General features: G+C 47.0%; 1 long non-coding RNA gene across 1 annotated transcript; it reads right to left on the bottom strand.

Moving 5' to 3' along the window:
- Positions 1-11,208: 11,208 nt before the first annotated feature.
- On the bottom strand, positions 11,209-103,250 carry LOC141258086 (uncharacterized). The gene is made up of 3 exons (XR_012318193.1): positions 102,972-103,250; positions 17,713-17,996; positions 11,209-11,366 (listed from the first exon to the last, which is right to left on the bottom strand). It is a non-coding gene; the product is annotated as an uncharacterized lncRNA (long non-coding RNA).
- Positions 103,251-123,284: the final 20,034 nt, after the last annotated feature.

The raw sequence follows: 123,284 nt of genomic DNA, 5'->3' as shown, positions 1-123,284 counted from the left end.
GTTTTAGCTCTGTGAGCGCTGCTTCATGATACATCCAAGAACTCTGATTGTGTCAGAACTGCTGCACCCAGTAAACTAAGTGATACATCATTGGATTCAGGGTCTCTTTCCCTACATCACGCTGCTCTAAGATGAGGTAGCAAAAACCTGATGACAGATTCCCTTTAACTCTACCGGGAAGGCTTTCTACTAAATTTTTCACTGTGTTTGTGGAAATTCAAGCATTTGTGAGGACAGCCTGAGGAAGAAATCAGATGAGTTTTGAAATGCATTGCTGTCTTTTAATAAATGTTCATGGTTTTTGTACACCTTCACATCCTTGTCTGCATGGCAAGGTCAGGCGCTGATGTTGGATGAGGTCCGACTCTCAATTGGCATTTCTAATCATCTCCAAAATGTTTGCTTTGGTTGAGGTCAGGTGTCATGCTAGGTGTGAGAAGGACCCAGCATATGATGAGGAGAAAAGAGGGGAAAGTCCAGCAAATAGGGAAAGAGGGAGTGGAGACCCCTAGGTAGATCTTACAACACCCTGTCTCCCCTATCGTCCCTAAATAAGTTCCTCACCTATTGCAGGATACCTATTCCCTACAAGAGCAGGATACCTAATCCCTTCTGACCCTAGCGCTAGGCCCTAGGTAGGGAGATGAAGGGGTGAGCACTAGTCAGCCCCACTGCAACTAAAGACAAACAATTTAAACAGACAAGGGGAAACACTTAGCTTTGAGAAGACACCAGAGCGATCAAGACAATGATCACAAAGGAACTCCAAGAAGAAACTTGCCGACTGCTGGAACTCATGGCCTGAACAGAGGAAAATGCTTCTATGACCAGCAATTCTCTGGAGATACTTGGTGTTATTTAAAGGTCCAGCAAGGGTGTGTTAATTAGCATCAGAAAGGAGAGCTCACCGCTGGGTCCTAGAGAGGGAGGAATCAAGAAGGTGTCTGCAAAGCCAAGCACAGCAACCTTCTACAGCCGGATCCAGAATGACTGTCTGTCACACCCAACACACCTGTGACATCAGGGCTCTGTACAAGTCATTCCAGTTTGTTTCTAGACACCAAACTCATCCAATGTCTTGTTTTGAGGGGCTCAGGATGGTAGTTGTGGCCAGGGACTGCTGTGTTCCTACACCCTGGCTCCCTACAAAAGAATAATGTCCCATCTCTCCTGCGTTGTGCGTGTTGTGCGTAGCACTCACGTTTTGATCGCAGATCTCTGCTTTCTTCGGTTCTTCCACTTTAGGAACCACCTCACACTCATTAGGGGACTTCCACTCCGTTTTATAAAAAATAACTTTACTTAAGTGTACGAATCCAACATAATGGAACAAGCAGTATTGGGTACATACTTTTCCCTCTCTAAAGTCCATTGCACAACACGTATTGATATTCACTGTCCTTTTGTCCTGAGCTGTCCCTTCCATAGCTGACCTTTTTGGCCTATGAGACGCTCGCAGTTTTAAGAGTCCCGTACCGTGTTCTCTGTGCTATTCTCCATCCGACTTCCCCTTTTGGGAAGATTTTAGTTCTGGTGCCCCCTAGACCTCCAACTACTGCTCTGTCACATCTCTCCCTCTGACTCTAACTGTGTACAGGAAGTGTCCCCCTAGTTCACCATTCTGCTCCTCCCACATTGGTACAGCTCCTGAACCCCTTAACTGTTTCCTAACCTGAAGCTAAATACTTCTTATATTATAGTGCCCATCGCTGCACTTTCCATTGCCTAACCTAATGCCCTTTCCTATACTGACCCTGTCACTAATACATCAGACATTATGTACTATAAAACAGTCTTATATAAACATAGGGCACAACATTATATTCACACAGGCGGAAGAGGCACATGACCACTCAGGTCACCTTCTTACATTGTTATGGACCTTGCATTGTGCAGTGAGTCACAGTAATGCTAGGACAGGGATAAGTCAGGAAAACTGTTTCCAGAAGCATTTTTATAAGTGAATATTGTTGGATATTTTTGGATAATACTTACTAAAATTTTTAGGCGTTCTTGAGATATTAAAGGGAACCTGTCACTAGGTTTGACCGATATGAGATATGACCTCCACCTTTCAGGCCTCATATACAGCATTCTATAATGCTGTACTTTACTCTGTCCTAGTCAGGGCAGAGAAGTACGCCTGAGCAAGAGCGTGATGCCAGGGAGATTGTGTGGATGACGTACGGGATGTGTTACCCAGGTGAGTATAATAAAAGCTCTTTTTCTTGTCTTGCAGGTCGGATCGGGGGATTATATACAATGCTGCCCAACATTATTTGCTCCCCTCCATTTTTTTCATAGAGTGTACAATACCTTCAAAAATAAATGGAAATCTACCAAAGTTATATTCTCATGATTTTTTAATTAGTGGTCCAAAGTAATACAACAATAAAACATTATTTTTCAACTTCCATGTTGCAATTTCAAAGAAGAAACAGAATAAACAGCATATGCGGCAATAAGGCATCTCTAATTAATACTTGGTTGCACACCCGTTGGCATTGCTGACAGCCTCCAAACGTTTCTTGTAGCCATCTATAAGCTTCTTACATTTCTCAGCTGGAATTTTCTCCCACTCTTCCTTTGCAGTTGGTTCAAGCTCTTGAATGCTTGCAGGGTTCTTTTTCCCAATGGCAGATTTCAGCTCACCGCAAAGATTTTCAATGGGATTGAGGTCAGGACTCATTGCTGGCCATTTTAAAACAGTCCATTTTTTCTTTTTCAACCATTCCTGTGTACTTTTGGATGTAGGTTTTGGGTCATTGTTTTGCTGGAGGACCTATGATCTTCGACTCAAACCAAGTTTTCTTACACTGGGTAGGACATTTCGCTCTAAAATCTCTTGATAATTTTCTCTTTCCATAATTCCTGTGATACGGTCAAGGCCTCCAGTACCAGACACAGCAAAGCAACCCCACAGCATTATGGATCCTCCACCATGCTTAACTGTTGGTAAGGTGTTCTATTCCTTATAACCTTCATTGCGCCGTCTGTAAACAAACTGTTGCTTTGCATTGCCAAAAAGATCTATTTTTGTTTCATGAATGTTTGATGTGGTATTTTTTCCACCATCCGCACCAACCTTTGAAGACATCTCTTGTCAATTTTCCTCTTTCCCCCACATCCAGGGAGGTTCTTGATGGTTCCATGCTTGGCAAAGTTCTTAATAACATTGCACACTGTTGAAACTGGGATACCAAGGTCTTTAGAGATGGCCTTATACTCTTTGGAAGTCTTGTGTTTGCTAATAATAGCAGTTCTGATATCCTCAGACAGCTCCTTTGTCTTCACCATTGTGACAAAGCAACAGGACCTACCATGTGGCTTTTTAAAACACTGAAGTCATCATTCATTAGCTAATTCATGTCACATGGGCACTGACAATTAATCACAGGTGAATCTCTTTTGTGATTTACCACATGCGAGTCAAAATGTGTTTCCATACCAAATTAATGTAAAGGGTGCCAATACCAATGACACAAGCTTTAGGTTTTCCTATTATCCCCTCCCATTGTTTTTTGTTTTTAATTATTGTTTATCATTTGCTCTTTTGTATTTAACATGAGTGCTCTATACAAAAAAACTGCTTCGCTTGATTAATTTTTTTCATGAGATATTCCACATTATGTACTTAAACTTCATGGGTACCAATAACGATGAGCAGGACTGTACAACATTATAGAATGAGAAAAGTGGTAGCCGTATCTCATATTGGTCAAACCTGGTGACTGGTTCACTTTAACACTTTTGTTTGCAGCTCGCTGCCTATGAGACTGACCATCATTGCTGTCTACCTTGCTGGCTGGATTAGAAGGTAAAAGAGCGCTCCAGCAATCCTGACAGCATTAAAACTGCTTACAATCACAATAAAAAAGAGCTTGTAAACACTGGGCATGTTCTGTAGTCTAGCAACGGAGGTTGGTCTCCAAGGCAACGAGCAGTAAACAAAAGTGTTAGTATGTCAAGAATGGCTGAAAATTTAAATAAGCAGTAAATTTCAAAATTGCTTGTATTTACAAACACTAACCGACAATACCAATCTATGAAGACCACTGCTAGACTGCTGAAATTTCACTGAATCCATTCTTCCCTCTACCTATGAAATGCTCCCATTGGCTGCAACACAACCCCAAAGCATGATTGATCTACCCCCATGCTTAATGGTTGGTGAGATGTTTGTTTTACTGAAATTCTGTGCCCTTTTTTCTCCACACATACCTTTGATCATTGTGGCCAAAGAGTTCTATTTTAACCTCATCGGTCCACAGGACTTGTTTCCAAAATGCATCGGGCTTGTTTAGATGGTCCTTTGATGCTGAATTTTATGATGAGGATGCAGGAGAGGTTTTCTTCTGATGACTCTTCCATGACAGCTATATTTGTGCAGGTGTCTCTGAATAGTAGAACAATGTACCCCAAGTCCAGAGTCTCCTGCTAAATCTTTCTGAAGGTATTTTACAGTCAGGCGGGGTTCTGATTTTCCTCTCTAGAAATCCTATGAGCAGTTCTCACTGAAATTTTGCTTGGTCTTCCAGACCTTATCTTGACCTCCACTGTTCCTGTTAACTGCTATTTCTTAATTACATTTAGAACTGAGGAAAAGGCAACTTGAAAATGGTTTGCTATCTTCTTATAGCCTTCTCCTGCATTGTGGGCCTCCACCATTTTCATTCTCAGATTGCTAAGCAGCTGCTTAGAAGAATCCATGGCTGCTGTTTTTTTGGCACAAGGTAAGAGGACGTTGGGTTTTTATAAAGCTATAAAATTTGTATCACCTGTTCTTTCCTAACGATGATAGTGAACAAACCATAATCAGAACAGGCTAATTAAAGTCTGAAACCTAGGTCAAAGTTATCTGAGCACACAAATCTCTAAGGGTGCCAAAACTTTTGCATCGGCCCATTTTCCTTTTAGTAATTTTAAAAATGTAAAAAATTGCAATATCTATTTTTTTTGCCTAGAATACCAAGGAAACGTGTCATCTTTAACTTTAGGCCTTTTAGAGATCATTTCATCTTCAACTTGCTTAACTGTTCACAATAGCAGTAATTTTCACCAGAGGTGCCCAAACTTTTACATGCCACTGTAGCATATCAAAAGTATATACCTTAAACATCAAATCTACAGTGGAGCGAGCCACAGACACAGAAGGCCACCTGTCCAATTCACATTCTCCTTTTTGGAGCCAACGGGTCAAGAGACCCCATTCTCCTGAGTATGAGGCATCCAGAAATGTCCAAACCGTGCACCATTAGTGCACAGTCCATTCTTCTGAGCTGCTGTCCATTAGTGCACAGTCCATTCTTCTGAGCTGCTGCCACTACTATCCTGTGTGAGGCTGCTCACGTATGGTTAACCTGCGAGACAAGCATTTTTCTGTCCATATGTTGGGGGTCACACAGAATTATTATTATTATTATTATTTATTATTATAGCGCCATTTATTCCATGGCGCTTTACATGTGATAGGGATATACATAACAAAAGCATTTACATAATCTTAACAAAACGAGTCAGCGACTGGTACAGGAGGAGCGAGGACCCTGCCCTTGAGGGCTCACAGTCTACAGAATGGCTTCCTCTGTAAGGCCATTGGCCCCAAGGGGGAAAAAATCTTTTGTTGGTGTTCTAATATCATTACCAAAATGGTAGCTACAAAGACATGGGGAGTGCAGTGCAAAGTATGAACCACATTAGCATAGCATTATCATCTTTGTTGCTCATTTATCCTACATCAATGCATAAGCACTGTTTGCCTTCTAAAGCTTCTGTTTTGCACTGTTTGCTGGCTGCAGAATGAGTTAACTGAGAATCCATCAGTGAGCCCATTCTGTCATTTATAACGTTGATCTCCTTTTTACTGACCTCATCTCAGCCGATTTATGACCACAAAGTTCAGGTGAGTTTTCATGTGTTTTCATAAATCTGCTGAGCAGTGCTCAGAAGAAGATACGAGTTATAAAAATTCTCGTTCCAAATGAGCTCACTGACTGATTCTCAGTTAAGGGGGGGTTTCCACTACTCATATTGATCACCTTTCTTTAGCATTGTCATCAAAATCAGACCCTCTCTCCATCAAGTAGATTTTTTGCCACAGCAGTTCAGCTGTTCCATTCATTGAATAGTAGCTGATCTGCAGTACCCAGCAGCGGACACTAACAGTGTGGCGGAGCTGTGCTCTCCCGCTCCATACATTTACATCCAGATTCTGTCGGAACTGGTAACAGCTGACATTAAGGATGGACCCTCAATATAATAACAGTGGAAAAACTTTTTATATCATTCTGTAGTTAGCAGTAGACTGTGCAATACGCAAGTTGTCCAAAATGGTTTACGAAACTCAATTCCAAACATGATGTTGTTGCCCAATAATACATGTATTTTTGGTGAAAAAAAATATATGTATCCCAAAGTTGTCACCATTTTTTAACTACTCTCAGACTCTGTGTAGGCAAGGCTTGTATTGTGCAGTACAGTTATATTCTAAGCACACCAACAGTCCTAGCCGCTGCCAGCATTGGGAAATAAATCGGACAGAAAAACAGTCGTGTGACCCTAGCCTACTAATGTATAAAAGCTGCGTACAGTGTTACGGTGAAGGTTGCCAATTTTCTTGTAATATGTTCAAAAACACTATTATTTATGTATTCTTTATTATATTCATTTATATATCATTAATATATGCAGTTGCACTGTGCAAAGACTTACAGTACATCCTAGTACTAATAATCATTCTTCAAGAAAGACTCTTGGACACTATGGATGTGACGCCCTGCAGCTGCAGGCTGTCACAGAACTCCTTGGTGTTGCACAGATGGGATTCTCCCCAGTGGCCTCAATACATGCAGACATATCCACCCAAGTCCCCTAGATGGAGCCCTGTCAGGTATATATATACTGGGGGGTGGAGTTCAGGAAGTCAGTCAGTGGGAAGCAGTGATTGTAACACGATGCTGCAGCACCAGAGAAGCTGAAGTCTGTGTGGCTGAAAGCCAGGCCAGGCCCAAGCTGCGGGCTAGTCTAGCCAGTGAAAGCCTAGAGTGGGCTAGAAGGCAAGGAGAAGAGAAGAGCCATGAGGGACAGAGGAACCACAGAGAGTTTGTCCCCTGATGCAAGCCGGGCACCGGGCCCGAGCCTATTGGGATCTCTATGCCCAGTAGGGAATCCGGCATACTGAGGAGGATTTCATATCCCTCAGTCCACCCGTGAATATCGCATATTTAGAGGACTAGGTACCACGAAGGCCCCAGCGTCCAGGGATCGTGGTAACCAGTGGGAAAGCCCTCGCAGCCAAGCAAGACGGGTGAGAGAAACATCAAGGGAGCTACACCCTGTTCCAGGCAGGTAAGAAGCTCCAGGGAGAGAGACAGGAAGATACAGGAAGGAGGCCTTACACCCGCTCACTGGGGAGCAAGACCAGAAGTGCACACCACCTACAAGTGCCCCGGACCGTACCTGACTACCATCTGCAGTAAAGGTACTGAAACTAGCCCCGGTGTGTGTGTCTGTTCTTCCTTTGACCCGGCTGGGTCCCATCTCTCCTGCATCCCTTCACACCATCCCCACGCTGCCCTGGAGCTGGCTCTACCTGTGGAGAGCCACACCATCCCTGTTGCCGTAACACCAGCTCCAGAGGACTGCTCTGCAGCGGCGGCACCCCTTAGCCGCATTCCACAGGTGGCGTCACAAACACTTTAAATCCCTTATAAATATTCCCCCTTTTTACCGACCGCCCTGGGTCACGGACCAGGCCGGCTACCGTGATATCCTCCAGCAACCAGAGGCCCAGCTGACGAGTACCCCACGGCCCAGGGGGTGCGTCATGTACACTGATACTCAGATGTTATTTTGTTGACATAATGGTGAAAAAAAACCTTCTATATGTATAATATTAACACAGGAACTCAGGAAGCCCCTCTGATAGTAAGAGACTATTATTCAACTGTTGGGTTGATTATTATTTATTTTACTCAGTTACAGTTATATGAAAAAGTTTGGGCACCCCTATTCATCTTAAGCTTATTGTTTTATAAAAATTGGTGTTTTTGCAACAGCTATTTCAGTTTGACATATGTAATAACTGTTGGACACAGTAATGTTTCTGCCTTGAAATGAGGTTTATTGTACTAACAGAAAATGTGCAATCTGCATTCAAACAAAATTTGACAGGTGCATAAGTATGGGCACCTCACCAGAAAAGTGACATTAATATTTAGTACATCCTCCTTTTGCAAAAATAACAGCCTCTAGTCGCTTCCTGTAGCTTTTAATGAGTTCCTGGATCCAAGATGAAGGTATTTTTGACCATTCCTCTTTACAAAACAATTCCAGTTCAGTTAAGTTTGATGGTCACCGAGCATGGACATCCCTCTTCAAATGATCCCACAGATGTTCAATGATATTCAGGTCTGGGGACTGGGATGGCCATTCCAAAACATTGTAATTGTTCCTCTGCATGAATGCCTGAGTAGATTTGGAGCGGTGTTTTGGATCATTGTCTTGCTGAAAGATCCATCCCCTGCATAACTTCAACTTTATCACTGATTCTTGAACATTATTGTCAAGATTCTGCTGATACTGAGTGGAATCCATGCGTCCCTCAACTTTAACAAGATTCCCGGTGCCGGCATTGGCCATACAGCCCCAAAGCATGATGGAACCTCCACCAAATTTTACTGTGGGTAGCAAGTGTTTTTCTTGGAATGCTGTGTTTTTTTGCCGTCATGCATAACGCCTTTTTGTATGACCAAACAACTCAATCTTGGTTTCATCAGTCCACAGGACCTTCTTCCAAAAAGAAATTGGCTTCTCCAAATGTGCTTTTGCATACCTCAGCCGACTCTATTTGTGGCGTGCTTGCAGAAACGGCTTCTTTCGCATCACTCTCCCATACAGCTTCTCCTTGTGCAAAGTGCGTTGTATAGTTGACCGATGCACAGTGACACCATCTGCAGCAAGTTGATGTTGCAGCTCTCTGGAGGTGGTCTGAGGATTGTCCTTGACTGATCTCACCATTCTTCTTCTCTGCCTTTCTGATGTTTTTCTTGGCCTGCCACTTCTGGCCTTAACAAGAACTGTCCCTGTGTTCTTCCATTTCCTTACTATGTTCCTCACAGTGGAAACTGACAGGTTAAATCTCTGAGACAGCTTTTTGTATCCTTCCCCTGAACAACTATGTTGAATAATCTTTGTTTTCAGATCATTTGACAGTTGTTTTGAGGAGCCCATGATGCCACTCTTCAGAGGAGATTCAAACAGGAGAACAACTTGCAAGTGGCCACTTTAAGTAGCTTTTTCTCATGATTGCATACACCTGGCTATGAAGTTCAAAGCTCAATGAGGTTACAAAACCAAAAAAAGAGCTTTAGTAAGTCAGTAAAAAGTAGGTAGGATTATTTAAAACAAGAAAATGATAAGGGTGCCCATACTTATGCACCTGTCAAATTTTGTTTGAATGCAGATTGCACATTTTCTGTTAGTACAATAAACCTCATTTCAAGGCAGAAACATTACTGTGTCCAACAGTTATTACATATATCAAACTGAAATAGCTTTTGCAAAAACACCAATTTTTATAAAACATTAAGCTTAAGATTAATAGAGGTGCCCAAACTTTTTCATATAACTGTATATAGTGGCATTAATTCCTCAGCGCTTTACATACATGATATCATCACTGTCCCCATTGCAGCTCACAATCTACATTCCCTATCAGTATGTCTTTGGAGTGTGGGAGGAATCTGGAGAACCTGGAGGAAACCCACGCAAACTCCTTGCAGATGTCCTCATAATGTGCATAAGATGGTGAAGAGGCAATTATACAAACATGACTAAGCAGCCGCCACTCTTCAGATCTGTGAATTGGGTGACATATGTATATATAAACTACAGTCTTTTTTGATTGCAGAGCTTTTTTTGCCATTTAAAAGAGGATTTCTACCCAAAAAAGAAAACAGCTATGAAAAAGTCCAGAAGAATAGTATTTTATGTGGAATCTTATGCTATCACAATTACTACAGTAGCTGTGCCCCATGTAGGGGGTGTAGCTGATTAAAGCACCACTAAGGTTGAGAAGAAACTGGTCAAAACTTTCTATTTCATGAAGAGATGACCTTACATAAATTACTATCCCACCGTAATAGATGATCACGGCGCGAGTCCCAAATACTAGTCAAAAAATCTTGACTGGAAAGCCGCTATATAGTTTCTAAATGTCCTTCATAGTCCTGAGACGTCTCTACTAATCAGTTGCTGCAGAACTGAGAATATATCTGAATTATGTGCATTCTGCAGAGAATCTCTACAATAAGAATACAATAATTATGTCCCTGCATTTTTTAATTTCTGCCGAAATACTATGAATTACTTTTTGACCCATTGCCAATACCTTTTTTCTGTTGACCATTTTTGCCCATATTTTTTGCATTCAGCTATATTGTAATGATGTAAAAAAGTTTGTTAATAGCAAGTAAAAAAAAATGTATAATGTCTTATAATGTGTTTTATGTGACATGTGAATGCTCTTCAGACAGAAGAATCTTGGCAGGGCTTGTGATATTCTCATGAGATTTGAAGTTTGTTTTTCTGGTTTCCATTCCCAATGATGTATATAAATATTTTTACACAAATTAAATCATCAAAATTGGCCGTTTTATCTTGTCCTGGTGCATTAAGGCACACAAAAACTTCAAAATGTGATTCTCAAATTGGATAAAGCAGAATAAAAATCTAGAAATGGACATGCTGGTGCATAGGCATATATTGTGTGTCTGATGTACATCATGCATTAATTACACTGATGCAGCATCCATATCATTGGACTGTAATCTAGACTGGATGTTTCCGTCCCTTTCCTTTTTTTGATACTGTACAGGCTTTAAAAGTTTATTTGTAGCTGCACAATAGAATGGATTTGTATCTTTGCCATCAACTATTTATTATAACTTACTTAGCCTTGAGCTAGAATTGAGATTGTAACCAGTTGGCTTCATTTCACCACAGTAGACTAGACAGTAATTATTGGACATAGGCAGGGCTGCCAGTCCATGGCCCAATGTGCGGTCTCTGGGGGTTCCTTCTAAAGTATACAGTTAGTTTCCTAATCATTTTGAAGTCATGTCGGTTTATAGATGACACAATAAAGAAATACCGTAATTAATTTTTTTGTAGTTTTATTGTACAAGGAGCATTCTGTCCTACCATAGAGAACGTAAGAGCTCCTCTGTGTTTTCCTCTGTCATAAGGCACTGTTGTATCGTCCAATCTCTAAAGGGTTTCATATGCCAGTGGTCTGTTTCCTCCCAATATTTTGCCAAAAAGAAGAATCATTTTTTTTCTTCAGTTGAGTCCAAGACTGTATTTTGCTAAAAAAAAATACATTTTTTATGTAAAATATACTGTGAAAACCTCGGACACAAATACAGAAATGTATGAAAAGCAGTATTTAAGGGCTCTGTGTTATATCTGTATGTCTTGTAAAGGTCTGGTTCATCAAGACCAGTGTTATTCACAATCGGTTTGATGGGACGGAGGGTGTGCTGGAGACAGACATTTGCCTCTTCATGAATCAGGAGCATCGGATGAGTGGTGTGAACCTCCGTGTTATGCACACGCCCGGACTGACTGGCGTGTGCGTGATTAGTGATCCCACTGTACCATAACCGAGGAGTGCCTGGAGGGGCGTAACTAAGTATCAACCCAATCCGACCAAGGTCACACGGCGGCTCAGTCGACTCCGTGCACCAGGGAGGAACCGAGCAGAGGGACCAGGTGCTACTCCAGGTCAGACCCCGGACACAGCTGTTGACCCACACCGGGGAATGCAGGAACAGCCAGGTTAGGCTGGCATACAGACAGGTGGGTATTGGCAGGCACAGCTGGTATGCAGACAGGTGGGTACTAGCAAGCACGGCTGGTATGCAGACAGGTGGGCACTGACAAGCACGGCTGGTATGCAGACAGGTTGGTACTGGCAAGCACGGCTGGAGTGCAGACAGGGAGGTACTGGCAAGCACGGCTGGAGTGCAGACAGGGAGGTACTGGCAGGCACGGCTGGAGTGCAGACAGGGAGGTACTAGCAGGTTGGAGCGCAGGCTGGATAGGGTCCAGTACAGACTGGGATACAGGAACAGAGCCGCAAGCAGACAAGCAGAGTAAAGCGCAACCCCCTGGAGCGGAGGACAAGGCAGAGCAGAGCGAAACCGCCGGAGCGGTGGATGAGGCAGAGCAGAGCGAAACCGCTGGTGCAGTGAGCAAGCAGAGTAGAGCGAAACCACAGGTGCGGTGGACAAGGCAGAGCAGGGTGAAACCGCCAGAGCGGTGGACAAGGCAGAGCAGAGAGGAACCGCCGGAGCGGTGAGCAAGCAGAGCAGAGCAAAACTGCAGGTGCTGTGGACAAGGCAGAGCAGAGCGAAACCACCGGAGCAGTGGACAAGGCAGAGCAGAGCGAAACCGCTGGAGCGGTGGACAAGGCAGAGCAGAGAGGAACCGCCAGAGCGGTGGACAGGGCAGAGCAGAGAGGAACCGCTGGTGCAGTGAGCAAGCAGAGCAGAGCGAAACCGCAGGTGCGGTAGACAAGGCAGAGCAGAGTGAAGCTGCCGGAGCGGTGGACAAGGCAGAGCAGAGAGGAACCGCCGGTGCGGTGGACAAGGCAGAGCAGAGAGGAACCGCTGGTGCGGTGAGCAAGCAGAGCAGAGACGAACCGCAGGTGCGGTAGACAAGGCAGAGCAGAGCGAAACTGCCGGAGCGGTGGACAAGGCAGAGCAGAGAGGAACCACCGGAGCGGTGGACAAGGCAGAGCAGAGCGAGACCGCTGGTGCAGTGAGCAAGCAGAGTAGAGCGAAACTGCAGGTGCGGTAGACAAGGCAGAGCAGAGCGAAACCGCCGGAGCAGTGGACAAGGCAGAGCAGAGAGGAACCGCCGGAGTGGTGGACAAGGCAGAGCAGAGAGGAACCTCTGGTGCTGTGAGCAAGCAGAGCAGAGCGAAACCGCAGGAGCGGTAGACAAAGCAGAGCAGAGCGAAGCCGCCGGAGCGGTGGACAAGGCAGAGCAGAGAGGAACCGCAGGAGCGGTGGACAAGACAGAGCAGAGCGAAACCGCTGGTGCGGTGAGCAAGCAGAGCAGAGCGAAACCGCAGGTGCGGTGGACAAGGCAGAGCAGAGAGGAACCGCCGGAGGGGTGGACAAGGCAGAGCAGAGAGAAACCGCTGGTGTGGTGAGCAAACAGAGCAGAGCGAAACCGCAGGTGCGGTAGACAAGGTAGAGCACAGTGAAACCACCAGAGTTGTGGACAAGGCAGAGCAGAGAGGAACCGCCGGAGCGGTGGACAAGACAGAGCAGAGCGAAACCGCTGGTGCAGTGAGCAAGCAGAGCAGAGCGAAACCGCAGGTGCGGTGGACAAGGCAGAGCAGAGAGAAACCGCCGGAGTGGTGGACAAGGCAGAGCAGAGAGAAACCGCTGGTGTGGTGAGCAAACAGAGCAGAGCGAAACCGCTGGTGCGGTGAGCAAGCAGAGCAGAGCGAAACCGCAGGTGCGGTAGACAAGGCAGAGTACAGTGAAACCACCAGAGTTGTGGACAAGGCAGAGCAGAGAGGAACCGCCGGAGCGGTGGACAAGACAGAGCAGAGCGAAACCGCTGGTGCGGTGAGCAAGCAGAGCAGAGCGAAACCGCAGGTGCGGTGGACAAGGCAGAGCAGAGAGGAACCGCCGGAGGGGTGGACAAGGCAGAGCAGAGAGAAACCGCTGGTGTGGTGAGCAAACAGAGCAAAGCGAAACCGCTGGTGCGGTGAGCAAGCAAAGCAGAGCGAAACCGCAGGTGCGGTAGACAAGGCAGAGCAGAGCGAAAACGCCGGAGCGGTGGACAAGGCAGAGCAGAGAGGAACCGCTGGAGCGGTGGACAAGACAGAGCAGAGCGAAACCGCTGGTGCAGTGAGCAAGCAGAGCAGAGCGAAACCGCAGGTGCGGTGGACAAGGCAGAGCAGAGAGGAACCGCCGGAGGGGTGGATAAGGCAGAGCAGAGAGAAACCGCTGGTGTGGTGAGCAAACAGAGCAGAGCGAAACCGCTGGTGCGGTGAGCAAGCAGAGCAGAGCGAAACCGCAGGTGCGGTAGACAAGGCAGAGCACAGTGAAACCGCCAGAGTTGTGGACAAGGCAGAGCAGAGAGGAACCGCCGGAGCGGTGGACAAGACAGAGCAGAGTGAAACCGCTGGTGCGGTGAGCAAGCAGAGCAGAGCGAAACCGCAGGTGCGGTGGACAAGTCAGAGCAGAGAGGAACCGCCGGAGGGGTGGACAAGGCAGAGCAGAGAGAAACCGCTGGTGTGGTGAGCAAACAGAGCAGAGCGAAACCGCTGGTGCGGTGAGCAAGCAGAGCAGAGCGAAACCCCAGGTGCGGTAGACAAGGCAGAGCAGAGTGAAACCGCCAGAGTTGTGGACAAGGCAGAGCAGAGAGCAACCGCTGGAGTGGTGGACAAGGCAGAGCAGAGCGAAACCGCTGGTTCGGTGAGCAAGCAGAGCAGAGCGAAACCGCAGGTGCGGTAGACAATGCTGAGCAGAGCGAAACCGCCGGAGCGGTGGACAAGACAGAGCAGAGAGGAACCACCGGATCGGTGGACAAAGCAGAGCAGAGCAAAACCGCAGGTGCGGTGAGCAAGCAGAGCAGAGCGAAACCACAGGTGCGGTGGACAAGGCAGAGCAGAGAGGAACCGCCGGAGGGGTGGACAAGGCAGAGCAGAGAGGAACCGCTGATGTGGTGAGCAAGCAGAGCAGAGACGAACCGCAGGTGCGGTAGACAAGGCAGGGCAGAGTGAAACCGCCGGAGCGGTGGACAAGGCAGAGCAGAGAGGAACCACCGGAGTGGTGGACAAGGCAGAGCAGAGCGAAACCGCTGGTGCAGTGAGCAAGCAGAGTAGAGCGAAACTCCAGGTGCAGTAGACAAGGCAGAGCAGAGCGAAACCGCCGGAGCAGTGGACAAGGCAGAGCAGAGAGGAACCGCCGGAGCGGTGGACAAGGCAGAGCAGAGAGGAACCGCTGGTGCTGTGAGCAAGCAGAGCAGAGCGAAACCGCAGGTGCGGTAGACAAAGCAGAGCAGAGCGAAACCGCCGGAGCAATGGACAAGGCAGAGCAGAGAAGAACCGCCGGAGCGGTGGACAAGACAGAGCAGAGCGAAAACGCTGGTGCGGTGAGCAAGCAGAGCAGAGCGAAACCGCAGGTGCGGTGGACAAGGCAGAGCAGAGAGGAACCGCCGGAGGGGTGGACAAGGCAGAGCAGAGAGAAACCGCTGGTGTGGTGAGCAAACAGAGCAGAGCAAGACCGCTGGTGCGGTGAGCAAGCAGAGCAGAGCGAAACCGCAGGTGCGGTGGACAAGGCAGAGCAGAGAGGAACCGCCGGAGGGGTGGACAAGGCAGAGCAGAGAGAAACCGCTGGTGCGGTGAGCAAGCAGAGCGAAACCGCAGGTGTGGTAGACAAGGCAGAGCAGAGTGAAACCGCCGGAGCGGTGGACAAGGCAGAGCAGAGAGGAACCGCCGGAGTGCTGGACAAGGCAGAGCAGAGAAGAACCGCTGGTGCGGTGAGCAAGCAGAGCAGAGCGAAACCGCAGGTGTGGTAGACAAGGCAGAGCAGAGTGAAACCGCCAGAGTTGTGGACAAGGCAGAGCAGAGAGGAACCGCTGGAGTCGTGGAGAAGGCAGAGCAGAGCGAAACCGCTGGTGCGGTGAGCAAGCAGAGCAAAGCGAAACCGCAGGTGCGGTAGACAATGCTGAGCAGAGCGAAACCGCCGGAGCGGTGGACAAGACAGAGCAGAGCGAAACCGCTAGTGCGGTGAGCAAGCAGAGCAGAGCGAAACCGCAGGTGCGGTGGACAAGGCAGAGCAGAGAGGAACCGCCGGAGGGGTGGACAAGGCAGAGCAGAGAGAAACCGCTGGCTCTTTGAGCAAGCAGAGCAGAACAGGGCAGAAGGTGCAGGCAGAGAGGACAGAGCTCTGTTCACATGGAACAGACTGGAAAATACAGGAAGATGGTTAGAACACAGGAGGTAGATATGGAGGAAGAGAAAAGGGACAAGCAGAACCAGATACACACAAGGTACTTACAATGAAGTAGCGAGTGGACTCTAAACTCACAAACAGAAGTACAGAGACAATGAGTTGGAGTTAGGTGCAGGTTCAGACACTGCAGGAAAAGGGAAGGTACAGACATAGAGACAAACAGGTAACAGGCTAGGAGACAGTTCAGACAGGAACTGACACTGGAACGAGATACAGGAACTAGCCTGGGTACTCAGCCCCCAGGAAGGCAGAAACAGACTAGAAGTCACAGGTAACAGGCCTGGGTATACAGTCCCCAGGGTGGCGGAAACAGACTAGAAGTCACAGATACAGGTAACAGGCCTGGGTATGCGGCCCCCAGGGTGGCAGAAACAGACAAGATGCAGAACAGGACCTGGCAACTCAGAGGCAAAGAGCACACTGATAGTTAGTGTTGCTCAGGCACCTCCTTCTGGGTGGAGGGGGTTTAAATATCCAGTGACTCACAGCAATAGGCTGGGGATGCATTAGGAGTGCGCCCACTGCAGCTATAAGAATCAGGAAGTAACCGAGCTGCCGCCCTAAGCAATCAGACAAGAGACATGCACACAGCATGAACTGGAGCAAGGTTTGCAGGCTGGACTGAAGGGTAAGATTGCGGTCTTGCATGGTGGGAGGTGGTGCACTATGCAAGCACGCTGCCAGGGATGTTACACTCCGCGTGCACCACCCCACAAATCCTGGAGTAAGATTGGAGGCATAGCGAATGCCCCTGCTCATCATAAATTGAACAAGCGGTGGTCACCATGCACTGTCTCACCCAGCTCCAACCATTCAGTCAGAGTTGGGAGAAAAAGATGTGAAAATGCCTTTTCAAAGCTTTTACACCAGAATTCTGGCACGAAAGCTTTGATGCATCGGGCCCTAAGTCTTTTCCCTAAACCAGTATTTCTCAAACAGGATTTACGGCAATCATGGGGTTTCTTAAAAGGAACCTGTCACATTGTACATACAATACAGTGGTAAAGAGAGGGATGAACTGGGCAGAATACTATGTCTGTTTGTAGAAAAAGATTTAGTATAAATTGTATTTTAGTCATTGAAATCACTGGTGTGTGTATGTATATGAGTCCAGTGGGTGGTCCTATCAGTGACTGACATGTACAGTCATACAGTAAAGACTATCAATCACTGATTAGGACCACCCACTGGACTCATATGGATACTAACATCAGAGATTTCAATAAAAAACTTTATTGCAACTTTTCCCAGAAAAATGTATATCAATCAGCTCTTCCTGCTCTGTACTATTCCTGCCTGCAGATCAGATACCATTTTCAACATGACAGGTTACCATAAGCCCTGATGAGGGATTCCTCAGTAGACAGCAACAAACGGACCTATTGCTTTTACAGTCGGCCTAGGCAATCTATTTTCAGCCTGTCCAATGATGCTTTGCAAAGCAGTAAATCTATCCTACATACAGGAAACAAAATATAGAATGCTTTAACATCTTATATACCAAGCTTTTTGGGGGGTTCTTTAGGAATGGAAACATTGGTGTCCCTGTGGTAATAAGTTTGGAAATCACTTCCGTAAACGCTTAGCAACGTCTATTACAATTCCTGTCATTTCACAGTGAATATATTTTGGCCAGACTATAGCACTGGAAAGGAAATTTAGTATGCCTTACCTGCCCTGTACCAATCTGTTTTGGGAAGGGAACGCCATTAGAACTTCTCTACACAATAGTCACCGGTCCCCATGTGGTAATATGTTTGGAAATAACTTCTCTTAATTAACCGAAACTCTTATCATCCTGTGCCACAATTTCTGCCAATCCACAGGTCCACTTAAGCTACTGACCACGGTCAAGACAAGGTCAGCTGCTTCCAGGATGCCAGTAGAACGCCTTCTTGTCATCAACTACTTGGAGAAGGGAAATCAGAAGATCCGTAAAGTCTACAAGAGGCAAGACTGAAACAAAAGGAGGTACATGAAATGTTCAAGCAAGATTGCTATTTTGTGGTTTCAATAACTATTGTTCTCGCAGAAGGATAATGAATGACAAGAATGTATATAATGTACAACACTGCTATGGTGTGACATCAAGCAGCAAGTTAATGGCACTTGAATGGTTGTGAAAAGCACCATCTTAGTATAGTTTAAAATGACAGCAATTCTTTCTGATTTTTTCATCTTTGCTAATTGAAACAGGAATTTTACTTTAAATCTAAAATGCGGAAAAACTAAATGTCTCAATAGGATGTAATCTGGAAAAAATAAGCACACATCTGGAATATTACAAGTCATATAAATAGCACAAAATAAAAGTGCCTGCTCTGCAAAACTGGAAAATATACAATAAGTATTAACTAAGTCCAGATCTTGAAGCAGGACGGAGGCTGGAAGAAAAGCATTTCTATAATGTTCCAAGTCCCAGTAATGAACAACTGCAGACTTTCTTGTAAGGACAAATCAATATTGCTTCAATTAAGGGAATGACAACGAATATATCTCTCCTATGAGTATCTTAAATTAAGGTAATCATTTAATTGTAATAGCTAATTCAAATGGAAAAATTCAACTGACTTAAATTTAATGAAGATCTACATTAATTTAGCAGCACACACAGATATTCATAGATATGTGCTCGCAATTGAAAGTAGATGAAAATGTAATTAAGTCGGTCACATATTATAATGACGTGGTCATAAACAATATACAACGTACAGTAATGTACAGTAATATTTATTTATTTTACTCACTTATATAGCGCCATTAATTCCACAGCGCTTTACAGACATTATCAGCACTGTCCCCATTGGGGCTCACAATCTATATTCCCTATTAGTATGTCTTTGGAATGTGGGAGGAAACCAGAGAATCCGGAGGAAACCCACACAAACACAGGGAGAACATACAAACTCCTTGCAGATGTTGTCCTTGGTGGGATTTGAACCCAGGACCCCAACGCTGCAAGGCTGCTCACTGAGCCACTGTGCTGCCCATACAATGAAACCACTTGGAAAAGACCACCCAAAATTGCATTAACCAATAGTTTTACAGAGGATTGATGCTCTCAAAGTAGATGGTAGGAATATATAGGCTATGATGGAACTATCTTTTACAGGAAATGTGGTCAAGAAAAAGTTACGGAACTTTCAAAGAGGTGGTCTTCCATAAGGGATCCTCGGTATCTTGTTAACCAGAACTAAGTTGTTGGCAGTAAAAACATGCTTTACTTTTGTTAAAGGCGCAAAATGAAATCCTACTAATTTCTCCATTAAAAGGATTGTCCCACGAACAAAGTAAATTTTTATTAATAGATTTTGGAATAATAAGTTCCACAATTGGATGCATTAATAAAAATATTCATGTGCTGAGATCATTTTAAAAATGTGCCCCTGATATGTACTGTATAATCATTGTGTCCGGCTATGCAAAGCTGCTCCAGTTCATGGTCAGCATATTCCACAGCTCCTGGCCAGGGGAGGAAGCATAAGTACTTATAATAGTTGTGTATGCAGAACTGATGCAGCAGGGGCTCACAGCTGCTGTTTTCTGAAGTAACACATTTTTCCTGCTTGTTTTATCACAGGAGAGAGTGTTTTTGCTGTGTCACCAGTCTTGTAAGCTCATCATAAATCAATTCAGTAATATATAATCTGAATGGCCGCTGCAGCTCCTACGTCACTGACTTGTTTTATGATGGGCTAGAGTTATGGCAGAAACATTCACTCCTGTGATAAAACAGGCAGGGAAATATGTTACCTCAGAAAGCAGCAGCTGCAATCCTCTGCAGAAACCCTAAAAGAGCAGAAACCCCACAAGTGACTCCATTTGGGAAACTAAATTCCATATGGAATTTATCTACGGGTATGTTGATCATTTGTAACCCACAAACTACATCACAGAATTCTATAACCCCTTAGTAACCAAGCCAAATTTTTGTAAATCTGACATGTGTAATTTTATGTGGTAATAACTCAGAAATGCTTCTATATATGTGATTTTTAGATTGTTTTTTTGTGACACATTATACTTTAGGTTAGTGGTAAATTTAACTTTATATGTTTGGCTTTTATTTATAAAAATATATGACATTTAACACAAATTTTTAAAAAAATAGTAATTTTCAAACCTTGAATGTTAATAGCTTTAATCTAAGTAATCTTACCACACAAAGTAGTTAATAAATAATATTTATCGTATGTTTGCTTTACATCTGCACCATTTATAAAATGTCATTTTATTTTATTAGGATGTTATAAGGTTTAAACATTTTGCATCAATTTTTAATTTTTTCAAGGAAATTTATAAAACTTATTTTTTTAGGGACCACTTCAGTTTTGAAATAACTTTAGGGAACCTATATATTGGAAAAACGGAACAGTGATACCATTTTAAAAACAGCACCCCTCAACAACAAATATGCTGTCAGGTACTTAGTAATCCTTCAGGTGCTTTTTTGAGGAATTAGTGTAAAGTGGAATGATGGAATTGTATTTTTTTACCACTAAAATGTTGGTAAGATCTGAACAGACTATAGCTGGCAGACCCTAGGGCTATTACTTTCTCTTGGATTATCATGGCAACCATCAGGATCCTGCAGTAATGATTTACAGGTGCAGATGGGGTTAAAAAGAGAGCCCCATGCTTTTTTTAACCATCTATATGCCATTGTCGCTATTGACAGTAGCATCTGAGGGGTTAAATGGACATGGCCGGTGCCAACACCGATTGTGATTGATGCAGCAAGAGATGCTATTCTCTTATATCTCAGGTCAGTAAAAAGACATATTGGTGGTCATTAAGGTGATAAATTTGGGCCATTTAAACAAAAACTTTAGGGATTTTCCACTAAAATGTTACTTTAGCCTCAATGTTTTAATTTACATGAGTGGAATTAAGAGAAAATGGACAGGACAATTTGTTATGTAATTTTTACTAAATGTGGCAATACCCCACATGTGGTTGTACACTATTGTTTGAGCAAACAGCGAAGTTCGGATGAGAAAGTGCACCATTTGGATTTTGGATGTAGATTTTGTTTGAATAGATTGTTCTGGGACCTCAAGGGTTCACAAAGAAAAAAAACAGAAGTGACCCTATTTTGGAAATTTCAATGCTCAATTAATTTAGAAATTACCTAAGGGTATAGTGAGTATTTTTAAGTCACAGGTGCCTCACAGAATTTTATAATATTGAGCCATGGAAATACAAATTTTTGTGGTAAAAATGTAATTGTTTATTAGTAGTGTTGAGCGAGTATGTTCTATTAACCCTTTCTCTGAGTATGCTTGGGCCGAGCTCCGAGTATTTACAGCTGCTCGGTGATAAGGTTAAATCGCTCCCGTGTGCATGATTTGCAACTGTTTGACAGCTTTATTACATGTGAGGAATGTCTATTTCTTACACATTCCTCACATGTAATAAAGCTGTCAAACAGTTGCACACGGGAGCGATTTAGCCTTATCACCGAGCAGCTGTAAATACTCGGAGCTCGGCCCGAGCATACTCGGACAGAACATACTCGCTCAACCCAATTTATTAGCTGAAATTTTTTAATTTACTGAAGAGTATTAGTTGAAAATGGACCCCACAATTTGCAGCTCATATGTCCTCAAAAACTGTTTGGCCACATGGCAGGGCCGAGAAGACTCCAAGTTAGGAGCACTATTTGACTTTTGGAGCACAGATTTTGCTGGAATAGTTTACAGGCAACATTTGCAAGATCCCCTAGGGTGCCAAAACAGCAAATCACTCTACAATATCTACGCCATTAGTGCCCATACATTGTACTCAGACATGTACCCTGTAAATCATTAAGTGGGTTCTACCCACTACAGTAATGCCAAATATGTGGATGACAACTGTGGTTTACGCACACTGTGGGGCTCAGAAGGGAGGGGGCATTTAAATTTGGGAGCGGAGATTTCACTGGTTTTTATCTTGGAAAAAGGTGGAGGGGGCAGCTATGTTGATTTTCCAGGGCCTTTGTCTTACCAGTAACGTGAAAACCCCTATATTTTCATTGACAGATGATGTACCTGAGTGGGGACTTCTGGAATAAGTTGAAGTTTTTTTGTTAGCATTTTGGAGTACATAACATTTTTTGATCATTTTCAGTAAAAGGTGTGGTAAAGTAACTTGCTCTGCTCTCACAGAGGAAGACACAGAAAACACTTCTTGGGTTAACTTCCTGCTAGTTTATTAATACATGGCATAAACCACGGCAGGGTTCCACAAAATCAACACAGCCTCTCCGGGATAACGGGAAACATAAAGATAAAGTATAGTACAGTTCATAGGTGAGCGGGGTTTTGCCCATTCCAGGTATCACAATAAAGTTTCATCACAAAGTCCTTCTGTGGAGCTCTCTGGCTTCCACACACACAGTCTGGAGACTTCCTTCTCCAAAGCACACCAGATAAAAAAAAACAGTGGCTGAGCATTTAACTTCAAAAAAGCAAGGTGGCACACCGATGTAATAAAATCTTCTTTAAGGCTATGTGCCCACGATGCAGAAATGAAACTGAAAATTTCTGCAGCATTTCTGCATCTCCCTGGCAGAAAAAAAGCATGCAGATTGTGCATGCGTTTTTCCTGCCAAATACATGCGGATTTGAAGCGTTATTCACATGCGTTTCTGCATGTGGATTGACAAGCGCTTTCCAGGCGATTTTAGCATCACTTGGAAAGTGCTTGACAACTAGGTCACACTATATAAATCCATGCAAACAGCATGGATTTATATAGTGTGACCGTAAGAATGTTTAAAAATAAAAAAATAAACCTTGATACTTACCTTCCGATGGCCCGGCGTGTGTTGCTGCGCTCCTTCCTGGCTGCCAGCTGATCGCGGGACACTGCACTGAAGGGCCTGCGGTCACATGACTGTGACGTCACCGCAGGTCCTTCAGTCCTGCCCGCAAGCACAGGGAAGGAGACCGGGGGCCGTCGGAAGGTGAATATTATCTTTATTTTTTATTTTATTATTTTTTTTACAGGTACAATGGTACCCAGGTCTGGATGAGAGTCTCCTCTCCTCCAGAACTGGGTACCATCTGCACATTGAAACGCATATAATCCGTGAGTACAAATGTACTGACACGGATTATGTGCGTCTCAATGCAAGTCAATGGCGGCGATTACTCAGCACTTCCGCAAAATTAATGGACATGCTGCGGATTTTTGAGTGCAGCATAAACGCTGCAGAAAAATCCGCAGCATGGGCATAGAACTTGCGGAATCCCCTTGGGGACCATGGGGGGCGGATTACCTAGCGTTTAACAAGCGTTTATGCTGCGGAAATTCCGCAGCATATTCGCTTGAAAAACGCTACGTGGGCACTTAGCCTCATTCCATTTCCATTAAAAATGCAGGGAAGCGGCGCCTATTGCGGATGACGGCTGTTTTGCGTGTCTATCACGCTTCTACGGGTCCAGGGAAGATCTGACTGTTTGACATCTCACCAGCGACCACATAGCGACGCAGCAACGATCCCTTACAGGTCGTATCGTTTTTGGGATCGCTGTAGCGTCGCTTAGTGTGACGGGGCCTTAAGGTACTGGATGTAAATGATTACTTGATGATACTGACTACTTCTCACCAGAACCGTGGTTCCTGTATGGTCCTCAGTCTGATAATGACTAATAACAACTACTCCCAGCATCTCCTTACCATTGTTAAGGACATCCTGGAAGTTGTAGGTTCATGCAATACAAATGTATATGGGGCTGGCTTGACATTTCAATTGATTGGTGTACTAAACTTGGTGATGTAATCATGTACTACTAGTAGTTCTGTTGACGTATTCATGTTCTGTTGGTGGTTCTGATGACGTATGCATGTACTGTTGCTGGTACTGGTGTTGTATGTATTTATTTACTGACAATTGTTCTTGTGATGTATTCATGAACTGAGTATGGTTCTGGTGATGCATTCATGTACTAATGGTGGTTCTGGTGATGTATTCATGTACTGATGGTGGTTCTTGGGATTCGTTTATCTACTAGAGGAGATTTTGGTGCTGTATTCATGAACTGATGGTGGTTCTGGTGATATATTCATGTACTGGTTTTGGTTTAAGTGACCTATTTATTTACTGATGATGATTATTGTGTCATATTTATGTACGATGGATGACTTTGGTGTTCTATTTATGTACTGATAATTATTTTTGTTTCATATTCATGTACTGATGTTGGTTCTGATGGTGAATACAGAACCATCACCACTACATGAATACATCACCAGGGACATCTGTAGTACATTAACACAGCACCAGAACAACCATCAATACATGAATACATCACCATCATTACAGGAATACGACATCAGATCCACCATCAGTACATGAATACATCACCAGAACAACTATCCGCACAGGAATATGGCACCAGAACCACTATCAGTTTTGTTGCCAACTGTATTTTTCACATGACGGACACAAAAAACATCATACGTACCGCTTTATCTATAATTGGGTCTATTTAGTGTTCATTAGGCTATCCGTCAAATGCTAAACACCTCAATTAAAACACAATGGCCCCCATTATAGTTAAGCTATATTAGTTTCCATTACTATCCTTGGGTCAGACAATTAAAATATAAGATGTCAGGGATGAATATCGCTATTTGTCCCTGGTATTGTGTAAATGGTCCGCAATGAATGATTCTATATCTAACTTTGAAATTGAACTCCCCGTTGAGCCTCACCCCTAAAGTACACCACTTTTTATTACTTTAGCTGGTATTTTTTTGGTGAAGGAGGTAACAATTCTAGTGGAAGTGGCCGTCAGAGCTTGTTACCTAACCCATCGGAGGGGGGTGCATTAGAGGTCCTGTTACCTTAGTCTATGACTAGTGTTGAGCATTCCGATACTGAAATATCGGGTATCGGCCGATATTCACGGTATCGGAATTCCGATACTTAATTCCGATACTTTTAGAATATCGGATACCAGAATCGGAAGTTCCCATAATGCAATGAGCCAGTATCATTTTATTCAGCCAATGAGGATCCTAAGAAGTGTGGGCACATCCTGTTAGGCATGTAGACATGTTAACTAATGGCATGGCTGTGATTGGCTGCTGAAATGATGTCATGATGCACTATGAAAGCCGCCGCCGCCATTTTGAGCTCACTCTGCTGTGAATTCAGTTAGGGATAGGACGCTGCTGTTCTGAGGGACAGTTTTAGCTACCTATTTGCTCTATTCTGCTTTACCCAAGCTACTTTATAAACCGCTGTGCCTTGCAGCACTAGTGCACAGTTCTCTGTGCTGTTCACGGCTGTCTGCAAGGTCTCTGTGTGTGAGTGCAGCTCATGCTTTAGTGTGTGCTTCAGCCACGCCTGATTGTAGTGCGCTCAGCGTGCGTCACTGCCTCATACATTGTCCTTTTTTGCTAATTGATCATTTTTCCTGATTTCTCCTATTAGTGTGGTGGTTCCATCCGTATCCAGCTAGATTAGTTCCAAACACACTATATAGGAGTAGATAGAGAAGCTTTATTTTGCCTTGCAGCGCTAGTGCACAGTGCTCTGCATCTGCACTCTTCACGGCTGTCTGCAAGGTCTCTGTGTGTGAGTGCAGCTCACGCTGTAGTGTGTGCTTCAGCCACGTCTGGTTGTAGTGCGCTCAGCGTGTGTCACTGCCTCATACATTGTCCTTTTTTGCTAATTGATAATTTTTCCTGATTTCTCCTATTAGCCTGGTGGTTCCATCCGTATCCAGCTAGATTGGTTCCAAACACACTATATAGGAGTAGATAGAGGAGCCTTTCTGCAGCCTTGTGCCCTGCAGCCCCAGCCAGATTAGTATTAGCCTATTTTTTGTAGCCTCATCTATTGCATTGTAGGTTACTTTCCTGCATTGTAATAGCTACAAAAAGTTTGTGATACTATCGGTATTACATCTTTGGGCACATCCAGTGTCTTTTTGTGACAAAAAAACCTAAATAAAGTTCACCAAACACTCCACTTTACAGTTGTGTAGGCCACATTAGCTCATATTAAAGTCTAGTCCACACTTTATAAAATTAGTGTTTCTAATACCTGTTAGCAGCTGTTCAGGAATAAGCACACTAAGCCCTTAGTACTTTTCTGCCTATCTTTATCAGTCTACCAAGATGAAGAAGGCAGGGAGTAAGGCATGTGGTCGTGGGTGTGGGCGTGGAGTTTCTGCAGGGAGAGGACGTGAGGATTCTGTGCCTGCAGGGAGAGGACGTGGGGATTCTTTGCCTGCTGCGGGCACCAGTGACTCAGCATCCCCCAGTTTTACCAGGGAACAATCCTTTATGCGCAGCTTTGTAGTAGCTAGCCGTACCCCACTGCTGCGGGAGGACCAAATTGAAGCCGTTGTCGGATGGATGGCAGCTAACGCATCGACTTCAATTAGTTCCAGATCCTCTCAGGTCCTGAGCACTGAAGAGCACCCATCTGTCTCTTCACCACCTGCCAAATTGCCCAGGCAGTCTCAGAGCCCTGGATAGGAGCCATCTCTACTTCTGTTCTCTGAATCTCTTGGCTTGGAAAGAGGGGGCCAGCCAAGCAGAATTCGAGAATTTGAAGAAGAGGTAGTATGCAGTGATGCGCAACCGTTTTGTCTCTCTGAATCTGAAGAGGCGGGTGGGCCAGTGCCTATGGTCAGCAGCACACCTCAGTACGCATCTGATGATGAGACTCAGGTGCCACATTCTGGTGCGTACTGTGCTGTCGAGACTACCCAGGAGAAGCAGTTGTTTGAATAGGGTGGTGTAGATGATGAGGTCCTTGACCCATCATGGTGTGAGGGACAGGAAGGTGGTGGGAGCAGCTCTGAGGAAGAGATTCCCCGAACAGCCCAAAAAGGAGGGAGAGGGAGGGGGCAGACTTGGTTGCCTGTAGCCTCCACTTCGGCACCCATTAGGAGCATGGTTCTTCCAAAACCCAAAGCAGGCGCTCCCAAGACTTGCAGTGCCTGGTCCTTTTTTGACACAGTTGCAGATGACATTTGCTTTGTCAAATGCAAGCTGTGTAATCAGAAGGTGAAAAGAGGGAAAAGTGTCAGCAACCTCAATACCACAAATATGTGGAAACATGTGCGGACCAAGCACGTGGTGGAGTTACAAAGACACACTGAAGACCCAGGCCAACCTACAGCGCCACCTACCACCTTTTCAGCTCGTGTTGTAGCCTCTTCCTCCAGCTCACACACAGCTGGTTCGGCTTCCTCACAGGATCGCCATGGAAGAACCTCTGGCACTGTTGTACAGAGACACAGTGTCATTCCACCCACAGCACCACGTTCCCTGTCATCCTCATACTCCCAGGCCAGTCTACAGCCATCGTTAGCACAAGCATGGGAGAAAAGGCGCCCATACTCAGCAAACCACCCCCGAGCACAGGCTCTGAATGCTGGCATTGCAAAACTACTGGCCCTTGAAATGCTATCATTCAGGCTGGTGGAGACTGACACCTTCCATAACCTGATGGCATCGGCAGTCCCACAATACAACGTGCCCAGCCGCTTTTATTTCAGCAGGCAAGCCGTCCCTGCCCTGCAACAGCATGTGGAGGAAAAAATTAAACATGCGCTACAAAATGCCGTCAGTAGCAAGGTCCACCTGACCACTGATGCGTGGACCAGTAAGCATGGACAGGGACCATACCTTTCCCTCATTGCCCATTGGGTAAATGTTGTGGAGCCGGGTACAGATCTTGAGAGTGGCGCTGTATGTGTTCTGCCAACTCCAAGGATTGCAAGAATCCAGTCTGTACACATTGACTCCTCCTCATACTCCAGTTCCTCTGAATCAGCGCTGCAGGAGCCGTCACGGTCTACCTCCACATCGACCCGTGAACGGTTACCTGTTATGATGACCGATATGAGCACAGCCGTGGCCAAACGTCAACAGGCCGTATTAAAATTAATTTCTTTGGGGCATCAAAGCCACACAGCGCAGGAGCTCTGGAATGCCATCAAGCAGCAGAGCGACGTGTGGTTTGTGCCAGCGAATCTCCAGCCAGGCATGGTAGTGTGTGACAATGGCCGAAATCTGGTGGCAGCTCTGGGCCTAGGCAACCTCACTCACATCCCATGTCTGGCACATGTGCTCAACTTGGTTGTGCAGAGTTTTTTGAGGGACTATCCAGATCTTGATGCACTGCTGCACAAGGTCCGCATAGAGTGCGCTTACTTGCAGCGTTCCAGCAATGCAAGATCGCGCATTGCAGCTCTGCAGTGCCGATTACGTCTTCCGGAACATCGCATCATATGTGACCCACCCACCAGGTGGAATTCAACGTTACATATGTTGGAGAGGTTGTGTGAGCAGCAGGCAGCAGTAATGGAGTACCAGCTGCAGCAGGCACAAACAAGTCGCAGTGCGCGCCGTTCACACTTCACCACCACTGAGTGGGCCTCTATGAAGGACATTTGCCACGTTTTGCGTGCCTTCGATTATTCCACGCGGATGGTGAGTGCAGATGATGCACTAGTCAGCATGACTATCCCCCTTATCTGCCTGCTTGAAAAAAACACTGCAAGCACTAAGGGAGGAGGTTTTGGAAGAGGTGGAGGATGAGGAGTCACAAATGCCATCTGCTTCTCTACAGTCTGCGCAACGTGGTTCCTCACAAAGGCCTAGGCAGGGGACACTTTGTGAGGAGGATGAGGACGAGTCAATGGATGAGGAAGACATCTGTCCAGAGGAGGGAGGTACACAATGCTCTAGTAGTCAGTATCTAGAGCGAGGGTGGGGTGATGCAGAGCAGGCAGAGATCACGCCTCAAGCAGGGGACAGCGTTTCTTGGCCAGTTGGCAGTCTGCAGCACATGGTTGATTTCATGCTGCAGTGCCTGAGAAACGACCGCCGCATCGCCCACATTCTCAACACGGCTGATTATTGGGTGTCCACCCTCCTAGATCCTCGCTACCGGGACAACTTACAAAGCCTCATAAGACCATTGAACCGGGAGCGTAAAATGCGGGAATACCAAGACGCACTGGTGCATTCCATCATGTTCTCCATTCCACCCGAGAGCAGTGCTGCTAGTGCTTTACAAAGCATCTCAGTGCGTCGAGGCAGTGGAGGAAGCTCTGCACAAAGAGGGAGCAGAAGCATGGCCTCAGCACAAGGCAAGACCAGTATGGCCCAAATGTGGCAAAGTTTTGTGTCCCCGCCACAAATGTCTACACCATCACAGACGGCTCCAGTCAGCAGGAGGGAACGTTTCCGTCAGATGGTGACAGACTACATGTCTTGCCCTCTCAGTGTACTCCCAGACGGCTCTTCCCCTTTCACGTTTTGGGTCTCTAAGCTGGATACATGGCCAGAGCTTAGCCAGTATGCATTGGAGGTGCTGGCTTGCCCTGCTGCTAGTGTATTATCGGAACGCGTCTTTAGTGCCGCAGGTGGTGTACTAACAGACCGTCGCATGCGACTATCCTCCGATAACGTTGACCGGCTTACTTTTCTGAAAATGAACAAGGCCTGGATCTCGCATGAATTTGCCAGTCCTCTTCCAGAATAAATAATTGGTTGGCAACAGTATCCAGGTCTCCTGTTGTGTTCATGTTTCTACCACCTGAACTGTAATCCCTGGGCTCCAACACCGCCAGTTGCTGCTCAGAAGTGCCGTCTGCACAGTCAATGCTTGCTCCAGTGTTATTGGGGTTCAGTAACGTCAGCTGATCCCCTGCTGTGTGTCCGGCAAATTCTCCTGCTCTGTCCACATCCACTCTACTACAGATTTAAAACTTGCTCCAATTACACCTCTGGCTCCTCTCTGTTTTCAGTATTATCCCTGAGCTCCAACACCGCCAGTTGCTGCTCAGAAGTGCCGTCTGCACAGTCAACGCTTGCTCCAGTGTTATTGGGGTTCAGTAACGTCAGCTGATCCCCTGCTGTGTGTCCGGCAAATTCTCCTGCTCTGTCCACATCCACTCTACTACAGATTTAAAACTTGCTTCAATTACACCTCTGGCTCCTCTCTGTTTTCAGTATTATCCCTGAGCTCCAACACCGCCAGTTGCTGCTCAGAAGTGCCGTCTGCACAGTCAACGCTTGCTCCAGTGTTATTGGGGTTCAGTAACGTCAGCTGATCCCCTGCTGTGTGTCTGGCAAATTCTCCTGCTCTGTCCACAGTCACACTACTACAGATTTTAAACTTGCTCCAATTACACCTCTAGCTCCTTTCTGTTTTCAGTATTTACCCTGAGCTCCAACACCACCAGTTGCTGCTCAGAAGTGCTGTCTGCACAGTCAACACTTGCTGCCGTGTTATTGGGGTTCAGTAACGTCAGCTGATCCCCAGCTGTGTGTCCAGCAATATCTCCTGCTCTGTTCACATTCTCACTACTACTACAGATTTAAAACTTGCTCCAATTACAACTCTGGCTCCTCTCTGTTTTCAGTATTATCCCTGAGCTCCAACACTGCCAGTTGCCGTTCAGAAGTGCCGTCTGCACAGTCAACACTTGCTGCCATGTTATTGGGGTTCAGTAACGTCAGCTGATCCCTTGCTGTGTGTCCGGCAATTTCTCCTGCTCTGTCCACATTCACACTAGTACTACAAATTTAAAACTTGCTCCAATTAGGCCTCCGGCTCCACTCTTTTTTCAGTATTTACCCTGAGCTCCAACACCGCCAGTTGCCGCTCAGAAGTGCTGTCTGCTCAGTCAACACTTGCTGCCATGTTATTGGGGTTCAGTAACATCAACTGATCCCCTGCTGTGTGTCCGGCAATTTCTCCTGCTCTGTCCACATTCACACTACTACTGATTTAAAACTTGCTCCAATTAGGCCTCTGGCTCCACTCTTTTTTCAGTATTTACCCTGGGTTACAGCCCCGCCAGCTGTTTCCCGGCAGTGTCTTTGGCATGGGTACTCCCTCCTGCCCAGCCTGGTTCCAGCACGCCAACTGTTTCCGGGTAGTATCAACGTCACTTTGCCTCCAATACGTTGTCCTGTCGTGTTGCGGTCGGGTTAGCCGACTCTATGGTGCCTGCAGTTTAGGTGACTCCTATGTGGGCTGCGGAATCTGGCAATGAAGGCTGGTTCCATAGTGCCAATAGGACAAGCACCCCCTGTAGGACTGTAGGTTTCGGTAACTCAGGCCGGCTCGCGGCCTTGCAACTTTTTTTTCATGTGTACCTTCTGCTACCCATCCGGGTTCCAGTACCGTCAGCTGGTTCTCAACAGTGCCTTTGGCTTAGGTGCCTCCTTCTCGGTATCCGAGTTCCACCAACGTCTGCTGGTCCTTGGTAGTGCTTTCTGGCACAGGTACCTCCTGCTTAGTAACCGGGTTCCAGTACCGTCAGCTGGTCCTCGGTAGTTCCATTGGCTCTAGTACCTTCTGCTACCCATCCAGGTTCCAGTACCGTCAGCTGGTTCTCGGCAGTGCCTTTGGCTTAGGTGCCTCCATCTCGGTATCCGAGTTCCACCAACCTCTGCTGGTCCTTGGTAGTGCTTTCTGGCACAGGTACCTCCTGCTTAGTAACCGGGTTCCAGTACCGTCAGCTGGTCCTCGGTAGTTGCATTGGCTCTTGTACCTTATGCTACCCATCCGGGTTCCAGTACCGTCAGCTGGTTCCCGGCAGTGTCTTTGGCACGGGTACTCCCTCCTGCCTAGCCTGGTTACAGCACACCAGCTGTTTCCGGGTAGTGTCAACGTCACTTTGCCTCCAATACGTTGTCCTGTCGTGTTGCGGTCGGGTTAGCCGACTCTATGGTGCCTGCAGTTTAGGTGACTCCTATGTGGGCTGCGGGATCTGGCAATGAAGGCTTGTTCCATAGTGCCAATAGGACAAGCACCCCCTGTAGGACTGTGGGTTTCGGTAACTCAGGCCGGCTCGCGGCCTTGCAACTTTTTTTTTCCATGTGTACCTTCTGCTACCCATCCGGGTTCCAGTACCGTCAGCTGGTTCTCGGCAGTGCCTTTGGCTTAGGTGCTTCCTTCTCGGTATTCGAGTTCTACCAACGCCTGCTGGTCCTTGGTAGTGCTTTCTGGCACAGGTACCTCCTGCTTAGTAACCGGGTTCCAGTACCGTCAGCTGGTCCTCGGTAGTTCCATTGGCTCTTGTACCTTATGCTACCCATCCGGGTTCCAGTACGGTCAGCTGGTTCTCAGCAGTGCCTTTGGCTTAGGTGCCTCCTTCTCGGTATCCAAGTTCCACCAACGTCTGCTGGTCCTTGGTAGTGCTTTCTGGCACAGGTACCTCCTGCTTAGTAACCGGGTTCCAGTACCGTCAGCTGGTCCTCGGTTGTTCCATTGGCTCTAGTACCTTCTGCTACCCATCCGGGTTCCAGTACCGTCAGCTGGTTCTCGGCAGTTCCTCAGCCTTCTTGTACCTTCTGCTACATTTCCAAGTTCAAGCTTTTTGAAATGGTTTTTGTTAATCACTCTGGATCTCCCTGACGACGACCCTGAAGACCACCCCGAAGAAGACGAGGACCCCGAAGACGACGACCCTGAAGACGAGGACCCTGAAAACCACCCCGAAGAAGACGAGGACCCCGAAGACGACGACCCTGAAGACCACCCCGAAGAAGACGAGGACCCCGAAGATGACGACCCTGAAGACAAGGACCCTGAAGACAAGGACCCTGAAGACCACCCCGAAGAAGACGAGGACCCCGAAGATGACGACCCTGAAGACGATGACCCTGAAGACGAGGACCCTGAAGACCACCCCGAAGAAGACGAGGACCCCGAAGACGACGACCCTGAAGACCACCCCGAAGAAGACCAAGAAGATGACCCTGAAGAAGATGACCAAGAGGACAAAGAACAAGAAGACAACCACCAAGATACAGAAGAACAAGAGACAGAAAGCCAAGAAGCAGAAGAACAAGAAGGTGCAGAACAAAAAGCAGAAGAACATTAAGCATAAGACTGAAAATAAGAGCAAAAGATATTATCTAAATTATAAGCAAAAGAAGACTAAGCAGTGTATGGGGGTGAGTCCGTTCCTCCTCGTGGTGCCCCTGGAAAAGACCTGCTGCTGCAGGCCAAACTGAACGCGGACAAATCCTGTTGTAAATCTTTTGTGACAGGCAGAACGAAAGGTGTAATCTTCAAACTTTTATAGATAACAACTACAGGAATGCCTGTCACAAATAAGAATATGATGAAGAAGAAGAATATGAAGAAGATGAAGATGTAGAATATGAAGAAGAATAATAGTTGAATAAGAAGAATATGAAGAATGTTAAAAAAAAAGAATAATAGGAAGAAGGTGAAGAAGAAGAAGATGAAGAAGGCGAAGAAGAAGTTGATGAAAAAGATGCTGATGCTGAGGATGATGAAGGAGAAAGTGTGGGAGAAGTAAAAAAGAAGGTGAAGAGCATGGAAGTAGTGAAACTAGTGTTGAGCGATACCTTCCGATATCAGGAAACATCGGATCGGATTGGATCGGGCCGATACCCAAAAAGTATCGGATATCGCCAATTCCGATACCGGAAACCAATGCAAGTCAATGGGACACAAATATCGGAATGAAAATAAACCCTTTCTTTCCTTGTAGGTTAATTCTACATAAAGGAAAACAACTAACAATAATGTAGAATGTATTGGGGGAGGTGGTTGCCCAAATCGATGGGAACAGTGCTCACAGTGAAACATGAAAAGCCGGCAATTCAGCAGCGGCATACACCGGTATCCGACAATTTAGAACAGAAAGAATAGAGCTTCACACATAGATTAGATAGATAGAAACATGTCAGTCACATATATAATAAGTACAGTGACAGTGTTGCTTACTGTACTTGTCATTTAGTGTAAAGGATTTATTAAAAAAAATATTAGTGTTTTCATGCGCCGTCTCTTAAAAAAGCCGGCCGGCAATTCAGCAGCGGTACCCGATAATTTTGAATAGAAAGAATAGAGCATCACACATAGATTAGATAGATAGAAACATGTCAGTCACATATATAAGAAGTACAGTGATAGTGTTGATTACTGTATTTGTTATTTAGTGTTAAAATAAAGGATTTATTAAAAAAAAATTGGCGTGGGGTTCCCCCTAATTTTAGTCTCTAGCGGAGGTTAAGCAGACGGCTGGGGCAGATGTTTGAAGCCTGGGAAGGGGGTAATACCCACGGAGCTTCCCAGGCTACTAATATCAGCCCCCAGCTGAATACCTAGCCTTTACTATCTATTAAAATGGGGGACCCCCCCAAAAAAATGACGTGGGGTCCCCCCTATTTTAATAGCTAGCAAAGGCTAGGCAGACAGCTGGGGGCTGATATTAATAGCCCAGGAAGGGTGCCATGAATATTGGCCCCCTCCCAGGCTAGAAACACCAGCTGTCAGCCGCCCCAGAAATGGCGCATCCATAGGATGTGCCAATTCTGGCACTTAGCCTCGCTCTTCCCACTGCCCTGTAGCGGTGGCAGTGGGGTAATGGGGTTGGGGTTGATGTCAGCTTATAATGCCAGCTGACATCAAGCCCAGGTTAGTAATGGAGAGGCGTCTATAAGACACCCCCATTACTAACCCCATAGTCAAAGTTAAAAAAAACACAAACACCCAGAATAAAATTCTTTAATTGAAATAAACACACAATTCTTTATTGTTCCAAATTAAACCATACTTACCGTCACACCCATTCCAGCTGAAGCCAACGATCTCCTGCAATAAAAATAAAATAATAAAGCAACATCATCCTTACCTTCCCATGGTTCCCAGGACAGCTTCAGCTCTGCTACATCGAGATGACAGGCTGGACCGCAGCAGAACGCTGCCATCCAGCCTGTCATCCCGCAGACACTGAGAAGCGCAGGCATGCTTGCGCTCCTCAGTGTCTGGCTGTGACGGCATCCAGATGAGCCGGCAATGAACTCAGCTCACCTCATGCACGTCACTGACAGCGTGGGAGAATTCTCCTGCTCATGCGGTGAGCGTGAGAGACTCGGCTCATTGGGATGCCGTCATAGCCTGACACTGAGAAGCGCAAGCATGCCTGCGCTTCTCAGTGTCCGCGGGATGACAGGCTGGATGGCAGCGTTCTGCAGGTCCAGCCTGTCATCTCGATGTAGCAGAGCTGAAGCTGTCCTGGGAACCATGGAAAGGTAAGGATGATGTTGCTTTATTATTTTACTTTTATTGCAGGAGATCGTTGGCTTCAGCTGGAATGGGCGTGATGGTAAGTATGGTTTAATTTAGAACAATAAAGAATTGTGTGTTTATTTCAATTAAAGAACTTTATTTTGGGTGTTGTGTTTTTTTTTTTAAATACTTTACTAGAAATTCATGGTGGTCATGTCTAATATTGGCGTGACCCCATGAATTTCAGGCTTAGGGCCAGCTGATCATGCCAAGCTGGCCCTAACCCCTTTATTACCCAGTGAGCCACCGCACCAGGGCCCTGGATGAGTTGGGTACAGCGCCAGAAGATGGCGCTTCTATGAACGCACCATTTTCCGGGGTGGCTGCTGACTGCAATTTGCAGCGGGGGGGACACAGTAGGGCAATTTAAATAGCAGGATCAGGCTGATGGGAACTACTGCTCCCATCGAGCTGATCCTGCTGGCACGAGTGGACGGGGGACAGACATAGGCCGATGGGAGTAGTAGTGTCACATCGGCCTATGTCTGCCTGCACGCACACACCCCCCAGACATCGCACAGACACCGCGCACACCCGCACACACTCGCAGACATCGCACAGACACCGCGCACACCCGCAGACATCGCGCACACACTAATCATGATGGGCTGATGGTCTGGGAGGTGAGGCTGACCTGTCCGGCCGTGGGAAAGTTCATGTGAGTTCATGCAATGCAGTCAAGCATGAACTCACATGAACCCTCTGAGGGCACCGCGGCTACTTCAAATGAACAGCTGATCAGCATCACCTGATACCTCAGCTGTTCATTTGAAATAACTGGCGGGAAAGCGCAGCACAGAACGGGAAAGCCGGCGGTGAAGTCTTTTCACTGCCGGCTTCCCCGCCCGGGTCCTTCGCTCCCCGCTCCTTGGTGCTGTGCTCCCCGCCCGGTCCTAACTTACTATCGGGATGGGAGGTGGCGAGGGGAGCGGAGGATCGGGGTCGGAGGCTGCGGGGAAGCAGTATGGGGCTGTGTGATTGTTTAAAATCCGGCGGCTTTTTACCGCCCGCCGGCTTTTAAACAATCAGGAGAATTCTCTCACGCTGGGATGGCATTTTGATGACAGGCTGGATCGCAGCTGAGCGCTGCCATCCAGCTTGTCATCCTTCAGAGGCACTGCAGAGCGCAGGCATTATGGGAACTTCCGATTCCGGTATTCGATATTGTAAAAGTATCGGAATTAAGTATCGGAATTCCGATACCGCGAATATCGGCCGATACCCGATATTTCAGTATCGGAATGCTCAACACTAAGTGAAACATAAATATCTGACAAAATATAAAAAAGCTTAACATAGTCAATATTTTTGTAACTCAGAATGTCTTAAAAAATATATTAATTCCTCCTATTCCATTTGATTGGGCAAAACCTCTATGCCTTTATTGTCTCCCCCACCTACCCCAATACATTCTACATTATTCTTAGTTGTTTTCCTTCATGTAGAATTAACCTACAAGGAAAGAAAGGGTTTATTTTCATTCCGATATTTGTGTCCCATTGACTTGCATTGGTTTCAGGTATCGGAATCGGCGATATCCGATATTTTTTGGGTATCGGTCCGATCCAATCCAATCCGATATTTCCCGATATCGGAAGGTATCGCTCAACACTATCTATGACCCATTCCTTTGCTTGGGGGCTAAGGATTCATTGGGGGGAGAGGGAGGCGCCATCGGCACTGACAGGAACACTGAAGCTGTGAAACTACACTATTGATATAACAACTGCTGCCCAAAAATAAACTCATACGACATCTCAACTACTGATTACCAAAAAACTGAAATTAAGTGAAAATATTCTACCGTCTGATGATGCTTAAGTTAGGTTAAAGCAACACAGCAACATACAGTATGTCATGCGACACTGAAATCACAGTGATAACATTGCAACATCGCATCTAATTATTTCCTAAGGTGCCATCTGGCAACTTGTGGCCTACTGTAACTGCAACACAAAGTTGCAAATGTTTCCAAATGTGATGGATTTTACACATACATTTACACACACACTTGCCATAGATTTCAATGCAATCATCAAACATGCCCAATACCCTTCCTCCATCCCCATACCCTATCCTCATGTCATGGTGGTGCCGGTATTTTCCAACAGGAATATTTCTCTGCAGCAGGACCTGGAAGATTTATGAAGACAAGAGGTAAAATTGGAGAATCAAAATACTAGGAAATCCTAGAGGAAAACTTGCTGACACATCAAGAGAACTGTTAGGCTGTGTGCCCACGTAGCGTTTTTCAAGCGTATATGCTGCGGAATTTCCGCAGCGTAAACGCTTGAAAAACGCATGTATATCCGCACCCCATGGTCCCCAATGGCATTCCGCAATGTCAATGCCCATGCTGCGGATTTTTCCGCAGCGAATATGCTGCGGTCAAAAATCCGCAGCATGTTCATTAATTTTGCGGAAGCGCTGCGGAATCAATGTGCGGATGGTACCCAAGTCTGGATGAGAGGAGACTCTCATCCAGACCTGGGTACCAAAGAACCTGTAAAAAAAAGAATAAAATAAAGTTTATACTTATCTTCTGATGTTTTCCCTCCGTCGCGCTGTTGTCTGAAGGACCTGCCACGTCATTGAGTCATGTGACCCATCACATGACTCAATGACGTCACCGCAGGTCCTGCACACAACAGCGTGAGCCGCTCAAGACTCCAGACGGGGCAGAGAATGCATCAGAAGGTGAGTATAAACTTTATTTTTTACCATTCTGAACAAGTTGTCAAGCACTTTTCCAAGTGATGCTTCTACCTGGCGGGAAAACCGCATGTAATATCCGCATGCGACTTTCCCGCCAGGGAGAAGCGTAAAAGATATGCTTCAGGTCCGCAATGTGGGCACATAGCCTTATATTCAAACAGTTGGAAATAGCTGTTGTTTTTGTAATCTCATCTTTTTTTTTACTACTGTATTCAGCTGTGTATTTTCTGTCTGGAAATCCACAGCATTTCCAGCCCCCTGAGGATAACCCTAAACTAAAAGCTACACAAGAATAGCTTAAAAAAATCTAATATCCTGAAGGGGTGGAGCCATCTATATAATTGTACAAAGAATTAATATGCAAATAGCAGGACCCTCAGAAACAAAAAATAGGTGGGAGTGGTGCTGAGTGTAGTAATAAGTAAAATGCTTTGTTCACAGAATGTTGTGAGTACATGCTCACCTTAAATTGTTATGCAATTGAAAAGGAACAACTGCATAGAAACTATCATTGATCAATATCAGTATATAACAAATTGGATCGGAAATTCCCAAGGAGAGTAGACATAATGGAATAATCCACGGAAGTTAAGCCTAAATTGGTGCTGCTGAATTGATATGATGGCTAGATATACTCAAATGAATAAAAGAATGTTATCCTTTATTTCTATGTATCATTTTCTTTTTCTACAAATACTACGTAGAAATTAAAGGGGTTGTCCAGTCCAATTCGATAAGTCTGCAGTCACTCTGTGTGACTGCAAACTTATGAATCCCCCCAGCGCATACACTGTGCGCTGCAGGGATTTGTCGGTTCCTGAGCCAGGACTGGAGGGTATGTATCTTCACTTCCTTTCCACTGACATCCCCACTATCATCATGGGCGACTTCAACATTTCCATTGACACATCCCACTCATCTGTCTCTAAAGTCCTAACCCTCACTTCCTCCTTCGGCCTTGTGCAATGGTCTGCTGCAGCCACTCACAAAGATGGCCACACACTAGACCTCATCTCCCTCATACATCTGTGACCTAGTCTCCCGATGCTTACCTACGCGCAACCACTGATCTTCACAAGATCTCCTTCTCTACTCCCCTCTTATCTCCTGTTCCCACAATCGCATACAAGATTTCTCCCGTGCATCCCCCCTACTCTAGAACTCTCTACCCCAACATATCAGACTCTCGCCTACCATGGAAACCTTCAAAAAGAACCTGAAGACCTTCCGACAAGCCTACAACCTGCAGTAAACACCGCTCCACCACACCGCTGCACGACCAACTCTACCCTTACCTACTGTATCCTCACTCATCCCTTGTAGACTGTGAGCCCTCACGGGCAGGGTCCTCTCTCCTCCTGTATCAGTCGCTGACTCGTTTTTGTTCAAGATTACTGTAAATGTTTTTATTATGTATACCCCCTTTTTCACATGTAAAGTGCCATGGAATAAATGGCGCTATAATAAATAATAATAATAATGTATGAGTTATACAAGATAAAGTTATATAAGAAAAAGTAAAATAATAAATATCAGAAAAGTCCTGCATTTGTGGTGGATAACCTTGACTATGATACAAGACAAAGTCGTTAGAGTCATAACAATGTCAGATAAATAAATTACACATAAAGGGGATCATTTATAAACCATAATGTCTGAGTTGTATCACTGACTGATCATTAGTGAGAATTCAGGAAACCAGGTGCACTGGTGTCAGACATTTGGATTAGTCATCTCAGATTCTTCCACATTTCTGACCTTTTTGCATTCAGTAGCTTTGAATTGTGATTATTCTTTACTGATATGGTTCCAGCAATCTCTGCACAGGGGTGCAATGTACAGTCATATAATACAAAGCACACACAACACAATGAAAATAAGTATTAGGCAAAATGTTCAGACAATGAGACACAGGATGGCAGGGCCTTGTTCATTAAAGGGGTTTTCCCATCTTATAAACTAAGGACATGTTGTTGGAAAGTTCATTTTGTAGTCTGTGGGCATCTAAACTCTGGGACCCTCGTTGATCAAGTCAGCAAAAGGTTAGATATATAGGTTTAATGCCATGACTGGGAGTGCAAGGAAAATACTCAGCAATTTGTTTTACTTTATTCTCATGATTATTGGGGGTTTTAGAGGTCAAAGCACTATTGAACATAAAGTTTTAGTATATCATTTATAAGATGTGGAAAACTTAATCTACCTAAAGGGGTATTCGAGACACAGACATTTATTACCAATTCAAGGGGTGAATAATAAATGTTACATAGGTGAAGGTGGAACTAGAGCCACCAAAGTGCTGGAAGACAAGTCTGGGCTTAATAGAAGTACATACAATGGGGAAAAAAAGTATTTAGTCAGCCACCAATTGTGCTAGTTTTCTCACCTAAAAAGATGAGAGAGGTCTGTAATTGACATCATAGGTAGACCTCAACTATGAGAGACAAAATGAGAAAACAAATCCTGAAAATCACATTGTCTGATTTGGAAAGAAATTTTGTTAAATTTTTGTGGAAAATAAGTATTTGGTCAATTACAAACAAGCAACATTTCTGGCTCTCACAGACCTGTAACTTCTTCTTTAAGAGGCTCCTCTGTCCTCCACTCATTACCTGAAGTACTGGCATCTGTTTGAACTTGTTATCAGTATAAAAGACACCGGTCCGCAACCTCAAATAGTCACACTCCAAACTCCACTATGGTGAAGACCAAAGAGCTGTTGAATGACACCAGAAACAAAATTGTAACCCTGCACCAGGATGGGAAGACTGAATCTGCAATAGACAAGCAGCTTGTTGTGAAGAAATCAACTGTGGAAGCAATAATTAGAAAATGGAAGACATACGAGATCGAATATGCAGAATGTGCATAGAAATATACTAAACCCGCTGGAGAGCATTGTAATTACAGTGACAGTTGTGGTTACAACACAAAATAAAAGTGAGTTGACTGGGTCAAGCCATTTGACCAAGTCAGATTTAGGAAAACCTGACATGAGCTTTTAATTTTGGAGAGATCTGTAGAAAGGTAGTGGGACGGCTCTCTCCCGCCAGTCCGGGTCTTGGAAGTGGCCCATGTCCACGATTCCCATTTAAACTGTCAAGTAAGGGTTGGGTGTTTCAGTATTAGTTTACAAGCTTCATAGCAGGAGGTCCTGTGTATGCCTGTCTGTGTGAGACTGAACAGAGACCAGAGCCAGAAACTAAAGCAAAGCAATTGACGCACCCATGAGTGATACGGTGGCGCAGTCACCCACGGCAATAGACTGATACAAACATCCTGGCTGCGAACCAGATGATAAAGTTTGAATTTATTTTGTAAGTTGGCAAATAAAGACATTTAAGTTGAACTTTCTTGGGTCACTGCCTCATTGACGTGAAAGCCGTTGCCTTACACTACTGAGATGCCATGGTCGCTCTTGATTATTGCATTCAGGGGGATAATTTGTTATGACTGGTACTGTCACACAGGTGCCGGAATGCAACGCACAGAGACCACGAGGCAGAAGCAATAAGGGATTGATATAACCACTTTATATATGTAACAATTATTTTAAAGGGGTTGGTAACAATGGGAATCAACAATAACTTGGAATAACAATAAAAAGTCTTATCAGTAAACAACAGTAAAGTTATTTTCAAAAATGTGGTGCACCCAGTCGTGGGCGTCACCACGTAAGATTTCTTCCTCTCTATATGGCCCTAGTGGGGGTCACCAGTTCTTCCCACTAAGCCGCAAGTCTCTTTTGGATATAGTCAATCAAGTCCCGTTGAGTCTCCCACGCACCAACCGGCCCCCTCCCAACTTGAAGTCCTAATCCCAACTGTCCCCAGTACCGTAGGTGAAAGTTGGAAGTGACGGCCCTGCTCACTCACGATGTTCCTCTAGTGCTGCTGGCGCGCCTCTCCTGTCGCAGTCTTCTCTCAACTCTTCTCGGCTTGACCGTCGACGGTAGTCTCTCAGGCTTGGGGCAAGGGGGTCCAGCCCTTACTCTTGACAGGCAATGTTGGGTTCCGCAATATCAATCAATGCGGAGCTCGAGTTCTGTTTCTGATCAGCATGTGCAGATCTCGAGGCACTTCTGTGAGGGGTCCAGACCTTGCCAGGCGGTGTCCGACACTCAGGTAACGCGGGCCTCCTTCTGAGGCCTGTCAGGCTCAGCTCTGCAGCACCTCTAGAGCATGTCTGCTCTGCTCTCCTGCTTGGTGCCAAATCTGCCTGTGGTTTGGTGCGCTGGGGGATTCATAAGTCTGCAGTCACACAGAGTGACTGCAGACTTATCGATTTGGACTGGACAACCCCTTTAATATATATTGTAAAAAGTTGTGTTTTGCAGCCAAATTGGTTATTGCTTTAACTAAGGAAAAAAGGCGAATTGCAAAGATTTGGTGAAAAAATAAAGAGTGCCACATTGTATACCCTGCAGTACCCAACACAGCACTACTAGGGCCCATGTGACTGTGTTTGGTAATGCTGTTTAGGTACGTTTACTTACCCATGGACTTGGACGTGCGTTGTCTGAAAATGCACTGGTGAATCCACAAAACCCTATGTCCTTTTTTTCTGATGATTGGCTGAGTTTCAATAGGTTGGCACCCATCTCCTCACACACTGATGGCCCAATCCCCATCCAGTGTTATGTCCCAGGAAAACCCTTCATATTCCTCTTGATTACTCCTTTTACTTAGGTATTAGTCAAACTGATGTTTGGACAATAAATAATCCAAACTAATCTATTTTTTATTTCAGCACTGGAGTGTTGCGACTAATCTAAGTTCCCTGACCTAGTATTATACTCAGCTTCCGTCTTCAGCTCTGTTCCCGCTCTGCCATCTTGTAACCGCAACTTTTGACTGACCAGAAGTCAGCGTTAACGGTCACAAGCTCTCAATGTAAGCCTATGAGAACCTCGTTCTGGCTCTCATAGACTTACATTGAGTTGTGACTTCCTGATCGCTCACTAAACACTGGAGCGATCTGGCAGGTCAAAACATGCAGAAGACTGATCGGAGCGGCGCCAATAAAATATAATAGTGGCTGGTAAATAAAAGACAAGGAGCAGGGAACTTTGATTAGTCACACAACTCCAACGCTGCAATAAGAAAAAACCTCTGGAGTGGTGCTTTAATATAGCAAAGATTCCCATTTCCTACTTGTTTGTGGCTGAGAGAGCATTGGCATCCACAAAACCATCAGACACACAGATTCCAGAGCGTAATGCAGCTAATCTTGTTTATATTTTAGCAGCTTATTTCTTATTCTGCATAATAAAAAATGTAACGAGAAAAACTAATTTCTAAGCATCATATATTTCCAAAAACTACATTATAGGAAGTAGTGAGCTCTGATTTGTTAATCATGAAAGTTATGGTGAATCAGAAAGGAGCAGTTGCACCGCCTGTTCTGTGAAATGACACCACGAGCATTGCTCCTTACGCAACTTCAGCCGTATGACGTGTAACATATGACTCAATTTTACAGAAAAACCACGATAGATATACAGTTTTATAGTTCTTAAAGGAGAATCACACTGCTCATCGACAGCCTAAAAAATGAGATTTTCAAATCCTCCTTCATTTCATTTTTTCTGGTACTTGAGCAGTATAGCCAAGAAAAATGGGACGTTAGATCTTTTTACCTTACTGAAGCTCGCATAAGCTTCTAAAAGCTTCAGATTTTTATAATAAATGTGCAAGGAAACGTTAAAAGGGGTTTTCCTCTGTTTTACCAATTATACATTTTTAAGGATGACTTCCAATTTTAAAATATTGAAGTCATCCATATAAAAGAATAAAATAAGCTATACTTGCTACTTGAATTTGCCCCTTACCAACTATCTCTGATGGACTGGAAGTGATGATGTCATAACCATTAGTGACCTGGCCACATATTGGCTGCATGGTCAGATAGTAGTAAGAGCATCCACCTCTCGTCAACATGCCCACTTCCGGTTTTTGACAGGTGCCCAGCCCCTTTTTGGCACCTGTCCCGCCTCCACTTCCGGTCTAAACACCTCCCCTCTCCTCCCCATTCTCCGCCCCTATGTGTGTCAATACCTGTTACGTCAGTTCCGTCCCTGCCCCCGGAAGCCAACCCTTACCGCCCCTATGTGTGTCCAATATCTGTTACGGCAGTTCCGTCCCCGCCCCGGAAGCAGCCCATGTTCAGCCTCTGTTACGTCCCCCATGACCGCCCACATGCCTTTCACCCAAGGTTGTAGGTTAATGTGTAAGCGCCGTATGTAAGAAAAACATGTCAAGACATGTTTTTGTGAGAAAAGGCTGCCCCAGGATCCCTAGTGTTAGCATTCTGTAGTGTTCATAATAATGACGTAATAAAAGTGTTTAAAAAAATATACATTTATTGTAGATTCACTTAGAGGTATACACAAATCAAGAAATGGAAAAAGGTGTAAATAGATTTCAAAATACAACATTATACAAGCAAATCTATAGTTTACAATACATTTCAATGCTAATATTTACAAAGTTAACCACGCTCGTCGATAGCGTCTCTGTAAGATTGTAGGATAATGTGTAAACTTGGTACATTACCCATGAACAACGGCTCGATTCTCTGTAAGGTAATAGGTAATGTGTAAGCTAGGCACATTCCCCATTAGCTTTGTGTAAACCGAATTGCTAGAAGGCGATCATGCCCTTCACCCCCATAAAGGTTAAAGTGTAACCGCCTTATGTAAGAAAAAAACATGTCAATACATGTTTTTTTGTGAGAAATAGCAGTCCCAGGGTTAATGTTAATTGGCACAGCAAAATAGATTGAATGATTTATTGAACAAGAAATACTTAGATATAAACATTTTTAGTATACATTACAAAAAGGAAATATCGTTATAAAACCACATTAGTTCTATAGCAGAAATAGATCAAGATCATGTTTCGCAGGGCGGTTTGCAAACCTGATTATAATCGCATAATGGCGTACGTAAAATAGTGATAGAGTTAGAAAGATTTTGTACAAATGCATCTACTAGACGATCATTATGTTTTAAATCATTTGTAAAGTTTTTCAGTAATCGCTTCAATGTTATTCCCGCAGCGACGTGATACAACACGTAAATACAAAACTGTCCGCAAAAACTCGACATAGAGTCTTGCAGCTGGTGGTTCTGATAGCAATACGTCGTGGTGTTTCTTCTTAGAAATTGTATAATCGTATTCGGAAATACGGCGGCATCAGGTTGTAACCCGTAACTGTCAAAAAATAAGGATTTGTTCCTGCATAGAATAATGAGTAGCCAATGCGTACCAGGCTCTTCCGAAGAATCTGTGTTGACGATATAGGCTCTAGGTACCTGATAATATACCTGATAATATGGCATGGTAAGAGGTCGCAGGGAAATACCCCGCCAAACATACTCCGAGTAACGGGATTTCGGCTCAAAATGCGTGACGATTGCATAGTATTCATTATAGACGAAATCCACTGTGGAGTCACAAAAGTTTAATTAAAGTCGTATAGGACTTCTCGACGTTGGTTAATCTCCAGTACAGCCGTGTTGACAGCATAAACGATCATATTCACCGTGTGTGGTGTGGCATCCGCAAAATGAATTTCGGCCCGTAGGTTACCCGTTTTAATGAGCGAAAAGTGAGCGCTCGGTTCCTGATCCGGTGACAAATCGAACGCGAATAAAGTGTAGCCGCTCATAAAATCATCACGGTCTATGCTTAATCCTGCGTCGGCTTTTTGTTTTCCGGAGATGTGAACGAGAGCCATATATTCCCTCACAGCATGTTCAGCATCAAAATTAGGGTGAAACGGCTTGGCGGGGATCTGCTGTCCGTCCAAATACAGAGCAGCGTGGTTGATCCTATAATGGTGAAAACAAAGTGGATTTTTCTGGTAACTGCCGCTGAAGGCCTCGTTGTCCACAAAGCAAAGAATCACCGTTTTTGGTATCTGGCCCAGAAAAAGATTTTCATGATTACTATTTCTCGTTCCTCCAGGGATGCTATAGACTTTCAAACAGGCCCTGTCTAGAGCGTATTTAGCGGGGCTTGATAGAAGAGCTTGGCTGTGACCGATCCTGACGGCTGGAGAGACTTGTACTCTCTTTACGTAGAGGGCTGCGTTCACGATCTGAACCTTAAACTGTTCCTGTTCGGGAGTCATAAGGCAAAACGAGTCCTTATTTCTTGATAACTTGATCTTAAGATCTAGACCATTCAAAATGAGTTTCGGTTGATTAAAAATGTCACCGAAGATCGGGCCCACGAGTTCCACAGGCCTTGAGAGACGGGTTGCGTGGGCTCTGCGGGCGAACCCATAATTTTGATTTTCGCCGTCGAGTACGGTGGTCTGGTGATGGCCTGCAGTGTCTTTATAGAATAACCCCGCTGTAAATTGCGATCTCAACGCTTGCGTACTGTAGTTTAAAAGCGTTTCAATGTAGGCCCGGTAACTATAAAGGTTATCAGATTGTGAAATCAAACGGTCCCCCAGAGTAATGTCCACCTGATTGAAAAGTGTGGCTATGGGGTAATTAATAAGCCCCACACGCGTGCCGGCAGCGAGAACCGTACCGTCCTGTTTCAGGATGCGGCACTGGACGTTCAAGAGTGTATTATTTAAATCGTAATAATATTCTCCGCTTCCCGATACGAAAAATTCCAGGGGTGCGTTATCGGCTAGAGCGGCGATGGGTTGCACCTCGACAAAAAACGATTTTTCGACGCTAGTCTGCGTGGGAGGAACGGTAAAAATATCCAGTTCGCTTTTAGCGCACTCTATCGACGCATCGTGAATAAACGCCATGACCTGTTATTAGAAGATGTCACTCGTGAGGCGTCTTGCGGACTTCTGACGCGAACTCGATTTACGTTGAGCGGTGTTATTCATGAGGCGCGGCGGGAATCGCGGGGAGCGGGGTCTTTTCGCTCGTGGTAAAGAGTTTCTTTCTCTTTTTCTTTAACGCGATTTTGTGGTTACGTAGATTAGTCCGTCGCCCTCTTGATTGTTTTTAGAGGTGCGATTCAATCTGTCCACTACGGCCGTAGACATACTCGTGATAGCGTCTTTAGCAATGTTTCTTACGGCTGTTTTTACATGCGGTTTGACTAGTTCTAGGCCTTTTCTGAAAATGGGTACTGCTCTTCTAAAAAGACTTCTAAACAGACCACCAAGACCTGCGCCGTACATGTATTCATCACCGCAGAACCCCTCTAAGCCATGCCCTGCTTGAGCTACATAGTACCGGGCGTACAAGGCGGGATCGCCGTAAACTCTTTGAGACATCATTTTTACCGTGGCGTAGTCTTGCGAGGCCTAAAATGTAATCGCACTATACACTTTCCGTATCTGAATTTAACCGGCGTACCCTGGTCTGACATGACAGTAACAGTTACGGAGTCAAAGTGTTGTTAGCACAGCGGTATGTAATCTGGCCGCGAGTAGCACACTGTGACAATATCGTTATCATCATCGCTAACTTCTACGGTCCGTAACAGTTGAACGTAGCTGTCGCCCACAAGCTGATGTTGAATTATATCAGTGTATACAAAAAGCGAATAAAAACCCGCATTTGAATCGGGGTAAAAGCAGCGATTCCACGGCATTAAAGCTGCGGGTGAATCATCGACGGTCTGTAGTCCGAAAATAAATTTTAGCTTAGTACCCAGAGCAAACTGTATAGGGGATGGGTCGGGTAGGATTACCTCTCGACGTAGATCATCATAACGTATCCTATAGGCAGGCGTGGATAAATTTAGCGATTCTATTCGCGCATTGATTGTACCGACCAGCTTTTGAATGTTCGGGTAAAATCCTGATTTTACATGATAAACCTCTAACGGCTCGTTGTGTTTAGCAGCGTAGAAGTTCCCTTCAAAAGCGTCGAACGTGTTCCACGTATGGGGGTACTGGATTTCCGTTAACGCCACTTCATAAGCTCCTGAAAGATGAACGGCCTTTGCTAGCTTGGTGGTGTAACTCGAAATAGTATTTTCGGGGTAGATTTTGGATGATGAATTGCTATGTAGTGTAACGTAAAACGAATCGTCTTCCATGCTTTATACGGTCGTTAATTGATTTTCTTCTATCTAACTATTGAATTTATTGGGATATCCGAGCCACTTCACAAAATAATGAGTTGCACCGCGACGCCTGCGTTTTTTCAACACTTTTTCAACATTGTAGATCCTATTAGCGTCTTGCGGCACCTTTTGTAGTTCGTCTTCATAAAAAGACCCTTCTACGTTTTCACCGCTCAAATCGTTTAATGCGTAGAGAGGTTTTCTGAATCGTGTATTTACGGACGAGACCACGAAAATTTCACGCGTGTAGGTTTGCTCGTATCCTTTTGAAAAGATATGCTTATGCCGTACAATCCGGACGTTATCCCCCGGTTTTAATAGAGGTTTAAATCTTTTTGCTGCAGAGACGTCTTGATAAGCGCTGCGCCATACGATCATGGAGTTAGCTTTCGTGACAGAGGCAGGACTGCATCTTATAGTGCGATGATCAGCGTTATTGTAAGAGTGCACTAAATCAGGTAATACGTCTATATATCTCAATGTGTTATGAGGCGTTAAATAGCGCCACATACGAGCTTTCAACGTGCGATTAAATCTTTCCACGACCGCAGCTTTCACCGTATTATTCGTAAAGAACTGATGTACGTTATACTCTTTACAAAGCGTAGCGACGGGCTTATTCATAAATTCTTTCCCGCGATCCGTTTGTAGTTTTTGCGGGATACGTCGTTCGCTTTTAAAAATCATCTCAAAAGCTTTTGCAAGCTCCTTGCCGGTCTTGGTCCACAGGCCGATGACCCAGACGTATTTGGATAGAACATCTATGACCGTTAAAATATATTTTAAACCGTCGTTATCGTTAGCGTAGTCATTCATGCAGACTAGATCCGCCTGCCAGAGACTATCCACATCGCTAACTATGATCCGATTTCTGATAAACCGTCTTCTTACGGATTTGTGTAGAGAATACGCTTCTTGATCGCTAAGCCACTCTGCGACAGTCTTTCTACGCACGCCATATTTCTTAACGGCATTATAGAGCCGCTGTATCCCTCCGTAGGAACCGGGACTCTTTGCTGTATAATAATGCTTGTGTAACAGAGTTTCGACGTTAGGCATTTTGAAAACAAAATGGTGCCGGATTTAGATTCAATCCTTAATTAACTAGTTATTATACTTATACAGGGTAAAACTGGTATGGATTGATTTTCCCATTCTAGGTAACATTTTTAGTATGACGCAGCAAAAAACTATTCCCAGGCTATGAAGTAACATTAACTAGCCATATCAATCAATACAATAATGTTAATGATTATTGGTTTCTGACAAGATAATTAAGGGCAGTCCTTAATTAACTAGCTAATATAGCTATACATGGTAAAACTGGTATGGATTGATTTTTCCCAACCTACGGAACATTTTTTTAGTATACCGCAGCAAAAAACTGCTCACGTGACGTAGTCAACCGTGTATATATATCCGTGCGAATTGTTCATTCAGATTATCAGAACACTGAGTCTGAAGAGGTGACAAGATATTGAATACCGTCAATGTAAGTAATTATCTTTTAGCATATCATGGGTCTGTATAATGTTTATTTAATACTGAATGCCTGATTGTCACCATTATTATGTCTTGTATATTAATTTTTAATTGTAATTGATGTAAGTATTTTATAGTTTATGCGCTTATTTTGTCGCTATATATTGTATGACGTTATGTGCTTGTTACAGATGAACCGTAATTTTAACGATCACGGCGCCGGCGAGGAGCAACTCACGGACAGCCAACTAAGTAAGTAAAGTGTTAGAGAGAATGTGTGAAAATGAAGTTATAGGATCGGGGATACCTACCACGCTTTTATTTTATTTTAAAAGCTAGATTCCTAGACGCCGATATGGAAGAGGAATGCCACGCAGCGACACAGTGTCTGATGGCTGAAGCGCAACGTGAAACGGTCTCTGGGGGCCGTCATGTTAATTTCGATCTAGCGGAAGATCCTCAATACCCAGACTCACAGGAACTACTGACCGAATCGCAGCCATTGGACGCTGAAGTAATGGCCGAGTGGTCCCAGGATAACTCCAGGACCTTGGATATACACAGCCTACCTATGTATGGTAAGTCCGGTAACAAAAAGCTCTTTGTACTCTACATTATCTTGTGAAGTTTTGTTGTAATTCGACGTCTATTTATTTCAGAGAGTTTCATAGATTGTACAGTCTCTGACGATGAACGTCCGTCCGCCAACACCAGCGACGATGAAGCTTGTACGCAACAACCTGTATATTCAGTCACAGGCCGGGATATATGGAGCCCTACGTACCCGTCCACATCTACGGAAGGTATTGTCAACTACAAATGTCGCCGTGCTCTACAATAGAACGGACAGCTGTGTGGTAAATTAGCGGTTATTTATTTCAGAGACCATCATCGATTTAACCGGATCAGACGATGAAACAGAAGACAAAGAAAATGCTTCACTACTCGGTACCGGTACAAGAACCGAAGAAAATTATACACACCCGTCAACGTCTTATTCATCCCCCACCCAACCGCTCTGGAGACCTATCAACCTGACGTGTAAGTTTTTTTAAACCGTACTAATCCGTTACAACAATGTTTACTCTCATTTTCCTATTTTGCTAAGATGCGCCATAGATTAATAACGAGCTCTCCATTTTCTTACGCAGGCGCTCCTAGAAAGACAGCACGTAGACAAGCCTTCAGAACTATTTTTGAGAAAAAAGAATTTGAACGCAGGTCGCCGCTGGAACATCTGTGGAAGCAACCCACTCAACTTAAAGAAGTAAACCCTCCGCACCCCTCAGAGCAAAAAGCCACAAGTAACTCATTTCATCCAAGCCCTAAAACCAGATCTGTCAACAAAAGCGGCAATCTAAATGCAGGAACCTCGACATCCCATGATTCTGAAACAATCTTTGCAGGACCCTCAGGTAGGTCAATGAGTATTGAACCAAATGTATTACGGGTTTGTGACACTATAGCTACACCACAGAAGCCTAAAGTTCAGAAACGGCCGCGTAACACCACAATACGGTCAATAAAACCTAAAAAACAGAAAACTCGAGACAGTATTGTAGCGCTGGCGTCCCTGCCCTCTGCTAGGCAGGGACGCTGCTCCCCTCACCGCTCCGCTGTCAGCGCGCGCTCCGTCCCGGCGTCCTCTCCCCGCTCTGCTGTCAGCGCGCGCTCCGTCCCGGCGTCCTCCTCCTGCTCTGCTGTCTGCGCGCGCTCCGTCCCGGCGTCCTCCTCCTGCTCTGCTCTCAGCGCGCGCTCCTTCCCGGCCCCTGTGCTTAGGGCGCGCGCGCGCTCCCCTCCTCTTAAAGGGGCCGCGCGCGCCGCCCTAAAGAGTCCCCGGCCAATGGCCGGAGGACTTCATCATATATAAGGCACCTCCTCCAAAATGGAGGTGCCCGAGCAATGTTGTTTGCACCTGTGTCTCACCTGTGCTTCAGCCCTCAGGTCCCGTTGCCAGTTACCTGCCAGTTTCCTGCTAGTTACCTGCCAGTTACCTGCCTGTTTCCTGCCTGATTACTTGTTACCTGTCTGCCAGTCTGAGGTCCGACGGTCTGCCTTACTACTCCGGTCAGTCTGTCTATGGACCAGCTTGCCCGCTCACCTGGGAGCGCTTCTCCGTTATCTGCCTGCTTGCCAGCCCGGAGGCTCCGTTGTCACGTGCTGTGACCACCAGCTATCTCAGAGACTCTTGCCCGCTCACCTGGGAGCGCATCTCCGTTACCTGCCTGCTTGCCAGCCCGGAGGTCCCGCCGTCACGTGCCGTGACCACCTGCTATTCCAGAGACTCTCGCTTGCTCACCTGGGAGCACACATCTACCATCTGCCTGCTAGCCTACCCGGAGGCTCTGCCATCACAGGTCGTACCTACCCCTTACCCAGAGACTGCCCTGATCACTTGCCGTAACTCCCTGTCCGTTCACCCAGAGACTGCCACCCGCTCCCTTACAAGGGCCGCCCCCTTGTATAGTAGCTCAGAGGTTCCGCCTCCCGGACCCGTTACAGTCCGCCTCCCGGACCCGTTACAGTTTGCTCGGGCCATGGAACCCGGTGGCACCCAAGCTCCCTCGCTCTCGGACCTCTGTCTTGAACTGTCCCGTCAGAGGTCCCAACAGGAGGCCATCCTGGGTCACCTGCGGAATGTTAATACTCGCCTGAACACTCTGTCTGATCCACCAACAACTACGGCCAGTACCATGGTATCCTTTTCCGGACCCCGGCTCTCTGCACCTCCTCGCTTCGGAGGCGACTCCGTCCTGGCTCGGGGCTTCATAAATCAGTGCACCCTGCATTTTGAACTATTGTCCCACCAGTTTAATTCCGACCGAGCCAAAATTGCATTCATCATGTCCCATCTCACTGGGGAGGCTCTGGCCTGGCTAAATCCTCTATGGGAGAGAGGAGACCCCCTGGTGTCCGACTTGCCTGCCTTTCTCACGGCTTTCCGGAAAGCCTTCGATGAACCCGGACGGAGGACCTCATCCGCATCATCTCTGCTACGCCTCCGTCAGGGAAGCCTCACCGTGGGTCAATATGCCATACGGTTCCGTACCCTTGCCTCGGAGCTGGCCTGGGATAACGAAGCTCTGGTATCCGTCTTCTGGGAGGGTCTGTCCGGCCGTATTAAAGATGAACTTGCTGGTCGGGACATTCCTACCACTCTCGATGACCTAATAACTCTTGCCACCCGGATTGACCTACGGTTCCAGGAACGTGCCAAAGAGGTCACCCGTGAAAAGGGGCTTCCACGTCTGGTTCCTACTTTTCTGAAACCCGTCACTCCTTCCGTTTCTCCCCTGGTACACTCTCCTGAGCCTATGCAGGTCGACCAGACCAAGATGGTCAAATCCCGTCAGGACTTTCGCCGTGCCGAGGGGAGCTGCTTCTACTGTGGCAGTAAGGAGCATCGGATCCGTGCCTGCCCGGAGAGGTCGGGAGAACGCCTGTGTCTAGGTTCGCTCAGAGGACTTGATCTAGACAAAAATAAATCCTCTCCATCCCTGCTGCTGTCTGTCTCAATCATCTGCGGGGAGAATCGTTATTCCGAACTAGCCCAACTTGACTCTGGAGCAGCCGGAAATCTTATTTCACTGTCCCTGGTGGAGAAATACCGCATCCCCACCAAACCTCTGGCTGTACCCTTGTCTGTTGTTGCCGTGGATGGGGGCCTCTTATCTCGCCCCATCCAATTCATCACCGAATCCATTACTCTGCAAGTGGGTATGCTGCATTCAGAGAGTATCTCCCTTCACGTTCTGCCTGGACTCTCTCACGCCCTCTTGCTAGGTCTGCCTTGGCTCCAGAGACATGCACCCGTGCTTGACTGGCAAACCGGAGAAGTCCTTCGCTGGGGACAAGACTGTCATAAAACCTGTCTGGTTCCCGTCCATTCCGTCCGTCCCTCTCCTATCCCAGCTAATCTACCTGGACTTCCGATTCCTTATGGGTCTTGTGCTGATGTCTTTGATATGGAGGAGGCAGAGACATTACCACCTCATAGACCATGTGACTGCCCCATCGATCCCGCCAGAGTAATGCAGGTGGCTCCCGTGAGTCTAAATTGTCTCCCTCCTGGTAAGACGTTCGTATCGGTACCTGATCGGGAGAGGATCCTACACTGGGGTCATTCGTCTAAACTAGCTGGCCACGCCGGTCAGAAAAAGACCCTCCAGCTTATTACCCGGCACTACTGGTGGCCTAACCTGCACAAGGATGTTATGGACTTTGTTTCTGCCTGTGTGTCCTGCGCCCGCAACAAGGTTCCGAGACATCTGTCGGCCGGCCGCCTTCTTCCTCTGCCAGCACCTGCTGCCCCCTGGCAGCATATAGCGATGGCCTTCGTAACTGATCTGCCCGTCTCTGCCGGTTGTACGGTCATTTGGGTGGTCGCTGACCGCTTTTCCAAGATGGCTCACTTCATTCCCCTGCCAGGTCTTCCGTCTGCACCCGAGCTGGCTAGAGTCTTTTTCCGCCACATCTTCCGTCTTCATGGCCTGCCCCGTCACATCGTGTCGGATCGAGGAGTACAGTTCACTTCTCGTTTCTGGAGAGCCACTTGCAAATTGCTAGACGTCACTCTGGACTTCTCCTCCGCTTACCACCCACAGTCTAATGGTCAAGTGGAGCGGATCAATCAGAACCTGACCAGTTACCTCCGGCACTTCGTTAATGCTCACCATTCTGACTGGGTGGATCTCCTGCCATGGGCCGAATTCTCGTACAACAATCACGAGAGCGAGTCTTCCTCCATATGGGAGAGTACCCGGTCCGCATTCCTTCTGTCATCCGAGCGTATGAAAAGGCACGCTGACAAAGGACGTCTGGATCCTCCTCAATTCCGTCCTGGGGATAAAGTCTGGCTCTCGTCCAAATATGTCCGGCTCAAGATCCCTTCCTATAAGTTGGGGCCTCGGTTCATCGGCCCACTGGAGGTTATCAGTCAGATCAACCCGGTGGCCTATAAATTGAAACTCCCGGCCAACTTACGGATCCCTAACTCCTTCCATGTATCTCTCCTCAAACCTGTGGTACTTAACTCTTTTTCTAAGTCTACAGGTACGCCTCTTGCTCCGGTTTCTGCTGAGGACGAGTTTGAGGTAGAGAACATTCTTGCCACCAAAAGGGTAAGAGGAAAGACCTTTTTCTTGGTAGATTGGAGGGGGTTTGGTCCTGAGGAGAGAACGTGGGAGCCCCGGGAGAATATCCATGCCCCTCTCATCCTAGCTAAATTTCTGTCTGGCCTAAAAAAGGGGGGGCCTAAAGGGGGGGGTACTGTAGCGCTGGCGTCCCTGCCCTCTGCTAGGCAGGGACGCTGCTCCCCTCACCGCTCCGCTGTCAGCGCGCGCTCCGTCCCGGCGTCCTCTCCCCGCTCTGCTGTCAGCGCGCGCTCCGTCCCGGCGTCCTCCTCCTGCTCTGCTGTCTGCGCGCGCTCCGTCCCGGCGTCCTCCTCCTGCTCTGCTCTCAGCGCGCGCTCCTTCCCGGCCCCTGTGCTTAGGGCGCGCGCGCGCGCGCTCCCCTCCTCTTAAAGGGGCCGCGCGCGCCGCCCTAAAGAGTCCCCGGCCAATGGCCGGAGGACTCCATCATATATAAGGCACCTCCTCCAAAATGGAGGTGCCCGAGCAATGTTGTTTGCACCTGTGTCTCACCTGTGCTTCAGCCCTCAGGTCCCGTTGCCAGTTACCTGCCAGTTTCCTGCTAGTTACCTGCCAGTTACCTGCCTGTTTCCTGCCTGATTACTTGTTACCTGTCTGCCAGTCTGAGGTCCGACGGTCTGCCTTACTACTCCGGTCAGTCTGTCTATGGACCAGCTTGCCCGCTCACCTGGGAGCGCTTCTCCGTTATCTGCCTGCTTGCCAGCCCGGAGGCTCCGTTGTCACGTGCTGTGACCACCAGCTATCTCAGAGACTCTTGCCCGCTCACCTGGGAGCGCATCTCCGTTACCTGCCTGCTTGCCAGCCCGGAGGTCCCGCCGTCACGTGCCGTGACCACCTGCTATTCCAGAGACTCTCGCTTGCTCACCTGGGAGCACACATCTACCATCTGCCTGCTAGCCTACCCGGAGGCTCTGCCATCACAGGTCGTACCTACCCCTTACCCAGAGACTGCCCTGATCACTTGCCGTAACTCCCTGTCCGTTCACCCAGAGACTGCCACCCGCTCCCTTACAAGGGCCGCCCCCTTGTATAGTAGCTCAGAGGTTCCGCCTCCCGGACCCGTTACAGTCCGCCTCCCGGACCCGTTACAAGTATATCATCGTACAAAAAATGGCCCCTAGATGTAAAAAGAGTATTTAACAACCTATACAGTCATACCATGACGCTTATCAACGCACACAATCATTTAGCTTACCTGTTGGATCGTTGTACAGAACTGTCCGCACAGCGTCCGGATAGAGCCAGCATTTCAGAAATAATGGCTTTAGAACCGCTGTACACAGAGGCTGTTGAAGCCGTTAAAAACGTACCGAGGGCTCGTACATTATGACTAGGCATGATGGGTCGCGGTGTGAAACGCAGACCCCGGCGTAAAGGTTTTTTCAATAAACCACGCGTCATAAAACGTTGTATTAAAAAAGCAAGAAACGCTACACGCGCGTTAAAGAGGCGAAAAAAACTAAAGAATAGGGTAAAGCGCACTGCTATTGACTCACCACATGTGACGCAAGGACGACCCCCACAGAACACTACAACGCTTCAGCTTTCGCCCACAGTCGTCACTGAGACGGCAGAACGCGAATCCTCGATAGATTCTCAATTCCTAGACACGCCGCAGAATTCCGCATCGGATACACCTACAGTCTCCGGCGTTGAAATCTCGAACGATGATCGACAAGATGCAGCGCCACAGTTTTCACCTCCTCATACACCGGCCATAAGCAAACATTCACGCTTTTTGGAACACTTATTTCATGTTCGTAGGGAGATGAGTAACCTCAACGCCTATCAGTATATCGATCATTTTAGATTTGTGAATTTAGACCGTATACGCTCCTTTGAAGAAAGTTTGGAGATCATACACGGTTCTATTCAAACGTTACTGGATAGGATCGTGAGGGATATCGAGCTGGGCGACTTTATACAATTAAGATTAGAAGGGGACGGAAGACTAAATCCAGTCTACGGTTTTAAACAATGTAGAGAACAATTTGACGCGACTGCTTTCCTAAATGCCGTGGGCTTGAAATTGATAGTAAGCGTCGTTAGGAATAGACGGGGAGGTATAAAACGCAGACGACTGAGATCTATAGTTTATACACGAATTATTCATCAGAAACGTCAAATGTTGTTTGATTTTAACAATTACGGCTCTAATCATTGTTTGGCCGCGTCTCTCTATGCCTTACTGGCTGAAGACGACCCGCCTGACGATGATTTAATGAAACGTGCGGCGGAGCTGCACAGAAATTTGAAACTACCCGATGATCAACTAGTGAGCTTTAGCGACATTAGAGCGTTTGAGACGTATTTGAACGTTACCATTAAAGTTCTATACTTTAGTCAGGGAGACTGGCGCTATTTTCACACGGATAAAGAACCCACAGACAAAATATTATATATTCTACATCATGATAATCATTATTACGGTATAAAAAATATAAAAGGATTCATAGGAGCTAAATTCTTTTGTGAAAAGTGCAGTTCTGCATTTCATCACAAAAATAATCACTCTTGTCAATACTTTTGCTCCGCGTGTCAGAGGTCGGATTGCTCTGATACAGCTGCAGAGCATCTGCAATGCCCACGCTGCCGTGTATTTTGTCGTTCAGCGAGTTGCTTAGAACTCCACAGAAGTCTCGCTGAGACTGACTGGTCATTTTGTAAACTTAAGTTTTTCTGCGAGCGATGCTATCGCTATGTGCCCCAAATCGTAGATGATGAACACCGATGCGTCGGTGTACGATGCTCTGTTTGCGCTTTTCCGGTGAGCAGATTCGATAATCATCTATGTTACATGCAGCGCTATACACCGAAGAAATCTACGGAACAATACATCTTTTACGATTTTGAATGTACGCAAGAGTCGGGAACGCACCATCCCAATTACGTTTTTGCCACAGATTTGCATGGGATATCTAGCTGGGAGTTTGTGGGTAAAACATGTACTACCGACTTTGTACATTTTTTTACAAAGGGTGGGTATGTAGGTTACACTTTTATAGCTCACAATGCTGCTCGATACGATTCCTACTTTATCGTTAAAGAGCTGATCCGTGAGAAGCTGCTCGTCAACATGATAGCACAAGGCGGTCGCCTTTTGTGCGTATCATTACCCGATTTAGACATGAGATTCATCGACTCTTTAAATTTCATTCCCATGAAGCTCAGTAAGTTGCCGCAAGCTATTGGATTTTCAGGCACTAAGGGTCACTTTCCACATTTTTTTAACACTGATGAAAATCAGTCCTATGTAGGGCCTATGCCAGATGCTAACTATTATGGCGTAGAGTACATGACGCATAGTGAGAAAAAGGAATTCACAACATGGTACGAATTGGTGAAAAACAATACGTTTGATTTGCAAGCAGAGCTCAAAGCATACTGTCAACAGGATGTAGAGGTCTTGAAACGCGCCTGCGTAGTGTATCGCGAGCGCGTCGTAGAAATTACAGCCAAAAAACAAATACAGTTCTGTAAGCGCAAAAATAAATTTACTGAAAATCTCATCAGTATAGATCCGTTTCAGCTCACGACACTAGCATCTGTTTGTCTGGCCATGTACCGCTTTAAATTTCTCCCCGAAGACAAAATAGCCATTTTGCCTGGGGATAATTATCACAAAAAGCACAAACGTTACTCGTCCCCGGCTATTCAATGGTTAATGTATGTAGCGCATACAGAGAACCTAGATCTGCAACACGCTTTGAAAGGTGGTGAGAAAAGAGTAGGAAACTTTTTTCTAGATGGCTATGCGAGAGTCAACGGTCGCCCTACGGCTTTTGAATTTCAGGGGTGTTTTTATCACGGGTGTCCCGTTTGCTATAACGATAATGACACGAACAAACTCACAAAGACCACTTACGAGCAATTGTATCGAATGTTTGAGGTGAAGAAACGTTTCTTGCTTCAACAGGGGTTTGACGTCCGCGTATTGTGGGAACACGAGTGGCGAGAGATGGTTGAAAAAAGCTCTGACCTACAAGCGTTTCTGCGCCACATGCAGTTCCCTGAGCCTTTAGAGCCTCGTGACGCTCTGTACGGTGGTCGTACTAACGCTATCAAACTCTATCACAAACAAGAACCCGGTGAAACTATAGAGTACTACGATTTCACCAGTTTATACCCGTACGTCAATAAAACAAAAGTGTACCCCGTAGGACATCCTAAAATAACCTATGACCACTTTGGTTATATCAAGCAGTACTTTGGCATCGCCAAAGTGAAAGTCTACCCGCCCAGGGATTTGTTTTTCCCTGTGCTCCCTGTTAAAATGAACAAAAAATTGATCTTCCCCCTCTGTCACACATGCGCGTTGCATTCAGAAGTGGATCCCTGCGCTCATTCAGAGGAAGAGAGGGCTCTGACGGGTACGTGGTGCACGATAGAGGTAGAAATGGCTTTGGAGAAGGGTTACAGACTCGCACACATTTACGAGGTGTGGCATTTTGAGGAGACGACGACCGATCTATTTGCGCAATACATCGATTTACATCTTAGACACAAACAGGAAGCCTCGGGGTATCCCTCGTGGTGCACGGACGAAACCAAGAAAAAAGACTATGTAGCCGCCTATCTTGAAAAAGAAGGTATAAAGTTAGACCCCGATCATATAGAACCAAATTCAGCTAAAAGACAAATCGCCAAACTATTCTTAAACTCTTTATGGGGAAAGTTTGCGCAGCGTTCTAATTTACCTACCACCAGCGTCGTGAACAACGCCGATGAACTCTTTGAGTATGCCTTTCTTCCGTACTATGAGATTTCTGAGTTAAAATTTATCAGCGACGATACGGCTACTGTCAATTGGAAATACACAAAAGAACACCGCACCGTCAACAAAAACACCAACATTTTCATTGCATGCTTCACTACAGCTTATGCGCGCTTAGAATTGTACACCCTTCTAGACAAACTGCAGGAGCGCTGTCTTTACCACGACACAGACTCCGTCATTTTTGTAAGTCGTGACGGCGAGTGGCAGCCTCCTTTAGGTGATTACCTGGGTGAGCTCACCAGCGAAATACCCCAGGGGAGTCACATCACAGAATTTGTATCCGCCGGTCCGAAAACTTACGGCTACAAATTAAACACGGGTGACACGATCTTGAAAGTGAAAGGTATCACGCTTAATATCGCTAACGCTGGCGTTATCAATTTCGACAGTCTAAAAGATTTAGTGTTAGCTTACAAGAACTCTGCAGATCCTGGAAATGAAAAGACGATCGTTGTAGAGCAGAATGGTATTGTGCGGATCAAAAAGTACTGGGATATTGTAACGCGACCCCTACGCAAAACTCAACGCTGCGTCTATACCAAGAGGCAGTTGTTTGATGACTTTACTTCTTTACCCTACGGGTATTAACGATGAATTCCCTTTTCTTCAAACAACTGACGTACCTTTATCTCCGCTACAGGTGCAGAATACGCTACAGACTACCGTACCATCAAACGACCGACGCGTAGCTATAGATAGAGTCGTGAAGTCTAAAGAGAAACGTGCTCGACGAATTTACTCCGTGGCGCAACAGGTCTTAAACATACAACATCATGGATCCCCGGTTACAACACCCATTCTCATGCATTCTAGCGGGCCCCTCTAACTCAGGAAAATCCTATTTTGTCAAACAGGTTTTAGCTCACGCGACAACACATTTATCTCACAAACTCGATAATATTGTTTGGTTTTATTCTTGTTGGCAAAAAATGTACGATGAACTGAGTCATTCCTTCCCCAGTATTCGTTTTATCGAAGGTTTGCCGCAGACGTTTGTAGATGACGAACTATTCCCGCCTGACATGATCAACTTGGCGGTGGTGGACGATCTCATGGAGGCCGCTAGCTGTAATTCAGAACTGGAAAAAGCATTTACTAAATACGTTCATCATAGAAGCTTGAGCCTGTTCTATTTGGTTCAAAATGTTTTTTGTCAGGGGAAAAAAGAGTAGAACCATCACCTTGAATACCAAGTACATGGTCCTATTTAATAACTCCCGCGATAAAATACAAATTGTGACGCTAGCCAGACAGATGTATCCGAGGAACTCGCGTTTCTTCTTAGAAGCTTTCGAAGACGCTACACGAGAGCCTTACGGATTCTTGCTCGTAGATTTGAGAGGTGATACGCCCGAGGAATACCGCTTAAGAACTGGTTTGTTTCCACCAGCTTTACCAGCAGCGTACGTTCAAAAAGGTAAAACTCGTTCTAAAAAGTGAATTTTTTACACTGCTGTGATTATTCATACCCGTAACCTTCATTCTGTCAACATGTCTGAGAGAGTGAGGCGTAACTGGGCTCTCTTGAAAAAGCTGGTGAAAGCAAACGCGTCAGAGAGAAAGCTTATTCTGAAGACCGCCGGCAGAGATTTAATCGCTGCCATCGCGGAAATAGCTCTCAATATTCTGAAAGGGCGGCTTCCTCTCAAAGAGCGCCAAAGAAAAATATTACAAAAATGGCGTAGAGCTATAAGAAAACAGTATCTATTGAATCAGTCTGGAGGCTTCATAGGGCCGCTTCTAGCTATTGCTATACCGCTAATAACGAGTTTAATAGCCGGTAGATGATGGAACGTGCTGAGAAAATGTACTTGGTTCCGGCGCATGAGATTAACAGACTAAAAAACGTCGGTCCACTGGTGCCTACCGTGCGTCAGACGACACTCCAAAGGTTAGACGACGAAATCGGCGACATTCTACGCCGCACTGATTTGCCTAACGACGTAAAGATTAAAAGATACACCGAAATACTACAGAGAAGTTTGCTGTATGCTAAGCGCGAAGGTTCTGAACTTACACATTTAAACCTTGTGATCCCTCCTGACGGTGAACAAGCACCATCACCAGCGGGTGAAATAGAGATACGCCCCTCTGCCCCTCAGTTTGTAGATCACCTCAACCCCCGTTTCCGAAAAAATGCAGATATACTACTCAACAGTTTCTTGCAACACAAAGACATTGCTACATGGACTGAGAAAGGTGAATTTGTCTACAAAGGGACCGTCATTCCTGGCACCCATATGTTGGACCTTGTACGGAGCACTCTGCAAAGTCACGGACTAACCAAAAAGAACACGCCACAAGGATGGGACGTTTTTATGAGGGCTATGGCCGAGTTAAACATACCTTCGACCGTGATCGGTCACCATACAACCAGAGACGCTCTGAACGAATTAAAAATTATGTTGAGTGCGCCGTCAAATCCCTTCAAAACACCGTCACAAGTACTCGCTACCTCAACGCCGGCCGCTAGAGGACGTTTGCTGTCGAAACAGAGAATCGCGCTGCTGTCGCCGAGCGCATGGTTAACTTTGTAAATATTAGCATTGAAATGTATTGTAACCTATAGATTTGCTTGTATAATGTTGTATTTTGAAATCTATTTACACCTTTTTCCATTTCTTGATTTGTGTATACCTCTAAGTGAATCTACAATAAATGTATATTTTTTTAAACACTTTTATTACGTCATTATTATGAACACTACAGAATGCTAACCCTAGGGATCCTGGGGCAGCCTTTTCTCACAAAAACATGTCTTGACATGTTTTTCTTACATACGGCGCTTACACATTAACCTACAACCTTGGGTGAAGGGCATGTGGGCGGTCATGGGGGACGTAACAGAGGCTGAACATGGGCTGCTTCCGGGGCGGGGACGGAACGGACGTAACAGATATTGGACACACATAGGGGCGGTAAGGGTTGGCTTCCGGGGGCGCGGACGGAACTGACGTAACAGGTATTGACACACATAGGGGCGGAGAGTGGGCGGAGAATGGGGAGGAGAGGGGAGGGGTTTAGACCGGAAGTGGAGGCGGGACAGGTGCCAAAAAGGGGCGGGGCACCTGTCAAAAACCGGAAGTGGGCGTGTTGACAAGAGGTGGGTGCTCTTACTACTTCAGATGACTGGTGCTCGGGAGGTCTTTGCTTCTGGTCCATCGGAGACCACCAGTGCAACTGACTCGCCCCCTGGGCCGTGGGGCACTCGGGACCGGGCTTCAGGGCAATGCTGGGAGTAGTAGTGGCGACCCGGTGCCGTGGCTCAGGGTGGTCGGACCAGTGGCAGCCTTTTATATGTTTTAGGTAATGTCCGACTACGCCACCCATGGATTGCGGTCAGGGAGAACCGCCGCTGCAAGGCAGACCGCTGAGGCTGGTGTTGGGGATGCAGCAGGGAATAGTACAACTCCCCACGGGAGGAGTGTAGCCTCAGGGCAGTGTAATAGGATGTTGGAGGTGATGGTGCAGGCGCCGCAGTAATCACACAGAGTCCAATAATGCAGTCCAGGGTCTTTTACTGCAGAACTTATCACAGACCCACCAGGAGTACAGGGTAGGAATGGACCTGGGTGTCTGAGGGCATTCGGGTGAGCTCCACTGGCCAGGGTGAGTCGGTAGGCCTACCGTTCTCTCTCTGCCCTTGCTGACTATCTCCCCCTTTAGTGGTATTATAGCCCACGTCCCTGAGCTTGCCGTGTACTACACCTGTATGGCTTACGACTCGGGAATTAGGTACCTGTAGCTTCTCCGTGCTGTACCGGTCCCTCTGTGTGGCGGAGCCTCCTGGCTTCTTAGGCCAAGGGACCTAAAATCCCTCGCAGGAAGGTGATCTGCTGCAGGACTTACAATCCTGGCAGCCTCGGACCCCAGTGTCCGGTTGTGTAGTTCTCTCTTTCAACCAGGACCAGCTCTCGTCGCCTCTGTCCCTGGCTTTCTGTTCCTCCTTTGCCTCCTGGACTCCTCAGCTGCGGCTGACCTGTCTCTCTCTTCTGGGAACCCTTCTGGATGCTTCAGAAGTGGGTCCTGGTCTCTCTAACCCTGCCCTCAGTTTCAGCTTTTATAAGGGCAGCCTGCCCCCCCTACTGGCCTGGGACAGGAGGTGCTGCATGCAAATGGTCCCTGGCCAGAGAACCTCCCTCCTGCTCTCAGACACAGCCTTACAAGTTTGTGGCATCCAGGCCTGGGGTGACACACAACCTTGCTGGAACGGGATAGGGGTGCAGATTTGGGTAGTAAGTATGGCTTATTTTATTCTTTTATCTAGATGGTTTCTACTTATTAACTTTAGAAAGAGAGCAGAAAATCCCATTAATACCCCTTTACATGACTCGATTAATGGCCAAATAATCATTAATGAGAAAATTTGTTTCTGACCATCATTTGCCCTACAAACATGCAAAATGATCATTTGTCGGCTGATTTGATAATTTTATGCAACCCTAAAATCATAGATGTCGGCAACAGATCACATATTTACAGTGCTGCCGATGATATGCAGGATGTATAGCGAGTTATTGATCACATTAAAGATCGTTCAGTCTCCATACAGTTAGCATCAGTCCATGTAAAAGGGCTTTATGACTGCGTTCCCACACTACAGGTGCCTTGCAGTTTTGTAGAGTTTGCAAACATTTTGCCACAATTTGAGGAAAAAAAACACAACATGGCCATAATGTGTGAAAGCATTCTAACTGAGCAATGATTGACTTGTTATATTGTAACACAGGTACTTTAGATGCAGTGACACAGAAACACAGAGCAGCCAGTACAGGGTTAATAAACAGGGGGGGGGGGGGTTATTGTAACAGGGTCAATCTCCACACAGGGAGTAACAGGGGAAATATGGGGACAACAAGGGGAGTAGCAGGTAACAGATTATAACCAACAATCCACAGTTTGGCTAGATGTAGCAGAGTCGACACGGTTGTAATCGGCAGTTTTAGCTGACTCTTGTTCCCCACAAGGCAGTTGCCGGCTGATGCCGGTGTTGCTTTTTTCTGGCTTCCCCGCCTAAACAATGCTCCGTCTTCTGGCGGCAGCGGGCGGTCTCCGGTTTGACCCGCTGAGCCCCTAATCCATAACACTGCACCTCACTTGCTCGGCTCCACGTCTTCTGGCGGCACGGGCGGTCTCCGGTTTGACCCACTGAGCCCCTAGTCCATAACAATGCACCTCACTTGCTCGGCTCCACGGACCCTGCGTCTCTTCTCCCTCTAGTGGGGCTTGAACCCTACTGTCAACTCCCTGCTTTCCCACGCAAACCCCCTTTTTCTCCCTCTTACCAGACACACCCCCAGCTCCCCGGTCTCCTGACTACTGAGCTCTGGGTCTGGACACGCCCCCAGCTTCCCGATCACCTGACTCCTGTGCTCGCAGTCTGTCTGTTATGATCTGCAACAAGTACTAAGGAAAGATAGGGGAAAGCTGTCCCTACAGTAAGACTAAGCTGAATCCCTATGATGTAGTGGGCTGACTGTTCCTAGCGAACAGACCCGCCTTAGTCCTCGGCTAGTCTGAACGAAGACCTATAGCATAAGGGGAGGGGTCCCTAAAAGAACTAAGGACTGGGACAAAAATGGGACACCTCCTAAACAGAGAAGTTGTTGCAGAGCACAAAAAGACGAACTGACAGAGAAAGGCACCGAAGCACCTGGCTAGAGAAACAGTCGTACACTGAAGTCCAGCACAGCCAAAAGGGCGGAGCTGGAATATAAAGGCAGATGGTCACGTGACCGCAAAACACAAGATGGAAAAAACAAACAGGAGGGTTCTAACACTGTCTTCCCCCTTCAACCAGAGGCACGTTCCTGGCAGTTTCAGATCCCTTGTTCTGAAAGTACCCACACCCCAGTCTTCCCCTTACACTCCCGCTCTCCTTTACCTCGCCATTCCACGGGCGAGAGTTCCTTCACCAAACGTTCACATTCTTGGACTTCCTGGACGATACGTTGCCATATAAACTGATCTTGTTCGTAACGGTGAGGAGGCACTCCTGCTGTTGTCCGTTCTGACCGGCGTAACTCAGTTTGACCGATGGGGGGTGCAGGGACACTTGGTTTCCCAATCTCCGCCTGCCCGGTGGCTTCAACCGATGGTGTTCCCTCGCCGCCTGCACTGGTGACTGCAGGTAATCAAGTGCTGGGGCTCGGAGGTAGAATCAACAATTCTTCTTCATCCTCATCATGGCTTGGGGCAACTGTGATAGGACCCTCTCTAGAAGCAGGTGGTCCTTCTTCATCTTCGTCATCTTTAGACAGACAGGGCCACAGCATACTACGATGAACCACTCTGGTAGGGGCTCCTTCAGCCCAATCGGGTTGAACTTCATACACAGGTCCTTCAGTGCCAACCCTGCGCTTCACTCGGTGCGGGGTCCGTTCCTACCGCCTACTCAATTTGCCTCGGGGCCTCCTGTCTCGAACCAACACCCGCTCCCTGGGCCACAGAGCGGTCCCTCGAAGAGGCAATGTCTCATGATGTTTGAGTTCCCGAAACTTTTGTTGTACCAACCGTCGGAGGGTCTGCAGTCGATGCCGGTGTTCCCGGACCCAGGAGGACATCCCCGTCTGTGGGTAGTCCTCCTCGATAATCTCTCACCCCTTTCGCCGAACAGTAAGGTATAAGGAGTGAACTCCGTCATACTATTCACTCGGTTGTTGCAGACCCACACCAGCTCGGCCACAAACTCAGGCCATCGTACCTTCCGATCTTCCTTCAACGTGCGGAGCATTTGGATCAGTGTCCGATTAAAGCGTTCACAGGCCCCATTTCCTTGAGGGTGGTAATGAGTAGTCCGTGACTTCTCAATCCTGTACAACCGGTGCAGCTCTTCCATCATCCGGCCCTGGAAGCAGGCGCCTTGATCAAAATGGATCCTCTTTGGGCAGCCCTACACCCGCAGCTGATTCGGTGGTCTTGTCTCTAGTCGGGGTCACCACCCCAAACTTTGTGAAGTGGTCTGTCATCACCAGGCAATGTTCATACCCGAGATGCGCCGGTCCAACAGTCAAATAGTCAATCATTAGCACCTCCAAGGGGGCAGAGGTCACAATGGTTTGTATGGGGACCCACTGCTACGGGGGCTTAACCAGCTCACAGCTCCGACTTCTTTGATAAGTGTCATCTATTGTTGCTCACAGTCGGGGGTGATACATCAGTCTCTGCAAACACTGAAATGTCTTCTCTGGTCCGAAGTGAGCCCCTCATTCATGAGCCTCCTTAGCCATTACTCCGACCAACTTCTCTGAGATCACCACTTGCCAAGTGATCCCGAACTCTCGGAGTAGCTGTACCCATCGGTACAGCAGTCCATCTCGCAAACAAAGTCTCTCCCATTGTCCCAGCATTTTCAGGGCCCCCGGGGACAGGGTACTCCTCTCCTTTCAACTGGGGACCTGTCTCAAAGCTACACATTGACGTAATTGGGCAACTTATTTGTCAGTCTGTTGAAGTCGGACCCAGTCATCTCTTGGCTGCCCTAGCACTTGTTCTTCCGACGTCTCTCCGATCTGTCCCTGCGCCGCGACCAGCGGTCCCACGAAACTTCGGAAGCTAGGGACCTCATTCGCCTCCAAATCTTCATCGCGGTCATGATCAGGCCGTTCATATGACACTCTGGAGAGGGCGTCGGTGTGAGTATTCTCTGCCTTAGACCGGTAGGCGATCTTATACCGGTACCTGGCCATGCGGGCCACCCATCGCTGCTCCAGGGCCCCCAATTTTGCATTCTCCAGGTGAGCCAGCGGGTTGTTATCTGTTCTCACCAGTACTTCGGACCCCGACAAATACTCTGCAAACTTCTCGGTCATTGCCCAAACCAGAGCCAGCAACTCTAATTTAAAAGAGCTATAATTATCTGGGTTCCCCTCAGAGTCGTGAAGGGAGCGACTGGCGTATGCAATCACGCGCTCTTTCTCCTCCTGTACTTGGGATAACACGGCTCCCAGACCATGTAGGCTCCCATTAGTGTGGAGTATGAATGGTTGGGAGAAATCCCCATAGGCAAGTATTGGGGCCTCGGTCAGGGCCATTTTTAGGGCATGGAAGGCCTCTTCCTGGCTGCTTCCCCACCAAATCGCCTGATTCTTGGAGCCCGCCGGCACTCCCTTTAGTAGCTCCAGCAATGGGTTGGCTATGTGGGTGAAGTTCTTCACGAATCTTCAGTAGTGCCCGGCAAGTCCCAGGAAGGCCTGAACGTCCTTCACTGTCTTCGGGGTAGGCCACTCCTGTACGGCGGCCACCTTTTCCCGGGTGGACCTGACTCCTTCACCGGACACAGCATGACCGAGATATTCGATCTGTTCGCGGAACAGGTGGCACTTCCGGGGCTTCACCTTTAGGCCATGACTCTGTAGGCGACTCAGTACTTGCTCCAGTCACTGGAGGTGCTCCTCGAAGGTGGCGGCATAGACAATTATGTCGTCAAGATAAATCAGTGTCTCCTCGAAGTTCAAAGCACCTCTCCAACAGACGCTGGAACGTCCCGGGGGCGTTACTCAGGCCGAAGGGCATCCGATTGAACTTAACAGTCCCATGGGTAATATGAACGCCGTCTTCGCACGGTCATGTTCGGCCACAGGCTCTTGCCAATACCCGCTGGCCAGATCCAAGGAGGAGAAGTATCTTGCCTTCCCTAAGGCCGACAGGGACTCTTCGATTCAGGGTAGTGGGTAAGAGTCTCGTACTGTACAGGCATTCAGTCGTCTATAGTCCACACAGAACCACAGGGTCCCATCTTTCTTCCTGAGCAGGACAATCGGGGCTGCCCACGGACTCTGACTCTCCCATATCACACCATTCTGTAACATATGGGCTAGCATCTCCTTAACCTCTTTATACATCTGGGGAGGTATCTGCCGGTATCTCTCCCGCACTGGGGCAGCGCTCCCCATGGGAATCTCGTGGGTAATGGCTTTGGTGCAACCAAAATCATCCTCATGGCGAGCAAAGACTTCCTGGTACCGCTCCAGTACCTCCTCAACCTGCTGCACCTGTTGAGGTTAAAGTCCCGTCAATTCAGCCTGCATTTGTTCTAGGACTCTTCGTTCTCCCTTCGCACTAGCACGGTGGGATTCCGGCGGCACGGTGACTGCCAGAGTCCAGGGGTCTCCTAGTACAGCGGACAGCTGTACCACATCAGGTCGCACCAACTTCTCTGGCATTCCCAGAATATGGGTTATTTCCACCCTGGGAGGGAGTGTGAGATCACCTTCGCCCAGATTAACGCACCGCACTATAACATTGCCACCCTGGACGGTGCCAGTGTCCGAGCCACCAGGAGTCCGGGGGGTACTTTGTCCATCGATGTTGGTTCTATCTGAACTTCGACCCCCTCAAGAGGTGTGCAGGCCCGTGCGGGTAACGTGAGTACAGTTTGTCCTGGCGGTAAGGTGAGCGCTGTAGCTGCTGGTACTATTATTTTCCCCAGGACCTTCCCTTCACTCTACGTTTCCTGAGCCTGGGCGGCTCAGATTAATTGTTGAAAAACCCTCCTTTGGGGGGTTCGTGGGTCCCACCCGTCTAGAGGAATCTCCTTTGGCTCACTAATCAGGATTTGCCCGATCTCTTTCAGCACATTCATTCCAAGGGTCACCGGGGGTCCACTTCCGGTTCCCCCTGCGACCAAGACGACCCCTTTTTTTCCCACATCTTTTCCACACACTCGGATCTTCATCCATACCACCCCTGCAATCGGGATGGGTAATTGATTAGCTGCCGTGAGTCTAATTACTGGTCCTGATTCAGGCCGCGCTATCTCTGGAAATCGCTGTTGAAAGTAGGCTTCTGTCATCTTAGTCACCTGGGATCCCGTGTCAATCAGCGAGTGAACAGCCGGACCGCTTATTTCGGCCCAGACAGTCGGGCTGGCGGAAACTAGGTCCTTGGGACTTCCTCTTTTTCTTTCCCCTTCCTTAGGCTCCGGGCTGTGTCCCCCAAACACGGAGCCCGTTAGTTTAACAGCTGCCACGACAGGGGCCGCCCTCGGGTAGCAAAGCCCCTGGCTTAATGTCCTGCGCCTTCACACTTCCAGCAGGTCGTGTCTCTGTCTGTGTAGGGCTGCCTCACTTCTCTACGGAACTCTCCTGCAGGCCGGGGCCTGAATTCAATTCTTTCCCTAACTGGATCCAAGTATCTCTGGTGTCGGTGCAGGGGTCTTCTTGAGTCTGGACCATTAACCCCGCATCTCCTGTATCTCCTTTCGCATCTCTCGAGCCCATTCCGGTTGAGCTGCACACAGGGTGGGTACCTCGTTACTCCGGACCATTCCTGCCAGGGCCGTCACCCCCATCTCCTGCTCTTTCACACGTGCCTCCGCCCTCACTTCTAGAAAAGTCATACGTGGGTTAGCCCTGCTGACAGATCCCTTTAAGATATAGGGGAAAAGTCAATTGTATGATTTAAGGTTTGTTTACACTAGCCGACTGGCGGTAATAAACAGCCACCAATCAGCTACTTGTTTACTCATTAGCAGTTGTTTAATAGCCTGATTTCATAAGCCAACTTTAGATGCTCACTAAACACTCTGTAATAGATCGCCTAATGCACATAGGCTGTCATTGTTTACGCAGGTCGGTTCACTGCTGAGAACAATGATCTTTTGTGTAGCCCAAAAGATCAATTTTACCCAACAAACAAGAGTTTTGCTTGTTCGTCAGGTGATCAGCAGTCCATTAACACCAGGGCCAGAACAAGGTATTTTGGTGCCCTAGGCAGATGAAGCTGATGGCGCCACCACCCCTCAGCCCCATAGTAAAGGAATGGGTCAAATCACTTCCATTAGAATTGTTACCTTTTTCATCAAAAAATACCATCAAAAGCAAAAAAAAGTGGTGTTCTTTAGGGGTGAGGCTTAATAGGGAGATACAGAATCATCATTGTTTGTGGACCATTTACACAATACCAAGGACAAATAGCGATATTCATCCCTGATGTCCTAAATTTAATTGTCAGACCCAAGGACAGTCATGGAAACGAATATAGCTCAACTATAATGGGGGAGCGTTTGGTTTCAATTAAGGTGTCCAGCATTTGGCGGATACCGTAATGGAAACTAAACAGATCCCATTATAGATAAAGTGATATGTCTGATGGTTTTTGCATCAGTTATGCAGCAAATAAAACTTGCAACAAAACTGATGGTGGTTCTTGTGCCATATTCCTGTTCAGATTGTGGGTCTGGTGATGAAAATTCATGTAATGTTGGTTGTTCTGGTACTGTATTCATGTACTACTAATGGCTCTGGTGATGAATTCATGTACTGATGATTGTTCTGATCATGTAATCATTCATCACCAGAACTCTCATCAGTACATTTAATACGAAACCAAAATTATCATCAGTACATAAATAGAGCACAAAAGCCATCAATAGTACATTAATACAGCACCAGAACCATCATCAGTAAATAAATAGGTCACTAAAACCCCATATACAGTTGTATCGCATGAACCTACAATTCCCAGTATGTCCTTAACAATGATATGGATAAACTGAGAGTTGTTGTTACCAGCTATCAACAGTCTGTGGACCATACATGAACCACAATAGTGTTGAGATGCAGGCAGTATCATTAATAAATTCCCCTCACTGTGCTCTCTACACATAATATGACCCCACTATGTTCTTCTTCTCATACATTCCCCTTGCCCACACTGTCTCCTCACATTCACGCCTGTCCATACTGTCTCCTCACACATTCCCCCCATCCATACTGTCTCCTCACACATTCCACCATCCATACTGTCTCCTCACACATACTCCCCCTTCCCCATACTGACTCCTCAAATACCAACCCATACCAATATCCAGGATTCACCAAGGTAAATATAAAATGTCAATGTTTATTCATATCGTTAAAAACAGTTACATACTGTTACTCCAGTATCCTCAAACCAACACATTTCGGCTACGCCTTACTCATGGTTATGTTAAGATAGACTGGATGCTATTAAAATAAAAAACAATGAACACCACGGTATATGTTAGACCAATTGGAACAAGTCGCCTTATTAGGAGAGGGTGTGTAAATGTATTACCAGAGCCAGGTAGATGCCTTTAACCCTATATGATCTGCAGGGGGGAAAAAAAACAGCTCCATATTCCAAAAAATTAAAATGCTAAGGGTCTCGGAAAATGGCAAAAAAAATGTCTTACAAAATTTCTAAGAGGTAACGTTTCTCCTTATGGAGAGTGACACACCGGCTCTGGCATGCCAAGGTAAGGAGGCTTATTCAGCGTGCAATGCTCCTTTGGGAAATTTAATATGCAAATTGCCTCTTCAGAGAAAAAGAGGATTTGAACTCTATAGTGCCACCTATTGGAAGCAGCAATCCTACTTGTCACAATCAACCCCTTAACGAGTTGTGCAATATGACTTAGGATAGTTGCCTATATATATGTATATATATAGCTACCAATAGGTGGCGTTATAGAGTTCAAGTCCTCTTTTTCTCTGAAGAGGCAATTTGCGCATTATAAATTTCTGGATTTTTTTTCACCACATAAATAAAAAAAAAAAACTATACGTGTAATATCTTCGTACTCGTACTGACCTTGAGAATCATATTTCCAGGTCAGTTTTACCATATAATGATCATGGTAAATAAAAAAATAAAAAAAACTACTGTGTAATTGCACTTTTTTGCAATTTCAACACACTTGGAATCTTTTTCCTGCTTTCCAGTGCATCACATGATAAAATGAATGGTATCATTCAAAAGTACAACTTATCCCGCAAAAAACAAGCCCTCATATGTCTATGGCGACGGAAAAATAAAAAAAGTTATGGCTCTTGGAATAAGGGGAGGAAAAAACAAAGGCACAAAAAAAAAACTGAAAATCACAAAGTCATGAAGGGGTTAAATCTAGAAATCTGAAGAAATTATAACAGATCAATAGTCTAGCATTATAAAACCTCATTTAGATTATGAGCCCCCAGAAACAGTAAGTACGACCATTGACTGGCTCATGGTCCTGTCAATCAAAGTAGGTGAACCATAACTTATAGACTGCAGTGATTACATTGAGAAGATGTAGTGAGCTGGCCGGCTCTGGCTGTTCTGTGATAATTGAGATAGAGCCTGTGACAGAAATGATAACGCAGGATGGTGTTGCCACCTTGTGGCCAGAGGTTGCACCTGCGCAGGGTGTGATGACAGAGAAAAAGACTGAGTCTCCTGTTGCCCGCCCTAGAGAGTCACGTGACCAGAGTGAGAAGCAGGAAAAAGCGCGCTGAGAGTCTGAGAGAGTCTGTGAAAAGAACCAGGACGGTGTGCAGGTCCTCGTGTGTGCCTTAGAGGATACTCTCAACGTGGCTGCTGTTATCTGACATCTTTTCCTCAGAGCTTTCCCCAGCTTCCACACTGCTGAAGGATTCAGCTGTTACACTCCCCACTACTGGAGTGTGGACTACACAACTGAATCCACAAGAGCTACTACCCGGATCAGAGAGACTGTAAGCGGGACCTCTGGCGAGAGGCCGAAGTATACCTTCCTTTCTTTCCGCAAATTCTGCTGTTCCTGTTTTTTTTTCCAGCTGGGACGCCTTCCTGCAGAGACAGACAGGACTGCGACGGGGGACACATCCTTCTGGAGTAAAGGACTGGTAACGTGTGAGTAGGGACAGTGAGGGTCAGCTTATAAGTACACTGTAACATACCTGGCGGCGTCCTTGCATGGTGGTCCATCTCCCACTGTGCAAGAGCGCGCACTTGATCTCCAGTCCAGAATGTCTCTCTGGCTTCCCTCCATGCTGTCTGTTTGTGTCTGCTTCTGCTGCTTAAGGGCGGCGCCCGATCACTTCCTGCTTTTTGTACCTGCTGTGGGTCACACCCCTTGTGCGTCCTCAGCCTATTGCTGTCTGTCACCTGGTATATAGCTCAGCTGCTCCCATCTATCCCTGCCTGAGCATAGTGTTTCTTTCAGTGTGTGCTTGCACTCTGAAGGTGCCAGGTCCCGTTCTTTGTCTCCTGCTTTGCGGTATCTGTTCCCGTGTCTGAACTGAGTCCTGTCTGTCTCCTGCCTTGCGGTTTCAGTTCCCGTGTCTGAACTGAGTCCTGTCTATGTCTCCTGCCTTGCGATATCAGTTCCCGTGTCTGAACTGAGTCCTGTCTGTGTTCTCTTGTCTGCCTATCCTGGAGGCTGTATTGCCAGGCCTGTCTGAACACGCTCCTAGCCTGTTCCTCCCGCCTTCTAGGGGCCGATTATCTAGACCCGCTCCGGTATCTTGTCTGTCCTGTCTGAACACGCTCCTAGCCTGTTCCTCCCGCCTTCTAGGGGCCGATTACCTAGACCCGCTCCGGTATCTTGTCTGTCCTGTCTGAACACGCTCCTAGCCTGTTCCTCCTGCCTTCTAGGGGCCGATTACCTAGACCCGCTCCTGTATCTTGTCTGTCCTGTCTGAACACGCTCCTTGCCTGTTCATCCTGCCTCTCTGGGGGCCGTATTCCCAGACCCGCTCCTGTATTCCGCTGCAGTGTCGGTCTCCTCCATACACTCAGTTCCAGTCTGAACTCTCTCCTATCCTTTACCTGTTTTGCCTCTATGTCCGTTCCCTTCCTTTTTCTGCAGAGTCTGAACTCGTACCTAACTCCTGCTTGTTGTCTCTGTACTCCCGTTTGTGAGTTTGTGGTCCACTCGCTACTTCACTGCAAGTACCCTGTGGGTATCTGGCTCTGCCTTTCCCTTCCTGTCTGTTCCGTGTGAACAGAGCCCTGTCCCCCCTGCTCAGCCTTGCCTGCTCTGACTCCTTTGCTCACCGCTCCGGCGGTTCTAGCCTGCTCTGACTCCTTTGCTCACCGCTCCGGCGGTTCTAGCCTGCTCTGACTCCTTTGCTCACCGCTCCGGCGGTTCTAGCCTGCTCTGACTCCTTTGCTCACCGCTCCGGCGGTTCTAGCCTGCTCTGACTCCTTTGCTTACCGCTCCGGCGGTTCTAGCCTGCTCTGACTCCTTTGCTCGCTGCTCCGGCAGCCTTGCTCCGCTCTGACCCTTTTGCTCACTGCTCCGGCAGTCTCGCTCCGCTCTTATCCTTTTGCTCACTGCTCCGGCAGTCTTGCTCCACTCTTGCTCACCGCTCCAGGCGGTCTCGTCTTGCTCCACTCTTGCTCACTGCTCCGGCAGTCTCGCTCAGCTCTGACCCTTTGCTCACCGCTCCTGGCGGCCTTGTCCTGCTCTACTCTTGCTCACCGCTCCAGGCGGCTTTGTCCTGCCCTGTTCTCGCTCACCTCTCTGGGCGGCCTCACTCTGCTGTGTTTGTCCGCCACATCTGTGGTTCTGTTCCTGAGTCCCAGTGTGTACTGGGTCCTATCCCGCCAGTGTCCCTACCTGCTAGTGCCTCCCTGTCTGCACTCTAGCTGTGCTTGCCTGTACCCCTCTGCCTGTATTGTTCCTGAGTCCCAGTGTGTACTGGGTTCTATCCCGCCTGTGTTCCTACCTGCTAGTGCCTCCCTGTCTGCACTCTAGCTGTGCTTGCCTGTACCCCCCTGCCTGCATACCCGCCTGCCTGCATACCAGTTGTGCCTGCCTATACCCACCAGTCTGTGTGCCAGCCTACCAGTCTGTTCCTGTATTCCCCTGTGTGGGTCAACAGCCGTGTCCGGGGTCTGTCCTGGAGTAGCACCTGGTCTCTCTGCTCGGTTCCTCCTTGGTGCACTGGCGTCGTATGCCGTCGTGCCACCTTGGTCGGATCGGGCAGATACTTAGTTACGCCCCTCCAGGCACTCTCCGGTTCATGGCACAGTGGAATCACTACATAAACACGCACACGCCAGTCAGTCCGGGCGTGTGCATAACAGCATGCTCAGGCCATGGTTCCCGTTGAGCCCCACGGCCTTCGCTCTCTGAGAAGTTTTCCAGCGAATACATGCATTAAAATAAATAAATAAATTTTTTTTTCCTTAGCTGAGTTCCAGGCAAATTACGCACCGTCCAGATGGATCTATCAGCTCTCGTTCCTGCGGATCCGCCACGTTACTATGGGGATCCAAGACAGTGTCGTGCATTTGTGGAGCAATGCATGCTACACTTTAAGGCCTACCCTCTCTATTTTCCTTCAGATTGGGCTAAAGTGGCCTTTATGATTGACTACCTAGCGGGTGATGCCTTGAAATGGGTCACCCCCCTATGGGAAGCATGGGATCCTGTCGTCCTTGACCTGCAGGCCTTCCTGGTGGCCTTTCGTATGGTCTTCGAGGACCCTAACCCTGAAGCCCCTGCTGAAGCTTCACTTCCCAATATCCCGGAGCAGCCCCGACGGGTAATGTGTGTGGGTAGCGCAATAGTCCTCCAGCCCAATGAGACTACTGCCCACCCAGAATCCTCACAGGGTGACTACGCTTTCCGGAATACTTCTCCCAACCTCAAGAGGCAGTCCAGACGTGCTAGACGTAGAGGCAAGCCGTCACGCCAGGGTCTGTCCTCCCTGAGACCTCCTGACCCCAACCTTGAAGTCCCTACTGAAGCTTCATCTCCCTGTATCCTGGAGAAGCCCCAATGGGTAATGTGCGTGGGTAGTGCACCAGTTCTCCTGCCCGAAGAGACTTCTGCCCATCCAGACTCCACACAGGAGAACTTCCTGCACCCGGCATCAGATGCTTCACCCACTTTTACCGGTGTGCATGTCCAAGGATGCTCCAAAGCTGTGGTTACCTCAGAGTCTGTGCACCTCTGCTACCTGGTGGAGGACCCCCTGTTGCCTCCTGAATCCTCCGGGATACCACTCGATGACAAATGGAGAGAGACTTCTCTACACCCGGTACTCAATACTTTGTCCGCTTCTTCCTGTGAGCCTGACAAAGGGTACCCCAAAGTGGTAGTTACCCCCGAGTCTCTACACCCCTCCGACCAGGCGGAGGACCTCCAGTTGTCTCCTGAACCCTTCGGGGTGCTACCTGGTAGCGAAAGGACAGAGACTCTCCTATACTCTGTACCTGATACCTCGCTCGCTTCGTCCAGTGAGTCCGACCTAGTGTACTCTGAAGCAGAGGTTACCCGTGAGTCTCTACACCCCTCTGACCAGGTGGAGGACCGCCAGTTGTCTCCAGAACCCTTCGGGGTGCCACCTGGTGGTGAATGGACAGAGACTTTCCTATAATCGGTACCCGATACCTCGCCTGCTTCGTCCAGTGAGTCCGACCTAGTGTACTCTGAAGCAGATGTTTTCTCTGAGCCTCTGCACTCTTCTGACCCGGCGGAGGACCTCCAGTTGTTTCCTGAATCCTCCGGGGTACCACCAGATAACAAAGAGACAGTGACTTTTCCTCATTATGTACCTGATAACCCGTCTATTTTTTCCTGTGAGCTTGACAAGATGTACCTCGAAGCAGAGATTACCCTCAAGTCTCTGTCCCCCTCCAACCCGGTGAAGGACTTCCAGTTGTCTCCTGTACCCTCTGGGGTGCCACCTGAAAATATGTGGAGAGAGACTTCCTTGTGTGCTGTTCCTGGTACTCCACCCGTTTCGTCTGTTGCTGAGGATGGCTGGATAGGAGGTAGCATCCTAGCTAACCAGATGAGATCAGTTTTTCCTGTGGACAGTGGAAGTGATCTCCTTGAAGTGAACGACTGGTCCTCGAATTCCCTGCGGAAGATTCTGGCAGGCCTGAAGAAGAGGGGGTGTAAGGGGGGGGTACTGTAACATACCTGGCGGCGTCCTTGCATGGTGGTCCATCTCCCACTGTGCAAGAGCGCGCACTTGATCTCCAGTCCAGAATGTCTCTCTGGCTTCCCTCCATGCTGTCTGTTTGTGTCTGCTTCTGCTGCTTAAGGGCGGCGCCCGATCACTTCCTGCTTTTTGTACCTGCTGTGGGTCACACCCCTTGTGCGTCCTCAGCCTATTGCGGTCTGTCACCTGGTATATAGCTCAGCTGCTCCCATCTATCCCTGCCTGAGCATAGTGTTTCTTTCAGTGTGTGCTTGCACTCTGAAGGTGCCAGGTCCCGTTCTTTGTCTCCTGCTTTGCGGTATCTGTTCCCGTGTCTGAACTGAGTCCTGTCTGTCTCCTGCCTTGCAGTTTCAGTTCCCGTGTCTGAACTGAGTCCTGTCTATGTCTCCTGCCTTGCGGTATCAGTTCCCGTGTCTGAACTGAGTCCTGTCTGTGTTCTCTTGTCTGCCTATCCTGGAGGCTGTATTTCCAGGCCTGTCTGAACACGCTCCTAGCCTGTTCCTCCCGCCTTCTAGGGGCCGATTATCTAGACCCGCTCCGGTATCTTGTCTGTCCTGTCTGAACACGCTCCTAGCCTGTTCCTCCCGCCTTCTAGGGGCCGATTACCTAGACCCGCTCCGGTATCTTGTCTGTCCTGTCTGAACACGCTCCTAGCCTGTTCCTCCTGCCTTCTAGGGGCCGATTACCTAGACCCGCTCCTGTATCTTGTCTGTCCTGTCTGAACACGCTCCTTGCCTGTTCATCCTGCCTCTCTGGGGGCCGTATTCCCAGACCCGCTCCTGTATTCCGCTGCAGTGTCGGTCTCCTCCATACACTTAGTTCCAGTCTGAACTCTCTCCTATCCTTTACCTGTTTTGCCTCTATGTCCGTTCCCTTCCTTTTTCTGCAGAGTCTGAACTCGTACCTAACTCCTGCTTGTTGTCTCTGTACTCCCGTTTGTGAGTTTGTGGTCTACTCGCTACTTCACTGCAAGTACCCTGTGGGTATCTGGCTCTGCCTTTCCCTTCCTGTCTGTTCCGTGTGAACAGAGCCCTGTCCCCCCTGCTCAGCCTTGCCTGCTCTGACTCCTTTGCTCACCGCTCCGGCGGTTCTAGCCTGCTCTGACTCCTTTGCTCACCGCTCCGGCGGTTCTAGCCTGCTCTGACTCCTTTGCTCACCGCTCCGGCGGTTCTAGCCTGCTCTGACTCCTTTGCTTACCGCTCCGGCGGTTCTAGCCTGCTCTGACTCCTTTGCTCGCTGCTCCGGCAGCCTTGCTCCACTCTGACCCTTTTGCTCACTGCTCCGGCAGTCTCGCTCCGCTCTTATCCTTTTGCTCACTGCTCCGGCAGTCTTGCTCCACTCTTGCTCACCGCTCAAGGCGGTCTCGTCTTGCTCCACTCTTGCTCACTGCTCCAGCAGTCTCACTCAGCTCTGACCCTTTGCTCACCGCTCCTGGCGGCCTTGTCCTGCTCTACTCTTGCTCACCGCTCCAGGCGGCTTTGTCCTGCCCTGTTCTCGCTCACCTCTCTGGGCGGCCTCACTCTGCTGTGTTTGTCCGCCACATCTGTGGTTCTGTTCCTGAGTCCCAGTGTGTACTGGGTCCTATCCCGCCAGTGTCCCTACCTGCTAGTGCCTCCCTGTCTGCACTCTAGCTGTGCTTGCCTGTACCCCTCTGCCTGTATTGTTCCTGAGTCCCAGTGTGTACTGGGTTCTATCCCGCCTGTGTTCCTACCTGCTAGTGCCTCCCTGTCTGCACTCTAGCTGTGCTTGCCTGTACCCCCCTGCCTGCATACCCGCCTGCCTGCATACCAGTTGTGCCTGCCTATACCCACCAGTCTGTGTGCCAGCCTACCAGTCTGTTCCTGTATTCCCCTGTGTGGGTCAACAGCCGTGTCCGGGGTCTGTCCTGGAGTAGCACCTGGTCTCTCTGCTCGGTTCCTCCTTGGTGCACTGGCGTCGTATGCCGTCGTGCCACCTTGGTCGGATCGGGCAGATACTTAGTTACGCCCCTCCAGGCACTCTCCGGTTCATGGCACAGTGGAATCACTACATAAACACGCACACGCCAGTCAGTCCGGGCGTGTGCATAACATACACGTTATTGCTGTGAACATTTACGGTTGTCATTTATTGTGTTCTGCTATGTTAAAAATGTATACAAGTAAAGATACGGTTATCAAGATAGAGTCTGTGTGTGGGGATCTTGCTGGACCAGATCATGGATACCAACGCGCGGCCTTGCCCGCGGTCACTTCATCTGGCGTAGTTGGCAGGATCTGTGACCAACAAGATTCCCACTCAGGCCACGTGTACAGTCAGAAAGCCCCGCCGGTGTCTATTGTGAATCAGGTCAGGAAATTTGGCGGACGAAACTACCCTGTACCAGAGTGGGCGGAACAAGTCCGGATACTGGGGGAAATGTATAATATTGACCCTAAGACCTTGGCAGAAATGGCGGTACTGACGCTAGAGGGGGAGGCATGGACGACAGTCAGACTGGAGACGGTCAGGGGCCAGCGTACAGTGGATGATTTGGTGCGGGTGCTGGAGAACACCTATGGGCCGACCACATACCAGGGAACACTGCGACACATGTTCTTTAGACGGACGCAGCTTGAATGGGAGGATATTCCCCAATATGCGAACGCCCTTCAGGTACTCCTTGAACAAGCATGTGGAAAAGGGGAACAACTAGCTGGTATGGCTCCTCGTGACCTGGTACTGAGAGACCAATTTGTAATAGGACTGAGAGACCAGTATCTTAACCGCACGTTACAGGACTTGATCCGGATGATGCCGACTCTTACTTTTGCTGAAGTCAAACAGGAAGCCATAGAACGTTCAAGGGACCCGTCATGGATGTGGGGATTCCAGGTGCTGTTTGCAGATCCATATCTGACATTAAAAATCCGAACAGTGACACGGAAGACCTGAAACAGATGGTAGCAGACTTACAGAAACAGATATTACAGTTAACATTAGACCGACAGGGAGACCAGCGAAGACAGCCTAGTCGTCCCGTGGGACAGTGTTGGTCATGCGGTGATCCTCGCCATAGGGCAAATCGTTGTCCTCAACACTTCCCTCCGCAAAAATCTCCGTCGCACCAACGAAGGTCCTCTCTCAAGTTCAAGATAATAAAGAACGCGTGATAGCCTATGCCAGTAGGTCTCTCCGTGATACCGAAAAGAATCCCGTCAACTACAGCTCCTTCCACTTGGAACTCTTGGCTCTGACTTGGGCTATGACGGAGAAATTTGCCGGCTATCTGACAGGAGCGGAAGTGCTGGTCATGACGGACAACAATCCTCTTGCCACCTAAAGAATGCCAAACTAGGGGCAATGGAACAGCGCTGGATGGCCAGGCTCTCTAGATTCCAGTACAAAATTAAATACAGAGCGGGGAACGAGAATCAGAATGCTGACAGCCTGTCTAGAGTGACATCATCCCCGCCAGTGGGGGACCGGGATGAAGAGTTGGAGGAAGATGAGATGCCTGACTTTGCCCGACTTGCAAAGCAAATAGAAGATAGCAGCCAGTATGCGGTAGGAGGGATTGAAGCCGTAGTGGGATCTCCCCTGTCCCAGCAAGAATGGGCCAAGCTTCAAGATCGAGATCCTGAGCACGTCTTACTGAAACAGTATGTGAATAAACAAGAGAAACCGCCCTCCGAAGTGAGAGCCCGACTATCGAACGGAGCCTTGGCTCTGCTTGCCCAATGGGATCGGCTGATCGTGAAAGATGGAGTTCTGTATCGCAGGGCCCTTTTATCCCATATGCTGGAGGAGTGTTTGCAGATTGTCGTCCCGGTGCAGTTGGCCCATGAGATGGTGGGCGAAGCTCACAGGAGGAACGGCCACTTCGGCATAAACAAGACCCTCCGGTGGACCCAGCAGTTCATTTTTTGTCCGGTGCTCCGTAAGCTGGTTGAAAACATCTGTCAAGAATGCCGTACCTGTGAATTCCACAAGTCCGCGGAGCAGCGTGCCCCCGTCCAGACTATTAAGACGTCGAGGCCCCTCGAGCTGTTGATGGTGGACTATCTGTTGATCGGAACGGCGAATAGTGGCTACCAGTACTGTCTGGTGATGGTGGACCACTTCACGAAATTCGCCGTCGCTGTTGCTACCAGGGATCAGACTGCCGAATCAGCTGCACAGGCCATCTGTCAGCAATTCGTTCGGGTCTACGGGTGTCCGGAGCGGCTACACTCTGATCAGGGGGCTTGTTTCGAAGGGCGAGTCATTGAAGAACTCCAACGGATGTATGGAATCAAGAAGTCCAGGACCACCCCTTACCATCCACAAGGGAATAGCGCGTGTGAACGCTTTAACCGGACCCTCTTACAACTGATCCGGACACTGGCTGAAGACAAAAAGCCTGACTGGCCTCGATTCCTCCCAGAACTGCTGTGGGCCTATAATAATCAAGTCCATTCCGTCACCGGATACACCCCATACACCCTTCTCTTTGGCCGTCCAGGCAAAGACATCCATGAGTTGCAACTGTCTAGCTCCGAAGAAGATACCTGTGGTACCTATCCTTCCTGGCTACAAACACACCGCCAGAGAATGGAGACTGTCTACCGGCTAGTAGGCCAACAAATCCAGGATCAAGTGCACGCTGACCCACTTCCGGTACAAGAGGACTCACTGAATGTAGGTCAACTGGTCCTAGTCCGTATAAAGAAACCGCAAGGGAAACTCCGGCCCAAGTGGGAGACCGAAGTCTATTGAGTAATTGGACAGCCGTACCCCGGTGGCCCCGTCTATCGAGTGCAGGGCGAAGACAGCGGCAGCATCAGAACTTTGCACCGTAATATGTTGTGCCCCTGCCGTTCCCAGCCTGACTCCCCTACTGTGATACCTAGAGAGATGGATATCACTAATACTGTCGGAGACACTGACCCCGGGGATGTAGAGATTGAATGCATGCCTACCCCTGTCCGTCTGACGGACGCACTTGAACCGATTACCTCCTCTACTGACATGTTGACTGGGAAAGAGAGTGGGGTGACTGATCGGAGAGAGGGGATCCAACCCATTAGGCGGACAACGAGGACCACTGCAGGGGTACCTCCAGGACAGTCCTACAGAGACCAATATGTGTGGCCCTCTTCCAAGCCGCTCCCTATCACATCCACAGCCATCGCCGCCCTGGAGCCGGTCGTTGACAGGGACTGCCAACCTTTGAGTGGGGGGGCGTGTAGTGAGCTGGCAGGCTCTGGCTGTTCTGTGATAATTGAGATAGAGCCTGTGACAGAAATGATAACGCAGGATGGTGTTGCCACCTTGTGGCCAGAGGTTGCACCTGCGCAGGGTGTGATGACAGAGAAAAAGACTGAGTCTCCTGTGTCCCACCCTAGAGAGTCACGTGACCAGAGTGAGAAGCAGGAAAAAGCGTGCGGAGAGTCAGAGAGTCTGTGAAAAGAACCAGGACGGTGTGCAGGTTCTCGTGTGTGCCTTAGAGGATACTCTCAACGTGGCTGCTGTTATCTGACATCTTTTCCTCAGAGCTTTCCCCAGCTTCCGCACTGCTGAAGGATTCAGCTGTTACACTCCCCACTACTGGAGTGTGGACTACACAACTGAATCCACAAGAACTACTACCCGGATCAGAGAGACTGTAAGCGGGACCTCCGGCGAGAGGCCGAAGTATTCCCTCCTTTCAGCGAAATTTGTTGTTCCTGTTTTTTTTTCTTCGGCTGGGACGCCTTCCTGCAGAGACAGACAGGCCTGCGACGGGGGACACATCCTTCTGGAGTAAAGGACTGGTAACGTGTGAGTAGGGACAGTGAGGGTCAGCTTATAAGTACACGTTATTGCTGTGAACATTTACGGTTGTCATTTATTGTGTTCTGCTATGTTAAAAATGTATACAAGTAAAGATACGGTTATCAAGATAGAGTCTGTGTGTGGGGATCTCGCTTCGCCAGATCATAGATACCAACGCGCGGCCTTGCCCGCGGTCACTTCAAAGAAGCAATTCTATAGAATGAATGTATGTTCAGAAAAGGACGAAGGAAAGAAAAAAGTGGTATACTGGATGGAATGAAAAGGCATGTGTATGAATAAGTCATGAGCCACCAACTCTCTGATCATTTGCCCAAACAGTGTACAATAGGGTTTTGTGAATGCCATAACTAGTCTTTCTCTTCACTTAAAAATGTTACTGTAAAGCTCTTATACAGCTGAGTCCAAGAACATTCCTATCATAAGGCAGCAATGTTTATTTTGCAAAAATGCAGTCAATTGAAACAAGTTTTGAGCATATCTAAAGTCCATGCTTAAAGGGATCCCATGAGACCTCCATGTAAACATCTGTTCTGCTCATTTGTCTTTTTGCCAGAAGGACTAAACAATCCTTCCCTATAAACTTTACTGATAATACTGGTGAGTCATTTGCATATCCATGAGATAAGTGTGAGGCCAAATGCTTTTCCTGAAAGGACCTTTCTATGCAGTGATCTCACACTGAATTTAAAGTACTAATAGTCCCACCAGATGTTAATGTGTGCAGTTAATGTATACAATCTTGAAGGTCTTCAACATGTTTGTGCCTCTTTGGACTAAAGGTGGGTTTACACTAACTGAGTTGCAGCTCTAAATGACCGCAGATCAGCTACTTGTTTAGACAGACAGACTTCATTTAATATGCACACACAACGATCAGTCTATGTCAGTGGCGGATATATTTCCGGTGCATCTGCGTCGGGATCCAGAGCTGGAGGGGGCCACCGGCACCAGAAACTATTTCCGCTGGATGTGCGTCATTGGACAGCTCCTTGCACTGCAATACACGCTGCTAGCCAATCAGAGGCCAGCAGCTGATGTCGGGATGCAAGTGACTAGGGTGTATGGCAGTGACGTCATACGCCATGGTGCTCACGGCGACGTCAGCTGCCTGTTCCTGCACCCAGTAAAGAAGAGGATGCTGCGCTGCGTGGGAACCGGGGGAAGGTGAACAGAATAGTTTTTTTAACGTGTTGCAGAACAGGGCACAGTACTCCAGGAAAGGACCCAGGATGGGGCACATTACCCCAGGAAGAGGCCCACTATACCAGGAAGGGGCCCAAGATGAGTTACATTATCCCCAGGATGAAGCACATTACAACAGGAAGGGGCCCAGGATGAGGCACATTACCCCAGGAAAGGGCCTAGAAAGGGACACATTACCCCACGAAGGGGCCCATTACCCTAGGAAGGGGATCAGGATGGGGCACATTACCCCAGGAAGGGAACCAGTATTATACCAAGAAGGAGGCCAGGTTGGGAGACATTATCTCAGGAAGGGGCTAAGTATGTGGGACATTATTATTTTAAGCCTGATTATTACCTGATAGCATCTTCTCCCACCTCCCATTTCATTATAAGTTCCTGATAATGTCTTCTCCCATCCCCTAATTCATTATGACGCAGGGCCTTATATTGCATGCCTATGTGGGTGGAGGGTAAGTACAAAGGACAGGGACTAAGAATATGTGCACATGTTTAGCGTCCTCTGTTGTGTGGGGCGCTGTCCATTATTACATAATACCATCTCTTGTCATGTACAGCACCGTCACTTACATAGCCTATTCTCGTTATTATTCACAGCGCCCTCTCTTTATTTCATAGTCCTCTCTTGTTAGATATAAAATGACTGCTGATGGGGCAGCATCTGACCTGAAGACCAATCCATCAGCCTCCTCCATTAGAAAAGATGCTTTCCCATGCTTCATCAGCAGTCATTGCATTATACATCTCACAAGAGAGTACGGTATGTTATGAAGAAAAGGGCGCTATAAATAAGAAAAATAACAAGAGAATCTGATTCATAAGGAATGGTACCATACAAAACAAGAGAGGCATGTAAAAGTTTGGGCACCCCTGGTCAAAATTACTGTTATTGAGATCAGTTGAAAGTTGAAGATGAAATGATCTCTAAAAGGCCTAAAAGTACAGATGACACATTCCCTTTATATTTTAGGCAAGAACAAAATATATATTTTCATCTTTTACATTTTAAAAATTCCAAAAAGAAAAATAGTCAGAAGCAAAAGTTTGGGCATCCTGCATGGTTAGTACCTAGTAGCACCACCTTTTGAAAGTATCACAGCTTGGAAACGCTTTTTGTAGCCAGACAAGAGTCTTACAAATTCTTGTTTGAGGGATTTTAATCCATTCTTCCTAGGAAAATTTTTCTAGTTCTGTGAGATTCCTGGGGCGTCTTGCATGCACTGCTATGTTGAGGTCTAGCCACAGATTTTCAATGATGTTCAGATCAGGGGACTATGAGGGCCATTGTAAAACCTTCAACTTGTGCCTTTTGACGTAATCTATTGTGGATTTTGACTCGTGCTTAGTATCATTATCCATTTGTAGAAGTCACCCTCTTTTCAACTTCAGCTTTTTTTACACATGTTATAATGTTTGCATCAAGAATTTGTTGAAATTTCATTGAATCCATTCTTCCCTCTAACCGTGAAATGTTTCCGTGCCATTGGCTGCAACACAACCACAAAAGCATGATTGATCCACCCCCATGCTTAATGGTTGGTGAGATGTTCTCTCTATGAAATTCTGTGCCCTTTTTTCTCCACGCATACCTTTGATCATTGTGGCCATAGAGTTCTATTTTAACCTCATCGGTCTACAGGACTTGTTTTCAAAATGCATTCGGCTTCTTTATATGCTGTTTTGCATACTTCTGACGCTAAATTTTATGGTGAGGACGCAGGAGAGGTTTTCTTCTGATGACTCTTCCATGAAGGCCATATTTGTGCAGGTGTCTCTGAACAGTAGAACAATGTACCACTCCAGAGTCTACTAAATCTTTCTGAAGGTCTTTTGCAGTCAAGCAGGGGTTTTGATTTGCCGCTCTAGCAATCCTACGAGCAGCTCTCACTGAAATTTTGCTTGGTCTTCCAGACTTTATCTTGATATTGACTGTTCCTGTTAACTGCCATTTCTTAATTACATTTCAAACTGAGGAAAGGACAACTTGAACACGCTTTGCTATCTTCTTATAGTCTTCTCCTGCTTTGTGGGCTTCCACCATTTTCAGACTGTTAGGCAGCTGCTTATAAGAACTCATGGCTGCGGTTTTTGGCACAAGGTTAGAGGAGGCTGGGTTTTTATAAACCTGGGAAGTTTGCATCACCTGGCCTTTCCTAACGAACAAGCCATAACCCTAAGAGGCTAATTAAGGTCTGAAACCTTGGTCATAGTTATCTGAGCACACAAATCTCCAAGATTGCTCAAACTTTTGTATCGGCCCATTTTCCTTTTTGCAATTTTTAAAATGTAAAAGATGAAAATATATTTTTCTTTTTGTCTAAAATACAAAGGAAATGTGTCATCTTTACCTTTAGACCCAAAAAAAACAGAGTTGATCCAGCTACTTGTAAATTTGCAGATTTATTGAAAAATTGGAGAACCTTTTAAAACATACTATTTAAAAAAGCAACATGGCTGCTACGTGTTTCAAACACACATGGCGTTCTTTGTCTGAGCTGCAGCTGAAATGACTGCACAACTATTTAAACCACCAACCACAAATGAAATCAAACGCAAAATCAAGAAAACTATACAGTGTAATCCAAGGTAAGTGAAAAAAACAAGAATGCAGAGCAATGTTAATAATGGAACATTAGTTCCTTGCACGCATTCAGTCCTTTGGGACAGCAAGTATCCAAATGATACATCCAATAGGCTTCACAATCCCTGAGCAGGAGATTTTTTCTATCGCAAAAACTTGTAAAGCAGATGGAAGTATGAGACATTGTGCAATTAGTGTCAGAAATACAAACAATATCTGTTAGATGTTCGGAAATGCACTTTATAAGAATTCTAGTAGTGCAGCCTATATACCGTATTTTTCGGACTATAAGACGCACCGGACCATAAGACGCACCTAGGATTTAGAGGCGGAAAATAGGAAAAAAATATTTAAGCAAAAAATGTGGTCATGATGCCCTGTTATAGGGGAGGGAGTCTGCTGCTGACACTGGTATTGGGGTAATGTCCTCCAAATCTGTTAATATCCTCCATCCTGGTATGTATGGCCCCTCCTTCCTGGTATACGTGGCCCCCATCCCATCTTGGTATACGTGGCCCTCATCCCCATCATGGAAAGCATGGCACCCCTTGATCCTCCATCCTGGTATTCATGGCACCCCTTTGATCTACCATCCTGATATGCATGGCACCCCCTGATCCCCATCCTAATTTTCATGGCACCCCTTGATCACCCATCCTGGTATGCATGGCACCCCTTGATCCCCCATCCTGGTATGCATGGCATCCCTTGATCACCCATCCTGGTATGTATGGCACCCCTTGAGCCCCCATCCTGGTATGCATGGCACCCCTTGAGCCCCCATCCTGGTATGCATGGCACCCCTTGAGCCCCCATCCTGGTATGCATGGCACCCCTTGAGCCCCCATCCTGGTATGCATGGCACCCTCTGAGCCCCCATCCTGGTATGCATGGCACCCTTCGAGCCCCCATCCTGGTATGCATGGCATCCCTTGATCATCCATCCTGGTATGCATGGCACCCCTTGAGCCCCCATCCTGGTGTGCTTGGCACCCCTTGAGCCCCCATCCTGATATGCATGGCACCCCTTGAGCCCCCATCCTGGTATGCATGGCATCCCTTGAGCCCCCATCCTGGTATGCTTGGCACCCCTTGAGCCCCCATCCTGCTGCCCACAAAAAAAAATAAACAATTATACTCACCTCCTCTCTCCTCCAGTGCTGTCCCGCTCTGCTGCTGACACTCTCACTGTGTGAGCAGCGCATGGCGTCCCCGCCATGCGCCCGCACACAGTGTGAGAGCGCGCGCACTGTACCGCAGCGCGGCTCCTGCTGCCGCTCTGCGATCAGTGTGCCTGCTATTAAAGACCATGGATATTCACTACAACCCATGAAAGTGGGTTTTAGGGAGTATTCATGAGCTTTAATAGCGGGCACAGAGACCGCAGAGCGCAGCAGGAGCCGCGCTGCAGTACAGTGTACCGGCTATTAAGAAAAATTAATATTCTTTAGTAGCGGACACAGCGCAGGCTGCACTAGTCGGCTGCTGCCTCCTGAGCCCCGCTGATCCCCCGCTGCTGCTCCCCCAGACCTCCTACCATGCAGAGCCACAGTATATACAGGGAGATAGTATTCGGACTATAAGACGCACCCCCCCCACTTTCCTCCAAAATTTTGGAGGAAAAAAGTGGGTCTTATAGTCCGAAAAATACGGTACATTTTGTCACAGAGCATGCAAATTATGACATATGCTACGTTCTCGCTAGTGCAGTTAATATATTGTTTGATAGCATAACATTGAGAATGATCACTGTTGGTAAATTGTTTTGTGACAATGCCAAACTGACAAATTCTGCAGCGATTCAGCCCACACTTATAAAATCCCTTGCATCTGAGCCATGTATGATGATAATTCATGGGCTTAGGGATACTAGACAATAGAATGTCCCCTAATGTACTTGCTTTTTCAGCCACCATTCGGCATCCCGTATCCAGAAGTTTTGAAAGTATGGCATCTTCCTGTAATAGAGATAAATATTTTAGTACAATGGTTTTAATTGCATTAAATTGAGAACTATATTGCGTATGGGCTTGCTAATGGTTGTATTTTGATTTTTTGACACACCAGAAATCAAATTAGAACATAATTTGGTCTGTAAAATGCTGATGGCTCTGTCAAGCATCCAACCTGGATAGCCCCTATTTTTTAATTTGGTGTTACATCTTATAATTTCCCCTTCTAAATTGTTGGTATCGCTACAGTTACGTTTAATATGGGTCAACTCACTAACCGAGATTGCTCTTATGTACAGTACAGACCAAAAGTTTGGACACACCTTCTCATTTAAAGATTTTTCTGTATTTTCATGAGTTTGAAAATTGTACATTCACACTGAAGGCATCAAAACTATGAAATAACACATGTGGAATTATATACTTAACAAAAAAGTGTGAAACAACTGAAAATTTGTCTTATATTCTAGGTTCTTCAAAGTAGCCACCTTTTGCTTTGATGACTGCTTTGCACACTCTTGGCATTCTCTTGATGAGCTTCAAGAGGTAGTCACCGGAAATGGTTTTCACTTCACAGGTGTGCCCTGTCAGGTTTAATAAGTGGGATTTCTTGCCTTATAAATGGGGTTGGGACCATCAGTTGTGTTGTGCAGAAGTCAAGTGGATGCACAGCTGATAGTCCTACTGAATAGACTGTTAGAATTTGTATTATGGCAAGAAAAAAGCAGCTAAGTAAATAAAAACGAGTGGCCATCATTACTGTAAGAAATGAAGGTCAGTCAGTGCGAAAAATTGAGCAAACTTTGAATGTGTCCCCAAGCGCAGTTGCAAAATCCATCAAGCGCTACAAAGAAACTGGCTCACATGAGGACCGCACCAGGAAAGGAAGACCAAGAGTCACCTCTGCTTCTGAGGATAAGTTTATCCAAGTCACCAGCCTCAGAAATCGCAGGATAACAGCAGCTCAGATTAGAGACCAGGTCAATGCCACACAGAGTTCTAGAAACAGACACATCTCTACAACAACTGTTAAGAGGAGACTTTTTGCAGCAGGCCTTCATGGTAAAATAGCTGCTAGGAAACCACTGCTAAGGACAGGCAACAAGCAGAAGAGACTTGTTTGGGCTAAAGAACACAAGGAATGGACATTAGACCAGTGGAAATCTGTGCTTTGGTCTGATGAGTCCAAATTTTAGATCTTTGGTTCCAACCACCGTGTCTTTGTGCGACGCAGAAAAGGTGAACGGATGCACTCTACATGCCTGGTTCCCACCGTGAAGCATGGAGGAGGAGGTGTGATGGTGTGGGGGTGCTTTGCTGGTGACACTGTTGAGGATTTATTCAAAATTGAAGGCATACTGAACCAGCATGGCTACCACAGCATCTTGCAGCGGCATGCTATTCCATCCGGTTTGCTTTTAGTTGGACCATCATTTATTTTTCAACAGGACAATGACCCCAAACACACCTCCAGGCTGTGTAAGGGCTACTTGACCAAGACGGAGAGTGATGGCGTGCTACGCCAGATGACCTGGCCTCCACAGTCACAAGACCTGAACCCAATCGAGATGGTTTGGGGTGAGCTGGACCGCAGAGTGAAGGCAAAAGGGCCAAGAAGTGCTAAGCATCTCTGGGAACTCCTTCAAGATTGTTGGAAGACCATTTCCGGTGACTACCTCTTGAAGCTCATCAAGAGAATGCCAAGAGTGTGCAAAGCAGTCATCAAAGCAAAAGGTGGCTACTTTGAAGAGCCTAGAATATAAGACATATTTTCAATTGTTTCACACTTTTTAGTTAAGTATATAATTCCACATGTGTTAATTCATAGTTTTGATGCCTTCAGTGTGAATGTACAATTTTTAAACTAATGAAAATACAGAAAAATCTTTAAATGAGAAGGTGTGTCCAAACTTTTGGTCTGTACTGTATGTCTAGGGTGATTACTGGACGCATGCAAAATTATGTTACCTGCAAGGGGTTTTGAAATGGTAGAAATGACAATATCACCCCCGAAACCCTCCAGATTGAGATCTAAAAAGGAAATAGAGTGTTCATTAAACATGAAGGTAAAAACCAGGCCCAGAAGATTGTCATTGATGTAGGACACGAATTCCGGTATGGTAGATACATTGCCCCTCCAAATAAAGAGGAGGTCATCAATGTATCTGCCATACCAAAAAAGATCCCCAAGATACGGATTAGTGGAAACATATAGCCAGTTTAACTCCCAAAATGACATGACTAAGTTGGCAACAGAGGGCGAATATTTAGCCCCCATGGACACGTCTTTGCATTGATGAAAAAATTCATTGTCAAACATGAAGAAGTTGTTGTTCATCAGAAAATGTGTTACATGGAAAATATATGAACTGAGATCAGATGTGTAATCACTGAAATGGGACAAATGAAATCTCAATGTATGGAAGACAACTTCATACAGAAAACAGGTGTATACTGTAGAGATACAACATCGCAACTGAGCCATGTAAACCTTGAGCAACAAGTGACATGTGATAACTGATCTAGTACATCGCGTGAATCTTTAAGAAACCCCGGTGTTCTCTGTACTAGAGGTTGTAATAGAGAGTTGGGCCACTCTCCTAGGTGTTCCGTGGCCGAGCCAATGCCTGAGACAATGGATCTCATTGGGGGCTTTATGCACCTTGGGGAGACCATGCATGACAGGTAATAAAGAATGTTCCACAATTAAATAGTCCTTGTGTTTCTCTATTATCACCCACAAGTCTACACCCTCTTGGATAACACTGTGAGTTTCTTTAGTTAAAGAATGAAGAGAGTTAGAATGAATCCTTTGGTAAGTCAGTCCGTCTGATAACCTGTTCAGCATTTGAGGATTCACGAACAGACAAATTGGAGTGCTTACGTGTAGTGTGAACAGCCGCATGTAGATCCCGCAATTCCCTTTGTCTCACTTCCTGGAAGCAATCCATTGATTCTGTTCTCGACTGAACAGGGTAAAAGTCCGGACTGCTGGTTTTGAAAAATGGAGCCTGATTGGTAATGTGAAAGGATTCAAAGCTCTCCTGTTTCTGAAGATCTTCCAGGTTCAAAAGCGCACACTGTTCTGTGAAATTGAATGTGCGGTATTCATTTATAGAACTGGAACTGACCTCCTCCTTTTGGTTTGTGTGGTCTTCCATAAAGAAATGTCTCTTAACTGTTAGATTTCTAATGAATTTATTTATGCCCATTAAGGTTCCAAATAAAGCAAAGCTATTTTCTGGCACAAAGTTGAGGCTATATGAAAGAAGTCGGATTTGTTCAGCTGTCAAGGGAAGCCTGGAAAGATTTAGAACATTAGAATGCTCATTTTCACTTACAGAATTTTCCTGCAGTGAGTAGTCATTCCTGATGTGCTTGCAGTGTTTTCTGCTACCGCTTTTTTTGTGTTTTTTTGGTGTGTTTTTTTCTGTAATAAGAAAAATCCCGACAAAAATCATTGGAATCAGTTTCATTGATATTACTGTCAGACGTATCTGGGTCTGAAGAACTGAAGCAAACATGTGGTTTAGGAGACGTTTTCTCATTTCGACTTGTTCTTTTAAGAATGGATTTGGGTGGTTTCACAACTCTTTCCCATCTACCCCATTCATAAACCTGCTTTAGTTTGTAGTCATTGCTGTCTCGTAAAAATTTGCTTTATTTTCTTGTAGTAATTATGTCCTTCATTTTGGACACATATGCATGTATAGGCTGCAGAGATGTCTCTAATGTCACAGAATCCATTTGTGTTGATAATGACGCTTTATTAGATTCTAGATTTAGATTCTTCTTCCTCCATAATTAATTTCATGAGGTCTGTGCAGCATTTAGAAATCTCATTCCATTTATACACAAAAGTGGCAGAATATACTGTGGTTGGGATCTTTTTCATGCGCAGCCCTCTTGGAATCATGTTGTTGTTTACTTAGCTTTCTAAAGTCATGCAGTTCCACCAGATTTTGGTTTCAGAGATCATTAATTTTTCAAGTTTATTAAGATCCTCAGGCACATTATCATAGGGGGAATCAAAATCTGAATCCACAGAGAACACCTGTGCAGCTCTACGGAAAGGCAGATACATCGATGACCTCCTCTTCATTTGGAGGGGCAAGGTATCTGCAATACCGAAATTCGTGTCCTACATCAATGACAATCCTTTGGGCTTGGTTTTTACCTCCATGTTTAATGAACACTCTATTTCCTTTTTAGATCTCAATCTGGAGGGTGTCAGGGGTGATATTGTCACTTCTACCTTTTCAAAAACTCCTTACGGGTAACACAATTTTGCATGCGTCCAGTAATCACCCTAGACACACCATAAGAGCAATCTCGGTTGGTGAGTTGACCCACATTAAATGTAACTACAGCGATACCAACAAGTTGGAAGGGGAAATTACAAGATGCAACACCAAATTAAAAAATAGGGGATATCCAGGTTGGATGCTTGACAGAGCCAACAGCATTGTACAGACCAAGGAACATTCTAAATTGATTTATGGTGTGTCAAAAAATCAGAAAACAACCATTAGCAAGCCTGTATTATATATATGCGATATAGTTCTCAATTTAATGCAATTAAAACCATTGTACTAAACTATTTACCTCTATTACGTGAAGATTCTGTGACGATACAGCATAAAATCTTAATTATCCCAGACATACAGTGGGTACAGAAAGTATTCAGACCCCTTTCAATTTTTCACTCTGTTTCATTGCAGCCATTTGGTAAATTCTAAAAAGTTCATTTTTTTTCTCGTTAAAGTACACTCTGCACCCCATCTTGACTGAAAAAAACCCCAGAAATGTAGAAATTTTTGCAAATTTATTAAAAAAGAAAAACTGAAATATCACATGGTCATAAGTATTCAGACCCTTTGCTCAGACACTCATATTTAAGTCACATGCTGTCCATTTCCTTGTGATCCTCCTTGAGATGGTTCTACTCCTTCATTGGAGTCCAGCTGTGTTTAATGAAACTGATAGGACTTGATTTGGAAAGGCACACACCTGTCTATATAAGACATCACAGCTGCATGTCAGTGCATGTCAGACCAAATGATATTAATGAGCTCAAAGGAACTATGCAAGGAGCTCAGGGACAGAAATGTGGCAAGGCACAGATCTGACCAAGGTTATAAAAGAATTTCTGCAGTACTCAGGGTTCCTAAGAGCACAGTGGCCTCCATAATCCTTAAATGGGCCAGTCAAGAATGGTCACAGAGTTGTTCTGCATATATAAGCTGTGATGTCTTATATAGACAGGTGTGTGCCTTTCCAAATCAAGTCCTATCAGTTTAATTAAACACAGCTGGACTCCAATGAAGGAGTAGAAATATCTCAAGGAGGATCACAAGGAAATGGACAGCATGTGACTTAAATATGAGTGTCTGAGCAAAGGGTCTGAATACCTATGACCATGTGATATTTCAGTTTTTCTTTTTTAATAAATTTGCAAAAATTTCTACATTTCTGTTTTTTTTCAGTCAAGATGGAGTGCAGGGTGTACTTTAATGAGAAAAAAATGAACTTTTTAGAATTTAACAAATGGCCGCAATGAAGCAAAGAGTGAAAAATGTAAAGGGATCTGAATACTTTCAGTACCCACTGTATATATCTGTAGCTTGGTTGCCTTAAAAGGAGGGAGGCCCAAACCCATATCTTGCACAGGGACCCCAAGCTGTCAGTGTCTGCCCTTGGTCTATGTGCACAGAACAATCACTGTTCTCGGCAGCACAGCATAGGTCCTGTTTACTCAGGATAATGTGCTGCTGAAAATGATGATCTTTGAAGCCAGTCAAAAGATCATTTCAGCCAACAAATGAGTGTTTTGCTCATTTGTTGGATGATTGGAAGTCTGCTTATACTGCCTAATTATCAGAAAAAGATCAATACTGCTAAGGCTCGTTCCTAATTATCTTGCAGTGTAACTGCACCTTAAGGTTAGTTTAACACCTGTAGAGTGCTCTCCATTGAACACTTCTATCAGAATTCTTAAAAAACATGATTCTGAAGGAACCTCAACAGAGTCTTTCACTATTAAGAGGCAGAGGGAGTTACTTTGGTCTCCTCCTTATCGCGGCCCAGGCAGTATTCACTTTTTTCAAACATACACAAAAAGTAGCAGACTATGTTTTTTGTGAATGCCGAAGAAAGATGAATCCTGTTGGTACGGAAGATAGGAGGAGTAAAAAGTGACTTCTTTGGCCTCTTAATAGTGAATGGCTCCGTCAACGCTCTGTCAGGGTTTTTGTTGAGTATCTTATTTTTCAGGGATTCTGACGGGAACACCAACATCACAGGTTAGTAATGTGATATAATTAGCCTGTCTAAAAAGATGTGTTTTTAGGGAATGTTTACAATTGTGGACACTGGTAATTAACCATTATTGTCTGGGGTATTGTATTCCTCAATACTGGTGCAGCACAAGAAAAGGCCTTGTAGATGGAAATGGGAGATCCGGATATCAGAGGATGTTAGTCTAAGTTCATTGGCAGAATTGAAAGTGTAGGTAGGGTGGAAGACAGAGATGATGGAAGAGATGTTGAGTGATGCAACACTGTGGATAGCTATGTGGGTGAGTGGATAAGTTTATTTAGCATATTATAGTGGATGGGCTACCAGTGCAGTGTCTGGCACTGGGTGGAAGCATCTTTTTAGCAGCTGGACAACTGTTCCAACTGCCTCTGTCCAATTGCTAACATAAATTCGGTAGGTCAAATCAAATGCACAACCTTTAAATACATTGAAAGTTAACATCTGCAGTTATAGTATATGATATTCTGGCCCACCTAACTCAATTTCTTGCTTGCCAAGAAAAAAAAATGCTGCAATATTGCTGGTGATTTACGCAGCAAGTTTGTATAAAAAGAAAAAAGATATCATCATACTGTGCCAAATTACATTTATAAATATGATGTGTGTGGTGCTTTTTTGTTTAGGTTACCATAAACTTTTTGTCACTTTGTGATTACAGCTGCAGTGGGATTAGTATAAGAAAGCATGCAGCTGTAGTTCCAGATGTCTCTTGGATGAAATGAGCATTGCTTTAAAATGATAACATTATAACGTGATAGCACATATGTGGTGCTCCTTCAGGAAAGCTCCAATACACAGATTTGAGATTTATCATAGCCAGCATGTCTTCCAATTCCCTGTTAAAGCCTGGGAGTCACTGATGAGTCATTAGATCACTAGCTCTGGACAACTGAGGAAGTAATCCTGTACAAAATAGCACTTACCGTATTCATGAGTCCACCTCAGTAAAATACTCATGCTGATATTCAGACTTTTTACCATTTCTATTCTCTTCTACCAACTCAATTCTAATTTCCTTCTTAATTTGCTCAATTGTAGAAAATGAGTTTCTCCAGCATTTTTCACTATACCGTATGCCATAGTGTACACCGCAAACCTGAATGTAATATTCAAACAACCCAAAAAATCTGCTAGTTCCACTTCACCTTTCTGCCAAGAATGCTGATTTGCATCTAGAGGGAATATGCTACAAACCAATTTAGTTTTTGCAGGATAAACAGTTTTTTATTGGCACCATTTTTATATTCAGATTGAAATCCAAAATGATGTCAGCAGAGATGTGTATGAGTTGTACTTTCTCTGAGGAACCACAAAAATGAATAGTGCATATGGGCTGGACAATTTTTTTTTAAAAATGTGGAACTATTAACCCCTTACAGACATGTGCTGTACATGTATGGCTCATGAAAAGCAAAGATCAAAAACAGCCAATGCGGTAAAAATTAGTATTTATTAGGTTAATTAAAATTAACAAATTGTAAAAAGGTTACATAGAGAACAACACTAATGCATCAGTACTGACAGGAGGAGTTGGATTTAGTAAATTATGTCTCATTATAGGTCAAATAAACACATACATAATGGATGACAATTTGCATTTATATAATTAATTGGGAGCTTCAACTAATACTGGTGCTACAAATAGTGTATAAAGCGCAACCAACCCAAATTGAGTAACATGGCAAGAGCATAAGGTGCTACAAAATGAATGAAATGAAGTTACCTGTGGCCATCTCCTCCTGCTGTGCTGACGCCAGGTCCCTACACGTGTTTCGGCATCTGAGCCTTCATCAGATAAACCATTACACAGTACACAGCAGGGGCACATTTATAAGATTATCTCAGCACAGGAACATTTTTTTAAAACACATCCAATTGTGGAACTTATTACAACCCCTGGAAAAAATTATGGAATCATCGGGCTCGGAGGATGTTCATTCAGTTGTTTAATGTTGTTGAAAAAAAGCAGATCACAAACATGGCACAAAACTAAAGTCATTTCAAATGGCAACTTTATGGCTTTAAGAAACACTAAAAGAAATCAAGATTAAAAATGTGGTACTCAGTAAGGGTAATTTTTTTCAGACCAAGCAGAGGGAAAAAAAATTATGGAATCACTCAATTCTGAGGAAAAAATTATGGAATCATGAAAAACAAACACACAAAAGAACACTCCAATACATCACTAGTATTTTGTTGCACCACCTCTGGCTTTAATAACAGCTTGCAATCTCTGAGGCATGGACTTAATGAGTGACAAACAGTACTCTTCATCAATCTGGCTCCAACTTTCTCTGATTGCTGTTGCCAGATCAGCTTTGCAGGTTGGAGCCTTGTCATGGACCATTTTCTTCAACTTCCACCAAAGATTTTCAGTTGGATTGAGATCCGGACTATTTGCAAGCCCTGACATTGACCTTATGTGTCTTCTTTCAAGGAATGTTTTCACAGTTTTTGCTCTATGGCAGGATGCATTATCATCTTGAAAAATGAGGTCATCATCCTAAACATCCTTTCAATTGATGGGATAAGAAAACTGTCCAAAATATCAATGTAAACTTGGGCATTTATTGAAGATGTAATGACAGCTATCTCCCCAGTGCCTTTACCTGCCATGCAGCCCCATATCATCAATGACTGGAAATTTGCATGTTCTCTTTATGCAGATATCTTTATAAATCCCATTGGAACGGCACCAAACAAAAGTTCCAGCATCATCACCTTGCCCAATCCAGATTCGCGATTCATTACTGAATATGACTTTCATCCAGTCATCCACAGTCCACGATTGCTTTTCGTTAGCCCATTGTAACCTTGTTTTTTTCTGTTTAGGTGTTAATGATGGCTTATGTTTAGCTTTTCGGTATGTAAATGCCATTTCCTTTAGGCGGTTTCTTACAGTTCGGTCACAGACATTGACTCCAGTTTCCTCCCATTCGTTCCTCATTTGTTTTGTTGTGCATTTCCTGTTTTGGAGACATATTGCTTTAAGTTTCCGGTCTTGACGCTTTGATGTCTTCCTTGGTCTACCAGTGTGTTTGTCTTTAACAACCTTCCCATGTTGTTTGTATTTGGTCCAGATTTTAGACACAGCTGACTGTGAACAACTAACATCTTTTGCAACATTGCGTGATGATTTACCTTCTTTTAAGAGTTTGATAATCCTCTCCTTTGTTTCAATTGACATCTTTCGTGTTGGAGCCATGATTTATGTCAGTCCACTTGGTGCAACAGCTCTCCAAGGTGTGATCACTCCTTTTTAGATGCAGACTAACGAGCAGATCTAATTTGATGCAGGTGTTAGTTTTGGAAATTAAAATTTACAGGGTGATTCCATAATTTTTTCCTCAGAATTGAGGGATTCCATAATTTTTTCCCTCTGCTTAGTCTGAAAAAAATTACCCTTACTGAGTACCACATTTTTAATCTTGATTTCTTTTAGTGTTTCTTAAAGCCCTAAAGTTGCCATTTGAAATGACTTTAGTTTTGTGCCATGTCTGTGATCTGCTTTTTTTCAACAACATTAAACAACTGAATGAATATCCTCCGAGCCCGGTGATTCCATAGCTTTTGCCAGGGGTTGTACTATTCCAAGATCTATTAATTAAAATTAACTTTGTTTGCGGGAAAACCCCTTTAATCTTGCTGCATTACCAATTTAGCACGCCAGCCCTCTATTTTATCAATTTCAATTCCATATGTTGAAGCCATGATAAGGGATGGTCATTGAAAACACAGCTGCGTGAATAACTGTAGAACTCGGATGACTCTACAAGATTGAAATTGTCTGTAGAATAATTGCTATTAAAGACACACAATTGCAATTGAATGTGATTTTTAATCATTTACATTGCTCGTTCGTGGGGTGAAATGATTTTTAAACTTCCTTAAAAATCATTGTTCTCAGCAGCCCATCATCCTGTGTGAACAGGACTTGTGCTGCCAGGAATAAGATAGGACTTGTGCTGCCAGGAATATGATATTCATAACTCTATGCATACAGAACGATGTATTACTAATCGTTCTTTGTGCAAAGGAAGTGCGGTCGACCTGTCTAAACAAACTATTGCATGACCACAGATCAGAAAACATGTAGTTAATCGGCAGTTGTTTAACTCGGTAAGTGTAGACGCACTCTTACAGAGGGGATGAGGCATGGTTGCATGAATTAAGGCACTCGGGAGAAAATAGGGAGAAAGATGGCATGCTTCTAAGTGAAGCTCTGAACTTGTCCACAACAAAGCAATATGAAATAGGAGGTATAAAAATACACAGCATTCATATTAAAAAATACATAGAAATCAGACAAACATTTCATATCCTCTACATATCCTCTTCCCTTCTTTTAAGGTCCACACTGTCAGGCTTTTCCAGCCCTTCTCCCTGCAAGTTTGCTCAGTGCATGATTTTACTTACTCCCCTCTCCCACTTTCTGAATACAACTTTCTTTCCTTCTCTGTCAAGAACCATCACCCCTCTCAGGACACCCCCACTTACCACACATATAGAAATCTATGTGCATTTAAAACTTAGCAACTTACAGTGGGGAAAATAAGTATTTGATTCACTGCCAATTGCAAGTTATTTTAGTGCATGAAATAAGTATTTGATCACCTACCAACAAGCAAGAATTCTGACTCCCACAAACCTGTCAGTTTTTATTTATGAAGCCCTCCTACTCTGCACTCATTAGCTGTACTAATAGCACCTGTTTGAGCTTGCTACCTGTATAAAAGACACCTGTCCACACACTCAATCACACTCCAACCTCTCCAGCATGGCCAAGATCAAAGAGCTGTCTAAGGACACCAGGGACAAAATTGTAGACCTGCACAAGGCTGGAATGGGCTACAGGACAATAGGCAAGCAGCTTTGTGAGTAAGCAACAATTGTTGGCACAATTATTAGAAAATGGAAGAAACACAAGATGACTGTCAGTCTTACTCGGTCTGGGGCTCCATGCAAGATCTCGCCTCATGGGGTAAGGATGATTCTGAGAAAGGTCAGAAATCAGTCCAGAACTACATGGAAGGACCTGGTCAATGACCTGAAAAAAGCTGGGACCACAGTCTTAAACATTACCATTAGTAACACACTACGCCGTCACGGATTAAAATCCTGCAGGGCACGCAAGATCCTCCTGCTCATGCCAGCCCATGTCCAGGCCCATTTGAAGTTGACAATGACCATCTGGATGATCCAGAGGAGGCATGGGAGAAGGTCATGTGGGAAGATGAGACCAAAATAGAACTTTTTGGCATCAACTTCAGTCGCCGTGTTTGGAGGAAGAAGAAGGATGAGTACAACCCCAAGAACACTGCCTCAACCATGAAGCATGGTGGGGGAAACGTCACACTTTAGGTATGCTTTTCTGCACAGGGGACAGGATGACTGCACCATATTGAAGGAAGGTTGGATGGGGTCATGTATCGCGAGATTTTTGCCAACAAACTCCTTCCCTCATTAAAAGCATGGAAGATGGGTTATGACTGGGTCTTCTAGCATGACAATGACCCGAAACACACAGCCAGGGGAACTAAAAACCTGGAAGATCTGAAGAATATCTGGAGGAGTGGACCAAAATCCCTGCTGCCGTGTGTGCAAACTTGTCCAAGAACTACAGGAAACATCTGACCTCTGTAATTGCAAACAAAGGTTTCTGTACCAAATATTAAGTTCTGTTTTTCTATGGTATCAAATACTATTTCATGCAATAACATGCAAATTAATTATGTAAAAATCATACAATGTGATTTTCTGGATTTTTTTTAAGATTCTCTCACAGTTGAAGTGTACCTACGATAAAAATGACAGACCTCTCCATTCTTTGTAGGTGGGAAAACTTGCAAAATCGGCAGTGTATCAAATACTTATTTTCCCCTCTGTAGGTGTAAGTATCCTGTTTATTTTTTTTAAAAGTGGAAATAGGACATTTTCCCGATTCTAAAGGGCATCTGCATTACAAAATATTATTACAACAAGAATAATAATAGACAGATGACCCCAGAGTATATCATAAATTCAAATAAGCAAGTTTTCTGGCCATCACCAACAGTGTGAATCCACATTCAAATGGGAAAACCAATCCATCTGATTGTCCTCAAAAAAGGCATGAGCACTGGTGCTAGACTAGCTGGGGTCAGTGTTTCAATCACTGTAGACCTTGTGGGGTTTTCTAGTGCAACGGTATTGAGAATACACTGAAAATTATGGGATACAACTAAAAGTATCCATCAAGAGGGGATCCTGTGGACATATACAGGTACATCTCATGTGCGGTGTTTCAACTAACATGTTGGAATACACAACTTGTCTGCAGTTGAGCAATTTGCGTGCCATTGCTGACTGAGGAACACAGAAATACAAGACTACAGTGGGCAAAAATTAGATCATTGAGCAGTACCATGCTGATGGGAGTGTCACAATTTTGGGCAAGCAGAATCTTCCTGTCAAGTGCTTCCAGTTCAGGTCAGTGAAAGTAGAGTAATGAAGTGGGGAATGTTTTCTTGGCACAGCCTGGCTCCCTTGATATCGGTGAACAAATGTTTGGGCAGTATGGTTTCCATAGGCATTGTTGTAGCCATTCAAGTACATGCGTCTAACTCTGCTGTTTACCCTATGGAAGATGGGTGCTTTCAGTAGGTCAATGCACCACTCAACAATGGTCAAACTATCATGAATACAATCCAGGAACATAGCAGGTAGTTTTTTTTTATGTTTTCCTGTCCTTCACCTTCCCCAGATCTTAATCCTATAGAGCATCTTTGGAACAAGGAAGAGCAGGTTGTTCAGAACATGTCAGTACTGTCATCTATTTTGTGGCAACTGTGAGAAGTTAGTGCATCTTCTCCATGAATTGTTGCCGCTTTAAAGGCCAATGGAGGACCAACATGCAAGGTCACTTTATTAGTGAAACTAGGGTATAAAGCGCATTCAAATTGGAGTTTTGTCTTTTCTTTCAAAGGATGTAGTGATACGCCAGTATTGCACCCCCTTCATTCTCAAGACCAATAGTAGTGCCAGAGGCCGAACGCCAACTGATAAGAAAGTGATGACAGCTAGCAATATGACATCACTTTATGAGATGGAAAAGCCCTTTAATGACTATTGAACAAAGACCTAAATCAATTTTATGTTCAATTTTCCTGTAGCCAGTAATGACACTGAAATAAGACTTTTTTTTTCTGCCCTAAGACGCGTTTCATTAAGTTTGACTACAAAGGAACATAAACCTTACTTAAGAGTGTTTTATAATCAGCCAATTCTGGAACAGATTTATGCATTAGAAATACTGTTGCTGTCTGGAGCCTTTCTGTGACTCATAAAACTTAAATTTGGAACCTGTAGGAAGTCGACATATTGTAATCATTTGTTAGTCATGTTTAGCACAGTGTTGTATACATTGACCACATATTTTGGTAGCAGCTATTATTGGCTAATTTTCAGCACACGTGGACGTTCATAACCACACAGGTGAAGAGAGGTAGCCTCAGAGGCCTCACCAGTCCTCGTGGATTGCAACTAATACATAGAGGCACATATCTAGCTGGACATGATACTTCTGGGGAACAATTGCCATATTATACATCTGTTTATAGAATTAATGACATTTGTGTTTTTTCTTAACAGACAAAATTTCTTTCTCACACCAAGAATCCGTCTTTGAATCTAATATTAAATTCTCGGAGGAATGCCCTCTGTTCTGTAATAATGACAAGCAGCTGGAGGAACCCTGAGACATGAATTACACTTCTACGTGTCTAGCCTGCTTCAGCTACAATACAGAACATCTGCTGACAGCAAAAATGTCTCCCTGGCCATTAAGTTAGTACAGTTTGATGAAGTTTTTAGCAAACTCAACCCTTACTAAGAAAGGGAGATTGAAATTATCTGCAGTTCCTTTATCTGTCTACTCCCCAATCCAATTCTCTTCCCCATAATCATTTCCATACTTAGGAAGTAATTTGAAAATGACATCCGCGATAATTTACTATAAACCATAGGCCCAAGGAAGAGATGATAATCTACCACTTCCATTCCCCAAACAGGAAACTTCATCTGAATAAGGCTAAACTGTAGAGCAGAAGGGATAAGAATATATAAGGAGTCTGTCACCCCAAAATCACAATTTTAAAATAAGCCATTAGACATATAAGGGTCTTAGCCCCTATGAAAAACATACCTTTGCTGTAGTAAATGCTGATTTTGTTGTACCAAAAAAGTATTTACTTTGATATGCAAATTAGGGTGCACAGGGCATCCTTGGCATGGCCAAGAGATTTAGTTCACCATTCAGCCCCCTCAATTATCATGAACCGCTGCTTCCCTCTGTGTGGATTGACAGCACTCGGTTTTGCCAGAGCAAGCACTGTCTGAACAGGATCCTCCGGCGTGTGAGCCCACAGTATCCGCGCTCAGAGATCTCTCCACTGTAGCCGCTCGCTCCTCTGATACAGGCGTCAGAGAAATGAGAAGGTAGAGGATCGCATTGATGCAGCAGAGACGAGAGAGGTCTGTGAGCACAGATAATTACTCCTCTTGTTACACTGTGTTCACACAAGCACCAGAGGGTTCTTTACAGGCAGCGCTCGGTTTGGCCAAGCAAGCGCTGTCCATAAACGCATAAAGAAGCAGGAAACTGCGTCTGTGCCAACAGATCTCTTCCCTCCTGATTCAGCTCTAGCCAGGTGTCTGATTTTCTGTTCAACTCCTGCAGACTGCTATCCAAAAAACAGCTAATATTACTAACTCATTGCTGCTGTTCTTGGTGCACCCACAACTCGGCTGAATCTCCATGCTTGATAACAATCTCGTCTCTGCTATTCCTGGTATCTGGCCACATTGCAGGGAGTTGGTTCTGTATCTACTTTTAGGACTTGTATGAAAATCTGATGTAGTTTTAAATCAAATTTATGGACAATTCAGAAGGGTTCACAAAGTTTGAAGCATCATTGTATATAAGATGTTTAACTTGAATTTCTTATTACTATTCACTGTTTGCACTTACTTTTGTGCATTCCTGTTTTATGTCATTCCCATTAGTAAAATGTGCTCCAAGCCATTCAGTGTATATCTTGTCACATACAGTACAGACCAAAAGTTTGGACACACCTTCTCATTTAAAGATTTTTCTGTATTTTCATAACTATGAAAATTGTACATTCACACTGAAGGCATCAAAACTATGAATTAACACATGTGGAATTATATACTTAACAAAAAAGTGTGAAACAACTGAAAATATGTCTTATATTCTAGGTTCTTCACAGTAGCCACCTTTTGCTTTGATGACTGCTTTGCACACTCTTGGCATTCTCTTGATGAGCTACAAGAGGTAGTCACCGGAAATGGTCTTCCAACAATCTTGAAGGAGTTCCCAGAGATGCTTAGCACTTCTTGACCCTTTGGCCTTCACTCTGCGGTCCAGCTCACCTCAAACCATCTCGAATGGGTTCAGGTCTGGTGACTGTGGAGGCCAGGTCTTCTGGCGTAGCACCCCATCACTCTCCCTCTTGATCAAATAGCCCTTACACAGCCTGGAGGTGTGTTTGGGGTCATTGTCCTGTTGAAAAATAAATGATGGTCCAACTAAACGCAAACCAGATAGAATAGCATGCCGCTGCAAGATGCTGTGGTAACTATGCTGGTTCAGTATGCCTTCAATTTTGAATAAATCCCCAACAGTGTCACCAGCAAAGCACCCCCACACCATCACAACTCCTCCTCCATGCTTCACGATGGGAACCAGGCATGTAGAATCCATCCGTTCACCTTTTCTGCGTCGCAAAGATCTAAAATTTGGATTCATCAGACCAAAGCACAGATTTCCACTGGTCTAATGTCCATTCCTTGTGTTATTTAGCCCAAACAAGTCTTTTCTGCTTGTTGCCTGTCCTTAGCAGTGGTTTCCTAGCAGCTATTTTACCATGAAGGCCTGCTGCACAAAGTCTCCTCTTAACAGTTGTTGTAGAGATGTGTCTGCTGCTAGAACTCTGTGTGGCATTGACCTGGTCTCTAATCTGAGCTGCTATTAACCTGCGATTTCTGAGGCTGGTGACTCGGATAAACTTATCCTCAGAAGCAGAGGTGACTCTTGGTCTTCCTTTCCTGGGGCGGTCCTCATGTGAGCCAGTTTCTTTGTAGCGCTTGATGGTTTTTGCAACTGCACTTGGGGACACTTTCAAAGTTTGCCCGATTTTTCAGACTGACTGACCTTCATTTCTTACAGTAATGATGGCCACTCATTTTTCTTTACTTAGCTGCTTTTTTCTTGCCATAATACAAATTCTAACAGTCTATTCAGTAGGACTATCAGCTGTGTATCCACCAGACTTCTGCACAACACAACTGATGGTCCCAACCCCATTTATAAGGCAAGAAATCCCACTTATTAAACCTGACAGGGCACATCTGTGAAGTGAAAACCATTTCCGGTGACTACCTCTTGAAGCTCATCAAGAGAATGCCAAGAGTGTGCAAAGCAGTCATCAAAGCAAAAGGTGGCTACTTTTAAGAACCTAGAATAAAAGACATATTTTCAGTTGTTTCACACTTTTTTGTTAAGTATATAATTCCACATTAGAGATGAGCATTGTTCGACTCGAACTGTTCGCCAATCTCAAATTCGAGCTGTTTTGGGCGGTGTTCGAGCCGTTCGGCGAACACGAACAATTTGAGAAAAATTCGGCTGTTCGGGGTTATGTTCGATAACTGTTCGTGCACCAAAATCATAACTGGATTTTTTCTCAGTAATGATGAAAATTAATGTTAATACGCAGTTTGAGTGTACAGCGGGGCGGGGGGAGGGGCAGGGGATGGATCTCTGCAGGAATAATGAAGATCTCCATTTTTTTTCTCTGTCCCGCATTTACAGTGGGGAGGTGCAATCTGTCAGCCTATCAGCAGCGCACACACGGAGCGAAGTGCTTTTTTTCACACAAGCAAGGGCAGTGTATGTCACATGTCCTTGCCCTATAAGACCCAGCCATTTTCCCCGTCGCCACCATTTTCTCACTGCTGCAGCTGCGTGTTAGATGGCACCGCTGTTGCTGTGTGCGCTATACCTTGTTAATTTCAAGCCAATTTTCGCACAAATCTACAGATAGCTTGGGAGTAGGGAAGAGTTTTGATTGCAGTCCTTTTAAGGACTACGTTACATCATTTCATACGACTTTTATCAGGCTGGTCTGTGCTCTTAAATAGATAGGTTGGGAGTAAAGACTAATTGTAATTGCAGTCCTTTTCAGGGCTAGGTTACATCAGCTCCTATCACTTTTTGCCAGGCAGGTCTGTGCCAGTGCTGTGCAAGTTTTTTTCACAGCATTTGGCTGAATCTAGCAAAGCTAATCCTTTTTGGCCTATTGCAGAGTGTGTTAGTCAGTGGAGTAGCCTATCTGTGTTGCAAGCTACACCACCTGTGTATAGAATACCAATTTTTTTACTGCACCTAGTGAAGTAAAACCTTTTGGGCATAGCATCATTCTATTAGTCCATCTATACTGACCTCCATAAGGTTGCAAATTGAATATAATTTTTTTCTGCATCTAGCTCTGAAAAAATATTTGGCCTTCTAGCTGTGTGTGGGACTTGTTCTATTAGTCCATCTATACTGACCTCCATCAGGTTGCAAACTGAATATAATTTTTTTCTGCATCTACCTCTGAAAAAATATTTGGGCTTCTAGCTGTGTGTGGGACTTGTTCTATTAGTACATCTATACTGACCTCCATCACGTTGCAAATTGAATATAATTTTTTTCTGCATCTAGCTCTGAAAAAATATTTGGCCTTCTAGCAGTGTGTGGGACTTTCTCTATTAGTCCATCTATACTGACCTCCATTAGGTTGCAAATTCAAAATAATTTTTATCTGCATCTAGCTCTGAAAAAATATTTGGCCTTCTAGCAGTGTGTGGGACTTTCTCTTTTAGTCCATCTATACTGACCTCCATCAGGTTGCAAATTCAAAATATTTTTTTGTGTGCATCTAGCTCTGAAAAAATATTTGGCCTTCTAGCAGTGTGTGGGACTTTCTCTATTAGTCCATCTATACTGACCTCCATCAGGTTGCAAATGAAAAATAATTTTTATCTGCATCTAGCTCTGAAAAAATATTTGGCCTTCTAGCAATGTGTGGGACTTTCTCTATTAGTCCATCTATACTGACCTCCATCAGGTTGCAAATGAAAAATAATTTTTATCTGCATCTAGCTCTGAAAAAATATTTGGCCTTCTAGCAGTGTGTGGGACTTGTTCTATTAGTCCATCTATACTGACCTCCATCAGGTTGCAAATGAAAAATAATTTTTATCTGCATCTAGCTCTGAAAAAATATTTGGCCTTCTAGCAGTGTGTGCGACTTGTTCTATTAGTCCATCTATACTGACCTCCATCAGGTTGCAAATTAAATATAATTTTTTTCTGCATCTAGCTCTGAAAAAATATTTGGCCTTCTAGCAGTGTGTGGGACTTTCTCTATTAGTCCATCTATACTGACCTCCATCAGGTTGCAAATTAAAAATAATTTTTATCTGCATCTAGCTCTGAAAAAATATTTGGCCTTCTAGCAGTGTGTGGGACTTTCTCTATTAGTCCATCTATACTGACCTCCATCAGGTTGCAAATTCAAAATAATTTTTTGTCTGCATCTAGCTCTGAAAAAATAATTGGCCTTCTAGCAGTGTGTGGGACTTTCTCTATTAGTCCATCTATACTGACCTCCATCAGGTTGCAAATGAAAAATAATTTTTTGTCTGCATCTAGCTCTGAAAAAATATTTGGTCTTCTAGCAGTGTGTGGGACTTTCTCTATTAGTCCATCTATACTGACCTCCATCAGGTTGCAAATTCAAAATAATTTTTTGTCTGCATCTAGCTCTGAAAAAATATTTGGCCTTCTAGCAGTGTGTGGGACTCATTGTATTAGGCCATCTATACCAAGCTCCACCAGCTTTTAAATTAATAATAATTTTTAGCTGCATCTAGCCCTGAAAATAATTTTTCTTCCCAATAGTGGTAGCAATAGAAATATGGGGCGCGCGCCTGGCTTACAAAAATATACGCTTCATAACAAAAAACACCAGCCTAGCGCACTGCATTAATAAGATGGCATCATCGTCTCTCCCAGTGCTAGGCCTACTACCCAGGCTAGCATTCCTGTGCCTAAAAGACAATGTATGGGTCCGCGCTAGCCACTATGCTGAGGGGTCTAAAGCTGCTGCTAACGCTTTATAACAATTCAATTGGCAGATTTTCACAGAGCTCTTCCACAACGCCCACCCATCGGGCAACAGTTGCCCACCTTCCCTATGGGATCTAGTGGCGAATAGTTGATGCCATTAATCAGAGCGTCAGTTGCCCCGTCGACGTGGCAAGCATACGGTAAGACATGGGAAGAGTGGACACGACTAGTAGCAGGCAGACGGGTTGAACAATGTGAACAAGCCAGATCACAAGTCACCATAGAATTTCTCCACCAGCTAATTATGAGGGGCATATCAGGGGCGTCAGCGCAGCGGTGTCTGACCGGAGTAGCATTTCACTTCCAACTACTGAATTGGGGAGATGTGACAAAGGTTCATCATCAGACAATCCATAAAAGGGTGGAAAAGGGGTCAGCCAAGTCAGGAGTGTAGACGTCCCGCCCCGTGTCACTAAAACTGATTTCTCACATCATATCCCTAACACCATTAACATGACACTCACAATTTGAAGCAACACTACTGTCCACTGCATTTGTGATCGCCTTCTTCGGGGCGCTATGCATAAGCGAATTAGTCCCTCAATCCAAAATTACCACCAGTGGAGGCTTATTACACCAGGACGTAGTCATAGCCAATAATGCAATACGTCTACGCATACACAAATCGAAAACGGTTCCAGCGGGCAGGGGCACTTGCGTACTTCTACAACCCACAAACGGTACACTGAATCGGGTAACAATAGTAAAAACATATCTAACCATCAGATCACAAAGTAATTTCTTCCTATCACACATTGATGGAATGCCATTATCAAGATACCAGTTCCAAGCTATATTTAATAAATGCATAACATCGGCAGGGAACCACCCCAAAGATTACGGGACACACTCATTCCGCATAGGCGCGGCCACGGAAGCAGCAAGAGCAGGACTGTCAGAAACAGAAGTTCAGAGGATAGGGAGATGGCGATCCACGCGTTTGGCAAGATACATAAGACCGGACTTGTTATCCTAACGTGGTTTGTTTCTTTTACAGGTGACGCTAAGCCAACAGTGTGGGTGATAGGCCACTCGTATATGTATTGGGCAGAAAAAAGGGCGAAAGTCTGCCCAGGTGGGAGGAAATTAGAGTTTCATAACACATATTTCAACTAGAAAGGTATTAGAGGCCTGCTATGGCCACAGGTACTAATGGAGATAATCAAGGTAGGGAGAGAGGCAAGATGTCCGGTCATCTTAGTTATACAGGCCGGGGGAAGCAACCTAGGTCATCACAACAGCGCATAACTAATGGCAATAATGAAACTAGACACTGAGCGCTTCAGAGAATTTTTCACAAAACTAGCTATAGTATGGTCAGAGATTGTGCCGATAGCGGTATGGCAAGGTGCGCGAGACATCACGGCCATCGAACGGACAAGGCGGGTAATAAATATTCGGATGGCAAAATTTAGAAGAGACAGAGGCGGTGTAGTGGTACGACACAGACAACTGGAAGGAGATAAAGCAGGCCTCATACGGCCCGACGTTGTTCACTTAATGGATATTGTACTGGACATATTCCTGTCAGGACTCCAGGACGGAGTGGAACAAACGTTAAGAGTGATGGGTGGGGGTCAGAGTCCTGCATACGAGTACGCAGGATCATCCGTGGCCTGGAAGTAGAAAGGACATGTTGGAGAGTTACACTTGTTGGCCAACTTGCCGGAGTGGAGACCCAGGGCATGCTGCAACAAGCTGAATTATTTTAGAAATAAAATGCCTTTCTAATGGAATGAGTATAAAGAGTTAATAAAGCTGTGACCGATCCTCACCCATTGTATTGTCAAGGAAAGGGGGGCGGTAGGGGGGCTGAGCGTCTGGGTTTGGTTGGGGGTCCCCACAGTCTGCCTAGGCTAGATGCATTTAAAAATTCTTATTAGATACACAGGCGGTGCAGCTTGCTTCGCAGCTGGGCTACTGCGCCCAAAGTATTGCCTAGGCTAGATGCAGTTAAAAATTCTATGCTGACTAGCAGACACTGAAGATTTGGAGCAGACCTCTGAGTAAACAGCTCTTCAGACTCAACCATCTGTGTTACCCCAAGCCATAGTGTATGTAGTTTCTTACAGTTAAAAGGGGGGGGGGAGCGACCCAACCCACCTGGAATTGACTATGCCAACGTCACGTAAGACAGAGCAAGGGGACTCCAAAAAGAGTCTCCATTTTTTCCCAAAATTGTGGCACAGACACCACTTAACCCTTGAACGCATACCTGGGGCCTCGCAGGCCCGCCCTGTTAATTGTTTTCTATTTTCTGCAAGATTATTTTAGTTAGAATTTTGAAACTCTAAGTATTCTTCATGTATATAGTTGTTTGTCATTTGAGTTTGAGTTATTCCATGTTATTTGCACACGGGCCTAAAAGGCCCCAGGTATATGAAAGTGTAGATTTTTATGGTCATGCGTTCTAGGGTTAAGTGGCATCAATTGCCCCACAGTTGCTTTAAACTGTTGGTGAGGTGATTTTACCAAATCCTCAAGGTTTTAGTCTCCCAAGGATGACACAGGGGTAGAAATGTCCTTGCGAATCCATGATTTGTTCATCTTTATGAACGTGAGTCTGTCTACATTCTCAGTGGACAGACGCGTGCGCTTATCTGTCAGCACACCACCAGCAGCGCTGAACACACGTTCAGAGAGAACACTGGCTGCAGGGCATGACAAGATCTCCAAGGCGTGAGTGGAGAGCTCCGGCCATTTTTCCAGATTGGAATACCAAAATGAGCAAGGGTCCAGTGACACAGTCATGGCTTCGATGTTCACTTGGAGATACTCCTGCACCATCCTCTCTAGGCATTGACTATGTGTCAGACTTCTTGTCTCCTGTGGCCTTGCAAAAGATGGTCTAAAAAAGTGGTGAAACGATTCCACAAAATTGCTGTTACCAGCAGATACTGTGTTACTGTTACGGTTTGAGTGATGAAGAGGACGCGCCCCCTGGGCCTGTGCTGTGCAGGGGGATACCCGGAGCCGGATCGCTGGGGGTTGTAGTCCTCCGTGGCGGTGACCCGGTCCGTGCCCATGGCGGTCAAACTTGTGGCAGTCTTAATTAATAACAATGTCCGACTACGCCACCCGTGGATTGTGGTCAGTGGGGACCGCCGCTGCGCTGCAGACCGCTGAGGCTGATGTTATATGCGCAGCCAAGAATGGGATTACTCCCCACGGGAGAAGTATTGCCTCAGGGCAGCTAGAGTGAATGATGGTAGTGATAGTGGGAGCGTCCCAGTACTAATGGTGCTGGTGCGGCGATGAAACACAGAGACTTGTAATTGCAGTTTCCAATGCTTTACTCACAGTTGTTATTCTGGTCACTTGTGCACATGAGGGACCGCCTGAGCCGTGCTGCGTTCACCAGGCAAGGGACTCGACCAACTCCAAGGCAATTCCAGAGCGTGGCACAGGGCTCCCTTCCTTTCCTTTCTCTGGCCATCCCCACCAGTGACCCACCTTTGTCCAGCTCCCTCGGGCCTTCTCTTGGCGGAACCTATCTCCGGTTTCCCTGACCCTATGCGGTATGCTTTCCTGGTGGATGTAGTGAGGGGTCGCACCAAGATGTGGTAACAACCTCCGGTCTTTGGCTGAGGAATTTGTTGCCTCCACCAATTTGGGTTCCGGTACCCTGTTCTGCCAACCCTTCACCCTGTATCTCCTGGGCATATGGGGTTCCTTCTGTCCTCGTGTCTCTGGGCCTTTCTCTGTGTTCCTTGCTTCCTTTCTCCTCTGTTCCAGTTCCTTTCTTACTTTCCTTTCCGTTCCTTCTCCTCTCTCTTTCTGCTGTTTCTGGCCTCCACTCCAGGCCTGCCTCTGGAGCTGGGCCCAGACTGAGCCACAGCTCCCTGTCAGCCCTCACTGGCTGAACTCCTCTCTGAACTGACTGAACTGAACTGGACCCTGTCCTAAGATGGTGCCCACCTTATATACCTCCCTCTATGTGTGAGCCCAGGTGACTAGCAACCAATGGGCTCCTACCTATGCCCAGAGACCCACCCCTATCTGCTCCTACACCACTGGGTATTCCACCCCCCGCCCCACTCCAGCCAGGGACAGATGCCGTCGTGCCTGCACTTCTGTCTAGTGGGAGCACCGTTGACCTGTCCCTCGGAAATGGGGTGTGTGTGGTGCATGCAGCTAAACGAGTCCTGGTCCATACTCCATCCTTACCCGGGAGTGGAATATCACACCTCTGGTTTGAGGTGCAATACCCCTGTGGTAGCCGAGCCCTCGGGGTGCTACATTCCCCCCTGGTAAATCACAGCACGTCCCCGGGCTGGAAAAGAGCAAAACAATTTAAAAACATACAAAATTTTTAGAATGCATTCGCATATAAGACATTTAACCAAAAACTCATCCCTTTATGGGAGGTACTCTTCTCTTTTTAACATTACAGGTATAAAACATTTTACTAATGCCACCGGAACTCTTTTATAGAACACTATATAAAACTTTGGCATTATTATTTTAGCAGCATATTAAACTTTCCAATTTAAGACATTTTCAAGTAAAACATTTTCTTCAAAAACACATTCTTGAGCTCTGGCCGCTGTGCAACTTGCGACCAGGTAAAGGTGCAAAAGTCCAATTAATCTTGAGGTAGACGTTGCGGTTTTTGTACAAAACCAGTAGGGGGTGCTTTAAGAAGCGCAACTATTTACAAGGGGTTGGCCGCTCTCAGTCCTCGGCCAGTGGGGATAGGGGAATGGCTGCTCACAGTCCTTAGCCTGGTAACTTAGGAAGGGGCAATTTTTAAACAGTCAACAGTTCACTATTTGTCCCAACGGGGACCACACTTTCAAAAACGGGAACAGTTCCATTTTACCGTTTACTGGTAACTGTGTCCTCCTCGCTCTTCCGGGTAGTCTTCAGGTCTGTCCGGACCCTCAGGGTAGTCCATGTCTGGGCGGTACCGCAGCTCCTCCTCTGTTAGACGGTGGACATGGAGGGCGTACAGTCCCTTTGCGCCCTTGTGCCGGGTGTAAGTGACCACGTCACCGGGGTACAGGTCACGGCCGTGATGTCCCTCCAGCAGGTGGCTTTCCACGTCCCTTCTGGTGACAAAGACGTCGGTGTCAGCCTCCGGGTCTCGGATGAAGCCCCAGCCATGCTCTAGCTGGAACTTTACTACGGTCCCGGTGGCTCGGTGACCGCCGATGGCGTGGGTGTCTTGTCGGACCCTCCTCTTCTGCTCCGCGCTCCTGGCCTGGAGTCGCTCCTCCCTGAGGCGCCTCTGCCGCCGCTCCTTTTCAAACTTCTCCAGCTGCTGACGGCAATACTGCAGACGGCGGGCTGCTTCTGCCCGGGTCTCCTGGGTGAACCCCATGAGATTCTCGCCGGTGGGGTCCCATGCAAACTGGGCATCCTCCGGTGGGGGTGGAGCGATGTTGGTGTAGCACCCTGAGGATTCGGCTGCTACAGGGGTATTGCACCTCAACCCAGAGGTGTGATATTCCACTCCCGGGTAAGGATGGAGTGTGGACCTGAGCTCGGTAGGCTGCATGCACTACACACATCCCATTTCCGAGGAGCAGGCCGACGGTACTCCCACTTAGAAATGTGCAGGTACGACCGAGTCTGTTCCTGGCTGGAGTGGGAGGGGGGTGGTACATCCCAAGTAGTGTAGGGGCAGATAGGGGGAGCAGCCTGGGTAAAGATAGGAGCTCATTGGGTGCTGGTCACCTGAGCTCACACATAGAGGGAGTATAAAAGGTGGGCACCATCATAGAGCAGGGTCAGTCAGTCAGCCTTTGCAGAGGAGTCAGTCTGTCAGAGTAAGAAGCAGAGGTCCAGATGAGCCTGCAGAGAGAGAGTGGAGCAGAGAAGGAAAGACCCAGAGAGGAAAATAAGAAAGGACTCTGAGAACCCAAATTCAATCCCCGGGTGAAGAGTCGGCAATAGGGTACCGGATCCCAAACTGGTGGGGGCAAAAGCACACCCTAGCCAGAGACCGGAGGCCGTGGGCAGCGTCTGCCACGGCCACCCACCACATCCACCCCGAAGGCATACCACGTGGAGGGTCAGGGAACCCAAGGCCAAGGGTCTCCCAACAGAAGGCCCGAGGGAGCTGGACCTAGGTGGATCACTAGTGGGGACGGCCAGAGGAAAGGACAGAAGGAGAGCTCAGGGTCACACTCCGGACTTGTTTGGGGGTTTGCTGAATCCAGGACCTGGTGGACGCAGCACGGCTCGGGTGGTCACTTGAAGCTGGAGTGACCGGAACATCAGCAGTGAGTAAATACCTTAAACTGCACAACCCGACTCTGTCTTCACTTAACATCTATGCTGCACCACCACAACCCCCATCCTCTGCACCTGACCCCCTGAGGCTATACCCCACCCGTTGGGGGTTATACTACCAAAAGCTGCACCAACACCATCAGCCTCAGCGGACCCTGCTGCAGCGGCGGCCATAGTGACCGCAATACAACGGGTGGCGTAGTCGACATTAAGAACTTAATAACATCTGTAGGACTGCCACATACAACTGAGCTTGACACCCTGGGCACGGACCGGGTCACAGCCACTCGGAAGACTACAACCCCCATCTGATCCGGCTCCGGGTATTCCCCTAAAGAATATGGCCCAGGGGGCGCGTCAACTTTGGCGTAGTCGGCAGGATTACGTGCCCCCAACAACCGGGTACTGCGTGCCTGAAGAAAAGAACAAGTTTACCTCAAAAAGAAGTCTCCTGCCGGTTCCGGAGGGTCCCCGCCATCGGACCCCATCACAGGTCGATTCCAGTCGGTTGTCCGCCATTAACAGCTTTTTCCCGCCATCTGCAGAGTTTCCCGCCACTGGGAGACGATTCTCGCCAATTCCAAAGGTTTCCCGCCTTGGAAGAGCGGACGCCATTATGGGCGTGCCAGAGGATGGCAAGAGGCCACCTCCCATCGTGGGCCAGGACCGAAAATGGCGCCAAAAGTGGAAACCGCCCCCACCAACAGAGACTGTGATGCTAGAGGTGTCTGTCAGCGTGAAAGAACAGCCCCTGGAGCTGACAATCACCAAGTGGCCTCGGGACCGCCTTCGAAGTGGGAGGACTGAGAAGGAGAGAACAAAGATGGGTGTCGCTTGGAGCAGTCTGGAGAGAGCGCACCCGGAGACAAGACGTCTGGAGGGAGAGCCAGGCAGCACCGACCCAGCGGTCAGGAGCCTGATGCGGGCCGCCACTCCAGGCAGCACCGACCCAGTGGTCAGGAGCCTGTTGCCGGTCGCCACTCCAGAAGGCCTGCTGGAGACAACGAGAGGAGAGCAGAGCAGCACCGACCCGTTGGTCAGGAGCCTGCTGGAAGCAACGACCCCACTAGGCCTAGTGGAGGTCCTAGCACAGCTCCCCCGAGACCGGGAGTGTGCACAGACCGCTCTGGAGGGCCTCGCAAGGAGGATGGCCCGGGTGCAGCGAGAGACGTTGGCGGAGTGGAGCCGTGAGATGGCCCAGCAGACCGAGACCTGTCAGCGGAGCACGCCACCCGAGACGAGGAGACAGACCGCCTCTGAGGATGGCGCGGGAGGACTGAAGGCCGGAGACGGCGCCGAGAAGGGAGCCGAACGAGTGGAGGCAGGTAAAGGGGACGTCTATACCCCAAACAGGGAAACCGCGTACCTGCCCCAGCTCCCCGTCGCAGAGCCCGAAGTCTATCCTGCCGTGCCCGTCGCTGCAACGTCACCGCCGCAGACTAGGCCTCAAACGGGAGCCGCGACCCCTGTGACGTCACACGCCTCGACCCCGAGCGTGACCAAGCAGGAAGTACCACCAGCCTGGTCGCAAGGCCTAGTACCCCCGGGCGCCGCAATACCAACAACGCCCCCTACCTCCGCGGAGCCCCCGGCCTGGTCGCAGGGCCAAGTAGCCCAGGGCGCCGCCGTCCTTACGGTGCCCTTCACCTTCCAGATACCCCAGGCCTGGCCGCAAGGCCCGGGCAACCCGGGCGCTAACACCACCGCGCCCATAAGACCAAAAGTGCCGCATCTGGGAGAGGACCTGTTTATCCAACACACGTGCCCGGATGGGCAGCCTTTCATCTGGCCCCAGGAATATCATGAACTGGAACGGCAGAGGAAGGCTGGGGCCATGTGTGCACCCCTGATCCCGGCTCCAAAGCCCGTAAAGAGGATCTCGCCCCCGCTAGAAGAGACCCAGTTTGAGTGGGACCCCACCGGAGAAGACCTCATGGGGTTCACTCAGGAGACTCGGGCAGCTGCAGCGGAGCGTGCTGAGTGCTGCCGCCAACAGCTCGAGGTCTTCGAGAGGGAGCGGAGAGAGAGGCGGGTCCGGGAACAGCAAGCTCAAATAAGGAGCGCGGAGCAGAAGAGCCGGGCCAGGAGAGACCCCCGTGCAGCGCATAGTCCCCGCACCACCGGGACTGTGATAAAGTTTAACATGCAGCATGGGTGGGGCTTCATCCGAGACCACCGCACCCTAGGCGACGTCTTCGTGACCAGGAGAGACGTTGAGTCCCACCTACCGGAGGGACACAGAGGTCGTGACCTTTACATCGGGGACGAGGTCACCTTCACCCGGCACAAGTGTGCCAAAGGACCCTACGCCCTCCATGTGCATCGCCTGACGGAGGAAGAGCTGCGGTGTGAGGAGGAAGAGCAAGAGGACCCGGACGGGTCTGAAGCCAAAGGTAACCATAAAGAAAGAGCAGGAGGACGCCGTCGTTAAGTACAGCAGAGTACAAGCTGTATATAGTTGCCCGTCGGGGCACCGTGAACAGTGAACTGTTGCTAATATAGTCCCCGTTGGGACCAGCAAGTGTGAACGGTTTAGCCGTTTAACCCTTAAATCCCACTGACCGAGGACTGAGAGCGGTCATTCCTCCCTAATACCTGGCCGAGGACTGAGAGCGGCCACTACCCCTTTTGTATATAGTTGCGCTTCCTAAAGCGCCCCCTACCGGTTTTATAGGAAAACCATTTTTCAAGAAAAGACTGTCGCACTTTACCCGGTCACACGTTGCACAGTGACCGGAGGAGGAGCCAGAGGCGACGAGAATGTTATTAATACGAAAAGTTTTATTGATATATATATATATAATGTTTTATATGATATTTTAATATGTTTTATTATGTTGTTTATGAAAAAATTTGTATGTTTTATGGTGTTTTGTTCTTACAGCCCGAGGACGTGCTGTGATTTACCAGGGGGGAATGTAGCACCCTGAGGATTCGGCTGCTACAGGGGTATTGCACCTCAACCCAGAGGTGTGATATTCCACTCCCGGGTAAGGATGGAGTGTGGACCTGAGCTCGGTAGGCTGCATGCACTACACACATCCCATTTCCGAGGAGCAGGCCGACGGTACTCCCACTTAGAAATGTGCAGGTACGACCGAGTCTGTTCCTGGCTGGAGTGGGAGGGGGGTGGTACATCCCAAGTAGTGTAGGGGCAGATAGGGGGAGCAGCCTGGGTAAAGATAGGAGCTCATTGGGTGCTGGTCACCTGAGCTCACACATAGAGGGAGTATATAAGGTGGGCACCATCATAGAGCAGGGTCAGTCAGTCAGCCTTTGCAGAGGAGTCAGTCTGTCAGAGTAAGAAGCAGAGGTCCAGATGAGCCTGCAGAGAGAGAGTGGAGCAGAGAAGGAAAGACCCAGAGAGGAAAATAAGAAAGGACTCTGAGAACCCAAATTCAATCCCCGGGTGAAGAGTCGGCAATAGGGTACCGGATCCCAAACTGGTGGGGGCAAAAGCACACCCTAGCCAGAGACCGGAGGCCGTGGGCAGCGTCTGCCACGGCCACCCACCACATCCACCCCGAAGGCATACCACGTGGAGGGTCAGGGAACCCAAGGCCAAGGGTCTCCCAACAGAAGGCCCGAGGGAGCTGGACCTAGGTGGATCACTAGTGGGGACGGCCAGAGGAAAGGACAGAAGGAGAGCTCAGGGTCACACTCCGGACTTGTTTGGGGGTTTGCTGAATCCAGGACCTGGTGGACGCAGCACGGCTCGGGTGGTCACTTGAAGCTGGAGTGACCGGAACATCAGCAGTGAGTAAATACCTTAAACTGCACAACCCGACTCTGTCTTCACTTAACATCTATGCTGCACCACCACAACCCCCATCCTCTGCACCTGACCCCCTGAGGCTATACCCCACCGTAGTCGACATTAAGAACTTAATAACATCTGTAGGACTGCCACATACAACTGAGCTTGACACCCTGGGCACGGACCGGGTCACAGCCACTCGGAAGACTACAACCCCCATCTGATCCGGCTCCGGGTATTCCCCTAAAGAATATGGCCCAGGGGGCGCGTCATTGGCGAGCCCCGGGGCCGGGATCAGAGGCTCACTCAGGGGTTGTTCTCTCCGGAGACGGGGGTTGACAAACTCCGGTGGCCACTCAAAGGGCAGCCCGTCCGGGCTAGTATGTTGGGCGTACAGGTCCGCACCCAGGGGTGGCACCGCCAAGGTAGGGGGCGCTGGTGAGGCAGCGGCACCCGGGTGTGCTGGGCCTTGCGTCCCGGCCTGTGACGTCTCCCGCTTTACGGCGCCCGGGTTCAGAGCGCACAGCACGGGGCGGGGCGTGACAGTGACGTTTGCAGCCTGAGGCCTAGCTGGCGGCGGTGGAGGCGTGGTGTCAGTTTCGGTCCCCGGGGCTTCGGGTCTCGCAGTGGAGGGTGAGGGCAAGCTGGTGTTCCCAGGGCTTGAGGTGGTGGCGTCCCCATTATCTGCCTCTTCCTCCGTGGCCTCCTCCGTGGCGTCGTCTGCAGCTGCCGGTCCCTCTTCTCCGCGCCCAGCTGTAAGCACGCTGGCCGGTCCCGGCGGAGTCTTCCGCTGGCTGCCTTCGTGCTGCCGGGCCATCTCCTCTCTCCACCCGGCAAACACATCCCGCTGCACCCGGACCATCCTCCTGTTCAGGCCTTCCAGCGCTGCGCGCACACTGTCTGGGTCCCTGGGCAGCTGGGCTAGCAACTCAGTCAGGCTGCAGGGTGGCTCAGCTTGCAGCAGGCTGCGGGCCAGGGTGCTGGTGGAGTTCTCTGCTCCCTCCATCTCTGGGTGCAGCAGGTCCAGACTGATCCAGGCCGCGCCCGGCCCCACAGTTTTCTTTCCTATCCGCCCCCATGCGGGGTGGTCTTGGGGGCATCTGCTGACAATCACCTTCAGGGGCAGCCCCCCTACGTTGATGGACATCTCCATTGCTGCACTCATTGTTGCTGGGGGTGGGCCCCTCCTTTGGCGCCACTCTGGGACCTGGCCCACGATGGGAGGCGGCTTCCTGCTGTCCTTTGGTGCGCACATAATGGCGTCCGCTCTGCCAGGGCGGGAAAAACGGATGAAGATGGCGGGAAACGGTCCAAGATGGCGTCTGATGGCGAGAATTGGCTCCGGATGGCGGGAAACTTCTGGAAATGGCGGGAGACTTCTTTTCAAGGTACATGCACAATCTTCTTCAGGCACGCAATACCCGCCTGTGGCGGGTTGGTAAAGATCCTGCCGACTACGCCAAAAGTTGACGCGCCCCCTGGGCCTGTGCTGTGCAGGGGGATACCCGGAGCCGGATCGCTGGGGGTTGTAGTCCTCCGTGGCGGTGACCCGGTCCGCGCCCAGGGCGGTCAAACCAGTGGCAGTCTTAATTAATAACAATGTCCGACTACGCCACCAGTGGATTGCGGTCAGTGGGGACCGCCGCTGCGCTGCAGACCGCTGAGGCTGATGTTATATGCGCAGCCAAGAATGGGATTACTCCCCACGGGAGAAGTATTGCCTCAGGGCAGCTAGAGTGAATGATGGTAGTGATAGTGGGAGCGTCCCAGTACTAATGGTGCTGGTGCGGCGATGAAACACAGAGACTTGTAATTGCAGTTTCCAATGCTTTACTCACAGTTGTTATTCTGGTCATTTGTGCACATGAGGGACCGCCTGAGCCGTGCTGCGTTCACCAGGCAAGGGACTCGACCAACTCCCAGGCAATTCCAGAGCGTGGCACAGGGCTCCCTTCCTTTCCGTTCTCTGGCCGTCCCCACCAGTGACCCACCTTTGTCTAGCTCCCTCGGGCCTTCTCTTGGCGGAACCTATCTCCGGTTTCCCTGACCCTATGCGGTATGCTTTCCTGGTGGATGTAGTGAGGGGTCGCACCAAGATGTGGTAACAACCTCCGGTCTTTGGCTGAGGAATTTGTTGCCTCCACCAATTTGGGTTCCGGTACCCTGTTCTGCCAACCCTTCACCCTGTATCTCCTGGGCATATGGGGTTCCTTCTGTCCTCGTGTCTCTGGGCCTCTGTGTTCCTTGCTTCCTTTCTCCTCTGTTCCAGTTCCTTTCTTTCTTTCCTTTCCGTTCCTTCTCCTCTCTCTTTCTGCTGTTTCTGGCCTCCACTCCAGGCCTGCCTCTGGAGCTGGGCCCAGACTGAGCCACAGCTCCCTGTCAGCCCTCACTGGCTGAACTCCTCTCTGAACTGACTGAACTGAACTGGACCCTGCCTTAAGATGGTGCCCACCTTATATACCTCCCTCTATGTGTGAGCCCAGGTGACTAGCAACCAATGGGCTCCTACCTATGCCCAGAGACCCACCGCTATCTGCTCCTACACCACTGGGTATTCCACCCCCCACCCCACTCCAGCCAGGGACAGATGCTGTCGTGCCTGTGTGGCACCCCAGGGGTCTGGTTTCCACAGTAATGCAATGTTATGTCTGAGAGCAGGTGGGAGGTCTGTTGGTCAGGAATCCTATGCATGCCACACCTCCTGCCCAGTCCTGGGAGGGGAAGGACTTCCCCTATATAAACCTGGGGCTGAGGCAGGGTTAGAGAGTTGAGAGGGAGAGTTCAGCCAGGAGGGCTGACAGGGAGCTGTGGCTCCGGCTGGGCCCAGCTCCTGGGCCATGCCAGAAGTAGAGAAGAGAAGCAGCATAGGAAGAAACAACAGGAGCTCTGTGGGAGCAGTGTTACAAAGAGTCAGGGGCTGGCAGCTGCAGAGCTCGCCCTGACTGAGAAGATTTCTTACCGGACCCGGAGTCCGAGGCTGTGGGGACTAACTCCTACCCAGCAGCAGAATCCGTCAGGCAGGGGATTTCAGGTCCTCTGGCCAAGAAACCCGAAGGCACGGTCACACGCGTGGGACCAGCACCGCCGTCGTGGAGCGGACGCCACTAGAAGGCCCCGAGTCTCCGGCCATACGGGTGAGCACCACACGGTACACTCAGGGACGTGGGCTACTTATACCCGCCTCTAGCAAGGTAGCCAGAAGAGTACAATTAGTTGGGGAGGCCTACAACTCCGCCTGGCCAAGGGAGATCCCATCTGCTCAAGGACTGACCAGGCCCCGATCGCTAGCCAGTACTCCGGGAGGGTCTATCGTTGTCACCAGTAAAGACCCTGAACTACACCGTACCGTCTCCGAGTGGTTCCTGCTACCCCCATCATCCACGTCGGCTGCCCTGAGGCCATACCCCTCCCGTTGGGGGTTATACCATCCCCGCTGCACCATCCTTCCACCGGCCTCAGCGGTCTGCCCTGCAGCGGCAGCTCCAAAGCTGCATTCAACGGGTGGCGTAGTCATCCAACATCTACTGCTAATAGACTCGCCACTTAGTTTGACTCCCTGGGCACGGACCGGGTCACCGCCACGAGACTACTACCCCCATCTGATCCGGCTCCAGGTAAGCCCCCGTGCACGCGATGCCGCACGACACAGAAGGCCCAGGGGCGTGTCAACTTCATTTCTGTTTAGTGGGAGCAACGTTGACCTGTCCCTCGGAAATGGGGTATGTGTGGTGCATGCAGCTAAACGAGTCCTGGTCCATACTCCATCCTTACCCGGGAGTGGAATATCACACCTCTGGTTTGAGGTGCAATACCCCTGTAGCAGCCGAGCCCTCGGGGTGCTACAAAGACTCGACAGTCCCACGGTTGGCAAGTTAGAACTGTGAGATTCACTACGTGCACCACTGGTGTTTTGTGGAAAAGCACATGTAAGATTCTGCAACAGCGTCTGCAGATACTCCTGCATGCGTCAATCCCTTTTTATGGCAGGAATTATTTCGTCAAATTTACTTTTGTACCGGGGATCTAAGAGTGTGGCAACCCAGTAGTCGGGATTACTTCGAATTCTGACAATCTGAGGGTCATGTTGCAGGTAGTGCAGCAAGAAGGCACTCATGTGTGTTGCGCATCCAGGAGGACCAAGTCCTTGTTGTGTTGGTAGCGAGGTAAGAATCATGCTTCCTTCCTCTGCCCTCTCCCCCCAACCTCGTGACTCGACCCCTGGGCCGTGGGGCACGCGGATCCGGGCAATTAGGGAAATGGTGGGAGTAGTAGTGGCAACCCGGTTCCGTGGCTCAGGGTGGTCAGGCCAGTGGTAGTCCGTTATGTGCTATTGATAATGTCCGACTACGCCACCCGTGGATTTGCGGTCATTAGGTACCGCCGCTGCAAGGCAGACAGCTGGGGCTGATGAGGTGTGCAGCTGGGATGGTGTGACTCCCCACGGGAAGAGTGCGGCCCCAGGGCAGTGTAGTGGATGGTGGGAGTGATGGTGGGGAGAGTCCCAGTACCGGTAGTGCTGGAGGCGCGAAGGAGCACACAGACAATAGGTTGCAGTCCAGGGTCTTTACTGAAACAGGTAAACTGACCCATAAACAGTCCCAGCTAGGAGGGGACCTGGATGTCTGAGAGCAACGGGGAAATTGGCCCTGGTCAGGGTGAGGGTGTAGGCCTACCGTGCTTTCTGCGCTCCTTCTGGTTATCTCCTCGTTATAGGGTAACAGCCCACGTTTCCAAGCTTTCCGTGTATTCTCGCCTGTATGGCCTGCGACGTGGGTTCCTTTCTGCTCCCAGCCTTGTACGGCTTTACTGGTCCCTTCGGTTGTGGCAGGGCCTCCAGGCTTCTTAGGCCAAGGAATATACAGTCCCTTCGGACTGGTTATCTGCTGGAGAATGTGGAATCTTCCTAGCCTCAGACACCAAAGTCTGGTAAAGTCAGTCTCTTATCTGCCAAGACAGGCTTGCTTCGTCTCTTGTCTCTGGCTTGTGGCTCTCCTCCTGCCACACTTCCTCTTAGGTGCAATACAAAACTGTCTGTCCCTGCTCTGCTCTGGGACAAGTCTCAGTCCTGAGACAGGCCTTCAAGTTCTCTCTAACCCTGCCCCCAGCACCAGCTTTTATAGGGGCAGCCTGCTCCCCCTACTGGCCTGAGACAGGAGGTACTGCATGCTAATGTTCCCCTGACTAGAGAACCTCCCCTTTGCTCTCATACACAGCTTTAATACATTTTGTGGCATCCAGGCCAGGGTGACACATTCCCCCCTAGT

The sequence above is a fragment of the Phyllobates terribilis genome, unplaced genomic scaffold (assembly GCF_046119375.1).
Source record: "Phyllobates terribilis strain yellow unplaced genomic scaffold, ASM4611937v1 Scaffold_3__8_contigs__length_932513732, whole genome shotgun sequence".
Classification (NCBI taxonomy): Eukaryota; Metazoa; Chordata; class Amphibia; order Anura; family Dendrobatidae; genus Phyllobates; species Phyllobates terribilis.
This window is presented reverse-complemented; position numbering and strand designations above follow the sequence as displayed.